Source organism: Zalophus californianus, chromosome 3 (genome assembly GCF_009762305.2).
Source record: "Zalophus californianus isolate mZalCal1 chromosome 3, mZalCal1.pri.v2, whole genome shotgun sequence".
Taxonomy (NCBI): Eukaryota; Metazoa; Chordata; class Mammalia; order Carnivora; family Otariidae; genus Zalophus; species Zalophus californianus.
The window spans coordinates 71,095,079-71,239,257 of record NC_045597.1 but is presented as its reverse complement, the minus strand read 5'-3'; the positions used below and the strand labels follow the sequence as shown (position 1 = coordinate 71,239,257).

General features: G+C 39.9%; 1 protein-coding gene, 2 long non-coding RNA genes, 2 other non-coding genes and 1 pseudogene across 10 annotated transcripts; 3 read left to right on the top strand and 3 right to left on the bottom strand.

The window, feature by feature from the left end:
* Nucleotides 1–26,145: 26,145 nt before the first annotated feature.
* On the bottom strand, nt 26,146–26,725 carry LOC118356822 (annotated as a pseudogene).
* A 15,626-nt stretch (nt 26,726–42,351) lies between these two features.
* Nucleotides 42,352–85,938, bottom strand: LOC113919915. The gene is made up of 3 exons (XR_003519161.2): nt 85,855–85,938; nt 45,219–45,344; nt 42,352–43,770 (listed from the first exon to the last, which is right to left on the bottom strand). It is a non-coding gene; the product is annotated as an uncharacterized LOC113919915 (long non-coding RNA).
* A 122-nt stretch (nt 85,939–86,060) lies between these two features.
* Nucleotides 86,061–120,234, top strand: USPL1 (ubiquitin specific peptidase like 1). 6 transcript variants are annotated; one of them, XM_027589877.2, is made up of 9 exons: nt 86,061–86,201; nt 89,145–89,310; nt 89,836–89,964; nt 96,469–97,111; nt 101,388–101,501; nt 106,431–106,560; nt 109,856–109,981; nt 115,814–115,971; nt 118,165–120,050. In XM_027589877.2, exons 2-9 carry the CDS (start codon nt 89,212–89,214, stop codon nt 120,048–120,050), a joined length of 3,285 nt encoding a protein of 1,094 aa, XP_027445678.2. In that variant the 5' UTR covers nt 86,061–86,201; nt 89,145–89,211. The 6 variants fall into 6 exon arrangements, with proteins under 6 accessions (XP_027445678.2, XP_027445682.2, XP_027445677.2 ...); XM_027589876.2 differs by having other exon boundaries at nt 86,076–86,303; nt 118,165–120,234; XM_027589879.2 differs by having other exon boundaries at nt 86,076–86,303; nt 89,145–89,292.
* Nucleotides 120,235–129,544: 9,310 nt separating this feature from the next.
* Nucleotides 129,545–129,618, bottom strand: TRNAN-GUU. Its single transcript has one exon. It is a non-coding gene; the product is annotated as a tRNA-Asn (tRNA).
* Nucleotides 129,619–129,789: 171 nt separating this feature from the next.
* Nucleotides 129,790–130,643, top strand: LOC113920896. Its single transcript, XR_003519420.1, has 3 exons — nt 129,790–129,969; nt 130,226–130,281; nt 130,467–130,643. It is a non-coding gene; the product is annotated as an uncharacterized LOC113920896 (long non-coding RNA).
* An 8,145-nt stretch (nt 130,644–138,788) lies between these two features.
* On the top strand, nt 138,789–138,861 carry TRNAN-GUU. The gene has a single exon. It is a non-coding gene; the product is annotated as a tRNA-Asn (tRNA).
* Nucleotides 138,862–144,179: the final 5,318 nt, after the last annotated feature.

The following is a 144,179-nucleotide window of genomic DNA, read 5'->3' as shown; positions in this document are numbered from 1 at the left end:
TTAACACATTATTTAACAGTACAGTGGATACATATTCACTGAGAAAACATTAATAGCTGAAATAACTTTATATTATCACCAGTAATGTCAAAATGTCAACTAGTCTTCTCCATTATTAAAATTTTTTTAAAATTTAGCAAAGATTTTAATTTGAGCAATATCTGTCATGCTCATTTTATATTTATTAAATTGCTTAAAACACATTATTCCAGAAGTGATGTTTTTATAAAACATAAAAAGGAATGACTTAAAGCAGAGATGCACCTAGATACATATTTCATATACCCAGGGGCTATAGTTTAGTTTAGGACACCAAGATCCAGCTAGCAAAATGTTTTACAAACTAAGGTAATCATCAAAGGAATTTACAGGTAAAATTTCTTTGCATAAATTACCATTACAAAGAAGGATTCCATGTAACAATTCTATTTCCATGTCAGTGCAGAAGATCCTTAGAAACAATGCTTTGTTGGTTTCCAAAAATTTTTATTTGAAAAAATCTGGCAAGTGCTGTGTACTACATACCCCTTTGGAGAGTCACACTGCATTTTGCCATACTAAGAATTCAAAGAAGTCATGAACTGAATCTACTTAACTCTTTTTAACACAGCATTTCCCAGATGTATTTACCACAGAATCTTTGCTTTGAGACAGGACTTGACATCTTGTAGGAACACCATTCGGGAAATGCTGACCTAAACAAGTTCCTCACTTCCCCAGACCAAATATCAAATAAAAATATTAGTAGGGAAAGAAATGTTTCAGAAACTGATTTGATTAAAGATATTCAGGAGTCGGGAAAGTGTCCTCCCTTCTTTCCCTATTGGCTAGAGAAACTTTTCACTATTTTTCTTCCTGGGGTCAACAAATTGGAAAAATGATTTTTAACAACTATATTAATAAAATACCTATATGGCTGAATGGATTTCCCAAGGAATTTTCTAGAATAGTTTTGGTGATATCATACCTATTTGCACATCTCTGAAATGGGTATGTTTCAAATATAAGTGGGACAAGGTGATTTCTGTCATCTACTACTTTATGAATGAATGCAGAAAACACATCAGGCTACACAACTTTTTAAGAAAAGGTACTTTTAGTCATTGTTAATTGTCAAGTTGAGTAAGGCCCCAAGGAGGAGAGTAGGAGAAAAAGATCAGAATTTTAGGCTTTTTGAATTCTTGTGCTTTTAAATACTCCAAATTCTAAAAGAGATTTCATGTATAAAATATGAAAACAAATTTTTTTTTAGTTGAATTTGAAATAGAGCTGTAATGTACTTCAAAAAGGAGGAATAACCTTAGGATCCTACCCACATTTCTGCTCTAGGTCAGTGGTTCTCAAACTTTAGGAGGCTTCAGGAACTACTGGAAGACCTTGTAAAGCACCAGCCATTGGGCCACAGCCCCAGAGTCTCTGATCCACAGTTCTGGGGTGGGGCCCAAGAATCTGCATTTCTAACAAGTTCCCAGGTGATGCTGAAGTTGCTGGTCCAGGAACCCTATTTTGAGAACCACTGAGAATCTAATTATCCCAATTCCCTTGAGATTCTCACCCAACAGGTCTGGGAAAAGCTGCATAGGTGGTTTTGATGTGTGCCAATCTCTGGGATCCCATTTAGGTCTAAAGCTCTGTGTTTGGAGATTTTGTTATAAGATATCCTTGCTCTGGCTCTGCATCTCAAATCCTTTGCAGTTCTCTCCACGGGTGTTCAGCACACAAAAGCAAAACCAGAATGTTCAGAGAATGAAGGTGGAAGACAGAAACTTAATTAGTTCTAACAGCTGATCAGCAGAACTTACAGAAAGAGAAAGTTGGAGCCTTCAACTACAGATTCTCAGTTCTCTTGCTCCAACTTCCATCTAGAACATGGGAAATGCAGTGTTGGCCTCTCTGACCATTAGCGTAATTGGAGAATACCCAGAAGTCTGCAACTACCATATAACTTCTGTGTCCATTTGTTTACTTGTCTGTGATTTTAAGATTCAATTTAGAATCAGCCACAAATGTGTTCTGGCAGAGCAGTCAAGAGCATGATCTTGTCGGGTCAGGTGGATTCAAGTCCTAGCTCTGTCATCTGTTGCCGAACGACAACTAATAATAAAGAATAATAATGATGATAATAATATTGCCAAACCTCTGTTTCCTTTACTATAAAATATCACTGTTGTTAGGCATCAATGAGAAAATGCATGAAAAGCATACAGCATAGTGTCTGGTAGAGTAAGGGGTCATAAACAGCAAACAACCCTTACTACTACTAAAAATTCTGTGAAAGTCCTAGAACAGGTGTCCATTTTAATGCTTGAGAAGCTAGAATTACACTAAATATTTATTTGGTTTCTCTTTTTTCAAAGATTTTATTTATTTGAGAGAGAGAGAGAGAGCATGAGTGGGGGGAGGGCTAAGAGAGGGAGAATCAGACTCCCCGCTGAGCAGGGAGCCCGACGGGCTGGATCTCAGGACCCTGAGATCATGACCTGAGCCAAAGGCAGATGCTTAACCACCCAGGTGCCCCTTGTTTTCTCTTCTTTTTTTTTTTTAAAGATTTTATTTATTTATTTATTTGACAGAGAGACAACGAGAGAGGGAACACAAGCAGGGGGAGTGGGAGAGGGAGAAGCAGGCTTCCCGCTGAGCGGGGAGCCCGATGTGGGACTCGATCCCAGGACTCTGGGATCATGACCTGAGCCGAAAGCAGCCGCTCAATGACTGAGCCACCAAGGCGCCCTTGTTTTCTCTTCTTGATGGATGCCCAGGTGGGTAGGGCTGGCCCTGGCACCCCTATAATATTTTTCGATGCAACAGCTAGAGACTTCAGTTTAAAGGTTCCCACCACCCTCATAAACTACCTTTAATAAGTACCAAATATTACCAAATATAATTCTAAGATGCAACGTTATATTATGTAGCGCTTTAAAAAATGTTGCCAATTAAACTATCAGATGATGCTTTATCACTTACGATTTTCATTGTATACGTTATGAAGTTGCTCTTTCAAACTTTGATTTTTAAAAAGGAAAACATAAAAAGGAAAGCACAGGTAAAATAAGTTGCTTTAAAATATTCCTATGGGTGGGTGGGTGGGTGGGGGGATGGGGTAACTGGGTGATGGGCATTAAGTAGGGCACGGGATGTGATGAGCACTGGGTGTTATATACAACTAATGAATCACTGAACACTACATCAAAAACTAATGATAAACTATATGTTGGCTAATTCAATTTAAATAAAATAAATAAAATAAAATAGAAAAAAAATATTCCTACATTGTCTTCACATTCAGAGCCCCCGTCTTCCAGATCATTTGTTTGTTTGACTCGGAGTCTGTGTCCCTGTTTATTCACTCAGTGTCACCCTTGGTACCATTGGGGGCATTAGCGAGACAGCATTTCTTAAAAGAATCCTAAAGTATGAAAAGCTCTTGGGGCTGGGCTCTTTGCTTGCCTATTTTTTGATTCCTGCTTCAAGAATACTGCCAAGCATGTGATGATTTATCATTTTCCCCACTCCCTCTCTCATAAACATTTGGTTCTTGGGATTTAAAGACTACTCCACTCGGGGCGCCTGGGTGGCTCAGTCGTTAAGCGCCTGCCTTCGGCTCAGGTCGTGATCCCAGGGTCCTGGGATCGAGCCCCACATCGGGCTCCCTGCTCCACGGGAAGCCTGCTTCTGCCTCTCCCACTCCCCCTGCTTGTGTTCCCTCTCTCACTGTGTCTCTCTCTGTCAAATAAATAAATAAAGTCTTAAAAAAAAAAAAAAGAGTACTCCACTCTTCCTTCGGGGAGTTTACTGCAAGCAACGGACACCCATTTCCCAAGTTTGGACACTGGTGCGTTTGAAGTTCACGGATATGTAGGCAATGACAACTGTGGTCTGGCCAGCACACTGGGAGGCATCTTTGATTATAAGATGCATCTTGATCTCACAGATGTTGGTAATAAGTCAGTGAGGCCCTGAAAAGATCCTTGCTGAGCTTCAGCTCTGTTTGGTAATTGCAGAGAACACAGTATTAGTATTAATGATCTTTGCATTGCACTTTTTTTTTCCCATAACAGCTTTATTGAGATAACATTCACATACTGTACAATTTACTCATTTAAAGTACTCTATGCTTTTTAGTATATTTGCGGTATATACCAACAAATCAATTTTAGAACAACTTCATCACCTCAGAAAGACATCCTGGACCCATTAGTAGCCGCTACCCATTCTTCCCCCAACTCCCAGCCCTCCAACAATTCATCTCTTTTTCAGCTCCACGGATTTGCCTATTCTGGATATTTTACATAAATGGAATCACAATATGTGGCCTTTTGTGACTGGTTTCTTTCACTTTGCACAATGTTGTCAAGATTCATGCATGCTGTAGCGCATGTCAGTTCTCCATACCCTGCCCTTGTTGAACAATATGCAATTGTATGGATATACCACATTCGATTCATCCGCTCATGAGCTGATGACACTTGGGTTGTTTCCAGTTTTTGGCTAGGATGGATAATGCTGCTATGAACATTCATGTGCAAGTTTTTGTGTGGAGCTGCTGGGTCTTATGGTGATTCTAGGTTTAACTATTTGAGGAACTGCCAGACTGTTTTCCAAAGCAGCTGTACCATTTTACAATCCAGCTGGCAAAATATGAGGGTTCCAATTTCCCCACATCCTTGTCAACATTTGTTATTATCTCGCCTTGTTGCTTATTGCTGTCCTAGTGGGTGTGAATGAGTATCTCATTGTGGCCACTGCATTTATTTTTAAAACCATTTTCACTTGCATTTTCTCATTTGATCCGCAGAACATCTGTCACCATTCCTTACCCACAGTCAAGGAAGTAAACACTAAGACTGATTCACTGACTTGCTCAAGATAGCTCAGTTCGGGACAGCACGTGAACTAACATGCTTCTAGATTCTGGGACCACTGCTCCTCCTCCACACCCGGCTGTTGGAACCGCAGGATAACTACCTGCTACAGAGCAAGGGCAAGAGTGATGACAGATGACAGGTAAGCTGGGAAGGGGGGGCGGTGGGTGCAGGACCCAGTACTGCGCCACCTCGTGAGATGCTGTGATGTTGCTGCTGGCTTTCACAAGACAGCAACAGTTAGTAAACCATATTGGCCAGCAACAGCTCATGAACAGGAGTCTGATTTGGGGAAATGGCCCAGTTGTAGCTTGGGAGGTATAGAGGCCAACGAGTCTACCAACTTTCAACAAAGTCTCTGACGTGGCCTTCACAGCTTGTAGTAAAAGGCTGTACAGTCCAGGTTTGTCTCTTTGGGGCACATCTGTTCTTGGACTTATGACATTGAGGAAGAATCCTATTCTAGCTCTGCTCACCCCCCAGTAGGAATAGTAGATGTCAGCCTCCGCTGGTAAGCCGATTCATTACTTTTCATGTTCATGAACTGAGCAAACGGAAGAATTTTTGCTTATGCTTACATTTTCTATTCATGAACGATCTCCTTTATGTGCAAAAAAAATCAATATTTTATGAAATAATCTCCTTGGAGGTTAAGCGCCACAGCACCACTCTTCTCTAGTCAAAGAAAATCCGCATGTTACTAAACCCCGGCTGAGCAAGGGGAAAAGCCTTTAAACAGAGAGCTTCCTTACCTCCCTAGTAAAGTCAACTTCTTATCATTGGACCATGATATTTTACTGGGTTTACAAAGTACAATAGGTTGATTAGTATGTGGTATACATCTACTGAAACCCCAAAAAAAGTTTTTTTCAGGATTTGTCCCAAAGATGCGTTCCATTCTTAGTGTAAGAACAACAAAGCAATGTGATTGATAGGGTGCACTCTCCACATATGCTGATGTGGTGAAAAGACTGGAATCCTTTTCACATCTGACACCTGCGAAGGTGACCCCGATCACGCTGACAACAGTGGCTACTTGTTTTTGTTTAGCTTTTTTTTTTAATTGGAAGGCAGTATACAAGAACATTGAAGAACCTATGTCTAACAACTTTTCATTATTACGTTTTGTTTCCAAATCCTTGTCTACGCTTTAATTTATATGGTTGTAATTGATATACATTCTGCAAGTTTGCATTTTGCTTTATTGATCTGACATAATATTGTAAACACTTTCCATTTTATATTTTTCTCATAAATATTTTAGTGGCTCCGTGTAACAGTCTGTCATAATCCATTAAACCTTTTTCTATTTTGGACACGAAGGTGGCTTCCACAAGACCCATATCTATATGCTGCCTACGAGAGACTCACTTCGGATTAAGGACACACGCAGAGTGAAAGTGAAGGGACGGAAAAAGATAGTCCATGCAAATGGAAACCAAAAGAGAGCTGGGGTAGCTATCCTTACGTCAGACAAAACAAACTTGAAGACAAAGACTGTAATAAAAGACAAAGAAGGGCACTACATAATGACAAAGGGGTCAGTCCAACAAGAGGATATAACATCTGTAAATATTAATGCATCCAACACAGGAGCACCTAAATATGTAAAGCAAATATTAACAGTCCTAAAGAGAGACGGTGGCTTCCAGGTTACGTCCTTGTACAGAAGGAAGATCTTCTGCTCCTTTTTATTATTTCATTAGGATCCATCCCCATAGAAGAAAGTTTACATTTACTGAACACCTCTTGTATGCCACCGACTCGATGGAAACTATTCATTATTTCTCCAACTCTACGAGACAGTGTTTTTGTATCTCCATTTTGCAGATAAGGACGTACCTAACACTGCTTGGCACAGACTAAGCCCTCAATACCTGTGAACGGCAAGATCTACTAATGCGGTCTCACCTCCACGTGGACATCACTATTAAGGCGCTTGTCCCAGGACAGAGACCAGAAAGGGGCCTGGTCTATCTGATGCCACAGCGCCTGCTTTTCCCCACTGTAGCACTCTGCCTTCCTTGTGGCAGGGCTAGGTCAAAGGATTGACCGTCTTCATTCTCTTGCTATTTTCCACAATTGTCCTAGTGACTTAGAAATACTTGGCGCTGTTTGGTCTCAGCTTCTCAGATCACAATCAGCCTGAAGTCTTTGCTCCCACGAGCCACTCATTTCTTATCTCAGTGTTTCCAACACATCCTGCTGATGGTCTTTTTCTTTGCATCCCACCGCCATGCAGGCTTCTGGGCCAGGAAGGTCAAGAAGGGGGCAGGGAGCCTGCACTTCCAGCAAATAGCCTGGGTCCTGGGCAGCTCAGGCATCCTCCCCAGAGCAGTGTTTGCAGTGCGGTGGGTCAGGTGCTGAGCCTCCTCGCTCTCCGCAGTGGTAGGAGAGAAAGCTGGAAGGAGTCCTTATTTCAGAAAGGAAACAGGACCCTGCCTGGGGAGGCAGTTGGTGGGACCTGGACATAGGTCCCTCGGCTCCTGTTTGCCAGGACCGAAGCTTTGGTTCTAAGAGAGACTTCAGGGAGAGAAGGCACTGGCCACAGGCAGGACAATGGACAGAACCCTCAACCTACTCTCACCTGGCCCTTCCGCTAATCCCGGGAGACGCGGCTTTCCTCACCTATAGGGGATGACCAGGCCACACCTGAGCTGGCAGTGTGCCCAGGTGAGTCAACCCTGAATATGGTGAGAGGTCCCACAGCTGAGCCTCTTCTGACCTTCCTCAGAGGTCCTCCAGTCTGCAGTGGCTCAGGGGACTTGATTCTATGGGCAACACGGGACTACCTGTCTGCTACCCCCTCCTCCCCTCATGGACCATCACTTCCTCAGCCAGCACCAGCCCGTAGCATCCAGGGTCCCTTAAATACACACAAAATAGAAGGCTCTAATACCATGTGACATACAAAGAGGTAGGGAGGGAGACACGCAAGCTATCCCTCACTGAGCCCAGACCCATGCCGGGCACCAGGCTGTGCCGTTTCTTACTTGTTATTTATTATTCACAATGAGACGGTGAGGAAGTAGTATTCCCACTCACGGAGAAGCAAACCAAGGCTTCAAAATAACTCTCCCAAGGTCACATAGCCAAATACTTGGTGAAGCCAGGGTTCAAAGTCAGATATGTCTAATCATGAAAAACTTGTGTTCTTTTCTTACAGTGCCTTCCATAACCCCCAAATCCACACCCTTCCCACACCCTACCTCACACATCAAACTTCTAAAAAAGCGAACCAGGCGTTAATTATTTTTAAATTGTATTGAAAGTTGAGAATGACTGTTTAAAGAAAACTGTCAGTGGATTTATGGACTCTGGTAAAACTGAACTGGAAAAGGCAGACACTTTTACAGCATCTCATCCTCACGTAGTCTTAACAACCTGATCCTGGACAGGGAACTCGGTGCTGTGCCAGCTACTGGGCCACTCACTTCCTAGGCTGTTTTCTATGTAAAACTTTCCACTCGGGTCTTCTGTTACCAGCAAACTGTAAAATGTGCCTTGTCTTTTTTCGGGTGCAGGGGTGAAGTGGGTGATCTTGAACCCCGTACCCTCTCATGGGGCCAACCACAAATGACTTAGGAAATTCAGAGGGGTGGGATAAAGGAAATTTGTACCATTTAGAAGGGATAACTTAAGGCGTTCTTAGTTCAGAATCTTTCCCTTTTTAGGAAAACAGAGAAGGTAACTACTGTGGTGGGGGGAAGGTAAGATCATGTTTACCCACAAAAGTACTAACATAGCACCTTCCCTTGCCTTTGACTAAATTCGTGAGGTAACACTGGTCACCACAGGTTGACCAGACATCCTATGTGCAGCTGTATACACCTCTGCTTGACTTAAAAAAAAAAAAAATGAACTAGTTGTGAATGCAGTGTGTTTGGAAGACATGAAATCTCAAGATATGAAGTCCACAGGGGAAAAGCTGATAGGTAGAAACACAGATGAGAACCACTGGGTTTACCTCATGGAAGCTACAAAAAAAAAAAAAAAATCCAAAATAGGGGAAAATTTCTTACCTGAGATTTGTATGAAATTGAAATGCCTTTTTTTTTTTTTTTTTTTTTTTAAGAGAGAGAGAAGAAGAGCTCAGTGGGGCAGTGTAGGGGCAGAGGGAGACGGAGAGAGAGAAACCCAAGCAGGCTCCATGCTCAGCGCAGAGCCTGATGCTGGGCTTGATCCCATGACCCTGAGATCATGACCTGAGCCAAAATCAAGAGTCGGACACAAGCGACTGAGCCACTCAGGTGCCCCGAGGTTGAAATGCTTTTGGAGGTCTTGAGTAGTCAGAAAGAATCATGTCATTTTATAAGTAGGTGTCTCTGGATCCTAAGATGGCAAAACCAATAAACATGTCTTAACTGATGAACAAGATTGTGGTGGCTGTGAGTTCCTTGTCTGGTCCCGGCACAGTGTGCCTGGAGGCCAGTCTCTCTATCTGCCCCCTCCCCTCAGTGATGTCCCTGCTCAGACAGGCTTTCGCTTGAACCAAGCCTACTAGTTCTTTTTTTTTTTTTTAAGATTTTATTTATTTATTTGACAGAGAGACACAGCGAGAGAGGGAACACAAGCAGGGGGAGTGGGAGAGGGAGAAGCAGGCTTCACGCGGAGCAGGGAGCCCGAGGTGGGGCTCGATCGCGGGACCCTGGGATCATGACCTGAGGCCAAGGCAGACGCTTAACGACTGAGCCACCCAGGCGCCCCAAGCCTGCTAGTTCTGACAGGCGGAAATAATGCGTATGGGAACAAACTTAATAGTTCACCTGTGCTGGGCAATGCATGCCGTACCTACCATTGACAACTAAAGAGATAAGAAGTGACGGAGCTATCACCAAAAAACTGGTTGTAAAGATATCTGAACATTCTTTCTGCATCGAAGTCTCTGCCTACATTTTGCCACATTGACAAGTTTCTTTACAGAGGTTTAAAACATGACCATTTCAGGGGCGCCTGGGTGGCTCAGTCGGTTAAGCGGCTGCCTTCGGCTCGGGTCATGATCCCAGGGTCCCGGGATCGAGCCCCGCATCGGGCTCCCTGCTCAGCGGGAAGCCTGCTTCTCCCTCTCCCTCTGCCTGCCTCTCTGCCTACTTGTTCTCTCTCCGTATCTCTCTGCCAAATAAATAAATAAAATCTTTAAAAAAATGCATTTAAAACATGACCATTTCAGAGCAGTAATTCTAATGAAGTCTCATGAAATCCCTGAGGCTTATGAGGCACTGCTAGCTGATGCATGCACGCTTGATAAACTGGTATTGGCTCTTCCAGATGCTGAAATCAATAGCATGCCAGATTCTGTGGGAAAAAGTACATAGAGAATAGTGGACAAGATTTCCACAGTTTCAAAAAAAGTTGAACTGTAATAAATGACCCATTTTAGTTAGGTGAGGAACTCAGGGTTGCTGAATCAGCAGCCATACAATTATTGATTTCTATGCATAGAAATATGCCATCATCCAACCTGTCCCCCATCCCTGCCACGGATGTCCAAATACAAAACTATGACTATACTAGATCATACTATCTGCTCTATTCTTCCTAATGCTCTATCCTGGACCACATTTCCAAGCCTTTTTTTTCTTTCCTTTTTTTTTGATGGCGAAACAAGAAAGGAGTTTATTTCAGTGGGGCCAACACCAGGAAGACTGCAGACTAGCATCTCAAAGACTGTCTCTCCCCGTTTCTAAGCATATTAATTATGCTCAGAAAGGGTTATCCCCACCACCATTTAACCAGGAGTGCAGACTTCAGGCCAACCTTCCTGCTGGATCTACAGACACGCGTAACATTTCCAAATAGATGTGGCAACAGAGAGATGTTCATCTTTAATCAAAGAAAATTCAAAATAAACAGTTGGATCCATTTTTCATATATCAGACTTTAAAATGACAATAATTACAATCTAGGTGAAGGGGTGTGTATGGGGGGAAAGGAAATGATACAGTCACTGCCGAGAGAAGTATAAATTAGTGCAACATGGTAATAATTATTACTCGTGTAGGTGTTTTTTGAACAACACTAATTGTACTTGTAAGAATTTATCCTACAGATCTGCTCACTGAATTGGGCAATCATACGTGTAAAAATATTTTGGGGGCACTGCTAGCAACAGCAAGAATTATAACAATAGGAACACCTGGGTGGCTCAGTCAGTTAAGTGTCTGCCTTCGGCTCAAGTCATGACCCCGGGGTCCTGAGACTGAGTTCCACGTCAGGCTCCCTGCTCGGCGCAGAGCCTGCTTCTCCCTCTGCCTGTAGCTCCCCCTGCTTTGCTCTCTCTCTCTCTCTGATTCTCTAATAAATAAATAAACTCTTTTAAATAAAAATAAAAGAATTATAACAAAAGAGGGAACGGTGAAATAAATTACGATATTCCTACAAAGTGGACTATTATGTGGTTCTTATGAAGGATGCACTATATCTAAATCTATAATATGGGAAGATGTTTATTGGTATATATGACATGATCTTATTTGTGTAACAGAAATATACACATACACATTTGCATATGCATGGACGTTTTGAAGACCATACACTGAACAATTTCCATTCTTGGGTAGTGGGACTAAAGGAGAGGGGTGAGAATGGGGACTTTCAGTTTTTGCCTGATAAACTTCAGTGTTGTTTGAATATTTAAGATGAGCTTTAATTGCTATTATAATTTTTAAAATTAAAATGAGTGGTGGCATATCCTGTGAAGGGTGCCCTGAGCCCACTGATTAAAGGGGAAAAGAGAACAGGCCTCAGCTACAATAATCAGTCTATCTGGAAAGAAAAACAGGTATATTTTCACACAGAAACCCCAGGCACAATGGTCCCACTGCTACAGAAATATTCGATTTAAAGATGCAGACCACCCATGCTGAAAGTGAATACTTGTAAATAACCACTCACCACCAAGATGGTCTGTCTGCCCAGAATTACTGTGCTAGGTAACACAAGCATGTGCATGCATATATGTATTTCCAGCTAATTTTATCCACCGTAAAAACAGAAAAATTGACAAAACAGAAATTTAAAGTCCCTCATAATTCTGACTTCCAGAGATCACTAACTATACCCGTCTTTAGGCTACTGTAGCATTTCTTTATGCATATCCAAAAAGTCTATGTATTTTTAAAAATAGAGGGGCGCGTGGGGTGGCTCAGTTAGGGGTCTGCCTTCGGCTCAGGTCATGATCTCAGGGTTCTGGGATTTAGCCCCACATCATCAGGCTCCCTGCTCAGTGGGGAGTCGGCTTCTCCCTCTCCCTCTGGCCCTCCCCCCACTGGTGTGCCCGCACACTTGCTTCTCTCACAAATAAAATCTTTAAACAATAAATAAATACATAAATGAATGAATGAATAAATAAATAAATATGGGATCATGATTTTACAACTTGTTTCTTTCCACTTAACGGTGTTGCAAATAGGAGGCGCCTGGGTGGCTCAGTTGTTAAGTGTCTGCCTTCAGCTCAGGTCATGATCCCAGGGTCCTGGGATCGAGCCCTGCATCTGGGCTCCCTGCTCAGTGGGGAGCCTGCTTCTGCCCCACCCCTGCTGCTCATGGGTATGTATGCACGCTCTCTCTCTGTGTATCTTAAATAAATAAAAAATCGTGTTGCAAATATCTTTCCATATCAGTAGATCTAGGTACACCTCATTCTTTTTAATTGTTACATAGTATTCCAATCTACTGATATATCGTAATTAAAAAAAAATCAATCCCTTGGGGCGCCTGGGTGGCTCAGTCAGTTAAGCGTCTGCCTTTGGCTCAGGTCATGGTCCCAGGGTCCTGGGATGGAGCCCCTGCTGGGTGGGGAGCCTGCTTCTCCCTCTCCCTCTGCCTGTCGCTCCCCGCTGCTCATGCTTGCTCGCTCGCTCTCTCTCTCTGTCAAATAAATAAAATAAAAATAAAAAAATCAATCCCCTATTAGGGATTTATGTGCTTCTAAAGTTTTGGTTCTATAAGTAAGACTGCAACCAACCATCCATGTATGTGAATCTTGGCACATGAGTACTTACGTAGATTTACTCCTAGAAGTGGAATATATACAGCTTGTTTGAAGGGGACGTTAAATCGTCACTATGATTCCATCTATCTAATTATTTCTCCCCATTTTTTCAGAAGATGCAGTTGGGGCTCAGAATGGCTTCACACCTTTGTTAGTGAGTGATTGAACTAGCTTCAAGCCCAGATCCACTAAGTCTAAAACAGGTACCCGTTCCACTGCATGCTACGTGGATTCACATTCAGGAGGGTAAAGTGAAGGATTCATCAGAAGTGAGGAGTGGGGCTGAGCAAAGGGTCTTGAAGCCAGTACCCCTTGCAACGTCCCCTGATGGCTGGAGCTGGGATTGGACAGATGGGGGGACATCTGTGTCGCCACAGCCCAGAGACTTCACAGTACCGTGGTGTGATCCCACGGGGCTCAATGTGAAGGGCTCCCATTTTAAACTGTACCAGAACCACAGAACTTCTTCTACACCAGTGTCTTTCCAACTTTTTGACTGCATTTCACCCTGTGACCCAGCATGTACACATATCCAACTGCAACAATACCCCTACTTGCTATCCGCAAAGCATTGCGAAATTTTCTCTTTCATAAAAACAAACAAACAAACAAACAAAACACAATGCTGGTCAAAACCCCTAGTTTGAAAACTCTCCACTATATCCTGGAAGAGACCATCTTGATCTCCCCAGGTAGGTGGGCATTTGAAAAAGATTAAGATCCATCCAAATTCCTCATTCTGGTATTCTTTCATGAGCTCGTCCCTTCCACCTTCCCATTCTCAGCCACTTCACACATCTTCACTCAAGTTGCATCCTCAGGCCCAGGCCAGGGTCAGTCCAGCATGTCATTTTATTTAATTTTATTTTTATTTTTTAAAGATTTTACCTATTTATTTGGGAAAGTGAGAGGGAGCAAGAGAGCACAAGTGGGGTGAGGGGCAGAGGGAGAAGCAGGCTCCCTGCTGAGCAGGAAGTCCAATGTGGGGCTCGATCCCAGGACCCTGGGATCATGATCTGAGCCGAAGGCAGACGCTTAACCAACTGAGCCACCCAGGCGCCCCTGCCTGTCATTTTAGCCTTACAAGGCTCCCCCTTTTGAGGGAAAGCTCTGTTTTATCTACACTCTGTGGCTATCAACCCAAACAGTACCATTCCTTAGACGTCCAGTCCGAGTACAACCTGCCCTGGACATTCTGTCCCACGTTGTTCTCTTCTTTTTCTATCTTCCAGAGCTTAATACGCAATCCTGTATGTGGTGACACAGATTCTGTCTTGCATTGCTGCATGTGTGAGGCGGGGCCTCTGCAATGAGACAGTGAGCATTCCAGTGGCAGTATGTGAGTGATGGGCTGCCTCATTCTACCCACAGGGGATATAGGGTCCTGCACCAAAAGAGCGCAGACCAGAGTATACTAATAAAAAAGAAATAGGAATCAAGAATCTGGACCAGGAAAAACTTAAATAAGAGAAAAAGTTCAAGGTCATGGCAAGAAAAAAAGAGAACATCAACTTTCACATCATGAAGGGCCACATCAATGTTATCGTTGAGCTCTGAATTTAGCTGGGAAGCTTCCTGGCCATCAAAGGTAAAAGGGGATTAAAGATAGACATATAGACCAATGGAATAGAATAGAGAGCCCAGAAATAAACCCTCGAATATGTGGTCAAATGATTTTCAACAAGGGAGCCAAGATCATTCAGTGGGGGAAAGGACAGTCTTTTCAACAAATGATGCTGGGAAAACTGGATATCCACATGCAAAAGAATGAAATTGGAAGTTACCTTACACCATATACAAAAATTAACTCCAAATGAATTAAATACCTAAAACTATAAAAATCCTAGGAAAAACATAGGGGGGAAATTTTGCAACATTTGATTTGACAATTATTTCTTAGATATGCCACCTAAAAAAAAAGCACAGGCAAAAAAAAATCAAAATAGACAAATGGGACATCAAATGTATCAAATTCTGTGCATCAAAGGACACAATCAACAGGGTGAAAAAGCCATCCACATAAGGGTGAAAATATTTGCAAATCATATCTGATAAGGGGTTAATATTCAGAATATATAAAGAACTCCTACAACTCAAGAACAACAAAAATCAAATAACCTGACTTAAAAATGGGCAAGAAACTTCAACAGATATTTCTCCAAAGATGATATACAAATGGCCAAAAGCATATGAAAAGATGCTCAACATCACTCATCATCAAAGAAATGCAAACCCAAACCACAGTGAGATACCACCTCACCCCCATTAGGATGGCTACTACAAAAAAACACAGAAAATAACAAGTGTTGGCAAGGATGTGGAGAAATTGCACCCTTGTACATTGTTGATAGCCACCATGGAAAACAGTATAGTGGTTCCTCAAAAAATTAAAAATAAAATTACAAAAGAATGCAGCAATCCCACTCTGAATATATATCCAAAAGAATTGAAAGCAGTAGCTCAAAGAGGTATTTTTATACCCATGTTCATTTTTTTTAAGATTTTATTTATTTATTTGACAGAGAGAGACACAGCGAGAGCAGGAACACAAGCAGGGGGGAGTGGGAGAGGGAGAAGCAGGCTTCCTGCGGAGCGGGGAGCAGGGAGCCTGATGAGGGGCTCGATCCCCAGGGATCATGACCTGAGCTGAAGGCAGACGCTTAACGACTGAGCCACCCAGGTGCCCCTATACCCATGTTCATAAAAGAATTCTTCACCATAGTCAAAAGATGGAAGCAACCCAAATATCCATAAACAAAAAGTGGCATATTCACACAACAGAATATTATTTAGCCTTAAAAGGAAGGAAATTCTGTCACTTGCTACAACACGGATGAACCTTGGGGACATTATGATTGGTGAAATACGCCAGTCCCTAAAAGACACCTACTGTGAGATTCCACTTATATGAGGCATCTAAAGTAGGCAAACTCATAGAAAAAGAAAGTAGAGTGGTGGTTGCCAGGAGCGGGGGGCAGGGGGAAATGGCTACTGTTGTTTACACAGAGTTTAAGGAGTTTCAGTTTTGCAAAATGAGAAAGTTCTCAAGATCCACATCTCAAGATGCAATGTGAATATACTTAACATTAAAGTATACTTGTACTTTATTAGTACTAAACTGTACATTTAACAATGGTTAAGATGATACATTTTAGGTGTATTTTACTAGAATTTAAGACAAAAGGTAAAAGGGGAGACAATTACATAATTTTATGGTTAGAGAAGAATCATACATTTCCCCCGGGGATCTAGGGTTTTGCCTATGTTCTCAGAGAATCTTAAGCAGTGAGCTATATTCCCTTCCCATCTAGTCTAGGGCCATGGCCACCCATAGTAAAAAACAACTGCAGTTATCCTCTTTGGCTGAGGAAATTGCTCTAGTTTCTGCCTCCAACCCTCCACGAAACTTTTTTACTCTTCTTTGGGCCTCCTCATCTGTCCCCCTGGCTTTGTAGTGCATTCACCCTTCTCTCTTGGCCCTAGAGCCTGTGACATTCACCCCTGCATTCAACCCAGGCTTTCCAGTTAGTGGACCTCAGGGCAAGGTGCCTATATCTGGGGCCCTACCGAAACGGGGCGGGGGTGTGTGTGGGGGGGGGAGGGGTTGGGGGTATGGAGTAGATTTCACAAAAATGATGGAGAAATCAATGCTCTAAACTGCCTTCTTACACCAATGCAGTTAGAATTTCATTATATATATAAATTTTATTTCTTACAACGCCCTTTAATAAAAGCATTTCATTAAAGGGCAGAACATTGAAATGCTAATCAGTGAAGACAAAATAATTTCCAAAGATTTGTATTTTGAAGTCCCTCTTTTTTTTTTAAAAAAAAGATTTTATTTATTTATTTGAGAAAGAGAGCACACACGAGCTGGGGGGAGAGGCAGAAGGAGAGAGCGAAGCAGACTGTCCACTGACCCCGGAGCCCGAAGCGGGACTCCATTCCAGGACCCCGAGATCACTACCCAAACTGAAGGCAGATGCTTAACCGACTGAGCCACCCAGGCGCCCCAAAATAATACATTTTAAAAGTACTCCAGGAGATCCTTCTATCCAAAGAAATTGACATAAATGAATTCATTAGGGGGCACCTGGGTGGCTCAGTTGGTTAAGCATCCGACTTTGGCTCAGGTCATGATCCCTGGGTCCTGGGATTGAGCTATGCATTGGGCTCCCTGCTCAGCGGGAGTCCGCTTCCCCCTCTGCCTCTGCCCTTCCCCCTCCCCTGCCCCTCCCCTCCCCTCTCCCCTGCTCCTCCTGCAGGCTGACCCCCACCCCGCCCCTGTGCACTCTCTCTCTCTCAAATAAATAAAAACTTTTTAAAAAATGAATTCACTTAAATCACTGCTAAATTTTGTAAATAAATCTTTTTTTGGGGAAAGAAGGCTTAATTGATGAAACTTAATACTATGAAAATGTTGACTTCTTTTTATGTTGATCAAAATTTATATATTATTGCAATATCATGCTAGTTCTCAGAATGAACAAAGTGAGTAAATTACTGACTTCAGGGGCTATATTTTATCTGACAACAATATGTGCTGGCACAATGTAATACCCTTCACTTCAGGTTTGCATTATACAGCTTGATTACTAAAATGGTCATTTTTTTTCTCACAAATATTAAAGGAAGAGCTCATCAATTTTCCAAGGGCCACTCTCAAATTTTTAAAAATTCACATCATTCTTTTTGAGGCATCTCTCATGGTATTATCCTTAGTGATTCTTTTTCTAGTTTCTGTGAAACTATCTCTTTCCTGTGACTTAGGCGGTTTTTGAACATCACTTTTAAGGACTCCATGGAATCTTCCATCTTTTTGGAGATCTGCATTTTCACCCTGCTATCAGTTTGGTTTGCACTGTCTCCCGTTTACAACACTGAAGAGACTGGTCAAAGGCTGACATAGGTTAAGAGAGGGAATGTGAATGAGTGCTGATTTCCCGAGTCTGTGTCGTGTTATTTGTATTTTCTGTGAGGCCCCTGATCATGACAACTTGGATAAGACTCCTCTCTAGAGCTTTCCCCATTTGGGCTTTCTCCATCTGCCCTCTCACAAAGTGATCACAAACTTCAAACCCTGTGTTGACAAGCCTCCAGCACAAACAGAGGGAGGTCATCGGAAGCTCTATTTTGTCAGCCCTCAGAGAAGATAAGGGGAGAACTTCCATACTTGCTCAGTTCATTCTGAAGTTTCATAATTGTCAAGATTTGGAAAATATAAATTGCTTCTCATGAAAATGATAAGAGAACTTCTTGTGAAATTCACCACTCTGGAGGAATCAAAGACTTCATTAAAAGGTGTGCGCATAAACAGGGTGAGTGCGTGTGCATGTGTGTGTGTTGCTACTTTCTCGAAGCCAAAAGGATGAGTAATGCTAGAAAGAAGAGAGGAAGGAGCATCTTTTCCACCAGGCCCATTTTAACCACCTGGGCCTTTGGAATAAAAATTTCTAGGATTAACTGCTTTAGCAGGAAAACTACAAAGAGGTCAGGTGCCATGCTTACTAAATTTGATTATTCCACTTATTTGAACTAATGCACACCTTTTTTTTTTTCCTATTTCCCCCACACAGTTGTGACAGGAATACACTATAAGCAAAAGCTAAGCAACACATTCAAGTAATATAAGTCCACTTTTGTAATTATTACAAAGAACATTAACTCAGAAAACAGAAGCATGTTTTAAATTTGATTTTCTAACATTGTGCTTTAAATTTGATTTTCTAACATTAACAGAACTGGACAAAAACACTAAAGTGCACTTTATGATCAAGAAATGGAAAACGTTATTTTCTCTCCATTTAAATAGAAGTTACTGTAAGAAACAATTCTCTTGTGTTGCAGATGGACCAATTATTATTTTACTGATGATTACTGTTTTGAAAATTAATTATCAAAGTATTATACACACACAGTATTGATAGTACTGACCTCCTTTCATAGCCTATTAGGACTCGGACCTTGTTCCTAACTTCTTTCTCAGGATACAATGCACTTTCCGCCCCCCCCCCTTAATTTCCTAATATGAAGGTTTAAAAAAATTAAGTCATTTTTCAACACTTACATTATAAAATGTAAATATTGTTCACTGTAATGTACCATCATGACATTTCCTTTCCTGTCCGTCTTTGTTTTCCTACAGTCGGGAATTATCTTTTCTGTTTTCATTTGCTTACATTTCTATGTGCTCACCACCACTCACCACCCTACTCTCCAAGAGAGCTGTTCACCTCCTCCCACACCTCAGCCTACATCTCGGCTCTACCCCTTCTAGAACCCTTGTCCTCCTGACATAAGCCGCACAGATGCACTGCTCGCCTGTTGCAGGGTGGCAGTTTTGAGATTTCTTTTTACCGCCATCTTGGAGATTCTCTTTCCGTCTTTTCTGCTTCCTGGACACTGTCTTCCCTGTTCTCTTACTTTTGTGAAGTAGTATCTTCTAGAAACTGCCTGTAAAAGGATGCATGGGTGCACATTTTTTGAGACTGTGTTTCACGAAACATTTTTATAACATCACCTCCTCACCTGACTGTTAAGATTGGAAATAATAATCCCTTGGAATGTTACAGGCACTCCTCCATTGTCTTGTAGTTTCCAACATCACTTTTAAGAAGTCTTAAATTATTTTCTGTCTTTATCCTTTTATCTCCCCACCCCCACTCAGTCACACTCAAGGGTTTTATCTCTGGTTCTAAATTTCACTATGGTGTGTTTGGGTATGGAACTTTCTGAAATGTCAGCTTTTTACTGAAGAATAATATACTTACAGAAGACAGCACGAATCATAAATATCAACTTGATGAATTTTTACAAAATTCACACGTACTGTGGAACTAGTACCTAGATTAACAAACAAGACTACTACCAAGAGCCTGCTTCCAGCCCCTGCCTGCCCCTAGTGGTAACCACTATCCTAATTTCTAACACCATAGATCCAGAGTTTGCCTGTTTTTGAATTTTTATAGAAATTAAGTCATACAATATGTATTCTTTTACTCCTGGTCTCTTTCACTCACCATGAAGTTTGTGAGATTCAGCTGTGTCACCTGCATGTAATGGTCATTCATTCATTCTTGTTCATTGTCTGAACATACTGCGATTAATTTTACCCAATGCTAATGTTGATGGGCTTTTCATTGTTTTCAGTTTCTGGCTATGAAAGATGGTGGTCCCATAAATATTTCTGTACACGGCCTTGGCTAAAGAGATGTATGCACTTCTGTTGGCTGTCGTGAGGCTTTTCCCCATTTTTTTGGCTGGGGACTCAGCCTTTTCAATCTGAATATTTACTTTTTTCATTTTAGAGAAATTTTGGGGAACTGCTTCTTTGGTAAATTCTTCCTTTTCTTCCGTTTTCCTTTTCTAGTTCTTTCTTTCTGGAACTCTTTTTTTTTTTTTTTTAAGATTTATTTATTTATTTATTTGACAGAGAGAGACACAGCGAGAGAGGGAACACAAGCAGGGAGAAGGGGAGAGGGAGAAGCAGACCTCCCACAGAGCAGGGAGCCCGATGTGGGGCTCGATCCCAGGACCCTGGGATCATGACCCATGCAGAAGGCAGATGCTTAAAGACTGAGCCACCCAGGCGCCCCTCCTTCTGGAACTCTAATGCTCATAACCTTCCTTTCAATTTTCTTTTTGGTTTATTTTCTGAGAGGATATCTCAACTTTATCTTCCAATATTTCTACTGCGTTTTTGTCTTATTATTTTTTTCATCTCCGAGACATTTAAAATTCTTTTTCTGATTTTTTAAAATAGCATCCTGATCTTGTTTCATTGTTGCAATGTCTTCTCTTTTCTAAGAAATTAAAAAAATTTTTTTTCTTACACTCACTGTAATATCTTGCTTTCAGCTCCCTTTTTCTGTTTGTCTCTCTTTGGGCCAGCTTTCCTCAAATGTGTGGTGATCCTTGGCTGCCTCATCATATTTAAGAGTGAGGCATTTAAAAAAAGGCATTTAAAAAAAGGACTTGGAGCTCCGGGTGTGGGGGGGGGGTGCCTGCCGTACACAGGATGAGGAGGCGGAGTGCCAGCCACACCGTGGGGGTTATAGATCTTTCCTCTCTGGCAGGTCGATTTCCTCAGGAAGGAATCCTCCAATCTGGGCTCCAAACAGTAGAAAAGGTTGACAGATCTTACAATTCACTGTGTAGAATTTTACTTAATTTCCATTACTCAGTAAGATAGTCCATCCCTGTTCTTGGCAGTGCCTGGTGTCCCTGGGTCTAGAGCTGCACTGCCCTGCATGGTCGCTGCTAGCCACATGTGGCCACTTGAATGTAAGTTAATTAAGATTAAATTAAAAATTTAGTTCTTCAGTCACACCAGCCACACTGACCGTTGAGCCACGTGATGGTGGGCAATGCTGATATAAAACATTTCCTTCATCACAGAACGTTCTGTTAGTGCTTGAGACTGAACCTCACATTTTATGCTTTGCGAGGAGTGGTTTCTTTAACTGTATTGTTGGATACGGGGATCTGAAAGTTTGATGCTTTTTTTAAAAGATTTTATTTATTTATTTGAGAGAGAGAGCACGAGCGTGGGGAGGGGCAGAGTGAGAGGGAGAAGCAGACCCCCCGCTGAGCAGGGAGCTCAATGAGCGGGGCTCGATCCCCAGACTCCAGGATCATGACCTGAGCAGAAGGCAGACGCTTAACCAACTGAGCCACCCAGGCGCCCCTTGATGAATTTTTATATAATTTTTTAAATTAATTCTTTAGCTTTCAACCTTGCCCCAAACCCAACTTCACAGGTACTGAAAGGCCTCCATTTTTGAAATTTGACTTAACCTCTCCGCACGTGAACACACACTCTTGAAGGCAGGTTTCAGCTTTCTGCTGTTCATTACCACTTGTCTTTCTGTATTCCACCTTTCAAAATGTATTTATACCTATTTTATTCATTTACTATCGTTTCAATGGGTTTTAGGCAGGGAGCAGAGATAAACATGCTCAATTGGCCACGTTAGACCTGAAATCCTCCTGAGAATGTTTTGAACATAATGAACAATAAAGTGAATGGGGGAAGTGGTCTGCTGCTTAGCTTTGTCAAACAGAATTTCCCCAACATTTGCTTTTAAATGTTATAGTTGTCAGAAAATTTTTATCATTTCTGAGTTTTTAAAAACTCCATTGCTTTATCTTTTTCCAAATATTATTTAAGAACTTGCTGCAGGCAAGGCACTGTTCTAGTTATAAATTTTCTTATTTTATCCTTTCATTTCATAAAATACTGTTGCTACAGTGAAAGTTTAATAATTATGTATGGTGACAAAACCTAATGAACATCATATAGGGCAAGGTTATTTTCATTTGACTAAATATTAGTGTCCTTTACCCACAGCCGGAAGCAGAGCAACCCAACTGAGCCCATCCTATATGAGCTACCCTTGATCAGCTTGAGACCCATGAGTATGAGAATAAATACATGTTATTGTAAACGACTGCGTTTGGGGTAAATTGTTATACAGCATTATTATTGCAATAGCTATCTAACAACATGGGATAAGGGTCTTTACCAACAGGACTCTAGCATTAAAAAAATAAAATAAAAGTCTGAGTTAGTCACCTACGTTTAGGAGAAAATAAAAATTCTCACTTTATAATGGAAAGCCCTTTCTCATCACTTTTTTTGCGTTTTCTCTAATGGTATTTTCTTACGAGAACTTGCAATAATAACACCACTGTATTTCAGGTTTTTAAACAGGGACATAAGCATCTGTTATGGGAAACTCTGAAATCACTAAAATATTTTCCCTTCAACTAAGAAGTGTATTTCATTAATAGGCAGTGACTAGTACACAAATTACATCAAGATCTGTGTGCTTCTTTCCCAAAAGATAAATTATATGCACTGTAACAAAATTAGAGAATATGTACTGTTTGCAAAAATTTTATGAGAGAAGTTCTTCTTTGCCCAGAATTATGCTTGCTTGCTTCTCAGTGTTTCCACTGAGTTATGATAAGATGTCACTCAGGACCTACAGTTGTTGCCCTAGGGGACATAAAAAGAGTCAGAGCATGTCTCCCATGGAAGCAGTTGCCCACAAAGCTGTGCTGTGAGTTGGGGACTAACTCCTCAGGGTCTGTCCCTAAGATCAATCGGATGTGCTGGTCTTGGATAGCGCTGTGCAGAGAGCTGGAAGCAGTCACTACGAACAGTGTTCCTGATAGTAAATAAAGGGATAGTGTGAGCTCCTTTTGGCTGCTTTCTTTCTTGGTGTCCTGAAATTTTATTTTTTTTGGAATCAAAACAATCAGAAAAAGGTCTGGCCCGTATCTGAAAGATCTGGGGTAGCAGTCCTATATTTGGTAGATCCTAAAACAACACTAATTTTTAAAGCACATGAGCTTATTATTTTACAAGTTAATATTCATATTTACTAGGATTCTGAATGGAATGTGTGTGTGTGTGTGTGTGTGTGTACTACGAAAAAATCTCATGTTTTCTTTAAAATACTAAATTGAAACTCATTACAAAGAAAAGGGTTAAGCCGGTTTTGACTATTGGGAACTGTGATCCTTTTAGAAGGTCATGTATGTGCATTTGTCTATATGTTCATTCATACTTGTAAAACCTATGGGGGCACTGACCTTGTGCTAGGCACCATATGAAATGCTAGAGACACAAAGGTGGGTGGCTTTCATAGCACTTAGGTAAAGTCAAAGGAGGAAAGCAGGCAATTATCAGCTACTGTAACAGGTGTGATAAGTCCGTGGCTGGGCAGGGTGGGAGCACATGGTCTCCCTAACACGGTGGGGAGGGATGTCAAGGACAAAAAAAAAATCTAAATCGAGGCCTGACATCTTCAGTGTTTCCTTGACTTCGGGAACCTCTCGAAGATCTAACGATCTACCATTTACTTGCCTTCTTTGTTCAGCTCATGACCCACCAAAGGAATTGCTCCCATCCCTAGGGATCATCTGATGACACACCCAGGCCACCTCTTTTGCCAGGGTATCTGCAATGTCTAGGTGAGCTTGGCTTCTGCACCGTATCTGTTCTGTCACTGCTACTCAAGCACAGGAATCACAACCAGGAGGAAATTTTTACATTTGAAAATTGACATTATAGGAAATAGAAATGTTTCCTACTTTGCAAATTCTGTAAATGCACACTTCATATATCAAGTTCACTAAGACTCAGAAATATCTGTACTTTCTAAACTGAGACAATAAACTAACCGATCGAAGACAAAATTAATTCTAGACACATCTGGTAGTTTTAAAAAGTGCAGGTACTTTAAATGGCCCTACCCTGGCATGTGTTCACTGTAGACTGCACGTAAACCAGTCCAACAGGTGTTTGGAGACAGATGTTCACCAAATGCTTAACCCTCAGGGAGAAAACATTAACAAAATATAAAGCATATTTCCCCTGAGTATCAGCAACTGAAGGAAGCACGTTACTATCCACTATCATGATTTCTAAAACAAATTTTTCAAAAAAACTTATTGAATACCTACAATATGCCAAGCAATACCAGATATGGAGATGAAAGAGAAGTAAATCTTTGATGTATAAACGAATCTCCTTAATTTATCAGTCATGGCTAGAGAAGCTCGACAGTTTTATCCCTCCACAAGCCTTCTTTACCTTTGGGTTTAAAAGAGTCATCAACTGAACTGAACTACATCAGCCTTCTTCTGCACCAAGTGAACTTGATGGCTAAGTCCTGTTGATTCTTCTGCCCTATCTAGTTGCAAAGGTGTCTTCTCCATTTGATCTTTGGCACCATTTTCCTCTAGGCCTACAGGATTTGTCCCTGGAACTACAGTAATGTCCCATGAACTAATCCTTCTGCCATGATTTCGACTCTTTCTAATTCGGTCTTCTTAAACTCCCGCTGATGTGACCAACCTAAAACACAAAAGATGCGTGGAATCCTTCAGTGTCACCCCAAGGCCTTCGGGATGCGGCCCTGACACGCTTGCACAGTTCACCACCTTCTCTTGCCTCACTTTTGCCATGCTGCCACCATCAGCTGTCTCTGGTCCGGTCATACCCAACCACTCGCCATTTCTGAAAAGCCTCAAGCTTTTCGTGCTTTGGTGCCTGTCACCATCTCATCCTAGACCACTCTTCCTCACCTTCTCTCAACCCCTGCTCATGGCCCCCAATTAATTTTTTCCTCCAGTTTTTTTATCTTGGAAAATTTCAAAAAGCTGTAAGATCAGTCCATAAACACTCATTAGCCCGTCACCTATATTTATCAGTTGTTAACATTTTGCCACATTTGTGTTCATTTGCTCTACCCTGATGGCCACATATGTATTTGCTTTTGCTGAATCATTTGAGTAAGTTGCAGACATTATGACACTTTACTCTTAAATTCTTCAGCATGTATCTCCTAAAAATAGGATATTCTCTTATATAACTACAACACAATGATCTCACTTGGGAAATGTAATATTAAAATGTTAAAATTTAATTGGAACATAGAGTCGATAGTTAAATTTCTCCCCAATTGGCTACTACTATTTGCGTTTTAAGACCAAGCTTTAGGAAAATGATATGACATTCTAACACACACACGCACTGTGTTAGGTGTCTTTCTTCTGTATTTTTTTATTCTTTCGTATTCTTCTCCTGAACCACTTACCACGCTCTACCATATTGTCTATTTCCTTTTTGGTTAGTATCTGAAACTCAGCTAGACTCACTTCAATTTCTCTTACACTTCACATACTACTTGGCAAGGTTGATGACTGAACGGACGAAGGAATGGTGACACTTGAGATTCCCATTCTACATTCTCATTCTAACTGGTCAATATGTCTCAGAGCTTTCTGGGCACCACTCATGTCTTCTCAATTTCACCACTTATTTCAAAAGCTGTCATGGGTGCCCAGTCCTGCATAGGCTTCTATCAGCCTTGTGTAGATGCAGCCTGACAGCACCTTGCTTTGAGCCTGTGCTGGGAACTCTTGTTTCTGGGCCCAGGGCCAAGGATTCCTATGGAACCACCAGGCCCTCAGACACGCACAATCTGGAAACCAGGCAGTTAGGGTCTATAGGGCCACCCGTGACCACTGAGGGACAGAAGCTCATGAAAAATACTTCCCCACTCTTGGATCCTCAGGGAAGCCAATTCTGAGATGCGTTTTGCAGGGTTCTGCAGAAGCTGCCACATGATCAAGTAGCAGATATTCAAAAGGGTTGCCAATTTAAAAAGGATCCTTGAATTGGCTTTTTGTCCTTCCTGGGGTCATCCCTCTATTTCTTTCTTTTTTTTTTTTTTTTGGTTGTCAAATGATCCTTTATTGAAACATTTTCCTTTGTAGTTAACTAGCCGGGCATTCCAGCGCACCACTGTTGATGTCATCTATGATGTCATGAGGGTGGCGGCCATCTACATTGCAGCCCACAGACGGGGCAGTCCCCAGGATCTCTTTAATGGTTCCAGAGAGTTCTCTCGCTAAAGATCAGTGTCGCATCTGTCAGGCAATATTGACAATCTCATCAAAAGTGATATTTCCACTGTGCTTAATGTTTTTCTGCTTCTTTCTGTCTCTTGGTGGTTCCTTGAGGGCTTTGATAATCAGGGCAGAGGCAGAAGGTACCACTTCAATCTGGGCCTGTCTGTTCTGAATGGTCAGTTTCACCGTAATCCTTAGACCCTTCCAATCACCGGTTGCCTTGGCGATGTCATCACCAACCTTTTTTGGAGACAGACCCAGCGGGCCTCTCTTCGGGGCCAGGGCAGACGTGGCACCGACTTCGCCACCGGTGCACCTCAGGTACACGACTTTGATCTCGTTGGGGTCGAACTTAGGCGGCATGGCGGAGGTGGCTGGTGTCGGATGAACCCGGATTCGGGACGATCGAAGAAAGTTGCACCTTTGCCTCCCCGAGCCGAAAGCCAAAAGCCATCCCTCTATTTCTCATAGACTATTCTCTGGGGTCACACTCTCAAACAAGCTACCTGCAGGAGAGCCTAGACTAACAGAATGTAGTAGAGTGAACAGAACACAGGCTTGGGCATCAGGCAGACTTGAATTTGGATCTAAGTGCAGTCATTCACCACCTGTGATCTTGGGCTGCTAATTTAACCTCTCAGCCTCACTCTCCTCAGTTTATAAAGAAGATAATGATACTTTGCAGGACTGTGATAATTAGAAATTAGAAATTTCCTATATACAGACACACACACAGACACACATTCTTAGAATAATACTTGAGTATAATAAAACACACTGGATGTCTGCCCAGCTAGGAGCCATCTTCCCCTTTCTTATTTCTCTTAAAACTTATTACTCCTCCCGTCAGTTCCCTGGAAGTGGGTTCATGTGTCCACGTTTTTACTAGGAGACTTTGTCATCCTCCCCCTCAAGCCATAGCTAATTAAACTACGGGCAGATTCTTTATCTGGGGAAATTGAATTTGAGATCAAGAAAGAGGCAGTTAACCTCTCATATGGCTTTAGCTATAAAATGAAATCCAGAATCTGTGGAGTGGCCAGTCGTACTCTGCCATGTGGATGAAGAAGCACAAACGCCTGATTTATAGAAAGAAGCAAGTAGGAAGCATAGTATTTCATTATGATACTTCATGAAGAAGCAGAGACAAGAGACAGAGAGGACGTGAGAAAGAACTTCTTGGAGTGTTGGCAGCTTCTAGTTCTGGGGGTCATTCTCTTCTTGAGAGCCAGCTGCATTCTTCTACCTCTATCCCTTTTTTACCCTGGCTAATTTTAATTAGTCACTTTTATTAGCAACCAAAGTTCTAATTAATGCACCAGATACAGTAATACCCTAAAAAAAATGTCCAGAATTATTTTTTTAAATAATCATCCTAGGGACACCTGGGTGGATCAGTTGGTAAGCATCTGACTTTTGATTTTGGCTCAGGTCATGATCTCAGGGCCATGAGATTGAATCCCGCATTGGGCTCGGCACTGAGTGTGGAGCCCGCTTGGGATTCTCTCTCTCTCTCTCTCTCTCCCTCTTCCTCTGCCCCTCTTCACACGACCCTCCCCACCACTGGCTTGCATGCAGTCTGTCTAAAAAAAAAAAATCCTAAATTTAGGAAAAGACAAACCACATTTCACAATATAATGTGATATAGTAAATCTAAACTTCAGGAAGAAAGTCTCAATCTGTAGGTGAGAAACTTAAGAAAACTGGTATGACATCAATATCTCATAGGAACATGGTGTCTTATTTCCATCGAAGATTTCTGAAGTTTTGGAACCTCAAAAACAGTCTTCATTCAAAACCTTCTACCCATTACCAGAATCTCCATAGTCAAACTAGGATGTATAAGGACTATTGTGCTTGAAACATTAATCTGTATGGATCTCACAAAATACTCTAGGTTGCTTCTACACTTAGTAGGAAATGGGAATTATTCAAAACAAAGAGTCGCTTTCTCAGTGGAAGAAGTGTCAGAAAGCCACAAAGACCGCAGAAGAAAGCAGGCTTTGGAAGCTGCTGACATGGCTGTCAATAAGCAGGACACACGAACGAGTATTTAGAAAGAATTCATTAAAACAATTTATTGAATTCTTAAGACACCAAAATTAATTTACTTACACAACAAATTAAAAACATCATTTCTTATTCTAATGTTTTTTTTTAACATCATAGCTTTTTATGATTTTAGGTAAATATCTCAAATATGTATGGGTGGAAGAATAATGTATTTTTTTTAGGCTAACAAAATTTGCACTGAATTCCACGTTTTTTTTAGAGTTACCTTTCTCCCTCTTTTCACCTTTACGTTTATACAAGCGGTGTTCTAGTGGAAATAAATCCCGCAATTCTAGTAAAAAAAAATTCCTTGGTTGCTGCACATCAGCCGAAATAATGTAGTCTCTAAGAATTCAAGTCCAAACATACTCCTAGTGATCCTTAACACCAGTTCCAGGGCGAAAAAATAATGCCTTGTCTAGATTAGTTTGCACGGTTATTTGTTTTATTTTATTTTTTTAAGATTTTACTTATTTGTCAGAGAGAGCACAAGCGGGGGGAGCAGCAGGCAGAGGGAGGAGCAGGCTCCCTGCTGAGCAGGGAGCCCGACATGGGGCTCGATCCCAGGACCCTCGGATCATGACCCAAGCTGAAGTCTTAACCGACTGAGCCGCCCAGGTGCCCCATCATATTTTTATGTGTGGATATGTGTGTATGCCTCTTGAAGGCAAAGACCATGCTTTATGTCTCTCGTGTATGCCCCACACCTGCACAGTGCCCTGTCCATAGCTGTGCTCCAGTGAATGCTGACCAAAGAATCCTAGAGTTATTCACCTTGGAGTTAAAAGGCCTTTGGTGGTCATATAACCCAATACTCTAACTACCACCCTACTAGTCATGAACCGCCAGTCTGCAAAAACACATCCAGGCAAAAGAATGTCTCTGTCCAATTTCACTAACCACAACGGAGCTAATTGTTACCTAATCATCAAAATGGAGTCAGATCTTGCCTCTTTTTAGTCTTTTGTCCATTGGTTCTAGGTCTCACCTTGGGGATTATGTAGAATACAGTTATGGATAGAGCAGGGAACCCCAGGGCGAGAGGCAGGAAGGAGGGTTATCCCTCCATATTCAGAGATGGACTTGAACCGCAGTTCCATGAATTTGGTAGGTGTTGAAGTGGCTTCTGAGTTTGGAATATTGTTACACCAGTGCCCCAGAGGTTCCTGTGCTTGGCTCCCTCCCCTTTTCACATGTCTGGCATATCTTGTGTATGCGGAGAAGGATCCATGCTAAAACTTACTGTAATGACATATATACCGAAATTAGCATCATACAACTTCCAAAAATCGAGTCTATGCAAAAGCTATTAAAAAAAGGATAATGAAGGGAACAAGAATTTGAGTTGCTGCTTCTTGCCTTTTCCTTGGAACATATATGGAACGGAAAGCTTTTCCTGTCAATTCTGACTTGTGGCAATCTGGAAACTTAACCCTTGCTAAGCTTGGGATTTGCTACCTTAATTGCCTGACTCTATTCTTCAATGAAAAGGTAAAAATGCTAAACTAAAGTATCCTAGATACCATGTTCTCTGTAATTTGATGCAATTCAGTTTATGTTCACTTGGCAAAACTGAACAGTGCTGAATTTTAAGAACTAGTGTCTATATCTTGCATCGCATTGTTAGCCAAAATTGTGGAGTTTAAAACCATTTGCTCACCAAGACCTCAGGAGGAATATATAAAAAGATAATTGAAATGAACGCATAACTCACATAAAAAAGAGATGAACATTTTAAGATGAAAAAATGTTCCAACCTTGCTGGCTTTGGACAACTATAAATTAAAACAGCTGGGCTTTTAGCAATAATACTAGTTCTCAGTGAAACACCAAGTCTATCTTTAGCAGCCATGGGCTATGAAATCTTCCTTCCTCCAAAAGGCATTCTGACAGATACAATCAAATCTTTCAAGTGGCCACAATTACTGCAAATGTTAATTCTCGAAATCTGTTTTAGCTCAGCTGCCATAACGAATTGCCACAGACTTGGTGGCTTAGACAACAAATATTTATTTCTCACCGTCCTGGAGGCTGGATGCCAGCCTGATAAACTTCTGGCAAAAGCCCTCTTCCTGGTTTCCAGGTGGCCATCTTATGTGTATCCTCACCAGGCAAAGAGCAGAGACAGAGGAAAGCAGCTCTCCCCAGTCTCTTCTTCTAAGGCATTAACTCCACCCTCATGACCATAATGACCATAATCACCTCCCAAAGGCCTTCCCCTAATACTGTCACATTGGGGGTTAAGATTTCAAACTATGAATTTGAGGGCAGGGGGAGGACACAAACACGCGGTTCATAACAAAACCACAGGTGTTTGCACAACTTAGTGCAATGGTTCTCAAAGTGTTATTCTGGACCAGCTTCACTGGCACTCCTTGGGAACTTGTTAGAAAAATGTAAATTCTTGGGTCCCACCCCAGACTGACTTACTGAATCAGAAACTCCGGTGGTGGGGCCCAGCAATGGATATTAACAAGCCTCTAGGAGATCCTGATGCACTTTGAAGTTTGAAGACTACCACTGCAGACTGGATTATGCCCTTGAGGGCAGGGACCGAAGCCTGTTGAGAGTTGAAACCCTGGCACGTGGCTCAGGGTGAATGACTGGCCTCCACATTTCCCCCAGAAAACTGTGAATCTATGTTTTTTAAAATTAAAAATACCTTTTGAGTACTTCACTAGAAATAAGTGAAATCTGGTTCTTGCATCTACTTTTGGTGCAGAGTCACTAAATTATTACATTTCCATTACTCCTTAAATTAGGGTTTTTCAACCTTGGTATTTTTTTTTCTCCACCTTGGTATTTGGGACCAGATCAATTCTTTGTTGTGGGAGTGTGTCTCCTGCATTGTATGTTTAGCAACATTCTTGGCCTCTACCTCTACACCAAGATGCTAATAGCACCCACCCAGTCAGGAGAACCAAAAATGTCCCCACACATTGCCACATGTACCCAGGGATGGGGAGCAAAATCCTCCCTGTTGAGAACCATTGCTTTAGATCACTCCTTACCAGTGTAGATTAGGCACCTAACTCTCTCCAAGGCTAGCTGCTTTCTGTGCTTTCTCAGTATGGACAGGGAAGCCCACCGGGAAAAACTGCCTTCTAGCCACGACAATGACCATTTACAAAACAATGGACGATTTTACACGTCAAACCCCCAATCTCAGTCAGATTGCCAGAGTGTTAATGCTGATTTTCAGTGCTTCCTTGAGCAGCAAATTCAGGTAATTTGTCAAAATTATGAACAATGGAGGTCAGACTCAAACAAACCGTGTACTCCATCCACACCTCTTCAACAATATGGCATACTAAAAAGGAGTGTTCTAGATGTGCTTGTAGTAGGCTGCCTACTCACACGCGTGAGAACTAAATTTAGAAAGCTACATGTGGAAAATCCACTTTTTGAGACAGAGGATGGAGTTTAGTTTCAAATAGATGGGCACCCGGAATGCTGTGGAGTTGTTGCTGCTCAAGTACGGCATAAGTGAACTGAGGAAAATTTACAAAAATGTATTTAAGCCCAAGTCTCTACATAACTTCTAGTAGGCTTAAGAGACTGTACATAAAAAGGCTAAAAATATCTCCATTTGGAAACAGCAGATTGTGAGAGGGTATGTGACTGACAGTTATTAAATAATTAAGGGTATGACTAAGATGAATATGCATTCATTCACCAAAATCTCATATTGAAAAAGTAAGAAAAGTAGTACAGTATGAGGGATGATGCCTATAATGCTTCAACTCTCAGGTGCACTAAGACTAGATCAGGCCCCTACCACATGCTCTCACAGCACTTACCGGAATTCATAATGATTTCTAGTTATTTGTGTGATTATTCAATTGTCTCTCATTCCTCGGATCCTATAAACTCCATGAGGGCAGGGATTATATCCTACTCATCACTGCAGATCCAAGGGCTAGCTCAATAAATATCTGCTAAATCAATAAATGAATAAAGAGCCTGCAAAGGAAAAAGCTAGAAAGATGGGAGAAGTACCAGAGAAAAGTAGGATCATGTAAATCAAAGGAGAAACAAGTTCCAAGGAGAGGTGGTCAGCAGTGTCTAATATTACAAAGGCACGATGTAAGGTAAAGATAAACTGCCCATTAGTTCTGGCAAACATGAAGTTTATTGGCAAATTAACAAGAACCATTTCATCAGCATTTTAGGAACAGAAGCTAATGGCAGTGGATTGGGGAATCAAACAGGCAGAAGGAAGTGGGGATAGGCAAATTATAGGCCACTCTTACAAGAAACTTGATTCTGAAGGGAAGAGCTAGGTAAGTAGCTAGACGGAAATGTGGAGTCAAGGGACTTTTCTTTTCCAAGGAGTATTAGAATATAACATCGGACCAAACTACTTGAGACAAAAGCCAGTATCAACAGAGAAGTTAGAACACATTCCTGAAAAGTCGGCAAGGGACTGGATTAGGTTTCAAGAAATAGAAGCACATTTTTTCCCCTGGGACCAAAAATAAGGAAGAATGGGTAGATTCCCATGGAGGTAAATTTCTAAGTATTAAGGAGGAGGAGGAAGCCGAGGAAATTCTGGTACGATGGCTGGAGAAGTAAGGAAGAGTCTGATAATCACTGAATTTATCGTTCATACTGAATTCAAATCAATGAAATGTTCTAAGTAGGAAAGTGACAGATTTAAGAAGACTGAGGGATATTTGACCAAAAAAAAAAAAAAAAAAAAAAAGGAAGTAAACCGAGGCATTCTGGAATCAGGGACACCCACGGGAAGAGAGTATTTCACAAAGGCGGGGATGTCAGTGGACTTCCTTGTCTGGAGCTCCAAACGAGGAGGCAACTTTAACTGATGGTATTAAAGTCATAGCTGAGATTGCCCAGCCTGGGTGTGCTGAAGGGGAAGAGAAAAAGACCGGGACAAGCTCCCGAGGAACACACACATTAAGTGCAGCAGTCATGGGAATTCAGGAGAGGCTTGCAAAGGACGCTGAGCAACTGTCAGCAGGGAGGTGGGACAGTGGACTCAAGGGAAGCCGAGGGAAGGTGTTTCCAAAAGGAAGGATGAATGAATGAATAACAGTGAGACTGCTATCAATATCAACCCACTGGTCACGAGGAAATCTCCAAAGACCCTGCTGAAAGCAAAGTCAGTGAAGTGGTAGGAGAGCAGGCAGATGACGTTGGGTTGAGGAGTGAGAAGTGTGTTGAGTGGAAACAAGAGCGTAGACCACTCTTCTAAGGCATTTAAAAAGTACAGTTATGCAAGAAAGGGGAGTAGCTAGAAAGGAACGTGTGGCCAAGAAAGATTATTTATTATTCTATATTTTTTTTAGTAAGATAGAAGAGACTTAAGCATGTTTAAATGTTGGTGGGATAGAATTAATAGATCCTGAAGATAGACCTCATTCTTGGAGACACAGGGGTCAGGACTGGCCAATGCATTGAAAGATGGAGGAAGTGCCCCCAGGTTGGCTGGCGGAGGTACTACTATCCAATGGCAGGGGCTTGGCCTCCACAGCAGGGAACAAATCAAGAGGAGTTTTTGGTTTTAGACTAGAGGATTCCAAAAGGGTAATGGTTAAGATGGTTTATAGAAGGCATAAGATCAGTAAACCACAAGATTTGCTCCAGAAGAGAAAAGGGAGTGCATTAAGCATTCATGACTATACCATGTTCAAGGTGGAACTGGGATGTATGTTCTACACAGCTTGGGCTATAAATAAGGTGTCAGCTTCCAGGGCACAGTACTTAAGATCCCACAAAGCAGTCATAGCATGAAGCGTGCTAGCCCTGCATTCTAAGGGCAATTCTCAAGCAAATTTTACTAGGAAAGATTTGCTTCAAGGTCAAAATAGATTCCTGCATTTATAGAAGCATTCAGAAGTTTTCTTCTTAAAGAAAGGGGAAAATCCCCACAAATGTAATTTCTGACATGGTGTCCTTCTACACTGCCTGGCCAATATTAATGATATTGCCTGGGTATTAATAATAAAATGTTTCCTTTCATTTAGTACATTATAGCCATGTGCTTCATAGGCTAGTAGAGTTATTTTTCTGCAAATCTACATTTAGATTCTAGCCAAAAGGAATGTAGGGCCTTCATGTTAGAGGTGTCTCTGACACAAATGTTGCATGGGAGAAATGTATTAATAAACTGAGGATAAAGATACCTCACTGCTAACTGAGATATGGTTTGAGGATTTTAGGTATCCAGTTCATTTATAAACAACTTCTTTAAGCTTTATTAGCTATATAGCTGGTTTTCTACTCTATAACTGCATTCTTCAATTTACAAGGCAATAAAGATTAAAATAGTTAACTGGAAAACATATCCTGCTTTTCAATAAAGAGTTTATTTTAATAACTTCAGGGGCACTGTGCCCAAAAGATTTTAGCTGTGGAAATAAATTTGATTCACATTTTTAAAGGATCGATTTTATTGAGGTGATAGATTCTCGAAGGAAAGGGAGACAAATGATCAGGACAGCACATGCCTACCATACTAACCCCTGTCCTATGCTTGCGAAGATCTGTTCTTCTTCAGTTCTAAAGATCATTGGAAATAAATTTTTGTAGGTTTATGATAACAAAGAGTAATCATCTCTGTCCTACGGAAAGAGTCTGCTGAGATTTTTCTATTATAGTCAGTATTGGCAATATTCCAGAAGTTATATTTAAAGAATACACTTAGTACACTCAGCAGTTTTCAAACAGGTACTTTTATCCGTCTAATATTCATGATTGCAATTTATCAAATTGACCTGATGGTATAAACAACTTTACTCTCTGTGCCTCATGGTGACAGAAACTGAAGGCAAAAGCAGAAACTGAATGTCTAAGTATCAATGATCCTAAAACTCAGCATGAGTTACTCGGCATTAGGAGTTGTAACAATCCCACTGTAAAATGAGTTAGCAAGCGCTAACGCCTTGGTTAACTAAAGCATGAAGTGCCATGGTCTCCTAATGCTGCAAATTAAAACATATAATGATGGCCATAATTACTGGAGTACATAGTTCTTGCTGGACATGGTGGTATCTCCTTCACAGAGATTAGCTCTCATGTTTTTAACCCCATTTTAGAGATGAGAAAATTTTGGCTCAGGAAGGTTATATACATTATCTAAAAAGCACAAAATAGGCGACAGTGCTGGGACTTGAATCCAACTATGACCGGGGTCATATTAAACTTGTATTACTGAGTTTTTATTAGGCCAATCACTCACCTTGGGCCCTGTGACCTACACAGGCAAGGGATCACTTACAAACAAGCCCCTGCTCCCCGTCATTGCCCACTTTCACTGTTCGGACTCCTGGTGCACTGCCGTGGGAAATGCTATAATTCCGGAGCTTTTAAATCTGAAGGTTTAAGAAAGGAAAATACCAAAAAAGCAGGCTTAGCCTAGATGAGCAGGTTCCCAGATAGAACTGGCATGTTTATGTCACCTCCCAGGGCCAAAAATACATGCCCCCAAGTTGTCCATTTGCTTTCACTTCATAATATTGCTTGAAATCCTGCCAAATTAGGACTTTATTTGGAGCTCATCTCAATTTTTAAAATGCACATACAAATCACCTGGAGATCTTGTTAAAATGTGAATCTGATTCAGTAGGTCGGGGATGGGCCTGTAAGACGGCCTTTAGACGACGGTCCCAGGTGAGGCCCGGGAACACCTGGTCTTCGCTTAGAGTAGCAAAGGTGTAGAAGGCATCTGGTTTATATTCTCTAGCTGCCTAACGTGGCTTCCCATTTGGGGGAAATCTTCTCTTTGTGCATCATCCTGGGATGGACGGGTTGAAAATTAGCAAATTAGAATGAGTACCTCCCTCCCCTACCCTGACAACGAGGTCTGGGCATGTGGTCTAGGTCCAGCCAACCAGAAACCTCCTTTCCAGGGCCACGCTCCTTAAGGCCACATCGCAGAGGTGCAAGGACAATTTAGAAATCATTCCCAGCATGGGTGGCATTCAGAGTTCAATGTCAATGGTGCCGGAGACAGTGTCCTGTTCAGACGACCGTTCCTTGGCTCACCTGCCTAGCAATATTTGACCAGTTTCTGTGGAGTGTCTGCCCAGCTTACAAGCGCCTGTATGCTCTTCCTCAGCCCACAGGAGGGAAGCTTGGCAGCCCTGTGATACAATGCATCCTTACTTCCTGAAGTCAAACTACGAAGTGAGGAACAAACTCAAGTTCTTAATATTCTGAAGTTCAAAAATCAGCATTTTGATAGACACAGCACTACAGCAGGTGTTGAGAGAATGCCAGATTCCTTCTGTAAAAGGTCAGAGAGTCAGTGTTTTGGGCTTTCTGGGCCACATATGGTCTCTCTTGCAACTACTCAACTTCACCACTGAGGGCAAAGGTAGCCACAGACAATACAGAAACGAATGAGCTATGTTCCAACATAACTTTATCTGTGGACCCTGGAATTTCTGAATTTCATAGACTTTTTATGTGTCATGAAATCTTCTTCTGATTTTTGTCCAACTGTTTAAAAAGGTAACAGCCATTTTTAGCCTGCAGGCCACACAAAATTAGGCAGTGAGCTGGGTTTGGCCCACAGGCTATACTTTGCCGACACTTGTTCGGAAGCAGTAATACCTTGATCTGATTTATACCAACACATTTTCTCCTTGAAACCATGCATTTTTTTCTTACCAAGTCAACAGGAAGTTATTCTGAAAAATGAAGAGTCTATACCCACTCAATCCAGCATTTAGATCATGTCATTTACTTTCTCAATATTTTGATCTTTATGGAAATCAATCATAGCAACTTAAAAGGTGAGCAGAGATGGAATATACTAAATTATTGGCTGGTTAAACATCTCCTAAACAGGCACTGCAGTAGGAACCACGGATGCAAAAAGGAACAAGGTAGTTAATTAACCTTGAGGATTTCTTGGTCAAGAGATCTGACAAACAAATGAGTTTTGATTTTAAAAAATTTGTGCAAGGCTCACTATTTTTATGGGCAGCGTGCTATGCATATTGGTAGGAAATTTTATCCTAAGAGAGTTACAAGTCTCTACAGTCTCGGTTTTCTTGAACTACTACTCCAAACCATTTTCGGGTACGAGGATTCTAAGTATTCAAATTCTAAGTCGCAGGCAAAGGGTGCTCATATTGGCACTGTCCTTTCTCCAGCCACAAGCCACACTACTGTGGTGAAAAAAATTCGGTGATTTCCTATCTTTCCTTATCTAGCACTGGTAGCCAATTCCAGTGCTCCATTCAGAGCAAAACCCAAAATGTCAAAAATACTCATTTCCTCCACTTAATTTCTTGTTAACCAGATTTCCAATTATGCATGCCTGAAGCAAGGTAAATTCCTGCTGAAAAGGAGAGATGGTGGTCAAGTGACTGAAGGGGCTAACAAGTACAGATAGCTATTGATATCTTCTTCAGCTGGTGCTTCTTAGAACATTCCATCATGGCTCTCAAGCCCAAACCGCATGTATGTGCTTCTAGCTCCACTGCTTGTTCTTTTCCCAAATATAGTTAATAGGCTCCAGAAACTGTAGTATTGACATACTTGAAAAAGGAAACTGGACAAATCCCTTCATCTTCAACAATCCCACAACTGAAGATGAAGACCTGCCCAGTGGGCAGACATTTAATTGTACCGAGAAAATTAATCTTTAGGGGTTCCACGACGACGTGACAATAAAGCTCTAGTATGCCCACTGGGTGGAATCTTCAGGAAGTATAGTTTTCCTGTACCAGCTCATTCTCTTGTTCACCTCAGATTCTGGTTCTTTTCCTTACACAGTGGTCTCTTATACAGTGGTTGAATGGCGGTCCTCCAAAAAGTTATGTCCATGTCCTAACACTGGAACTTGTGATTTTATTTGGAACAACGGTCTTTGCAGATATAATTAAATTGGGGATTTTGAATGAGATCATCCTGGATTTAGAGGGGGCCCTAAATCCAATGGCAGGTGTCTTTATAAGAGACAGAGGGAGGCCTGAGAAGGACCCCAAGGGGAAGGCCACGTGAAAAGAGAAGCAGAGATTGGAAGGATGCTGCTACCAGCCAAGGAATGGCAGCAAAAAGCAGGAGCTAGGAGAGATGCATGGGACAGTCTCTCCCTCAGAGCCTCCGGAAGGAACCAACTCCGCTGACATCTCGATGGTGGACTTCTGGGGTCTAGAACTCTGAAGAATAAATTTATGCTGTTTTAAGCCACGAAGTTGGTGGGTAATTTGTTATGGCAGCATTAGGAAACTAATTTACAGTATAAAAAAATAAAAATGGTTCATCCTAGGACCTAGCCAAGTTTTAAGTAGCAAAAAAAGGTTAATCAAGGGCTGCAGTTTTTTATTCAGCAGAACAGGCATGTGCCTACGACTATAGGGTTGCTGGGATAAGCTCTTTTAAAACAAAGCCTTTTCCACCAATTGTGTGGGATTCCTAATTTCATATTTGGAGATTATGTCATTATACCCTGTTCAAAAGATGAATTTTTTGGAGGCAAGTTAAACATATGAGTCTTACTGTAAACAAGTCTAGTTCCTTTTTCATGTTTAGTAATTTAGCATGCGTTTCTGTAACTCGGCAGTATACTGAGCACTTTAAACGCACTACCTTGTTTAACCTCTACAAGATTCTGTGAGGTAGGCATTCTACCTATTTTACAGATGAGAAAACAATGTCATTAAATGCCTCACTTGTTTGAGAGGATATACTTACTATACGGCAGAGCCAGGCCATAAGCTACTCTGAGTCTGATTCCCAAAGCCTCCATTCCTTTTTTTTTTTTAAAGATTTATTTATTTGAGAGACAGAGGATGTGAGAGAGAGAGAGAGAGAGAGAGAGAGAGAGCACAAGCAGGGGGAGGCGTAGACAGAGAAGCAGACTCCCCGCTGAGCAGGGAGCCCGACGCAGGACTCAATCCCAGGACCCCGAGATCGTGACCTGAGCCGAAGCCAGATGCTTAACCGACTGAGCCACCCAGATACCCTGCAAAGCCTCCATTCTTAATGAAGATAATGCCTTTTCTATCTATACTGCCTTCAGACAGTGTGCTTTGATGGATGAAGAACATAAGCATGGGTCACAAGATGGGGGCTGGGGGAGGAAAAGAAGATAAAAAAATGAAAAAGTAAGGCTTTAAAAGACATTAAAACCAAATGTATATACAACTCGAATCAGTTCTTGTGCTAATGAGACCAAGGACCATGCATTTCATCTCTGTATGTTGTTCATCCTTGCTTAAGTCTGGAGAAAACTAAGATAGGTCTAGGCAGAGCCCAGCCATCCACAGTTCTCTAACCTGCCAAGAAGTTTATAAATGCATGGGCTTAATTACAAGGAAGATGGGGTAAGCAGAACATATGATTGCAAATTCAGTGCATTCCCTGATCCTGATGATGGGTGTTTGTGTGTCCCCCCATCCCCCGCCCCAACCCAATTTATAGGTTGAAGCCCAATTCTCCAATGTGATGATTTTTGGAGGTGGGACCTTTGGGAGGTAATTAGATCACGAGGGTGGAGCCCTCATGAATGGGATTAGTGCCCTTCTAAGAAAAGGCACTGAGACAGATGACACAGATACAGAGATCTGAGGGTACAGAGCAAAAAGACAACAGCCTGTAAGCCAGGAAGAGGGCCTTCACCAGAACCTGATCATGCTGGCACTCATCTCAGACTTCCAGTCTTCAGAACTGTGAGAAAGAAATTTGTGTTATTTATTTATTTAAAGATTTTATTTATTTGACAGAGAGAGAGAGAGACCCACAGGGAGAGAGGGAACACAAGCAGGGGGAATGGGAGAGGGAGAAGCAGGCCTCCCGCTGATCAGGGAGCCCGATGCGGGGCTTGATCCCGGGACCCCGGGATGATGACCTGAGCCGAAGGCAGCCACTTAACCAACTGAGCCACCCAGGCGCCCCTAAATTTGTGTTATTTAAGCCACCTGGTCTATGGTAATTTGTTACAGCAGCCTGGGCTAAGACAATGGGTCAACAGCATTTTCTTTGTATGCGAAGGACAGCACATTGGTCTTCATGACTCACAAGCAGAGAGTGGGAGTGAAAAAGAAGTCTGAGGCATTGGACAGAAGCAACTCTTCTGCTTAAACAAGTACACTAATAAAGAAAGCAACAAATGATTCAAATTCTCATTCTTTAAAAAAATCACTTGCGCATTTCTAGATGTCAGTGAAAACTTTTACATGTTGTAAAATTACTTTAGTGCCTTTTTGGGTTCTCATTTTACTCTTTAAGGTTAAGGTAACTTTTTCTCTTTGAACTTCTGCATTTTATTTTATGATCACTCAGCTTTCAGAAAGTAATTTCAGTAAGTGCCTAACTTAGTTTGTGTGCACACACTGATGCATAGGGCTCTACTTACATACCCTTCATGTGATTGGGCCCCCCATAAATCTGGATCTTTCCACATGGTATACTTCTGAATTTGTGTGTAGCTTTCTTGTTCAAGCACTGTATTAAATGCTCTGCTTCCTACACTTTTAGGGACAATAGGAATAAAAGCAGTTTTGGTTACTTCTTTTTATCAAAAGAAGTTCATCTCCTGATTACTAAAAGCTTTTATTAAATGTCCATCTTTTCCTGCTACTGTGCTAGGTACTCTACCAAGCTGCATCAAATAGATAACGCCCATGCTCTGTGGAGATGATTATATATTCCATATTTTCCGGGGGAGTTCTGATCTCATGTATTTCTCTCTTCCTAAATAAAGGCAATTTTCATCTTCATATCCTCATATGATTTTTCATATAAATTCTCAAAGTTTAGTATCATAGACCCTTTACAAATAGTTGTCTTCAAAAGTCGGTCTCACGAAGAAAAGTGTATTCATTATAAATTATATTCTCATAAATTCAAGCTTAAAAGAGTTAAGTATAGTAGAAAGGTGGTAGAAAAATCATATTCTGACTAGAAATGCACAACCATAAGGCGAGTTTTGACATAGACAGACATTTTATTCTGTATTATTTTTGATTGGCAGGCAAAAATGATGTAGAAGTCTGACAACTTATAGAAGTAATAGAAGTGTAGGAAAGCACTCTTCTAGGATTAGCAAAAAATGACTAAGTTTTGTTTTGGACAATTAAGCTCAAGAATAAAACTCCACTTATAATAGATGGCATAGTATTTTGTGGTTTTGAAGCCACAGACAGGGTAATGAAAAGCATTTAAATCTATTCAAGTCTAGAGAAAAGTAGGATTTTCTAAATAGAATGAAAACAGTTTAAGATTAGTGAGAAAAATTAATACATTCAAGTATATTTTGCAAGTATTATTTTATATTGTTTTAAATGATAGTGATAGTAGCTAATATTTATACTCGAACACTTCTTGTGAGTTATATGTAAATTTTAAAATAATTTAATGGAAAACTGCTTATATTTGCTCTCAGTAAATTTAGTCTCAGTCTAGCAGTGGGGACCATGAGACTACACCTGAGATTGTCTGTATTAATATAAACTGAATAGCAGGTGTCACTTGGGAGGAAATAAAATAGCTTCAGGCAAAATTTCACAAGCTTATGATGTAAGAGTAAGCATGACTTCAAAGAGCTGACTTGAGTTAAAACTTAAAAGGATGAATGTGATGTCACCAGGTATGGAACAATTCCAGGACTATTCATGAGGACTGGGGGTCAGTGGTGCAGATAAATACTCCAATTAGAAAGTAACTTTCTTTTCTCTCTTTTTTTGTTTCCCTTGTTTCATTTTTCTTTTTTTTTAATTTTTTTTATTAACATATAATGTATTATTTGTTTCAGGGGTACAGGTCTGTGATTCATCAGTCTTACACAATTCATAGTGCTCACCATAGTACTTACTTCTCTCTTCTAAAAAGATTTTATTTATTTTACAGAGAGAGAGGAGAGAGAGAGAGAGTACACGCACAAGCAGGGGGAGCGGTTGAGGGAGAAGCGCTGAGCAGGGAGCCCCACATGGGGCTCTATCCCAGGACCTAAGCGAAAGGCAGACGCTTAACTGACTGAGCCACCCAGACACCCAGTAACTTTCTTTTCTCATACGCATCAGCAACAGACTGCAAGGACACATCAGAGATAAAGTGTTCATCTTGGCTTTTAGACACCGTTCAGTTACATTTTGTAAAGGCATAAAAATTTATTTAATTTTGAGGGCCACTCTAAATGCAAACTCTCATCTTATTGATAGAAATTGCGCTGTGTATTTATTTATACAAATTTTTTTAATTAAGTAAAACATATTAGCATTTACACTTGCAAAAGCAAAATTAGAATTCAAGACTTCACAATCATGGTGAGATGATTTTAATCGATCTCTGTTCATTAACTGAAATTTCCTTTAACTCTCACATCTGCCTTTGACTTCTTCAAAACATTTTTCTAGTATTTCATCAGAACAAGGTATCAGCTGGGTAAAATCTCATATTGGTGAACTTTGCTAATTCTTCATAACTCTGATATAAGGTTTAAGGAGAAAGTGAATGAAATTCTCATATACTTCTGCTTTCTCTAACTTCTAAGACTAGAGAATATTTATAGTTATTATTTAAAAATTTGGATTAAAAGGGACCATGATTATCCTTCATGGGTTTTAACAGAACTTAAATGGTTTCATTAGAAAAACACGGAGACCTCCCACACTGTTGGTTTTAATCTCACAATTACCTAGATATCTATCAACAGAACTCTTAAGTAGTTTGTTAACTCTGGATGCCAAGGGCTGACAGTTTCACTTTCACCTTCAGAATATCTATTTTTTTAGTGGTGTAAGAATGTCATCAGAGCTTCTACAAAATAATTTGTTGTAATTGTAACTTGTATTAGATTTAGTACAAGAGAAATGTGGAAGACACAATTCATTAATTATGGGAATTTGACTAACAATTCTTCTGGGGGGAGGGTGTCTGAATTTCAAATGGAGGCATCTTTGCAAGTCAGACTCAACGCCTCATTACTCTGTGATGCAGGCTCCTCCAAATGGCAGCAGAAATGTACTACTCTTTAGAAATTCTACAGTAGTGCTAAAATTTTATGGTTTCGGAGATAGGCACAAATTTAAAAAAATATATTCTTAGAAGAATAGCATTATTTAAAATAAAAACACTTCTGTGACTGTAAACCAGGATAGCTTTTCTATAATAGTAAGCTCTTTACAATTTTCTGTACATTTTTTAAATAAAACTGTATTTTTTTCAATGTGGAAAAAAGAGTGAATTGTTTGAAAATATGACATTTTTGTGTATAATTTAACAAAATTTAAAATATGTAATTATACATGATATCCTCACATATTTTTGATAAGCTTCTGATTATACACAAAGCATGTCTATTATAAAAAACCGTCAATTATTCAAAACTTCATGTAACCATAGTGACCAAATTAATATTGGAGGGGAAAAAGACAGAGTCCAATGATTCTAGCACTTCCCCAAAGGAAGAATCCAGGCCGGGGTGTATCAGTAACCATGTTCAAGACGATCAGACATGTAGATCTAGGACAGATGGGTGGAAAGGAAAAACAATGAAGATACCAATGGATACGGTGGATTTGAGATGTCCAAGATCAAAAGTCACTTCCCCTGTGAAATCTTGTCAAATACTCCTACTTCCAACTGGAATTGATTTCTCTTCTGAGCTCACACAGCACTTTCTTTGCATTTTGATAATCACATAACTGTATTTTGTTCATAGGTATTTCTTATTGTTGCATTGTTATTTTATAGTTGTTTTCATATTTCTCTTGTAGCACCAGTCATCTTCATCATATCTGGCCTACAAGTGTATTTTTTTCCTCTTTCATCTACTCTTCCCCAAACTCACTACTTGAAGGCCTGTCTACTTATTTTTGTATTCCTAGTGCCAACAGAGCATCCACGCATAGATGATGTCCAATAAACAGTTGCTTAATAAATCCTCTTATCATAATAGCACTATGTTAATATAATCCCCAGTCAAGATTTCTTAATGTTTTACTTAATAAACAGAAGACATTCATTTAATAAACATTTACTAAAAACCTACTAATTTCCACACACTGCTCTAGGATGGGAATATTAAGGTAATTATGGTAAGCACTTCTTTCTACTGAAAGTCTCGACGGTGCAGAACTATGGGTCAAACTCTTCATGAAATGCCTTCAGATTTCATATTTGGAATAGCACATATTACCAGTTACACCAAGATTCTGCTACGCTCTGAAGCTACACTTTACCTATTTCATAATTTTGTTGACAGCCCTCCCTGATGTGGAAACTTACACTATACTACACATGAAAATTCTTTTTATGATGCTAAGTACATGCTATCTAGTTCTTCCATATAATGCTTATGCATACCAAGTTTGCTTTATTTTCCATATAATGTGCTCTTTGTAATATGCATGCACCACATAAAAATTCTGTTAATGGCCTAGTACCAAAGTTGTGTCTGTTGGCGAATCGGTTATTACTCTATATGATATATTAAAATCTACCAAAAATCTAAGTACAGAGCAAGAGTATCTTTATGATATACATGTACTTATTATTTTAAATGTTTGCCTACACATATGAAACTACAGAGTTATAAAATGAAAAAAATAGTGTTATTAAGTCAAACTCATGCTCGCTTACTTGGCAAGAAACAAGAAAGCAATTACAAGGCAAGTTGGTGGCTAAACCTGCTTTTGTTTTTGTTTTTTAAAATTTGGAAGTGGTAAATATAAACCAAAGTGAGCTCACATATTTCCCATCATCAGTACCAGAGTGCATCCTAGCACTCTTGGCTACACTGACACCATTAAAGTATTTGTGAGTCTAAAGGTTCATGTGACATTGTTCCTACCTGCAACAGGTTCTACTGGTCTTATAGAGGGATGCTATTCAATTCATTAATACAACCTGAAGTGCTTAACACAGTGCTTTATTTACAGTAGATACTCAAAAATACTTCACTGACTTACAAAATGAACAATTACGGACAGAAGTCTTCACTTGGTGGGCGTCTATAAGGCTGAAGGCAACTCTGAAATCCTGTAGAAGAGAGAACCACTCTTCTCCACAAGTAATGAAGTCTGTCAGTTTCAAGGCTGTAAGAAGATACTGACTTAAAATTAATTTTCTAATAACACAGTATCGCTATATATCCAATATGGGGTTAGTAATAGGAAAAAACATAAGAAAGAGTCACATTTGAAAACATGTGCCCCCCCAGGGCGCCTGGGTGGCTCAGTCGTTAAGCGTCTGCTTTCGGCTCAGGACATGATCCCAGGGTCCTGGGATCGAGCCCTGCATCAGGCTCCCGGCTCCGTGGGAAGCCTGCTTCTCCCTCTGCCACTCCCCCTGCTTGTGTTCCCTCTCTCGCTGTGCCTGTCAAATAAATAAATAAAATCTTAAAAAAAAAAAACATGTGCCCCCCCCAAAACCAAACACAACAAAAGAACCTGTGTGGCCAGAGCATAAGAGATGCCCGTTGGCAATGTGCCATTTTCACTCTCAATATAGCAGGGACATCTGGTCTCCAAGCCCTCTTCCACAAGTCAATTTTCTTATCACTATCCAAGGCCAACACTATTAATCTCTCCTCTTAAACAAAGTATTCTACATTTTCTATACTACTTCTTCCTCTCCCCAGATGCATATAATAGTAACACTGTAATGTTTCTTTCTCCAATTTAGTGGAATTTTTTTTTTACAACTTAGACCTAATTTTCAAACCCCACAGTGATGAATTCCATTTCATATATTGTGAAAAGCACTGGATTGACGTCAAGAGGCTTGGGAACAAAATTCTAGTTCTGCTCGTGCCATGAAAGAGACAAATCACTAGGCTTTGCCAGGATTCAGCTTCCTTGTTTGTAGAGTGAGAGAACTGTAAAATCATCTCTCTGGTCCTATTAGGAAATGAAATGCTGTGATTCTGCAGCTGTTTCCTTTTCTCACCTAAGAATACAGATACACACTGACACACAAGAGGCTACAGAACCTGAGTGTTAAGAGTCTCTACTGTTTGAAATTCTCTCTTGCTTTGGATTCAGCCACAAAGGTCTCTTATTTCTTAAGTCTCTCTTTGCTGTTCTCTTGTGTACCTGGCTCATATTTTTCCATCCTTGGCGATACTGCCTCCTTTTCACCCTACATGTTTTCTCTACATGATGTGACCCCACCCGTGGCTTCCCCTGCCATCCATGTGCTGGTGCCTCTCCTCATATTAGCACTGCCAGCTAGCTCCGGGATGCTTCCAGGCACTCCCAATTCACTATAACCGCAACCGAGCTGTCCTTCCCCCGCTTCCCCGATTTGCTCCTTTTTTGGTGTCTTTTTTTTTTTTTTTTTAAGATTTATTTATTTGAGAGAGGCACAGAGACAGAGACAGACAAACTGACATGCGGGGCTCGATCTCACAACCCTGAGATCATGACCTGAGCTGAAATTAAGAGCCAGCTGCTTAACAGACCAAGCCACCCAGGTGTCCCCTTCTGTGTCCTTTGTGAGAAATCTGAGTCATCCTAAACTGTTCCTTCTCCCTCACTTTCCACATCAAATCAGTCACCAACTTGTGTTGATTTTATCTTCTGAATGGTTTCTGGAAAGTGGCTGTTATGGACTGGATGTGTGTCCCCCGCCCCCCCCGTTCCCGTTGAGGCCCTAACTCCCCACGTGACTGTATTTGGAGATGCAAAGCCTCGAAGGAAGCAACTAGGGTGAAATGAGGTCCTAAGGGTGGGGCCCTGATTTGACAGGATTAGTGTCCTTATGAGAGACCCTGGAGAGCCTGCTGCTCTCTCTTGCCACATGCATATAGAGAGGAAAGGCTATGTGAGGACAGAGCAACAAGGCAACCTGTCTACAAGCCAGAAAGAGAACCCCTCTAGAACCCAACCCTGACAGCACCTTCATCTTGGACTTCGAGCCTCCAGAGCTGTGAGGAAATAAATCTCTGTTGTGAGGCCACCCAGTCGATGGTAATTTGTGACAGCAGCCCAGGGCAACTTCTCTCCGTCTGCTACCGACCCTTCAGGGCAGCAACTCATCATCTCTCCCCTGCAGTCTGGCCATTCTCTTCTCGCCTACCTAACCGCAGCATAGCTCTGTGGGTAGTCGGGTCACTGGGGACTGAGTCCGTGCTCCACCATGGACTCTGTACTCTTGGGCCAGCGACTCAATCTGGGTGCTAGGGACCTCCCTGTAAAATGAGGCTGTGGACAGGAGGGCTGTTTCAACATGGTGATGCAGGTACAATGCTGACGATGATGCTTGGCACATTATCAGCATCTGGTGAATGCTGGCCGTCTACGTTAGCAGGACAAGCCATCTGAACCACAGAGCTGCCCATGCCATTCTCAAGTATTAAAATTCTTCCCTAGGCTCCCCGCCACCAACAGCATGAAGGCCAGGCTCCTTAGCATGACTTACGAGCTTCATAGGAACTGGCAAGTTCCACAGCAGGAACTCACGTGCACCTTCCACTCGTCCTCTGGCCTCATTCGTATCACTCTTCACCCACACCACACTGCAGCAATATCGAACTCCACGTAGGACCCCGCTGCTCCATAATGCTAGCAGCTGCTTCCCTGTGTCCTCTGCCTGGTCCGCCCTTTGTCCTTTGCTTCACCTGGCCAGTTCCTATTCATCCTTCTAGATTCCACTTGGATGTTTCCTTCCAAGGAAGCCTCCATGACCCTCTCCCAGTCTCAGTTATGAACCCCTCATCTTTGCTCTTTTCATACTTCATGCAAGCCTTGATCATAACACTTAACCGTTATAATACTGAAGTGACCTATTTGTGTGTCTTCATTTCTCACTAGATAGAAAACGCCTCTAGATCAGAGACCATTTCTTATTCTTTTTTTGTATCATAGCATTTCACAGCCTGACATACAGTCAGGATTCAGTAAGTATTTGACAAACTGGAATTGAGCTCTGGCATCTGGACAGTTCTTTCCATGCCCACCGCTGCTGTCTCAGTTCAAGTCTTTACTTCTCATGGGAGGCCATGCAAAGGCCATTTCACCCTAGTTGCTTCCTTCGAGGCTTTGCATCTCCAAATACAGTCACATTGGGAATTAGGGACTCAAGAGGAATGGGGGGCGGGGGACACAAACATTCAGTCCATAACAGCCACATTCCAGAAACCATTCAGAAGATAAAATCAACACAAGTTGGTGACTGATTTGATGTGGAAAGTGAGGGAGAAGGAACAGTTTAGGATGACTCAGATTTCTCACAAAGGACACAGAAAGGGACACCTGGGTGGCTCTTTGCATGGCCTCTCTCTCCTCTCTCTTCTCCATACTATCCTTTAAGCAGCTGTCAGAACTGTTTTTTCTAAAGGCACAAATAGCTTACCTTACATAGCCTGGATTGAAAACCTCTGGGTTTCTCCCTGCTTAAGAAGAATCTAACTCTTTAATAAGGCACACAGATCCTTCAACACATCCTTCCATCTCACTCCTCTTCGTGCTTCTTCTTGCTACACTAAATTTCTTACTCTTGCTGGAATGTGTCCAGCCTTTCAAACCTCCCTGCCTGTGCATACACAGATCCTTTTGTCACGAACGCCCTGCTCTCTTACACCCGGAAAATCCTCATTCATTCTATATGACCTATTTTCATTGAGTCACCTCCCTCATCAAGCCTTTTTTGGATTTCGGCTGGGAGAGTTAGTTGCTTGCTCCTCTGTTCCCATAGCACATAGTTCATACTATTATAATACAGGTGAACTTTGAACAACACAGGTTGAAACTGTGTGGGTCCACTTGTACACGGATTTTTTTCGATGAATACTGTATAGTGCTCTAAATGTATTTTCTCTTATGATTTTGTTAATATTTTCTCTTCTCTAGCTTACTTGATTGTAAGAATACAGTATATAATACACATACAAAATAGGTGTTAACACCTGTTTATGTTATTGGTAAGGCATCAACAGTCGACTACTAGTACTTAAGTTTTATGTCAGAAGTTATATGGAGATTTTTTCTTTTTCTTTTTTTTAAAGATTTTATTTGTTTACTTGAGAGAGACAGAGAGAGCGAGAGAGAGAACCAGCAGGGAGGAGAGCGAGAAGCAGGCTCCCCATTGAACAGGGAGCCTGAAGCAGGGCTTGATCCCAGAATCCCGGGATCATGACGGGAGCCTAAGGCAGACTCTTAACCAAATGAGCCACCCAGGTGCCCCAATACGAAGATTTTCAATTGCACAGGGGGTTAGCACCACTAGCCTCTGCCCTGTTCAAGGGCCATCTGGACTTACTGAATGTTATTGTAATTGTTGTCTGTCTTATCCATTTCAGTTCAAAGGCAAGGACTGAATCATCCTCACCTTTGTAGATCCTGGGACCTAGAACTGCATCTGACATGTAGTAAGTGTTCAATATGTAAGTGTTCAGTATGTATAAACACATTTTGAGATAAATTTATGAACAGAATAGCTAAAAAAGGAAGAGGGGCGCCTGGGTGGCTCAGTCCTTAAGCATCTGCCTTCAGCTCAGGTCATGATCCCAGGGTCCTGGGATCTAGCCCCGCATTGGGCTCCCTGCTCGGCAGGAAGCCTGCTTCTCCCTCTCCCACTCACCCTGCTTGTGTTTCCTCTCTCCCTATGTCTCTCCCTGTCAAATAAATTAATAAAATCTTTAAAAAAAAAGAGAGAAGAACCTCAGGCTTATTATCCTACTGTCGTACTAAGAATACGTCTTCAGTAGACACACATTAGACCACTACTTTTCAAACTGTAGGTCCTGATCCATTATAAAGAATAATTTGAATAACAGGAAACCTCAGAGGGCAACACATACAGCAAGGTTGGGCACTATTTTGCACAATTTTTGTTTCAGTTCCATATGTGTGTGTGTATATATACACTGGGTTGAAATGTAAAATTCCTTTCCCACAATGGGGTGTGATTTTTTAAAAAAAAAAAGCTTGGGAAACACAGCATATGGTCACTTCTTAGTTTAGTTTATTAGTTTTTGTAATGACCCCAACTATAATATAATGTCCACCATGTAGAGTTTTGGGAACATTCAATGAGATGTGAAAACTGGTGGGAAAGACTGGGTCCGTTGCATAGCTCACTGGGACACCTTCCAAAACTTCCTTTCTTCTTTCACCTTACCCACGGGTTTCAGTTTCCTCATCAAAATCACCCAGAGGGCAGTAATGGAGATAATGGAGTGGAGATAATGGGGTGGAGATAATGGGATACTGTATGTAAACGTATGTAAAGCCCCCAAGTACCAAGCACCATGCTTTTTATTCAGTAAATCTTAGTAGTGGTGATGATGATGTTGATGATGATGATGGCATAGTGGCACATAAAACATTTAAAAAAAATGTTAGTTCCTTCCTTTGATCAAATAAACTTAGATTGCCGGTACTAAATTAGGCAGGAGGTCATTGCTGGCATCTTGGAAAGGTAGATTAAAATAAAAAATGACTACTGTAGGGGTGCCTGAGTGGTTCAGTGGGGTTAAGTGTCTGACTCTTGATTTTGCCTCAGGTCATGATCTCAGGGTCATGAGACTGAGCCCTGTATTGGGCTCTGAGCTGGGCATGGAGCTTGCTTGAGATTCTCTCTCTCTCTCTCTCTCACCCCTACTTCTCCCTCCCCCTCACTCTCTCTCTCTCAAAAAAAAAAAAAATGACTACTGTATAAAAATAGTGAATACTTATTAACAAAGCCAGGTTCACTTGGTACAACAGTGGAGTGACTCATTTGGAAGGAAAAGGAGAACAATGCAAGTGAATTTGTAACCTTACATATGACAAAAGAAATAAAACATCGGAGTAGCAGTCTCCTAGACCAAGCCTTTACCTCCAACACAAAGAGATAGCAAGAAAAGAGGGCTTCCCTCAAATAAATGACTTTGTCTCTTTTGGATTCATTTTTTCATTAGTAAAAACAGTTTCACAGAATTTTTCATTAAAAAAAAAGTCCTAGTATACCACCAGAAAGCAGAACTTAGTAGGTGTTCAAAAAGAACTATTAGCTCTGCTTTATTAGCCAGCAGATACCCACCTGGTTCTAACCCCCAAATTAGCTCTTACTTCTTTTCCTAAACAAGTCTATTGTATTTATTTAATTCAATCACTTCCCTTTACATATTTCAGTGCAACATAAGAGATATTTCAGTAATCTTGTTAAAATAGATATCACAGGCTATTTGGAATCACCCTGGGTTCATGGTTGGACTTTAGCTTTGGCTTGTTTTACTTATCAATTCATCCACTGATTCATGTTAATTAAATCCATTACAGAGTAATTTACAAATAATACCAATTTGTTGGTTTATGATAGGAGATATTAATTCAGCCACAAATATTTATTGAGCATCTCCTACATACCAGGGAATGAGCTCTATATGCTGGAAAGCAGATACCAATAGGCATTTCTTCCTAGTAAAAAAATATTCTTGGGAGACATTACTGAACACCATGCCTTGCACAGCATAACAGACATTTAACAACTATTAGCCGAATAAAATTAGAGACTAGAATGACACCCAAGAGTAAAGAAAAAGTCAACCTGGCTTTTTGAGAATTTCTATCATGTTTTGCTCTTGACATTGTCTTCCTAAAGACAACCATAGGTTGCCTTTATTCTCCTTAGTTTTCCATGTAGTTCCATGTAATAACCACTGGTTATTATAATTAAGACACCTTGTCCCTGAGAACTACTGGCTCAATAAGGACATTCCTCCTCTTCAGCATTTCTATCATAGATGATGCAGACTTACAGCTGTATGTCTACCTGCCTAACACACACATACACACTTTTTTTAATGGACAAAAGAAGGAATCAAATTCAAGAATTGAATCTTAGACTTTGGATGACTTACAGGAGTGGACATATAGCTCCTCCTAATCGTATTCCATAAATAGCACAGCCCAGGTTTTGATGATAGCTGAAGAGTGTACCAGTTTGTCTAACAAAGGCCTAGAGAGAAGGGTTCAGCAAACAATGGTTTGTGGACCTCAAATGCTGCCTGCTGCTGGTTTTTGTAGATAAAGTTTTATTAGAACCCAGCTATGCCCACTCATTTTTTTTATCATCAACGGCTGCTTCCAAGCTTTAACAGAACTGGGTAGTTGTACCAGAGGCCATATTTATCACCTGACCCTGTATTAGACAGTTTGGGCTGCTGTAACAAAATACCATAAATTGGGTGGCTTATAAACAACAGAAATTTATTTCTCATAGTTCTGGACGCTGTAAGTCTAAGACTGAGGTGCCAGCATGGTAGGGTTCTGGTGAGAGTCCTCCTCCAGGTAGCAGACTGCCAACTCCTTGCTGTTTCCTCACGTGGAGAGTAGAGAGAGGAAGCAAGCTTTTGACTAAGTAATTAGGTGAGGTGATAAAGACACTAGTCCCATTCATGAGGCCTCGACCTTCATAACCTCATCTAATTCTAATTATTTTCCACAGGCTCTGCCTCCTAATACCATCAGATTGCAAGGCAGGGCTTCAACATATGGATCTGGGGGCACACAAACATTCAGTTCATAACAGACCCTTTAAGAGAAAGTCCGCTGATCCTTGGGGAGGACAAGTATTCTACGTTGCTGATTAAGAGCTGAACTACATGTATCAGAGGCCAGATGAGCAGGTGATAAGGCTAATACTCTAAAACGGAAATGGAGGTTCCTAATCAGGCCTCTTGCTTTGATAGAAGGTTACCTTAATAAGGAGGGAGACATATACAGGCAAGGTCAGAATTTTCTGCAAGAAGTTGTTTTGAGTCCATTTTAACATGTGAACAAGGGCTCAGCTATATTTAATCTGTTAACTATGCTTCTACGAACGGTTCTCTTTAGCAGAGATTGCTTTCTTCACTAAGCTCCAAGACCTTCTGGGAAGTGGGGAAGATGGGATAAAAAGTGTCTCAGGACTTACTGAAGGGAGTGTTTTATGATTTTCAACAGAATCACCATCTCAGGCATCAAATAAATGGGCATCAAAGCTGCAGCCAACAGCAAGGAGGGAGAGCAAAACATGACAGGAGGAGTAAGAAAGGAGGGTGGTCTAGAATGATCTGGGGGAGCTTTTATGTGGTGGTATGTTTCAGTGTGCTAGGAACTGGACACTTGAACAAGACGACATACATAGGAATGTTGATAAAACAATGGCCTCTATTGGAATCGGCACAATTTCTCTGTTTCTTTGTTTTTGCAATCAAAACCTTTAAAAATTGTTTGAAAAAACACATTATTTTTTAAGTAGCAAGAAAATTAATATTATGCAATCATTAGGTGGTTTAAAAAAAAACAAACCAAGACACCAAAATGGGAAGAAACATGAGGAATTACTATCCAAGAAGGAAGGGATATAGCTGCTTAAATCAATTTGTATATTTGTTATCTAACATGACACCACATCAGAACAGGTACTTAAGTCTCTGCTGAACATGACGATTCTCTTTCCCTTATAGTACCCATCAAATCCACCTGTGCACCCTGAATTTAACCAGCCTCTGCCATCGCCAGGGTTACAGCTCAGGAGGAACTATCATGATCTCACCGGACTACCGTAGATGCCTCATAGTGAGTCTGTGCCACATGGCATTCAGACTGATCTTGCCAAGTGCAAATCTAATCCTGTCCCTTCCCTGATTAAAACCTTTCTGGGGCACCTGGGTGGCTCCGTCGTCGGTTAAACGTCCCACTCTTGATGTCAGCTCAGGTCCTGATCTTAGCCCTGTGCTGAGGGTGGAGCCTGCTTAAGATTTTCTCTCTCCCTCTCCTTCTGCTCCTCCCCCCACCCCCTACATGAGCAAGTGCTCTCTTTTTCTCTAAAAAAACAAACAAAAAAACACCTTTCAATGGATTCCTATTAAGGAGAAAACTCAAATCCAAGTTCCTTATCCTAAACAATAAAACTCAAATAATCCCAATGAACTCTCTGAACATCTACCATTCTTTTCCTAGATTATTCCATATCCCAGGCACATTAGCCTTCTTACCTTCCTGTCACCAGCCAAATACAATCCTGCTTCAAGACATTTACACTTGAACCTCCTTCACCCATTATTCAGTCTTAACTCAAAGGTTACCTCCAAGAGGCTTTTCTTGACCACTTAGCAAAAGTCATCATCCCAGTCACTCACTACTACATTATTCCATTTTATTTTATTCATATTACTTGCTAATACTAAGTACTGAGTAGTGTTATATTAAGTACCAAGTATTTTGTACTATACTAAGTAGTATATGCTTTTTATCTTCCCCTCACATCCTAAGGTGTAAGAGCATTTCTGGAAAGCACAGACCTTTTCACTCCTGTATTAACAGCAGCTAAAACAGTACCTGGAATATAGCAGTGTTTGATATAAATTTATTGACTAGCTACAAAACATTCTACTTAATTTCATTTTCTCAGCAAAACACATACGCATTGAAATGTAATTAATTGGGTATTGGTATTTTTGCAGGTATGTTCCAATCTTTAAATAAAATATTTACTATTTTGGTCAACTAGAAACATTATATTGTAAAGTGTTTTAGCAGCTGGATAGCTTCTAAAAATGTTTACATTAACACAAGTTTTTCTAGAAATGTGTATTCATGACTGGACAGAATACATTGAATTTTTTTTTAAGTTTAGACAGAACACAGTGAACTCTTTTTCATTTATAAAAAGCAATGCAATGTGGAAACTTTAAGTCCAGTATATATATAAGATATATACACAGTTGATTCTGCAGGGATTTTTTAAAATTTTTATTTATTTTTAAGTATTCTCTACACCCAATGTGGGGCTCGCACTCACAACCCCAAGATCAAGAGTTGCACGCTCCACTAAGCCAGCCAGGGAACCCATTCTGCAGGGACTTTTAAAGTGTAAATACCTCTTTTAACACTAACCACAAAGCTCCAATATCTATAGGTTTAAAACTGACTGCTAGCTCATTCCCATCAAAATATTATCCTGTGACTTCTCACCTCTATCTACTCATTTTTTATCACAGCAAAATTCTCAAGATAATTGTTTGTTTCCTCCTGATCCACCCACTTACCTTTAGCCCACTTCAATATGGCGTCAGTTCCTAGGACTCCTCCACTAAAACTGCTTTTATGATGGCCACCATCAATGATGTCTATGTTGCCAAATCCAGTGGACATTTCCTGTCCTCATCTTACCCAATCTCACAGAAGCATTTGACATAGCTGATAATTCCCTCCTTAAAACACTCTCTTCTTGACTTTTAAAAATACTCAACTCTTCTTTTTTCCCCCACCACTTCCTACTCTTCTATTGGCTTCTCTTTGTCTGACCTGTAAATAATAAGAACTCAAGGACTGGACCAATTCCCTTTTCCATCTGTGTGTTTCTCCTGGGTGATCTCATTCAGTTCCATGCCTTAAATACTATCTGTAGGATGAAAAAACACTTATATCCCGATTTTTTTTCCTAGGCTCTCTTAAATCACTGATCTACTTGACATATCCATCTGGACTTTTTTTTTTTTTTAAGATTTATTAATTTCAGAGGTTGGGGGGAGAGGCAGAGGGAGAGAGAACCTAAAGCAGACTCCGCACTGAGCCCAGAGCCCGATGCAGGGCTCTATCTCATGATCCTGAGTTCACGACCCAAGCCAAAACAAAGAGTTGGACACTTCAATCAACTGCACCCCCCAAAGGCCCCCCTCTTGGATGTTTTAACAGGCAACTGAAATTTAATGTGTTCAACAAACAAACTTGACTTTCTCTCCTAAACCTGTCCCTACCTCCTTCAATAAGTAACATTACCATTCTGTATTCATATACTGAGAATAAGTTCTGTTAAGTATATGTTGTTGTAAAATTTATTAAAATTCTTTTCTCCTGGGGTGTCTGGGTGACTCAGTTGGTTAAGCATCTGCCTTCGGCTCAGGTCATGATCCCAGGGTCCTGGGATCGAGCCCTGCATCAGGCTCCCTGCTCAGCAGGAAGGCTGCTTCTCCCTCTCCCACTCCCCCTGCTTGTGCTTGCTCGCTATCAAATAAACAAATAAATAAAATCTTTAAAAACTATTAAAAAAATTCTTTTCTCCCTAGTTATTGTGAGTAAAATGTTAAATTTATTTTCTCTAAAAACTTCACGTGTAGGATATGGCTCCACACCTACTGTGGAGCCCAATTCAGGGCTTGAACTCACAACCCTGAGATCAAGACCTGAGCTGAGATCATGAGTCACACACTTAACTGACTGAGCCATGCAGGCACCCCAGGATTATTTATTATTTTATTGTATTTTTTATTTTTTTAAGACTGTATTTATTTATTTGACAGAGAGAGACACAGGGAGAGAAGGAACACAAGCAGGGGGAGTAGGAGAGGGAGAAGCAGGCTTCTCACGGAGCAGGGAGCCCAACGTGGGGCTCAATCCCAGGACCCCGGGATCATGACCTGAGCTAAAGGCAGACGCTCAGTGACTGAGCCACCCAGGTGCCCCAGGATTATTTTTTTAAACAGAAATCAACATTAAGTAATGTAACTTCTCTATTTTGTTAAAACTAGGTCTTCTCCTTGTGTTCCACTTAGTATTTTTTTTTTAAAGATTTTATTTATTTATTTGAGAGAGAGAGAATGACAGAGAGCACGAGAGGGAAGAGGGTCAGAGGGAGAAGCAGACTCCCTGCCGAGCAGGGAGTCCGATGTGGGACTCGATCCCGGGACTCCAGGATCATGACCTGAGCCAAAGGCAGTCGCTTAACCAACTGAGCCACCCAGGTGCCCCCCACTTAGTATTTCTTTGTAAAAACAATGACCCAGATCAATATTGGTATCAAAAAACTCATAATCTTATACCTTTAATAAGCATAGTGTGTAGCAAGGGATTTTGCCATCTTATATTACAATAAAATTTTTAGCTTGAATATTGGCAAAGGATGGACTGCTGAGAATAAGACTGCATTTCCCAGCTTCCCTTGCAGCTAAGAGTATTGCTGTATGAACAAGCTCTAGCAAATTACATGTAAATGGAAATGTCATGTGGTATCTTCAGGATGTGTACCCAAAAGAGAGAGAGAGAGCACATGCATGGTTTTTCCTTTATTTTCATACCTTTATCTTGATACCTAGAACGCAAACGCCACCATGAGTTTGAGGCCAAAGACAGCATGGCAACAAGCCAGAAGTTTAGTTCCTTGATACCGTAGGATGTTATACTCATCTTAGATCTCCATGCTGTCTTACGTGGCCAAATAAACCAACTTCCAACTTGTTAAGCCACTGTCATTTAGGGTTTTCTGCCATCCAGAACTGAATCTATTTCTAAATAATTAGCCACAACATCTACATTCATGTTCCACTATGATAAGTGTTTTCTACAGGTTCACTGTGTAAGCCTAACAACCACCTTAGAGTAGTTATCCTTTTCCCCATTTTACAAATAAAGGAAACTAATGCTCAGACTGAGGAACTTGCCTGAGGTCACCCAGCTCTCATGAGAGAAGAGTTATTAGAATTTAGTCGAAAACCAAAGCCCATGACCTTTATCCACAAGGCACCAGACACAACTCTTGTTACTTCCTACTTCAAAATGATCATATAGGTAATACTAAGTGAATACAGTTAATGCCAAACTTTCATATTTCTATTACATATACCATATTGTTTGATACAACACACAACAGAAGTAAAAACTAGGAGGTAGGACTGAACATGGCATATTAATGGGACGGTAGAAAAGATCTGCCTCTGCAGTGAAAAAAGAGTAATAGGAAGTTAGATGGTTAAAAGATTTGACAGTTAAGGTAGAGTGAGGATACTAAAGGTCTTGATGTTGAGGCAAAAAGGTACAATGATAACACAAGAAATAGAAGGTTAAAAAAATAAGACAAGGTGGGGCGCTGGGGTGGCTCAGTCAGTTAAGTGGCCAATTCTTAGTTTTAGCTCAGGTCACGGTCTCAGGGTCCTGAGATTGAGCCCCACATCAGGCTCTGTGCTCAGAGTCTGCTTGTCCTCTCCCTCTGCTCCTCCCCCTCCTCTCTCTCAAAACCTTTTTTAAAAAGAGAGAGACAAGGGAGTAACAAAGATTTGTAAATGTGGCATAAAGGATGGATTAAAACAGGGAGGACCTGGAGTTGGGGAAGTAAGCTAGAAGGTTACATAGTTAGGAGGGCTTGGATTAAGAGGGTGGCAGTAGACATTCAAGAGGAAATGTTGGATACATGGTCGGTCATATCAGCTGTGAAGTACATGTTTGGTAAAAGTACATTCTGAAATCTTCACAATGCAAACAGGCACTTATCTAGACCCAAAAGTTCTTCACTAGAGTGTCTCTCTTTCCATAAAACTCAAAGAACTGAGGAGGTCGGATGTGTAATTGTTTAGAAACAATTAATAAAGATTCATTATTTAAAAATAAATCAGGAAGCAGAAAAAATAGGTCATACTACTTTAAAATTATGTGCTTCCCCCTCCTATGCTGCATTTTTCTTTTAAAAAAACAGCATTTACTGTTCTTTTCTAATTATATATATTTATGACCTCTTAGTTCATGCTGCTGACAGAATACCTGTTGTTATAAACAACAGAAATTTATTTCTCAGAGCTCTGGAGGCTGCAAGTTCAGGATCAGGGCGCATGGTTGGGTTCTGGTAAGAGCTCTCTTTCAGTTGCAGACTGCTGTTTTCTTGTATCCTCCCATGGTGGAAAGAGAGCTCTCTGAGGTCTGTTTTATTAGGAAGCTAATCCCATTCCTGAGGCCTACACCCTCCTGACCTAATTACTTCCCAAAGGCCCCACCTCCTAATAAGACCACATTGGGTGTTAGGATTTCAACATAGGAATTTTGGAGGGACACAAACACTCAGTCCATAAGAACCTTCATTCATAAAGTTGAAGTTTACCATTTCTTTTTATACATGAGAAAACCAAGGCTGGACAAGATTAAAGCTAAGGTCACGAAGGTAGTTAAGTGGAGGGCCCAGGATTTAAAATGAGATCTGTTTGATTCCTAAGACTATGCTGTTTCCACTATATTTAGTGTGAAGTATGATGGATTCAAGAAATGTTTAAAAGGTGGAATTTGAAACGTGTCCAGTCTAGAAGGGAAGACATACATGATACAAACCTAAATTTTCAAAAGTAAAGTGTCTTAATAATGAAGGCAAAATGCTAAAATTAAGGAGAAATCTAACCCAGACATTGGGAATGAACAGGACTGGCTAGAAATGTTTCTTGCATTAAATGATACACGATATAAATCTTGAAGGAAAAGTAGGTTTTAAATAGATAAGGAAGCAGAGAAAGTTGTAGTGGGCAGAGTGTGGAACAAAAGGCTCTAACGACACCGGCCAGTAGGACTTTCTGTGATGATGGAAACATCTGCTATCTGCACTTTCCAGTAAGGTAGTGACTAGTCACATGTGGCTTTTGAGTTTATCATACATGGCTCGTGGAACAGGAACTGGGTTTTAATTTTGATGTATTTAAACTTAAATTTAAATAGGTGCATGCAGGTAGTGGCTATCTTAAACTGTGGAAGTTAGATGTGAGCAAGGAAATGACAAGCTGTTTCATGTTGCTAGGAGATGAAGTTCAAGGTGGGCTGAGGCGGGAGAGGAGGCTAGAGAGGGAGGCAGAAGCCATGTTACAAAGAAACCCACTTTAAGGTTGAATCACATAAAATTTCCATTATTCAACCAGTTTTCATTTTTTAAAATCACCTGGCAATTTTATAGCACACTATTTATGCTAAGGAATTTAAAACACTTTGCATTCTGCTCTCTAAGCTCTGTGCAAAGCAGTAGGGATTTTTAAATTTAAGACAACCTAGTCAGTTCTTAATCAATATTAACAATATAAATAAGAAATAACTTCTATGTAATCTACATTCCATATAATCAGATTCAGAGCTTACCTTATGCTTCACAATACGGTCCTACTGTGGGAAGCCCAACAACTAAGGTAGTTTGAAAGATCAATTACATACTATATAGTTAACTACATTTAAACTACATAGGTTAAAAGTACCTGTGATCCTTTCCTTTCAATGTTAATAAAAGGAAGATTGTCAAAATTAGCTTGAGAGTCTTACCAGAGAATTATTTTGACTAAAATAAATATTTATCAATAAAATATTACTCTGTCAGTATTTACCAACATAGAAGGAAGGACATATATACAGCCACTTAAAAAAAATCTTTTCCAATCTTATATTAGATTTATGGATTCTTGAATTCCTTTCTGTTCTCTAGGTGCCTTTTAATAAGATTTTTTTTTTAAGATTTTATTTATTTATTCATGAGAGACAGCGAGAGAGAGAGGCAGAGGGAGAAGCAGGCTCCCAAGGAGCAGGGAGCCCGATGTGGGACTCGATCCCAGGACTCTGGGATCATGACCTGAGCCGAAGGCAGACGCTTAACCATCTGAGCCACCCAGGCGCCCCTCTAGGTGCCTTTTAAAGTCATATTTCTGACAATATAAAACCACAGATCCTTTGCTTGAGCCTGGTATTTAGTCACTGTATTAACAAAATATAACATAGAATCTTAAATAGATAATATTTTCTTAATTCTTATATTAAGAATTCCATGAAAACATCCATCTTTCCACGTAATTGCCTAAGACACTGCCACACAAAGAGTCAAAAACAAAGCCGTAACTATGAACACAGCATCAAAAGATACAAAGCTGTTTTATCTTCAGACTTAAAAAAAAAACATTTTTCACACCTGTGATACTGTTGGAAATGATGCATAAATAAATTGAAATGAAATTAAAAATTTAGTGCTATTATTTTTTTAAAAAGTGAATTCCTGGACATTCCATATATACAAAACAATTGACACTTCAAGAATTCATGCATTAAAAGAAATAATCTATTTTATCCTGCAGTCTTTTAAAGGGATTGCCTGCACTAAACTATTCAATGTGATTTAGTCATTTTCAATGCACCAGAATAGGTTAAAAATGCCAAGCAGCAGCAAGGTTAAGTTTTTCTTGCAATGGATGATGTCTCTTATAGGAGGAACAGGGATTCCTCTTGGGCAGAAAGGAGTATCCAGCACAGTTACAGACTATCCCCAAGTGCAGGGTCTTGTCCTCTCTGGCCTACTAGCCTCTCTGGTGGTCTTTAACATACAGTGTGGCACAGGAAGTCTGTGTCACATTCTTCTTTGTATCCCCACGATCCACTCCAATGTCTGACAGATGGTAAGAACTTCGCAATGTCCATTGAAAATACATCAATAGTTGGAAGAAAATCCTTTGTTTCCACAAAAAGATATCACTGGCTTTTGGGGTAGCTAAGTTCATCATGAAGCTAAACAAAACTACTTAAGGTCATACCAATGCCAAGACATTTCTTGACTTCTAAAAATCCAGTTGTTGGGCCAATCAATACTACTTACAGTTAACATGAAAGATTGAAAATGCTCTTATTCTAAACATTTTCTAAGAAGTTGATTCTACAATAGGTTTTGGGTTTCCATTTCAATTGCCAATAATTCTTTCAAACTAAACATGACCTAAATTTTTCTTTAAATTGATCCTTGGAATGGAATACTGTTTTCTCACTTTAGAATATTTAAGCGGATACTGAATCCTTCCAGATAAGCCCCAAATGAGGAACATTCTACCAAAAAAGTGTGTGTGGTGGGAACATGTGTTCTTCCAAAATGCTAATGTCATAAAAGACGAAGTCTATGGAAAGTTTACAGTTTAAAGGAGACCAAAGATACACTAGATGCCTAACCCCATACTGGGTCCTATACTGGGAAGGGGGAAAAATGGCAAAAAGAACATTTAATTGGATTACAAATAGTAAAGTATCAATGTTCAATTTAATCAAAGTTTGTTAATGTATTTCTTAGGAACTAAACACAAGAATTTAGGGGTATAGGGCTGTGATATATGTGAGCTACTCTGAAATGATTTAGAAAAAAATATTGTGTACGCAGACATATATACATACATATACATACACACGTACATATACATGTACATACACATATACATCTACAAACACATCACTGAGAGCAAGAGGACATAGGAACATAAATAATAAAGCAAATGAGGCAAGAACTTAATAGGTGAATCTAGGTAGAAAGTATACAGGTGTTCTTCATGTTGTTTTTTTTCAATTTATCCATATTTGAACTTATTTTCAAATAAAGAAAAACAAACAAGGAAAAAAGGACATTCTTTTTCTCAGGAAATCTTTTAAACATGACCAACTTTAACAGCTCTTCCTGGTTCTGAGTCTTTCCCCTCTATTTGTTTAGATACTTGTTAAAATATTAAGTCCCATATAAATAACTGTATTTTTGTTTCATTTGCATCTTTTAAACACTCTAACATTCTTTTTAAGGAAACCTATTTAAAATACCACATTTATTTCCAAATAAAGTAGTAAAGATAATTTACATCCTTCTAGCAAAAGCCATAGGTGCAACCCAGGTGTTCTAGCCTTTATATAAGTCAATCACATTGAATTAAATATTTTTAAAGCCCTGTAATAACCTCAGCTAAGGCATACAAAAGTGAGTTAAGACATGAACTCTGCCCTTCAGTGGACAATCTAATTGGGAGATAAAGATATAAACAATGATCTGAAAATAGGAGCAAAATCAACAAAGTTGGTATTGTTACCTATTTTTGCATAACACATTTGCCCCAAACTTAGTAGCTTAAAACAACAAACATTTATTATTAATGTTTCTGCAGCCAAGAATCCAGGAGGGCTTAGCTCTAGATATGGCTCAGTGGCAGACAAGACTTTGGCTGGGGCTGCAGTCCTCTGAGGGCTTGACAAGGGCTGCATGATCCACTTCCCAGGTGGCTCCCTCATATGCCAGGCAAATTAGCACTGCCTCTTAGGAGGAGGCCTTAGTTCTCATCACTGGGACCTCTCCACAGGGCTCTTGTATCCTTATGACACGGCAGCTGAATTCCCATAGAGTGAGTGATTTGAGAGAGCAAACTGGAAGCTAAGATGTCTTTTATGACCTAGCCTCAGAAGTCACACACTGTCATTTCCACAATATCCTACTGGTTGGTATGGGAGGGGACCTCACAAGGACAGGAATAACCAGGGGTCATCTTGGAGGCTGACTCCCACAAAAGTATGCGGGGTAACAAATTCCAAGAGTGCAAAGGAGGTGCAATTAAACTTCACTCCTTGGGATGCCAATGTTAAGACATACTAGGTTATCTCTGGGGTATAGCCTTTTATTTTTTAAAAATATTTATTTTAGAAAGTGTGTGTGTGAGAGGGTGTGCGCGTGTGTGCGCATGTGTGTGCAGGCATGTGCACACACACACAGACACACACAAAGGCGGGGGAAGGGAGAGAATCTTCAGACTCCCTGCTGAGCACAGAGCACCATGCAGGGCTTGATCTCACAACCCACGAGATCACGACCTGAGCAGAAACTAAGAGTCAGACACTTAACCTACTGAGGTACTCAGGCGCCCTTGAGGTATAGCCTTTTAAAATTAGTTCTTCACTCAGAAATCTGGTCCATAATTGTAACAGAAAACACAGTCCAGCAATATTCCTCCCACTTGTAATCTAGCATACACTAGTATCCAAAGAGAACTTTACGAACAGATTTTATAATCAAATACTGGGGCCCCACAATTAACGCCCATACATACTACTCCAGATTGGCTAGGTAAGTCTTAATCTGTATAGAGGTTTACCATATACTCTTTAGTATGAATTAAATGTACTGTCCCTAACCAACTGATACTCCAAATGCAAGAGGGTCTCATCACATTCACACAATTAGAAGCTTGGAATCCTAGATGTACAAGGTACTTTTGAAGACCTTGTCCCTTCTTTTAAAGAAAGGGGAATTAAAGCTTAAAGAGATTTGTCACAGGTAAAAAATGAGTGTTGAATCTTAGAACCTGTAGCAGAGTTGTGACTAGAACCTCTGGATGAGCCACCTGCTATTGAAACAGGCGAAGCGCAGTTCTAGACCAATGCACGCTCTCTACAAATTTTCAACAACTACTGCCTAGCTTATACTGTACATGTATGCTTATTCCCTAGTAATAACAGACCTTTGGTAAGTTCTTTCTCAACTAAATATACAAAGATTTTTTAAAAATTTTAATTCTAGTCAACATACTGTGTTATATCAGTTTCAAGTGTACAATATATGGCTTCAACAATTCCATACATTACTCAGTGCTCATCATAGTAAGTGTATTCTTACCTGCCTCCTTAGCGCAGTAGGCAGTGCATCAGTCTCATAGTAAGTGTATTCTTAATCCCCTTCACTTATTTTACCCATCCCCTACCTACCTCCCCTCTGGTAACCATCTGTTTGTTCGCTATAGTTAAGAGTCTGTTTTGTCTCTTTTTTCCCTTGTTCATTTGTTTCTTAAATTCCATATGAATGAAATCATATGGCATTTGTCTTTCTTTGACTGACTTATTTCACTAAGCATTATACAAAGATGGTTTTAACCTAAAATTACTACATGATGTGCTCATTTCTGTGATGGAAATGATGGATTAATTCTAATCCATCTATAATTATTATATCTATAATAATAAATTATATATATATTATATAAATATATAAAATAAATTATATATATAATAAATTATATATATATTATATAATTATAAATTATAATTATAATTATATATATAATTATATATATAATATATAAATATTATATAAATTATAATCCCATGATTATTGGAAGGCACATTAAAAGATGACTGGAATAATGCAACTAGTACAAGCAAGTACTACACTTGATTTGAACCTCATTATTCTATTATCAATTGTGTATTATGGTTTCAAGCATGTAGGTGAGTAAGCAGTGGACCAGTCAGAAGATCTACATTTTAATACTAGTTCTGCACTTAGTTGTAGGACTTGAATGACTTCTTTGTGCTTTCTGGTTTTGGTATTCTTATCTGCACAATAAAGGCTTACAAAATGTTGTGGGTTTGTGTTCTCCAAAAAGATGCTGAAGTCCTAAGCCCCAGTACCTGTGAATGTGACCCTATATGGAAATAGGGTGTTAGCAGATCATAAAGTTAAGATGAGATCACTAAGGCGGACCCTACACCAATACTATTACATCCATGCAAAAGGGAAATCTGGACACAGACACAGAAATACAAGGAGAATACCATGTGAACATGAAGACAGAGATCAGGGTGATACATCTACAAGCCAAGGAACACCAAAGTCTGCTAGCAAACCACCAGAAGCTGGGAAGAGACATAGAACAGATTCTTCCTCATAGCCCTCACGATGAACCATCCATACCGACACAGTGATTTTGAACATGAGCCTCCAGAATTGTGGGACAATATATTTCTGTTATTTAAGCTACCCAGTTTGTGGCACTTTGTTACAGCAGTCTTGCAAACTAATACATGAGAGATGATTTCTCAACTTTCTATAGGGTCTAAAATTGAGTAATTCTATGAAATACTACAAGTGTTCAGAAAAAATTCTCATATTCAACTCTTTACAATATACCACCGGTCTTTCAACAGAAAACACAAAACAGATCCTCTATAATGATATGCAAGAGATGACAAACTTTCTGCAGAGACAGATAGTAAATATTTTGTGCTTTGTGGGCTATACAAGGTCTTCATCATATTCCTATTTTTTAACAATTCTTTAAAAATGTAAAATTCATTCTTAGGCCAAGGGACATATAAAAACAGGCCTCAGTCCAAACTGAACCCACAGGCCATAGTTTGCTGAACCCTGATGTGTAGGGGTAATAAGCTATTTTTCCCTTAGGCTCCTTTTCTTCAGAATCCCAAACCCAAGGAAACCATTTCAAATTTTTTCACAACTAGATGGAAGATATTTTACACAAGACCAGGCATGCTTCCAGTGTCCTTAGAGTTAGCTGCCCCTTCTTGACTATTGTAACTATTATAACTATCATACCAGTTCAAGGGATAGCAACTTTTTCCATTTTTCCTCCTGTTACTCTCTGTTAAGAAAGGGGCATGCACATGCAAATTACTTATGACTGTCAGCGACACACTCTCAGAAGCACTAGTACCTCCATGCTATTCCAGGGCCATTCCCCAAAGGTACCCCAAGGATATGCAGCTTTCATATCTCACAAAAGGATTTACATCTAGAGATTTCAATAGTTAAGATACCTTTTGGAAATATCAGGTATTGTGGATCTGATAATGGCAGGGCTAAGTATATAGAAACTAGGGTAATGGCCAGAGACTCAAAGTTCCAAAGTGATGTCACAAGTCTATTACTGTTGCTTTTCCTTTTCCTTTTCTAAATTGGGTCACTGCTGGTTTTCTCACCAAAGTGGATGGTTTATGTAAAGTGAATAACATAGTACCTAGCACAAAACAGGTACTCCATAATGTTAAGTCTCTCTCCTCCTTCAACTGGGTTACTCAAGTATTTATTTTATAGACTGAAAGCAGAACAACATGGATAATTTTCTTGTTGCTTAGGAAAATAAAAAGCTTGTTAAGAGAATATAACGAAATATAAGGACTGAAGGCAAAAGGGCCAGCTACCTGGTATGCATGGGTGCTGGATAGGGTGGTGTAGGGTAGGGTGAAAGGGTAAAGAAACAGAAGGAAAAAGAGTTATAGCTATGGTGGTAGGGTAAAGGACAAGACCCTTCTAATCTGTTCTATTTCAAATGCTAGATCGTAACTTGGCTATTTTGTAAGAAGAGGTTCCTATAATCCATTCCTGATTTCTGTTCCTGTAACAAAAATTTTTGGTTTTGAAAAAATACCAATTATAAAATACCGTGTGAAAGGGTGGAAAATGGCCTGCCCCTGTATTAGTTTGCATGGGCTGCCATTACAAAATACCACAGACTGAGTGGCTTATACAAGAGAAATTTATTATTTTTTTAAAGATTTTAAGTAATCTCTACACCCAACGTGGGGCTCAAACTCATGACCCCAAGACCAAGAGTTGCATGCCCCACTGACTAAGCCAGCCAGGTGACCCCAGAAATTTATTTCTTAACGGTAGAAGTCCAAGATCAAGGTGTCAGAAGGTTTGGTTTCTCCTGAGGCTTTTCTCCTTGATTTGTAGATAGTCACTTTCTCACTGTATCCTCATGTGGTCTTCCCTCTGCATATGTGCAAGTCTGTGTCCGAATCTCGTTTCCTTATAAAAACACCAGTCATAATGGATTAGGGCTCAACTTAAAGATTTCATTTTCACTTAAATCACCCTTTTAAAGATCTTATCTCTAAATATAGTCACATTCTGAGGTATGGGGAATTAAAGCTTCAATATATGAAATTTGGGAGGGGACACAATTCAGCCCATTAACAGGCCCAAACCTTAATTTGTCAGCACTGTAGTTGGCATTTATAGTACTGACTGCATCTGTGTTTACCTAAATGTCACATATGCAAATGAAATATCGTATGACAATCTGAATTCATTAAAAGAAATCTCTCCCTTTTCTCTATACAAACCCAAATCTATGAATTGTATATGTGACTGATTTGATCAATTGCCAGGGCTGGCCCATGGAAATCGGCAGACCACAAGGAGGACCACTGAGAGATCCCTTTCCTACTCCTCGCCTCCTCACTGGCTTGCCAGAAAACCTAAAATTCTTTTATTCTATTCATTCATTGGCATTATATTACCTCTGAAAATGTAAATAATTTCTGGAAGAGTGATATATTAAGTGATCATCAGCCACTAACACTTAGGGTAGAACAACCAAGACTGCAGTCTTATAATAACTAATTCCATCAGATGGGATTTATTATTGCTTTACTATTATAATGTTAATGATATTTATATATCACTTATCACCTTTAATAATAATTCTAGTCTGGGTCATTGAAATCTTTTTAAAAGATAACAAGACAAATAAGATGTATAAAAATATTTCCTAATAAAGAAACCTGAGAAGAGTATGAGAAAGGTGGTGAAATTAACATTTTTGAGTACCAGCTCTGTAACATGCACTCTGCTAAGTGCTTAATTTTCATTATTTTTTAAATTGAGGTATAAATGGCAATATAACACTTACTAGTTTCAGGTGTACAACATAATGATTTGGTATCTGCATACACTGGGAAATGATCACCACAAGAAGTTTAGTTACCATCTGTCACCATACAACATAAAATTTGTTTGTGAAACTTTTATTTCCTTTTTTAGCAACTTTCAAATATGCAATACAATATTATTGACAATAGTCACCATGCTGTACATTACATCCCATGACCTACTTATAACTGGAAGTTTGCACCTCTTATAACTGGAAGTGACCCCCTTCACACCCATTTTGTCCACTCCCCAAAACCCATCCTCTCTGGCAACCTACAATCTGTTCTCTGTATCTGTTGTTTTTTAGATTCCATTTTAAGTGAAATCATACAGTATTTGTCTTTCTCTGATGTATTTTGCTTAACTTCCTCAAGATTGATTTATTTCACTCAGCATAATCCATGTTGTCACAAATGGCAAGATTTCCTTCTATTTATGACCAAATAGTATTCCATTGTGGGTGTGTGTATATGACACCTGTTTCCATATCTTGGCTACTGTAAATAATGCTACAGCGATGCATCTATCTTTTCAAATTACTGTTTTCATTTTCATCAAATACCCAGAAGTGGAATTACTGGATCATATGGTAGTTCTATTTTTAATTTTTTGAGGAACCTCTATACTGTTTTTTATAGTGGCTGCACTAATTTACCTGCCCACCAACAGTGCACAGGGGTTCCTGTTTCTCCACATACTCACCACCACTTGTTATTTCGTTTTTTTTGATAACATTCTAAAAGGTGTGACATGGTATCACATTGTGGTTTTGATTTGCATTTCTGTAATGATTAGTGATGTTGAGCATCTTTCAAGTGCCTGTTGGTCACCTCTATTTCTTTGGAAAAATATCTCTTCAGATTCTCTGCCCACTTTTCAATTGGATTGCTTGTTTTTCTGTTATTGAGTTGCAGGAGTTCTTTATATACTTTGGATATTAACCCCTTACTGGATATATGATTTGCAAGTATTTTTTTTCCCATTCAGTAGGCTGCCTTTTCATTCTGTTGATTGTTTCCTTTCCTGTGCAGAAGCTTTTTAGTTTCATGTCCCATTATTTATTTTTGCTTTTGTTGCCTTCGCCTTTGGGAATCAAATCCAAAAAAATCATTGTCAAGACTGGTGTCAAGTTTACCACCTAATGTCTTCTTCTAGGAGTTTTAGTCTTAACACTTAAGTCTTACGTTTCAGGTCTTACATTTAAGTCTGTCATCCATTTTGAGTTAATTATTATTTATGGTGTGAGACAGTACACTAGTTTCATTCTTTTGCATGTGACTGTCCAGTTTTCCCAGCATCATTTATTGAAGTGACTGTCCCTTCCCCACTGTATATTCTTGGCTCCTTTGTCATAAACTAATTGACCATATGGCCTTTATTATGTTGAGGTATGTCTCTTCTACACCCAATTTGTTGGGAGTTTTTATCATAAATGGATGTTAAATTTTGTCAAGGGTTTTCTGCATCTATTGAGGTGATCAGATGATTTTTACTCTTCATTTTGTTAATGTGTTGTAGCATGTTGATTGATTTGCAGATGTTCAACCTTCCTTGCATCACTGGAATAAATCCCACTCGATTCTGATATATGATCCTTTTAACGCATGTTGAATTCGGTTTGCCAATACCTGGTTGCGGATTTTTGCATTTATATTTATCAGGGTTATTGGCCTGTAATTTTCTTTTTTTGTGGTGTCTTTTCTGGTTTTGGTCAGTTTTATCTTTTGAAAAGCTATCAAAAGATAGCTTTTCTTTGATAGAAATATAACTACCCCAGCTTTCTTCTGGTTCCCATTTGCATGAAACATTTTTCCATCCCTTTCCTTTTCAGTCTGTGTGTAACCTTACACCTGAAGTCTCTGGTAGGCAGCATGTAGGTAGGTCTTCGTTTTTCTTTTTTTCTTTTTTAATTTTTTATTGTTATGTTAATCACCATATATTACATCATTTGTTTTGGTGTAGTGTTCTATGATTCATTGTTTGTTCATAACACCCAGTGCTCCATGCAGAACATGCCCTCTTTAATACCCATCACCAGGCTAACCCATCCCCCTGCCCTCCTCCCCTCTAGAACCCTCAGTTTGTTTTTCAGAGTCCATCATCTCTCCTGGTTCGTCTCCCCCTCTGACTTACGCCCCTTCATTCTTTCTCTCCTGCTATCTTCTTTTTCTTTTTTCTTAAAATATGTTGTGTTATTTGTTTCAGAAGTACAGATCTGTGATTCAACAGTCTTGCACAATTCACAGCGCTCACCGTAGCACATACCCTCCCCAATGTCTATCACCCAGCCACCCCATCCCTCCCACCCCCACCACTCCAGCAACCCTCAGTTTGTTCCTGAGATTAAGAATTCCTCATATCAGTGAGGTCCTATGATACATGTCTTTCTCTGATTGATTTATTTCACTCAGCATAACACCCTCCAGTTCCATCCACGTCGTTGCAAATGGCAAGATCTCATTCCTTTTGATGGCTGCATAATATGCCATTGTGTATATATACCACACCTTCTTTATCCATTCATCTGTCGATGGACATCTTGGCTCTTTCCACAGTTTGGCTATTGTGGACATTGCTGCTATAAACGTTGGGGTGCACGTACCCCTTCGGGTCCCTACATTTGTATCTTTGGGGTAAATCCAGTGCAATTGCTGGATCGAATGGTAGCTCTAATTTCAACTGTTTGAGGAACCTCCATACTGTTTTCCAGAGGGGTTGCACCAGCTTGCATTCCCACCAACAGTGTAGGAGGGTTCCCCTTTCTCCACATCCCCGCCAACATCTGTCGTTCCATGACTTGTTAATTTTAGCCATTCTGACTGGTGTGAGGTGGTATCTCATTGAGGTTTTGATTTGGATTTCCCTGATGCCGAGCGATGTTGAGCACTTTTTCATGTGCCTGTTGGCCATTTGGATGTCTTCTTTGGAAAAATGTCTGTTCATGTTTTCTGCCCATTTCTTGATTGGATTATTTGTTCTTTGGGTGTTGAGTTTGATAAGTTCTTTATAGATTTTGGATACTAGCCCTTTATTTGATATGTCATTTGCAAATATTTTCTCCCATTCTGTTGGTTGTCTTTTGGTTTTGTGGACTGTTTCTTTGGCTGTGCAAAAGCTTTTTATCTTGATGAAATCCCAATAGTTCATTTTTGCCCTGGCTTCCCGTGCCTTTGGTGATGTTTCTAGGAAGAAGTTGCTGCAGCTGAGGTCGAAGAGGTTGCTACCTGTGTTCTCCTTTAGGATTTTGATGGACTCCTGTCTCATGTTTAGGTCTTTCAACCATTTGGAGTCTATTTTTGTGTGTGGTGTAAGGAAATGGTCCAGTTTCGTTCTTCTGCATGTGGCTGTCCAATTTTCCCAACACCATTTGTTGAAGAGACTGTCTTTTTTCCATTGGACATTCTTTCCTGCTTTGTCAAAGATAAGTTGACCATAGAGTTGAGGGTCCATTTCTGGGCTCTCGATTCTGTTCCATTGATCTATGTGTCTGTTTTTGTGCCAGTACCATACTGTCTTGATGATGACAGCTTTGTAATAGAGCTGGAAGTCCAGAATTGTGATGCCGCCAGCTTTGCTTTTCTTTTTCAAAATATTCCTCTGGCTATTCGGGGTCTCTTCTGGTTCCATACAAATTTTAGGATTATTTGTTCCATTTCTTTGAAAAAAGTGGATGGTATTTTGATGGGGATTGCATTGAATGTGTAGATTGCTCTAGGTAGCATTGACATCTTCACAATGTTGGTTCTCCCAATCCATGAGCATGGAATGTTTTTCCATTTCTTTGTTTTTCTTATCCATTCAGTTATTGTGTCTTTTGACTGGAGAATTTAGTCCATTTACATATAATTATTGATAGGTATATATTTATTGCTGTTTTGTTAATTGTTTTCTGGCTGTTTTATAGCGCCTCTCTGTTGCTTTATTCTTCTCTTGCTCTCTTCCCTTGTGGTTTGGTGACTTTGGAGTGTTATGCTTAAATTCCTTTCTCATTACCTTTTGTTCTGTTGACATGTTTCTGTTCTGTGGGTACTATGAGGTTTACCTTTAACATATACATATTATATCTAACAGTCTGAGTTGATAGCAAGTTAAGTCTGAACACACCCTACAACTCTACATTTTTATTCCCCTGCCCAAGTTTTATTTGAGATATTTTATATCTTTTAATTTTGTGTATTCCTTAACTATTACAGTTTGTTACTTTTACTACTTTTGTCTTTTAACCTTGACACTAGCTTTCTAAGTGATCAATCCACTACTTTTACCATATATATTTACCTTTACCAGGGAGATTTTTGCTTTTATAGGTTTTCTTAGTGTCCTTTCTTTTCAGCTTAAAGAAATTCCTTTAACATTTCTTGTAAGGCCAGTTTAGTGGTGATGAATTCCCTGTTTTTCCTTGTCTGGAAGACAACTGATCTCCCCCTTAATTCTGAGTGATAACCTTGCTGGGTAGAGTATTCTCGGTTGGAAGTTTTCTTCCTTTCAGCACTTTGAATATATCATGCCAGTCCTTTCTGGTCTGCAGAGTTTTGGCTAAAAAAATCTGCTGATAGTCGCATAGAGGTTCCCTTGTATGTAACATGTCATTTCTCTCTTGCTGCTTTTGAGATTCTCTAACTTTTGACATTTTAATTATAATTTGTTTTGGAGTGGATCTCTTTGGGGTCATCTGATTTGGAATTCTCTGGGCTTCCTGGACCTGAATGTCTGTTCCACAGCCAGGCACTCAAGGGATGTCCCCGATGTGGACTATGCACCTGCCAGCTTTAGCAAGGCAGCAGGAGAGCACAGGGCGAGGACATGCCTGCCAGCTTATGCAATGGAGTGGGGGAGTACATGGGCTGGGTGTGCTTGCCAGCTTTGGTGGGACAGCAGGAGAGCACAAAAATGGCACCTGCCAATGTCTCTGTCCCCAGAGAAAGGCACAAGCTCCTACCCCTCTGGCATATGTTTTAAGATTAGCAAATGAATCTCCTCCATATACGGTCTAGGTGCTTTACAAACTGCTGCTTTTGTGCTGGGCCCTAGAATGAGGGAGTCTGCATGCAAGCCCTTTAAGAGTGGAATCCCTTACAGTCTCTTGGTTCTCCTGGATGTGTAAGCCTCATTGGCTTTCAAAGCCAGGTGTTTTGGGGGTTTGTCTTTTTGATGCAGGTCACAAGAGTTGGAGTGACCAGTGTGAGGCAGGAACCCTTTGCTCCTCAGCGAGAAGTGTTGTATTTGTGAGCTCTCTCCCAATTGTGAGTTGCTATGTTGGAGATGGGGTTTTTAGGGAGACCACATATCTGCCTCTCCCACCAGTCTCTATGTGGCCCTTTTAGAGGAACTGTTGTAGAGGAACCGTTCAGTTAGTTTTCAGGTCTTTTCCAAAGGGAACTGTTCCATATGTAACTGTAGATTTGGTGTGTCTGTGGGAGGAGAAGAGTTTAGGATCTTCCCATGCTACCATCTTGAACTGCTTCTGCTAGGTACTTCAGAAAGCAAATCATTCAATCCTGAAAATAATTGTGTAGTAGTATTACTCCCATTTTACAAATGAGGAGTCAGGCTCAGATAAATCAACATCACAAAGTTTGCTGATTGATAAGGAGAAACTGAAACCCATGTTTGGTTCTGTGGCTTACCTGTTTGGTGCCTGTGGTCAAACTACTAAGTGCTGAGCTTTAGTTTCCTCACTTTAAAATGAGGATAATAATGGTACCTACTTTTTGTAGCACTGTTGTGAGGTTTAAATGAGAATCTGCATACATATTAGTGTGGCAGAAGGCAAAAGAACTGATCTTACGCAACTTCTGAGACTAGGCATTAAGAAACCTTGCAGGCTTCTGCTTTTGCCCTCTTGGAATACTTCTGGTGCCATATTACAAAGCCCAAGGGAAATTATGAATGAGAAGACCCTGCCTGCAGAGAGAGATGCCCAGCTGACGGGCAGCACCTCGGCCTCAGACATGTCAGTGCAGCCATCCCTAGACCCTTCAGTCCCAGGCCAAGCTGCCAACTGACTGCAGCTGCATGAGTGGACCCAGGTGAGACCAGCAGAACAACTTTACAGTGACCTACAGAATTATGAGAAACAATCATTTTTTAAAGCCAGAAGATTTTGGAGTAGTTTGCTGTATAACAGATGACTATTAGTTAGACTAAGACATGCTAGTTTACTATCCCAAGTTAAAGGATAAGAATGAGATAAAAAGAACACTTCATAATCCACACTTTAAAGTTTTTCCATGCCCAAATTTCCAAGTTTGAAAAACTGATTTTTCTAAGGCATAAAAGTTAAGAGTCTTGGTACCTATGACTAGTCATAACCAGCAGGCTCTATTTGTCTGATGTAATCAACACTTCGATAAGCCCTGAGGAAGAACAATTATTCAGTTTAAACCAGACTGAAGTAAGGGAAAGAGTTCTAAAGTATGATGACCAACTGACCCTATCTCATTCGTTTCCCTTGTCTTAGAGAAGCAATCAGCAGTCTCTTATCTCCCCCCCACCCTACATTTTCCCCTGTGGCTGTGATTAGGGAATATTCTTGGTTACCAGACTACATTTCAAGCCATCCTTCCAATTATGACATGTAAACATTCTCTCATTTCTGCCTACTTAATGATTATTCCCAAATCTGTATCTACAGCCCAGATGTCTCTCTTGAGATCAAGACTCCTATCTCTTAACTACCTGATGGAATAATCTCATGGAGGGACCCTGGAGTTAGTTCAAAACTGAATAATTTGCTCCCCTCTTTCTCTTCTCCCTCTACTATTAAATACCTTTCTCTCCTTCTATACTACCAGACTAAGTCCTACTTAGGCATCATTTCTCCTGAGAAATCTTTTAAGAATCTCTGGGCTAGGTTAGGTGCTAAGCCTTGCTTGAAATGTCAGCACTTACCTTGGCACATCTTTACAACTCTACATATTAAAACTCTAGACTTTGTACACATTATATTTCAAATTTTACTATTCATTCAATAAATATAAGATGTAAACTGGTAAATGATGCAGTAAAGAAAAATAAAGTAGGGTAAGGGGCTGCATCTCCTAGTGAAAGGGGTGTCCTTTCCAATTTGCATAAAGAGTAAAAGCTTTGAACAATGGGAATAACCTGCTTTTCAACAGGTGTATGTGTGTGTGTATAGGGAAGGAATCTGTAGGCACTTCTTACAGATTTGTGCCTAATGAGATGGGAAGCCACTGGAATGTTTTGAGCAAAGCAATGACGTGATCTTACTGATGCATTTACGTGATACACTGGTTGCTAGATGGAGAATAAACTGCGGGGAGGCAAGGAAGTAGAGAGAACAGGAGGCTATTGCTATCACCAGTGGTCCTCAACTGGAGGCAATTTTGCACCCCCCAGGGGACATTTTAGCAGTGTCTGGTGACATTTTTGGTTATCACTACTATGGGAGAGACAGCTGCTACTTGCATCTAGCAGGTAATGGCTAGGGATACTGCTAAGCATCCTACAATGCACAGAGCAGCCCATCCCCTCAAAGAACTCTTGGCCCCAAATGTCAATAGTGTGAAGTTGAGAAACTCTGCTATAATGTGTCAAAGAATGGTGGCTTGGATTAAGACGGTAATGGTGAGAGTTGAAGAAGTGTTTAGTTCTAGATATATTTTAAAAGTAGAGCTGATTGTATGTGCTACAGGATTAAATTGATAGTGTGAGGGGAAAAAAAGGAGTCAGAGATGATACCAAGCTTTCTCACCTGACCAATTAGATGAATGAAGTGCCTAGTACTGAGATGAGGAAGAATATGGGAGTGGCAGGTAGGAAACAGGTGCTCTGTTTTGTTTGGGGGTGAGCAGAAGTGACTGATGAGACTCAGGCATTCAGTTTTAGACATATTTAATTTGAATTTGTCTATCTACTTGGCATCAAGAGAATATATTTGGTAGGCAGATTGATATATGAGCCTGAAGTCCTGGGGAGAAGTTGGGGCTGGAGATACAAACTTGGAAGTCTTGGCATCTATATAGTACTAAAAGCTACAGGACAAGATAAGATTAGTTAGGGAGTGAGTGAAAATTGAGAAGAGATCTGAGCTCTGAGCCATTCCAATCCTTAAAGAGGAGGGGAACCAGCAGGAAATACTAAAAAGGCAAAGGAGAAGACCTGAAGTAAGAGTAGCAAGAGTAAGACAGAATCAACAACTGTGTAAAATGCTGCTGAGAGGGCAAAGGAAAGTGAGGACTGAGAAATGACTACAAGATCTGGCAACATGGGTGTCAATGCTGATGTGGAAATCGACAGTGCTGGTAGGGAGGCAGGAATGAAAGCCTGACTGGCCTGGATGCCAGAGTAAACAGAGGAAGGTAGAGACAACAGCTCTCCAAGATGATACACTCTCTTGAGGCCTTTGTAAAGCTGAGTAAGAAACCAGAATAATATCTGGAGGAAGATTTTTTTCTCCCAACTTCTTATAGTACGTGTTCAAACATACAGAAAACTACACTATGACAACACCCCGTATATCTACCAGAGATTCAACGTTTAACACTACACACATTAACAAACACACATCGTTTTTCCTATTTGTATATATGTATACATATACACACACAGCCTTCTGAATATTGAAGATAATTTCACTTCTAAATACTCTTCAGATACAGCTCCTTAAAAAAAGGGGGGGGTAATACTCCTACATAACCGTAATAACCATTAACACATGTAGGTAAATAAAAAATACATTCACAAACATATTCTATAGCTAGGCATATTAAAATTCTCCCCAAACATGTTTTGCAGCAGTTTTTCTCAAACCAGGATTTAATCAAAGTCCATGCATTGCATTTGGTTATGTTTCTTTGGTGTCTCATTTTAATGAGTTTTTGAAAAGACCTGTCTTACAGAATGGATCTGATTCTTGGTGAAGCCACTTAACTTGTTCTTCTGTCTTGGAAGGGAGTTTCTGAATGTAGTAAATATATTCATTATTCCTGGCACAATATCTTAACACTTCCCAACTTTCTTGTAGCTCTTTGCACTTTCATTTTCAGAAAATTGTCAATTTATTCCAGGTGGGTGTTTTTTGTTTTTTTTTTTCCATTTAACTGCCATTTATAAGCTCTAAAGATTCAACTGAGCAACATTCAGGGTTTATATATTCCATAGTCAGAAAAAATATACACCAGCTATCATTTACTGTAAGAATCATGGGAGATCTCATCCTACAGCTAAGCAGTACCCAAACCAAACATTTTATTAAGCACTACAAACTACATCTGGAAAATAAAAGGAATTCTCTGAAACTTCTTTCCTGACTAGCAAAATAATAACTGAGGTTGAAAGCTGCTGTCAGATACGCCTCTACATGACTAGAAAATACAAGAGCCAAATGAGTGCACTGGGTCTAGTGCTAGTATGCGCTATACACGCTTCTATGTAGTAAACAGCTTAAATACAGATGAAAGATTTGATTATCCTTGTACTTGGGATTCTATAACTGGTCATTCATGTATAAATTCTTCAAACAATGTAATGGATGGTCTTTAAGGAACTTAAAATGCAAACTGACCCAACAATGTTTATGACTAGAATTCTAAAAAACATTTAGGCATTGTCAATTTATCTTAAAACATCTTCTGCCACAATCTTCAAATTATCTTTTCCATAATGTTGGGAAACCTTAAAAACAGAATGTTTTTATAGAAATGATTTTGTACAAATGAATTTTGTTTAATTCAATATATATTTCACATTCCTCAACTTACATTGCTATCTTACAAAACCTGCATTTAGCATATTATATGAACCATAAATTATGATAAAATGAGTTCGCTTATGAGTTCATAATGAAATAAAACAGTTCACCTCACATGGTGAAATAAATGACTAAAGTAAAATGGTTATTGATTTTTTCCCCAAAGATTTTACTTTTAAGTAATCTCAACACTCAATGTGGGGTTTGAACTCATAACCCCAAGATTAAGAATCGCATGCTCTACCGACTGAGCCGGCCAGGAGACCCAAGATGGTGAATGATTTTAAACCATTTCACTAACTTGGACTTCTTTAGTGCTTTGGCATTAGAATTTTAATCAAACCACTGATGCTTACTTAAAGTGGCGTGTTTTTTTTTTTTAACTCCTTAGGGCCTATCACACTACCTTCTTGCTAACTCCTCCCTAGTGTAAGCGGGAATAACTGGTCTGATAAGTTTGAAAGAAAAAATTCTGAGGCTCAGCCATTTCCTTCTCTTTCCATTTGGGATTTGTCTAACTGAAGACAGCCATTTGTTCTGGGCTGTTCTCTATCACACAGTAAATATAGTGGGACAAGCTCCATTCTTATAGACAGAGAAACTTGAGGTTTAAATCAGCCGAATCATGGAGTGCAATACTAGGAAGTTCATTGTTGCTGCAAACCTCAGCCACATTTCCCAAACAACTTTTTCAGTAATTAAACTTGTATATGAATCTTCATCTATGTGATTTCTGCCTCTGATTTCTTAACTGGATCTATACTTCAGCAAGGGAAAAAAGGTGGGGCATTACTATCACCCTCTAGACTAAGTACATAGCACTATTATGGGTATTTCCTGCCCATGTGAGCTGTACAGTATATTTGGTGTGTAAACTAAGACAACCTAAAGGTTAAATAGTAATATAATAATTACCTAGCACATATAAACTATAAGAAGCATATAATTAATAAGTGAGAAATTATGATCACTAGTAAGCATCAGAAAATCTGAAGGAGAAAGGCAAAAAACAGATCCCCAGACCCCATGCCAAACCCAAAGAATCAGGAATAGGACCCAAGTAATTGCATTTTTAATAAGTTCCCAATATAATGCTGATCCATACCAATTTAAGAACCAAGGTATACACAGTGAGTGCAATGACTCTGGAAAAAAAAAGAGACTGCTATGAACTATGAAAGGAAAGATTATAGCAAACAAAACTTCAAGCAAATTTTTAAAAGACATGCAGGATTTGGATGAGATGGAAGATAATGGAAGGAAACCAACATTGTTGAAGGCTTATTAACTGCCGGGCACGGTTCTACGTATGACCTCATTTAAGATAACTTCATTTCATACATGGGAAAACTGAGGCTCAGACAGATTAATTTTCCTCAGGTCACAAAACTAGTTAAATGACACAGTGGGATTAGTGGATATTTTCATCATATGGATGAAATTGAGCCTGAGGGAAGTAAAGTATTTTGTTGGAAGAAACAATTGGAAAGTAGCAGAACTGTAAATAAGTAGACAAACTGAAATCAGGTCTGTGAATCTAGAGACTGTTGCTTTCTTTCTTTTTTTTTTCTTAGGGAAAAGGGGAGAGAGTCTATTGCTTAGGAAAACTCAAAAGAATAGGAAAGCAACAGGAAACTTAAAAAAGAAATCAAATTACACCATCAAAAATAGTCTACATTTTAACTCGTGGTGTGGTCAAAGAACCATACATTGAAGACCACAATGGCTTAAAAATCACTTAAAAAAAAAAAGAAAAAAAAAATCAACATTTTTTTTTTTTTTAAGATTTTATTTATTTGACAGAGCTACACAGCGAGAGAGGGAACACAAGCAGGTGGAGGGGAAGAGGGAGAAGCAGGCTTCCCGCCGAGCAGGGAGCTCAATGCGGGGCTCGATCCCATGACCTGAACCGAAGGCAGATGCTTAAGGACTGAGCCACCCAGGTGCCCCTTAATTGATTAGTTTAATAACTGCTAACTGCAATCAGCAATCATAATCTAATTATTAGATTGAACCGATGACTTAGCAACTAGTTGGAAAACACCAACCTAGTCAAAATAGTCAAATTAATTTTAAAGTTAGTCTCAATTTAAAAGTATAATGTTTAAGGCCAGAGTAATTTTATTACTGAAATTTTTAAAGATTGCCTTATGACAACGTTTTATAAGAGTTCTTTATGATAAATATTACTATTTTAAAGACTTTCTAAAAAGTGAAGCTAAACATTTACTTATCCCTGTTCACTTCAACTATTTTTCTATCTTTAAGACCAAAGTCAAAATTCAACTCTGTGAGGCTCTTCCTGTAATTAAAATTAACCATTTTTCTTCATTGTTGCTATTTCTTGCATATCTCTATTTAGTATTTATTTCACTTTTCCTTTGTATAAAAACTATTTGTTTGCAAATGTTTCTACTTTTCTTTTCTTTAGAAATAAGGATTATGCATTATTCACCTTTGTATTCACCCAGCATTTAGCATAGTGCTTTGCATATTCAATAAAAGCTTGTTGACAATATTTTTCTCAGTAAGATGAGCGTATAAATTACATATACATCTCCCAAAAAAACCGCTGAATATAAAAACATGGGGAAATACACCGTTGAAAACATCCCATTTTAAAAGTAGGTTTTGTCAGCCATATGAATTGGGAACCATGAAGATCGTTCATTGATCAACAAATATGTATTAAGGGAATGTCTACATAACAGGGAACAAAACAGATGTAGTCCTTGCCCTCACAGAGCTCACAACTTAGTAGAGACAGACAATACACACACACACACACACACACACACACACAATGAAGAAAACAAACAGGAGGTGATAATAAAGAATTAAGAGTAATGGTGGCAGGTAGAGGGCCGCTTAGATAGGGTGGACAGCTTGACAAGAGAAACTGAGGTTGACACTTGAAGGGTAAGAGTCAAATATGCAAGGAAAAGGGGAACAGCCCCAGAATTAAGGCCCTAAAACAGGGGTGGTGGTCATATAACACAATGCCAGCTTCAGGAGAATACAGTTACTATAGCACATTCTCCATTCTTCTATTTATCAATTCTTTTGCAGTTGTTTCTATCACTTCTCCTTTTCTGATGGCTCAGATTTTCCTGGCTAAATTTAAAAATGGCATGAACTCTGGGAAATGTCAGATTGTTTCCAAATAATCCTAATTTCCCTCCAGTCCTTATGACTGTTAAATTCATCTCCAAATGACAACTGTGTCCCAATTAGGAAAGAAGAGTGTTTCTCTAGATCAGCTTTAATTTTTTGATGTGGAGTCCCTCCTGATTGCTAATCAACATGTTGTGTAATTACTTCAATAATTACTTATAGAATGTTCTTTTGTCTTCAGAAAAACGCCCTGCTGCTTTCTGAACTCTAGGTTGCTCTAGAGCCTAGGCAGAGAAGGGGGACCAAAAGCAGTCCCTTACCACTGGGCATTCTCAGATCTACTGCTACAGCTACATGTGAAATTATGTGAGCACGTGCTACACTGGAAAAAGCCCTGCATTAGAAATTAAGAGGATATAGGTTCTAGTTCCAGGTCTGCCACTTTGTTATGCAAATTCGGGTCAATTGTTTACTTTTATGTTTAGTCTTCTTATTGGTAAAGTGGGAATACATAAAAGTTGTATCTTATATAAAGTCAACTGTATGTGCTTGGCAAAGAAGTTTAACAGAAAAATATCAATTTAAATAGTACTCAATGCGTGTAAGTCCAGGAGTAAGCATGCGCTGAAAAACATAAATATGTTGTTACACCAATTAGTCTCTCCATTTTTATGAGCCTCATTGAAAATCTTGCTCTGCTGCAGGATTTTAGAGTTTAAAGATTTACATACTTATTTAGATATGCTTACATATATATATACATATATATACAAATATATATATATACACACACACACACACACACACACACACACTTATTTGTTCGTTTAGGACAAGGTCTCTACATATAATCCACTTGCTTCATCTAGGGCTCAAATAAAGAAACAGCCATTCAGATGATGTGGTTTATCTTGTAGGGTATTGACTCCACTATACCACTGTACTATTCTGGCACAGAGAGCACACAAGTCAAAGTTGATGGAACCCTGGGAATACACTGTTGAGACCGTGAGCCATCAATTTTTTCTTATTGGTAACTAAATAACACAAAAACATAAAGGACATAGTTTTATCAACTATGTCACCATCCCAATAGAGCTGTGCCATGGTTTAGGGAAAAGATATTCACATATATGGAAGATGAGGAATGTACAAAGTTATTCATTATATAATGCTTTTAATAAAGACCAGGAAAAAATCTAAATGTCCAGAAGGAGAGGATTAATGAAGTGACACATCATACAATGGAATATTATGCTGCCATCAAAATGAAAAAGGAGCCTTATATGACAAAGAACTTCTAAGATAAATGAAAAAAATAAGGTACATAAACTGTACATAGTATCAACTGTGTAAAAAAAGGCAAAAAATAAAATACGTGTAGTATTTGCTTATATACATGTAAAAGTTTTTTGGAAAAATATACAAGGAAACTGTTAGCATCAGTTGCTTCCTAGGCAAGGAACTGGGTGGCTAAGGGGCAGGAGTAGAATGAAAACTTTTCACTGCATATTCTTTTTTACCCTTTGAATTTTGAACCATGTGAATGTATTACCTAATCCAAAAGAAAACAGAATTTAGATTGGCAATAAAGTAGTTTGAGATGGGATATGATCAGGTTCTTAATGGAAAACATTGTTACAAAAAGTAGGCATAGTTCTGAGGATAAATATCTGCAGGTAGAATATCAGAACGGCGACTATTCCAAACTTCTCACTTTATAGATCTATAAACCAAGGTCTTGAAAATTATGTGACTCATGTAAGGTCACACAACAAAAGAGGATTAGAAATCGCATATTCCAATATCTACTCTATGACTCTTCTTTATCATATTGTTTTCTCATTTTGTGTGGGCAAAACACAAACAAGTTTAGGCTGTCGTGTTCCATCTAAAGCTTAGAGTCTAAAGTATGAAATAACCTCAAATCCTGAGGCTACTAATTTCTTGCGTGGCCTTGATGTGGCTATACTTACAAATATGTGACTGCACATATTGCAATATGATAAATGTACTTTTTTCTATCCTATCTCAATTGAATTCACTGAGGGCAAGAACTAAAGTGTCTTATATTAATTTTCTAAATATGCAAATGCCTAGCTCAAGTGTATTGCCAAAAATATTAATATAAGTTCACATTACTTAACCAAAACCCAGAGTCTGGATGTGGTTTAAAAATAATAATTTCTTGGGACGCGTGGGTGGCTCAGCCAGTTAAGCCTCTGCCTTCCACTCAGGTCATGATCCCAGGACCCTGGGATGGAGTCCCTGCATCAGGCTCCTTGCTCAGTGGGGAGCCTGCTTTTCCATCTGCCTGACACTTCCCCTGCTTGTGAGCTCTCGCTCTGTCTCTAACAAATAAATAAATCTTATAAAAAAAGAAATAATTATAATAATTTCTTGATATTTAAAAATGTTACAAGGTACAAAAAACATTATGTAACACCTCCCATACCAGTGGCCAAGGGCAGCACCCCATAATCAAACATAAATATTTCTTCAGCAAAACATATGGGATAAAAATTATATATAATATCTCATTTGCTCAGGTCATATTACCATATAAATTTTGTCTCCAAGTTTAACTTTTTGGTTTGCAAAGCCTGATTGTTGGAATTAAATAAGGTTATACAGACGGTACTCACAAAGGTGCTGTTAAAAAATATGGTTAGTCACTTTAGCTCTCATCTTTTTGATGAGATCAGAACAACCTATCACAGCAGGCAGCTTTTATATCCAGGTTTGGGCTAAAGACTTGGCTTATGATTAAGAAATCCAACCTAGCAGACAGGACAAAACCCCCGACACTATGAATAGAAAAAATTAAAAAATGATAGAAAGAAAATCCTAATTGTACCTTATATTCTTATCATAGCTGTTCATTAATTTAATAAAAGCTCCCTTTGATTAGATTGTGTTAGTTTTTAATTAGAAACAGGTAAATAAAACTTCTGACCCACACTGCTGACAGCAAGACTGCTTTAATTCTCCTGTAAGGTAACTGCACTTTCTGGGAGCAGTGTACATAGAAAAAGGCATTTCAAATATATTGGTAAAGAAAAGCATTTATGTATTCAATTTTTTTCAACCTGGGACCGCTACTTTAATATAAATGAAAAGAGACTTTCTAGTCAACCTCTTCTAATTGACTCTCCTATATTACCATCATTCTTTTTATCTTACAAAGTCTTCCAGAACTTTTTCTACGTTTTACAAGAGAGAAAAGCTCTGGAGTCAAAACACAGTATACACTAAAATCCTCTTTTCTTTCCACAACCCAAGCCCCACAATCCATTTTGTTTCTGTTACTATTACATATTTTTTCCTGGCAAAAAATCAAATTCGCACTAAAAGACTATAAAATCAACTTTATAATCAACGTTTCATTGATATAGTTCAGTTTGGCGATGTTGATTTTTCAATCTTAAAATTTTAACTACAATTTTAATTTATTTTGTTCAACTTACGAAGTTAACAATTCAGCAAGTATTTATTACCAAAAAAAAAAGGGTATTCCATCCTAAAAATTGAAATAGCAATGGTGAACAAGAAAAACTCTTGAGTTTAGCTATGATTTCAAGGTGGAAATACTAGGTTCTCCTATTTTCATAATTCACTTATAAAGAGAAAATTGGATCTTACAACAAATATACCAGTATATTAATAATCGAGTACAACAAAAAAGGTAAACAAAAACTAACCAGCCTGGTTTTCTGTCTGGAGAAAAACAAAACAAACTACTTATTGGATTTCTTGGCCATATGCATTCCTAAGTACAGAAAATTAAAATCCTTTTTACTGAGGAATTTCTTGGTATATGGGACTTGTTTCCTCTATACCGCCCTATCAAAATTACCAGCGTTATTCCAGAATATAGTTATTTAGTTTGAGACCACTAAAAATACCCCACAGTCCAAAATGCCAACGGTGGTTACTCTGTAAAAAGAAATGGCCAGAAACTACATATTACTCTAGGACATAGAACCAAGCGACCAAAAGGACTTCTAGAATATGCTGCCCCAAGATTCAGAATGCAATTCAGAAATAGCACACGCGGTCACGATGTCCCTTAAACCACATGACCTTCCTACGAAAGCAGAGCCTCAAACTTATCAACTACATGAGAACTCCCCCTTTCTCTTAAAACAAGGCGGGGCAGCTGAAATGAGCGCAGCAGGGAGAGATCGGCTGCTGACTAGTAAAAATGGGTCGTGGATAGCAAAGTCCCTGTGTTTTGGCTACTCCCCTTACCGTTAGAAGATCTGGGAGGAAGGAAAGGAGGAGAAACACCCCAGAATCCTGGCAGAAAAGCCCCTGGCCTCGCAGATGGGGTTTAGGGAGACAGGGAGGGGCAGCTCCGTGTGTGGTGACCCTTTGTGAACACACACTCTGTGGCTGCTCGGCTCTCACCGAGGCTTTAGGAGAGCGGACTACGGGGGCCTTGCGCGACCCACAATCGTCGTAGAGGCCGCAGCGCTGCAAGGACGCGCCTCCCGAGAGCTTCCATTGCACCCCCCGCCTCTGCAGGCTAGGGAGCCCTTCCCTCGCCCAACCACCCACCCACCCACCCAGGTCACTCTCCGCCGCGTCGACTTCCGACCCGGGCTCGCGCGGGCCAGGGCGCAACGAGGTGCGCACCAGTCTCTTTCCTTAGCGTAATCCCTCCGCTGCCGGACGCGCACTAGTTTTAATCACGCCCCACCCCCTAGCCGCCGGCGTCACCTCCGCCACTCGAGCGCTTTCCAGCAGCTTCCAGAAACGTCGCCTCCCCAAACCCAGCCACTCACAGATGCCGGGCTCGGCAGCCACCGGCCCCGCCCCTAGCCGTCGCCGCAGCTGAAACTGCGGCTGCGACAGCCGGGCGCGCAGCCACGCCTCTGCAGGGGCCGTCCGGAAGTGCTCCCGTTCTCGCCTTCCCCGCCACGCTGACGTCCCTTCAGGCCCCGCGCCGAACAGGAAGGGGAACTCTTTTGCCGCGGACTCAAACCGGAAGCTGCTTTTCTAGCGGAGAGGCTGTTGGGGGAGGAGCAGGCCGAGGGGAACGTGGGTTGAACGTTGCGTGGTGTAGTGTGGACCCAGCCTGGAACAGGAGTTCGGAGCGACCCGGTGCGAAGAAGGGGAGTGCAGGCGGCAGGTACGGGAGGAGAGGAAATAGTTTCCACCGGCTCCCGTAACCGGGAAGACGGACAGAGCTGGGGAAAAGAGACTGCCTGTGGGGTAGTCGGCGCGCAGAAAGGTGGGCTACGCTGGGAGAGGAAAGGGGCTGGGACTGGACTCGGGTGGGAGGGTTGGTGATTGAGGTATAGAAATAGAGTTACTGATTCGTTTTGGCTCAGAGAGGTAAATGCTGAAGAGAAACCAGAGTTGTTTTTCGCTCTTCCAAAGAGCGTGGAGATGGGGAGGGTTAACGGAACCCTGCTCCTCCTCGGGTTTCCAAGGTTGGTTTTAGAAACTGAGATGTCTTGGTCCTGTGCGTCTCTGATTCTGGAGGGCTGGGTTTGGTACCAGGAAGGGCCGGACGCCCAAAGCCGACCCCATTTCTCGGCTTTAAGTCCGCTGTGGCCTTATCTTTGACAATTTATGTGCTGAGCCCGCTTGGTCTTGGAGGGCAAACTCAAGTTTAAGGCTCCTCTCGGAGCAGCTCGTTCTCTGGGTTTCCCCCCTGTGCACACGGGACTGTGAAACAAGCTTAACTGCATATCTTTCGTCATTCCCAGGGCAACCTTTACACATTCATTGTGCTGTAACAGTTCATATGGGGTAGGATTCACATTCGGGGACCGGGAGTATCAGTGACTCACAGAAGTCCTGAAAAGAGGGCGTCAGAAGAAAGGTGCTGAGGGTGAAGTGGAGTAAAGGAGGGTAAGATTGGAAAACCGGGTTGGTCTCAAGTGCAATTAGCTTTAGGTCATAGTACTACTTTCAGGTAAGGAGTAAATAGATGATTTTAAGCTGATCCGTGACAGACTCAGACTTGTTTTATACAAGCGTCACTTTGGCAGTGTTACAGAGCGGGGATGGGTTGGAGAGGTGGGGATTTGAGGCTTCCAAAGAACTGTCCACAGAATTTGGTGACTTTTACTGCATGAAGAAGTGGGAAGTGAAAGTTTCAAGGATCACTCAAATTTTTAGTGTGTTTGGAAAGATGAAGATACCAAAATATAGGTGAGATACAAGAAAGAGGAGCAGGTTATGTTGGTAGGGAGAACAGTAAAGATGATCATTGATGGCACATTAACTTGTGAGAATCACCCCAGGGTTTTGTATAGAAGACAAAGTTAATTTTGGAAGACCTGGATAGCTCACCTCTGGTATTTTTTTTTAAATGAATTTTCTTTTGCGGGTTTTTGCATATTTAGAATTTCCACCACCAGCCTTATCTGCTTTCCCCATTGAAATGTTGGCTCCTGGGATTAGGATCAGGGCAGATTTGAAGGCTTCTTATATTTTACTTTTATAATAGAGAGAGAGAAAACAGGCCAAAAAAGTTTTCTAGATCCCTCAGGCAGATGGAAATTTTCATCAAAAACATCTTATTCAAGGTATATAGGGTACCAGTTTTTCTTTGAGAATACTGCTGAATATAATGCAAGATGTGCAGCATGTTTTCTATGTAGAGTGAAATATAAAATTAGTACCGAATGAATTGTAGTTAAAATTTACTGTCCGTTCAGGTGCTAAGCATTTTACATGTATTGTATTTAATTCTTAGTGCAAACCAGTGTTACAAATTTCTGAACCCAGATGTGCAGTTGTAAAGCTCATGCTTTTAGCCACTCTGGAACTATAAGCAATTTGACTCTTTCCTGTATAGTTCTCTTTTGTAAGTATATTATAAATAGAGCCAGCCAAAAATAATGAATTGGTGTTGTCTGTGAGGAGCTGAAGAAGTAAAAGTTAGCACCGAACTTATTTTTATCTTTTTGACAGTGGTTCTCAGTGGGGCAGATTTGCTTCCCAGGGGTCATTTGGCAATGTCTGGAGACTTTTTTGGTTCTCACAACTGAGGAGTGCCAATGCACTCACTATCTAGTAGGTAGAAGTCAGTGATGCTGCTAAACATCCTACAATGTGGAAGACAGCCCTCACAGCAAAGAATTGTCTGATCCAAAATGTCCATAATGCTGTAGTTCAGAGATCCTGCCTTAGCAATATTTCTTCAGGAATTTGAGATTACTTATACTTTTCTTAGAAGCATTTTTATTTTTGAAATTATTTCTTGGCTTAAAAGATGTGTAAAGTTTATACATCTGGAACAGAAGAGCGTAACTGGTTTTTAAAGTGAAGCTGTAAGCCAGTTTCCCAGGAAGTGGTTGTTATAGAAATTCTTAGATTTGGGCAAGATTTTTGCTTGAAATTATTTTACAACACCCCATAAGTGGTGATTTACTCTGCTTTAAGGTCTTTTGTATCTGGTTTCCCTATATTTTAAATCCATACCTAAACTACTCTTAGTAATTAATTTTTCCTTATACTGAGCTCCAGTCTTATAATTTTGACTTTACTGAATGTGATTCTGTTCCATGGGATTACACTCAAAACAAACTTGTTACATGTGTAATTTGTACTATTACAGTGTTTATATTTTTGTTTGGTACAGTTCATTTACTACAAAATAGCATTATTCTCTTGATGACCTTGGTGGTTAAAAGCAGTAGAAATGTATGGGGTTCTTTTGTTCCTGTTGAGCAATGGCACAATAGATCTGGGGTCTTTAAAATACATTCTTAGTATAATGTTGACATACTTGTTTCAGATTATGCATAGACCCTAAAAACTTGGGTTTTTAAACTCTGGTCAGTATAATTTGTTATTTAAATAATAGTTTATCTCTATCATAAGTTTTAAGTGAAACTTGGTCCTGTTGCCAATCTGCCCTCTTCCAGCAAATTTGCTAGGTTTACTAGTAAATAGAGGTAATTTGCTTTCGCTTCAAGATTACGATTTTAGAATGTTTATTTTGGGACATGTAGTTTCAAAATATACTTAATGTATATACATCTTATAAGATAGCATAGCTCTTTTTCAAAGTAAACAGGATTTTTATTTAATTGTCTATTGACTTTTTTTTTTCCAGGGTTCATTGAAAAATCCTTAGTGATATTGACATGTTTCAAGTGACATAAATTAGCCAATGACTCGGAATGATGGATTCCCCGAAGATTGGAAATGGTTTGCCAGTGATTGGACCAGGGACTGATATAGGGATATCTTCACTCCACATGGTGGGGTATTTGGGAAAAGTTAGTGAACTTATTTTTTGCCTCAGTGCAAAGTTGGTTTTTTTCCTCCTTTTTATGAGACTTAAATTCGGTTTTAATTTTACCAGTTAACTTCTAAAAATTTATATCTTCCACGGAAATCTTACAGCAATGGCGAAAGATTATTTTAATGTATTTACCTCTCTGTGTTTTATTGATATGTGAAAGTAGAAATAAAACATAGACCTTGTGGTTTATTATTCTCAGAAAATATGGAACATACGTTTTCCCTGGCAGTTGACATTACTTTTTTTCTTGCAAATAAAACTGATGTTATTTTTAACACTTAAAACTTAGTATTTAAAACTGTAATACATTCTTTTTGGAATAATAGCTATATTTAAAATGTATATTCATTTCTTTTATTTGCCATGTTTAAAATATCTAGCCAGGACACTTCCAGGTGAAAAGTGTATTTTTTTTCTGGGTTATTTTTCCATTTAACTTTTTGTAATTTGATACAGTCTAGGAATGTCTACATTTTAATTTACTTTATTTCTTTTTTAGAATTATGATTCAGCTAAAGTCCCGTCAGATGGGTATTGCCCTGCTTGTAGAGAGAAGGGAAAGTTAAAAGCCTTAAAGACTTACCGAATTAGTTTTCAAGAATCTATCTTTTTGTGTGAGGATCTGCAGGTAAAGTATTAATCTTAGATAGTATTAAGGTTTTAGCTTTTTTCTTTTTTCTTCAGTGTTTAAATTTGTACTCGTTTTGTATTTTTTAGACTGTACATTTTTAATACATATCAGAGTTTCTAGATCTGCCTAGTATACAGTTTTAAATATTTTCTGTTATTTTTCCCAAGTTACTGCATGAAGATACTTGTTTTTATTATCATTAGACTTGTGAGGGGAGAAAATACATTTCAAGATGGATTTTTTTTTAACCTTGTGGGGGTCTTTGTTAGTTGTTGGAATATAGTAGTTATCCTTTCATCTCTTTGATTTATAAACTTTGGAACTTATTAGAAAAGTTATTAATCTCTAAATATTATATACTTAAGGATCTAAATATCCAGTGTATCCAGTGGTAGAACTTTTTTTTTTTTTTAAGATTTTTAGTTACTTATCTGAGAGAGAGCAAGAGAGAACACGCACGCAAGAGAGTGGGGTGAGAGGGCGAACTAGACTTCCTGCTGATTAGGGAACCCTACTCAGGACTCAGATCTCAGGATCCCAAGATCATGACTTGACCTGAAGTCACTTAACCAACTGAGCCATCCAGGTGTCCCCAGTGGTTTTGTTGTACTTGACAATTTATGAAACTTACATACATGTTTAGTTCTCAAAACTTTGCAAGGTAGTTATTTCCATTATGAATAAGAAATCAGAGAGGGTTTAGGAACATAAGATCTTCTTAAAGTTGCAGAACTGTAATTGGAATATAGTCTTCTAATTTCAGATATGTTTTATTCCAAGTAAACTAGCAGTTCATCAGAATCGCCTGGAGTACTTTTAAAAAATTTCTGAGTATCACCCCCAGATGCCATTTCAGTAGAATTGACCCAGAATTATATAATTTTTTAACTCTTAAGGATGAGTCTGGTGATCAGCCAAGTTTGCAAAATACTAAACTAAATCACACTGTTGGTGATAGATACTTTCTTTGGCTGAGTGTAACTTGAAGAAAATCTCAGGCATTCCTACAAATAGAAATAAATTTCTTTTTGCATTTATTCAATAATTTTTTTTTTTTGAGTGTCACCACGTTGGCAATGTTCCAAAGGCTAGGATACAAGGAATAAAGCAAAAAATATCTAACCCTCAAGAAGGTGGTTATGGGGGTGCCCGGGTGGCTCAGTTGGTTAAGCATCCTGTCTTCGGCTTAGGTCATGATCCCAGGGTCCTGGGATGGAGCCCCAGCTCTGGCTCTCTGCTTAGCAGGGAGCCTGCTTCTCCCTTTCCCTCTGCCTGCCATTCCCCCTGCTTGTGCGTGCGCTTTCTCTCTCTGCCAAATAAACAAATACAGCCTTTTTTTTTTTTTTTTTTTAAAGGTGGGTATGTTCTAGATGGGGGAAAAAATATCAATAAGTTATATTTTGTGTGTGTGAGGTAGTGAAAGGTGCTGTGGGGAAAAATAAAGCCCAGGGACCCAGAGCGGTGAAGGGAATTCTTCATTGAGAAAGTGACATTTGAGCAAAAACCTGAAAGAGATGAAGAACAAGCCATGTGGCTCTCAGATGGACAAGCATTCCAGGCAGGGAGAGTAGCAGGTCCAAGGCCCTGAGAAAATAGAGGTTGCCTGTGCAAATTTGTTCTACTGCAAGGAAACTAGAAGAGCTGGATCTGAGTAAGTAAAGCAGAGTAATAGAAGATGGGTTAGAAAAATAATGGGGAGGGGACTGGACCAAGTAGGGTCTTAGAGGCCATTGTAAAGTCTTTGGCTTTTACTGTGACTGAAATGAAGAGCCATAGCAGGGAGTGACATAATTGATTTACATGTTAAAAGGATCACTGTGGCTCCTGTGTTGCAAGTATATGTAATGGGCAAGACCTGAAGCGGGGAGACTAGTTGAAAGACAGAGTATTCCATGGAGAGCAAATAGTGGCTCAGGTGATGAGACATGATTGGATTATCTATATATTTTGAAAGTAGAGCCAAAAAGGATTTGCTGAAAGATTGGGATACACAGTAGGAGAGAGAGGAATCAAGGATGATTCCCAGATTTTTGGCTTACATAATTGGAAGAGTGGAGTTGCCGGTTAACTAAGATGAGGAAGTCTTTGGGCAGAGGAAGATTTTGGGGGAAGATCAGGCCAGGACCAGTCAGGCTTGACACAGCTATCTAATAATTGGGGGTATTTGGAATAAGTGGTTGGATCTGTGTGTCTGGTATTAGGTGGAGAGAGGTTAGAGAGATACATTGGGAGTCAACAGCATGTAGATAATGGAACCATGAGAGTGGATGAGTTTACCTAGAAGTGTGGCAATCCAAGGACACTTATACTCCCGCGTTAAGAGATTGGGGAGATGAAGTGGAACCGGGAAAGGAGTGAGAGAAGAAGTGGACAGTGAGGTAGGAGTAAACCCAGAAAGGGGAGAGTGTTCTGTTCTGGAAGTCAAATGAAAAAATACTTAAGGAAGAAATTACTGAATTTCAACTCAAGGAGAATGAAGAGTCAACTCATCATTGGCTAGAGTGTTGTGAGCATCACTGAGAACCTGGATGAGAATATTTTGGGTAAAGTATTAGTGATAAAGGAAAGCTTGGTTGGAGTGAGTGATAGAAAATTGGAAAGGAAGAACTGAGAAATAACAGATGTGAGGTGGTACCTGGAGGAGGAAAATTTTAAGTTGGGAAAAATAACAGCATGTTTGTATGCTGGTTAAATCCAGTGGAGAGGGAAAAACAGGAGAAAGTGTCACAGAATTGCTTGAGAGCTATCCCTGAAGCAGACAGTGGGCTCTATTGAACAGTGAGAAGGCTTGATGTTAGGAGGTTTGGCAGTTTATCCTAACAGCAGGCTATATAGAGAGTTTACTCATTAACTAGCTCAGAACAAAGTTGTAGAGTGGTGAATATGGGAAAGAGAAATCTTTCTAGAAAAAAACTACTTTTTTCCCCTCTTCCAGACAATGTATTTCATTAGAGTTCTTTAACCATGGACTGCTATAATAAAGAAGTCCCTGTCCTCAGGACATTAGGTTTTAGCTATTAAAGTTAGAGGTATTATTTGCATTTTTAGTTTTGAAGCATTTTTTTTAAGTGATGAGGAAAAATACAACCAAGAATTTTAAGCATATACTTTGCAGATGTGAAAAAAGAACTTTAAAGTAATTATTGATCTAATTTTTAGGAAGTGTTCTATTCAGTAAGGGCCCAGTGTATTTTATGAAGTAGATTGGTTTAGCAAACTCTTTATATGACACCCACTGGCTAAGAACAATAGTTACATTTTTAAATGATTAGGCAAAAATGAAAAGAATACTATTTTGTAATACATGAAAATTACATGAATTTCAAATTTCAGTGTCCATAAGAAAAATTTTATTGGAATGTAGCCATACTCAATCATTTTTTCATTGTCTATGGCTGCTTTTGTATTATAATGGCGACTTTAGTTATAACAGAGACCTTGACTAGCTCACAAAGCCTAAAATATTTATCTGGCCTTTTTCAGGTAAAGTTTGCTGATCCCTGGTCTATAAGACCTTTGAATCAATTTGTTAATTTGTTAATTTTTTTTATTATAAAATTTGAAGTCCACTGAACATTCTGCTTTCACTTGCCGAATTGCAAAGAACCACATGGCAAACCCCTCTTAATCAGAAGTTTCTTGATTTCAAAAAAGAAGTAAGATTCAAACTCTGCTTCCAAATTAATAAATTGAAACTCAAGTTTTTTCAAAGTGTAGGGAGTTTTATCTTTTTTTTTTTTGAGTATTCCATTAGTCTTTTATTGGAACATTTATTTAGTTTTTTAAAAAAAACATGAAATTTATAAGGCTCTTAAGTCTTTAGTTGTCAGAGAAAACACTCATTTTCTTGGTTTTCTTCATTTGTAAAATGAATGTAAATTATTTTTTTGTAAATGTTTTTATAGTTTGTTTTTGGCATACCTTATACTTTTTCAAATATAAGGTAATGTGCAATGTTTTCCTTTTTCTGTTTTATAGGAAAACAGGAATGTATTTAAGCTGCTCAAAAAATCAGTGAAATAGGCAGCATTAGATTTTTTCAGCCTTAGATTTTAAATGCTCTTGCATGGTTGGGCTAGATGGGAAAATTAATACTCTATGTATTACTGTTTTACGGCTTTCCTTTTTTTGAAGACAGGTTAAAAAACTTCTAGTTACAAAAATGGCATATGTTCATTATAAATACAGAGTAGATATTAAAGTCGAGATTTAAAGAGATAAAAATCTGAAAACAGTTTATAAAAGGGAAAAAATGGGGCAAGGACAAATTGTATTTTAAATTGACCCTATGACTGGAGCACAAATTATAGATAGAAAAGTCAGATGAGACATTTGCAAATAATGTAGGGGGAAATCATCTAGGCCACTAAATTTTGCAGCTTCAGGGCCCTTTATTTGTTTATTGTTTTTAATTAAGTAGTGGTGCTGGTAGGAAGTGACCCCATGATCTTGACTCTGCTTGAGATCGATAAAGATTTTTTTATTTTTTTGTTTTTTAAAAATTTTTTAATTATTAAAAAAACGTGAAATTTACCATCTTAATCATTTTTAAGTGTACGGTTCAGGATTGTTAGGTATATTCACATTATTATGCAACAGATCTCTTGAACTTTCTCATCTTGAAAAACTCAAATTCTGTACCCACTGAATAACAGCTCCCCTTTCCCCCTCCACCCGTGCTTTGGAAACCACCATTCTACTTTTGGTCTCTATGAATTTGTCTCCTCTGGGTACCTCATATAAGCGGAATCATACCATATTTGTCCTTTTGTGACTAACTTATTTTACTTAGCATAATGTCCTCAATATTTATACGTGTTGTAGTCTGTGAACAGATTTCCTTACTTTTTAAGGCTGAATAATATTTCATTGTATGTATATACCACATTTTTTTTTATCTGTCCATTCATGGATATGTGGGTTGCTTTCACCTCTAGGCTCTTGTGAATAATGCTGTAATGAATACGGGTGTGCAGATACCTCTTTGAGGTCTTTCATTTTTTTGCTTTCATTTTTTTTGGATACATACCGGTCTATGACTATGAATCCACAATTGTTGTTTTAAAGTGTTCTCTATTTTCTGACATATGGTAGGATTTAGGAAATAATCTCAAGGTATAATGTTGAGGGTCAAGTTGTCAGTTGATGGTGAGTGCATTACTAGTTGGTAACAGTGAGAAGAATCCAGAACTTATCCTATTAAACTAAAGAATTTCATAAGTACGATATTATGAGTATAGTGTTCATTTGTATAGAAGAAACTGCGCTTAAAAGAGGATTTAGTGCATTTCAGTATCTGTTGCTCACAACCTAGTGACTAAAAAACTTAATGGCTTAACTTAGCATTACTCATGATTCTGTGGGTCGCCTGGGTGGTTCTTACACTTCACCTGCTGTTGGCTAGGAAACCTAAAATGTCCACATAGCTGGCAGTTGGTGCTCGCTGTCAACTGGGAACTCAGCTCAGGCACTCAGCCAGGATCTCAGTTCTTTTCCATGAGGGTCTCTCCATGAGGCTAATTGGGCTCCTCACAGTATAATGGATGGGACTTCTTTAAGAAGGAGTGTTCCAGAAGGTAGGCTCCAAAAGGACTAGCTCAGTGAGCCCATGCTTATCAGGCTTCCACATGCATCATGCTTGTGAACATCCCATCAAAGCTGGTCACATGGCTTAGCCCAGAGTGGTGCAGCAGAGGCCTGACTCTGCCAGGGCATGAATAGCGGGCGGGGTAGTTCTTTAGTTCAGTGGAGGCCACCAAGGTAGCAGTTACCATGCTTGTGTAGAAGAAGGCATTTTAAATGAGGACACATAGTCTATTAGATTTCTTGAATTTGTCTTTTAAAATATCTTCCTAGGTTTCAGACTTGGGGAAAATTGGTTATTTTAGTGATTTGTCTACACTTGATATTTGGCTGAAATTATGTTAATACATAATAAGATTTGATGAAGTTGTTAAAATTCGGCCAATTTGACTCTTAGATCCAATGAGGGTGTAAAATTGATAACGCTGATGTGCTCTCAGATTAATACTGTTTTAAAATTAAGAAACACGGAAATTACTAATGTAGTTTTTTTATTTGAAAATACTTCCCCCCCAAAAATGAAAATACTCTTCCAGTTTTTAATATTACACAATGTACCTGTCCCAAAAAGAATAACACTCATCATAGCATGTTTCTTTAAATTGTTGAAATTCGTTAATTCACTAAACATTAGGTTTTTTATTAAAACAAAAGTATGTATGTTTTCCTTGTTAGTTTCCTCTAGTGTGGATCAGATTAAAACCCTTGATTGTTCAAATTAACTAGGGAAAATTATGCTTTGGGGGGCCAAAGTTTTTATTTAATAGTTGTTTATTCCTAGTTCCTTTAAATTTAGATTGGTACAATTGTATTGATGCTAAAATTTTATACGTATTTTTCATGACATAGAAATTGTACTATAAAACTTGAGCTTATTTGAATTTTTTGTAGTTTTTATCATTTTCTTTTTCTTTCTAGTGCATCTATCCTTTGGGCTCTAAATCACTTAATAACTTGATTTCTCCTGATTTGGAAGATTGTCACACTACAAATAAGCCTCAGAAAAGAAAGTTCTTGGAAACCAACTATAAAGATTCACCTCTTTTAGCAAATGCTAAAAAGACTAGAAATCATATTGTTACTGATGGTGGACAGGCTTTGAACAGCAAACATAATGGAGAAGCGTATGATGAAACCTCATCGCACTTACCTGATTTACCACACAGTGGTCCACAGAATCCAGTTAGGACAGCTGATTCCTTGGAACAGAATGAGATTTTGGAGGCTGATACTGACATGGCTGCTGAAGAATATCCTACTACAGTTGATGTTTCTGGAACTGGAGGGATTTCTCCTCAAAATGAAGGATGCACATCTGAACTGGAAATGCCATTGGAGAGCAAATGTACATCACTTTGCCAGTCTTTATGTGTCCAATGGAAAAATGCTAATGCTCTCTGTTGGTTAGATTGTATCCTATCAGCATTGGTGCACTTGGAAGGGTTAAAAAACACTGTGAATGACCTGTGCTCTAATGAGGACTCTGTGTTCTGGCAGTTGTTTATGAAGTATAATCAAGCCAATAAGCTCCTGCACACCAACCAGTTGGATGGAATTAAAGGTTGGTAATAATAATTTATTTCTCTTTTACTTTTAAAGAAGTTAATGTTCAGGGATGCCTGGGTGGCTCAGTCAGTTAAGCATCTGCCATCAGCTCAGGTCATGATCCCAGGGTCCTGGGATCGAGCCCTGCATTGGGCTCCTTGCTCAGCAGGGAGCCTGCTTCTCCCTCTGCCTGCCACTCCCCCTGCTTGTGCCCTCTCTCTCTCTCTGACAAATAAATAAAATCTTAAAAAAAAAAGTTAATGTTCAGTTTTGTTTCATAACATGGAAAAGATACAGCTACAAATCACTCATTAGTCCACAATTTCCCAAAAATCTATTAACAATGAGGGATATGTATTATTTTTTTCTTATAAAATAGGATATCTATGAACCCACCTCCCAACCCAAAAGAATTAAAATATTTCCAATAACTTAATCTACTTGTGTTCCTCCCATCCCACGCTCCATCTCCCCCACAAAAGTAATTAACCTGAAATGTGTTTATCGTTTCTTTTTTGAAATAGTTTGTTTTGCATATGTATTGCTGAACAATATATTGCCTACTTTAGTTTCTTTTGAACATAATAAAAAGGATATTGTACAGTAGTCTTCTGGGACCTTTTTTCTTTCTTTTTTTTTTTAAATTTGTTTATTTGAGAGAGAGTATAAGCAGGAGCAGCAGCAAACGGAGAGGGAGAAGCAGGCTCCCTGTGGGACTTGATCCCAGGACCCTGAAGACAGCTGCTCAACTGACTGAGCCACCAGGTGCCCTGTTGTCTTTTCTTTTTATAAAGATGTATCTGTGAAGCTGCTTGTATTGGTGGTTCATTATTTTTCATTGCTATAGATGTCCATTGTGTAAATATATCAGTATATTTATTCATTTACCTGTCATTGAGTTGTTTTTTGCCATTACAAATAGTGCTGCTGTGACTATTCTTGGGCTCAAATAGAATTTCTCTTGGGTATACCATAGGAATGGGATCAAATCATAGACTCTGGGGCACCTGGGTGGCTCAGTTGGTTAATCTTTTCCAAGATCAGAAAGTCATTCACCTATATTTTCACTGAAAAGTCAACTTGATTTCAGCTCAGGTTATGGTCTCAGGGTCATGGGATCAAAGCTCTGTGTTGGGGTCCATGCTCTACGCAGAGTCCGCTTGAGATTTTCTCTCTCGCTCTTCCCCCTCTTATGTGCGCATGGCTCTCTCTCTCTCAAATAAATAAAATCTTAAATCATAGGCTCTAAGTTCAAATTTACAAGATAATGGCAAATTGTTTTCCAAACTGGTTGTACCAGTCAGTACTCCCATTAGCAATGTGTAAGAGAGCCCTGATCCATATATTCTCCCTTAGTTATTTTCACACTTGGAGAATTTTGCTATTTGAATGGTGTAAAATGGTTTATGGTCTTGATTTGCCTTTCCCAAATTTTATTTTATTTAAGTTTTTATTTTAATTCAGTTAAGACAGTTATATTAGTTTCAGGTGTATACAGTATAGTGATGCAGCAGTTCCATACATCACCTAGTACTCCTCGCAAGTGCACTCCCTTGTTCCCTCACCTATTTAACCCATCCTCCACCCACCTCTCTGCCTTTCTCAAATTTTAAAGAGGTTGGACAGCTCTTCAAATGTAAAATTGATCATATGTTTCCTCTTTTGTGAAATGTCTGTGTCTTACCGTTATTTGCTCTATTGCCATGTACTTGTTTGAATTTCTTTATGTCTTTGTTGCTATTTTTATGTCAGGTATGTGTTGCTAAATCTCCCAGTTTGTATCTTGTGTATTTACTTTTTTAAAGATATCTTTTGATGCACAGAATTTGTTAATCTTCCCTCTTGTAGCTAGTAATACTTCTGACATTTAAAAGGAATCTTTCCAAGATTAGAAAGTCATTCACCTATGTTTTCACTGAAAAGTCAAAGTTTTGTTGTTGATATTGAATTTTAATTCAGCTGAAGTTAATTTTTGTGTGTGATAGTCATCCCCTTTTTCCCCTGTTGCCTTACCAGTTTTTCCTAGCTCCTAGCTCCACATTTTTCTCAACTGATCTGCCAGGCCACCTTTGTTAAATAGCCTTCCATATATGTGGGCAGCTGTTCCTTAACTCTCAGTTTTTGTTTTCTTGGTTACTTTATCTGTCCCAGTGTCAGTACCACACTATTTTAATTACCAGGGTTATTTAGGTCTTGCTCTCTGGGAGTATAAGAATCTTCACCTTTATTCAACTTGTCTTTGGTCATGCAATCTTTTATATAAATCTTATATATTTTTCCCCATTGTTGACCTTCAGGCTGCTTATTATTATTTGCAATTATGAATAAACACCATGATATATAATCCATATATCCTTTGAATCGATCCATTGCCGATTATATCCTAGCAGGGATACTAAAATTTGAATATAAAGAGTCTTTCTGAATGGCTTTCCAAAAGGGTTACATAAAACATGTAATTCCATTTTCATATGTAAAAGAAAGCATCCCAGAGCACTCAGATCACCTTTGAATGTAAACATTTTAAAAGTTAAAGTTTTGTTAGATAAGAAATATTGTTTCAACTTCAGTTTCTTCGAGATGGAATTTTTTGCAAGTTTTAAAATTTAGTTTTGTGTTTTTGTTTTTTTAAAGATTTTATTTATTTCATAGGGAGACACATAGCAAGAGAGGGAACACAAGCAGGGGGAGTGGGAGAGGGAGAAGCAGGCTTCCTGCTGAGCAGGGAGCCTGATGCGGGGCTCGATCCCACAACCCTGGGGCCATGACCTGAGCTGAAGGCAGACACTTAACGACTGAGCACCCAGGCACCCCTAAAATTCAGTTTTTTTTTTTTAAATATTTTATTTATTTATTTGACAGAGAAAGAGATAGAGCAGGAGCACAAGCAGGGGGAGTGGGAGAGGGAGAAGCGGGCTTCCCGCTGAACAACGCGGGGCTCAATCCCAGGACCCTGGGATCATGACCTGAGCCGAAGGCAGACGCTTAACGACTGAGCCACCCAGGCACCCCTAAAATTCAGTTTTTTATAAGTATTTTTGTTTTTGCCTTTCCTTCTCTGTGTTCCTGTTCTCTATAATTATAGGAACCCAATACTGAGTTAGGTGACAGTTCAATTGATTATTACAATTGATTAATACAGAAGTATTATGAACAAGACATATACTCTTCTGTAATAATCAAATAGTCAATAGTCAAAATTTTGACTTGAATGTTGAATTAATTTTAATCATATTAATTTTTTTATAAAGCGTAGCCACTTTATTTTTTGTGTTTTTTTTCCATTATTAACATACAGTATTATTAGTTTTGGGTGTACAATGAAATGATTCAGCAGTTCTGTACATTACTCGGTAAGCATACTCTTAATTCTCTCTATTTCACCCATATTATATATTCAATCGTATTAATTTTTTACAGAATAATTATAGTTTTTATAATACGGTTATAATTGCATTTAAGTTGACTTTGAATTGTAAGTTTTCTCTTTTTTTTTGGCATGGTCAAATAAGAATTCTGGTTAATGCTTCATATTATAGGAGAATCCAGATATTTTCCTAGTAAAACATATCAACAGTATGATCAGGTTATATGAATATAAGAGATTTGGGTGAAATCTTTTTTTTTTTTGTGAAATCTTTTGTAGCTTAATAACTAGAGTGAGATGCATATGGGGGCTGGTTTTCTGACACAATAATTCTATTTTGAGTACTTTAACCCTAAAGAAATGAACAAAAACATGGATAGGTATGTGCCCAAAAGATGTTTTATCACGATAGTATTTATAATAGTGAAAAAAGAAACAACTTAATTGTCCAGCACTAGGAGAATGGTTAATAAAACTGTGATTCAATTGGTGTGTAATAACCTACAAAGTTTTTAATGAAGCAAATTCGTGTGAAGTAATAAAAGTTATACAAAGAAATAAATGAGTAGATGTCTCTAGCATGAGTAATAATCACATGTAAAGACATAGCTTCAGCTGTTTCAGAGATAGGCAGAATATCTGAAAGCATAGAGCTCTTGCTAGGCCTGTGATTATTTGGATGAGAATTATTTGAGATTTACTCAAACATGTTGACTCATGCAGTCGGAACTAATGATACTGGGCTGAGGGAATATTAGGGCGATATATGGCACACAGAGAGGAATAAGAATTAAGGAAATTTTGTCTTTCCATTTTGTCTCTGCTAAATTTATTGACTGATGAACTTTCATTCTTGGTAATGTCTTAATTTTCTGTGGAAAGATAGAGATTGATAAGAAATTGATAATCTGTGTTTCATTTTTAGATGGAGATTGTAAAAAACTTACTTCAGAAATATTTGCAAAGATAGAGACCTGTCTGAATGAAGTCAGAGATGAAATTTTCATTAGGCTTCAGCCTCAGCTTAGATGCACATTAGGTAAGTAATTTATATAATTTAACTGTATTACTTATCTACCATAAAGAGATACTTACATCATAAGAATATATAATACTATTTTATTATTTGGGTGATTAGATTCTTGGGAGAGAGAATCTGTGTAGTTTCATTTAGGAGCCTACCGTTGGTTAAATCATTGGTGGGCAGAGTTGTTGTTCCATATAAATATACAGGCTTGTGTTCCACCCTTGAAAGTGGATGCATTTTTCAGAACCAGGTGGATACTCAGGAGTTGACACCATTGGTTGCTTTTCCAGTACTTTCCCCCAGTAGACTAATTCAGTGTCTTCAACCTTGACTGTGCATTAAAAGCACCTAGGGAATTGAAAAGTGCTTGGGGTCTATTAAATAAGAATCTCAGGGATAGAGCTCAGGTATCAGCAATTTTTAGAAGCCCCTGTGTGATTTTTAAAGATGAACAGGGTTGAGAATCTCTAATCTAAACCAACCATAGTATCCCTTGCCAGTGATTGGTTTAGGAATAGACATATGGTACAATTTTCATCAATAAAATACGAGGAGAAATATACTTTTGGGAAAGTTTTGCTTTTAAAAAGGGCAGAAGAATGAGATCTGCTTTGTTCTCTATGATTTGGCTTTTGGCCTTGGAGCAGAGTAGAACTAGGGCGCTAGAATTCTGGGGCTTTCGAAAAATTGTTTAGTGTTGCAAGAGAGAGTCATTGGTGATTTTTTTTTTTTAAGGGTAGTGTCTTTATTTCTCTTCATTGTTGTAGTGACTCTTCTGTTAATATTGTGTTGTAGTAAAGAATATATGATACCCCTATTAAATATCCACATTGAATTATGTAAAATATCAATGCCTTCAAATTTTTCTCTCAGAAAATTTATTTCTCAGACTCAGATACAGTATCTGGAAGCAGTGTCTTTTTTGCGTGGTAGTATCTTTGTCCCACTGTGCTGTTCCCTAGTTTTATTATTTTGTTTTCCATGAACTCCTGCATACATGTTTACTCTGTTCTTAAAATAATAAACTGAATTTCCATATGCCAAATCTTTGGCATTGTCTCCTTTAGGTCTAAAGGACTATTCTAATTTATCATCAGGTAGGATCTCAGATGGGATAAATACTCTTTTTTTTCCTTTTTAACAAAGTATAATTTCTGTAATAGTGAAACCCTTTTTAAGTGTATACAGTGTATAACCATTACCATAATCAAGATAGAGAATAGTTCTGTCACCCTAAAAGTTTTCTTCAGACTCCTTCAGCCCCTGTTCTTACCCCAAACCACTGATCTCTGTTGGATGGATACTCATTTCAAAGGAGGCTTTACCGTAAGATTACCAGAGTGTAGACTGAGGGGCTCCCGTAGTGCATTTTGCAGGTGTCCTTTCCCTCCTGGAGTGACCTGAGATGTTTTATTCAGGGTCCCTGCTCCAGTTCCCATTTGAATTAAAGAGTGGTTTCTCCCCCAGTCCGAATCAGCACTCCTCTTAGCTCTGATAATTATATCTGGAACAAGGTTGCATCTTGTTCCACTGCTGCCTTGGGCCTGGTTTTCTATGTAACATAGAAGGAATTTTTAAATTATTATTTTGTGCAATCATAGCAATTGGGCAAGCATACAGCTCTTCTAATACAATAGAATTCCTCTCTTGTTTGTGTTCATACTACTCATTCAGCAGTAATAGGTGCTGTGTTGGAGCTTAAGATCTTACTAGTGAAATCTAATCTTTGCTTTGGAGAGCATTTTAAAAATCCTACAATGTGTGTGTTTTTATTTTGAATGTTAATGTGTACTTTCAAGTACTAAAGAAAGAGAAATAGAATCTCTACTGACCCTGAGTGTTGGTTAAATTTTTAAGATCAGTCATTGTATCATTTTGATTATTGTTTTTAAAAAATACATTATAAACCATCCTTTCTGTTCCCCCTCCCTGCAGTTTAAGAAATAAAATATTACAAATACACGTGAAGCCCCCTTTGTACTCTAATTCACTTCTTCCTTACCTCCCCACAAAGGTAACTGCTCTCTTCAGTTTAGTTTTTTTTCTCTCTAATGTCTAATTTTTTAAAGGAAAAAGCTAATATTGTTGTTTGTACTTATTTATGTAATTTTAAGAATAATTTAGTCTTTGAGATATGTGTACCAGTGTAAGGATGCACAGACCAGTAGAACAGAATAGAGAGTCCAGATGAAAACCCTCCCCTTTTGCTTAAGTCATACTGTCTGACAGAGATGGTGATGCAGGTAAGTGGGGGGAAAAAAAGACTGTCTAGCAAATGGTGCTGGGACAGCTGGTTCCTGAGACGGGGGAAATTGGATCCCTACCCTAAACTGTAATCAGAAGTAACTTCAGCCTATTTATTTATTTATTTTTTATTTATTTAAAGATTTTATTTATTCATTTGAGACACAGAGATACAGAGAGAGAGCATGAGCAGGGAGAGAGGCAGAGGGAGAGGGAGAAGCAGGCTACCCACTGAGCCAGGAGCCCGACGTGGGGCTCGATCCCAGGACCCTGGGATCACGACCTGAGCCGAAGGCAGACGTTTAGCCATCTGAGCCACCCAGGCACCCCAACTTCAGCCTATTTAAAGACCTAAACATGGAAAGGCAGAATTATAGAACTTAGGGAAAAAATATGGGTGAATATTTAAAACAGAAGAATTTTTTAAATAAGGTATATAAAATAGTGGTAGATATGATCACATTGAAGTTTGAAACCTCTGGGCAAAGATAGAGAACAAAGCAGTAATATCCTGGCTATCTTGTGAAGAATTCTGTACATCAGTTTAAAAAAAGGACAGCCTGATAGAAAAGTGGCCAGAAAACATTAACAAGCAATTAACAGAAGAGAAAACTTGACTGGACAGCAAAGAGTCACTGAAAGATTTGTATCATAGCAAATGATGGTATTTTAGGGAAATATGCAAACTAGGTAGTTGGATAGGCATTGGGGTGAAGATACTAGAGGCAAAGAAACCATTTAAGTGATTTCAGCAGAAGGTTATATAAATTGGAATTAATTGGTATTATATGTTCTCTAGTGGATGCTTTATGCTTAATACCCATAAAATTTGTAAACAAAGGAAAATAATTAATATCAATTAGGAACTATATAAATTCCCTAAAATGATCCATACACCTATAACTTATTTAACAGTGTGTTTTGAGCTCTTTGATATTTTTTTTCTTTCATGATACTTTGATTCATTGAGAACTTTATGTATTTTTAGACCTGAAGATTCTATGTTGTCATTGTGAAGTATAAATTATTTACTTTTCAGTTAATATTTAGTTACAGTAGAGTGAGATTTAAATGCTAGTAACTGTTACAAACTCCTGCTGTACTGTGCACTGTTTAGATGCGGGGTGATGCTATGTGTGTTCCTGTTTAGGATACTGATTTGTATTTATTTCTATTTATAGAAAATATTTTGATTTTTATTTTTGTACAAAAGTAGTGGTGGGACTATACCACAAAGGTGACTGTTAAAATAGCCTTTGTAACTACTGGCATTTATAGAGCGTGTTTAGGCAGTAACACCTCCTGCTCTGCCTTTGGGTTGTGCCAAGGTGACTCCTCCTGGCCTTGTTCAAGGCTACTGTCGCTCCAGGCTAGGGGGAGAACTGGACCATGGAAGTGAGACTGTCCCGGGGAGGCAGGGGAGGGAAGGACTCCAATTCTTTGGCAGCATCTAAGCTCCCCTGAGGACAGGAAGGTAAGAAACGTCCAATTGGTGAACAAGTATAAGAGGAGAATGTAAATTCTCCTGTTTAACTTGCCTGTTGATCCCAAAAACTGGAAGACTGGATTCACTATTCAGTTTTTGTTTTAATGACACCAGGAATCATATCTTCTCTAGTCTTAAAGTCATTGAAGTTTAATTTTAATTGGTTTTTTTAGAAATTTATTTATTTGAGAGAGAGAGCAATGTGGGGGGCAGAGGGAGAGTGAGAGGATCTCAAGCAGACTCCCTGCTGAGCTCGGAGCCCAATAAGGGGCTCGGTCTCACACCCCAAGATCATGACCTGAACCAAAATCAAGAGCCAACGCTCAACCAACTGAGCCACCCAGGCACCCCTAATTTTAATTGTTAAAAGATGAGACTAAAAGATTTTAAGAAGAGTGGTGGATGAGGAGTGGGGAGATTTGAGGCTGGCCCTTTAACCCTGTGTGTCATGTTCTCTCCACACATAGAACAAGAGAATTGGACTAGAAATGGCTTTTTAATGGTTTTGTCCACCTCTGACATTGTTCTACAGTGTTAAAATGGATATATCGCCACAAATAGTATTTGTGGTGAACTATTTGTATATTTTTATTTTGTTTTTATAATACTTTATTAAAATTTTTATAATGCTATATTATAATTTTGTTTTATACCCTAGGGGTGTTATAGCTCTGAGGATTTTTTTTTTCCCCAGAGAAAAGTTAAAAAAGATATGAGGGAGATAGTATGGGTCTTTTGTCCTTAAAACATTTCCATAAGTGTCCACCAAGAAAAATGAAAGACAGAGACTGAAGTGGTAATTAAATCTTTCCTATGATAGACATTTTTAGAAAAATGCTTTAAAAACTTCCCCTGGCCTGGGTGGCTCAGTTGATTAAGCATATGACTCTTGATTTCAGCTCAGGTCATGATCTCGGGGTTGTGATAAAGCCCTGCTAGGCTCTGTGCTAAGCGGGGAGTCTGCTTGAGATTCCCTCTCTCCCTCTCCCTCTGCCCCTCCCCTCCATGTGCATGCACTCTCTCTCTAAGAGAAAAAAAGAGATTCTTAAACACTTCCCCTTGCCCAACTGTGAATAACTTAACTCTGTCCTATATTCATGTATTTTCACATATATTCGTACTGTGAATATACTGGCAAAATGTAAGTTAATAATTTTTGTTCACTTTTTTCAGTTAATTATGAGCAATAATTTTCCCTTTTCTTTTTGAAGGTGATATGGAAAGCCCCGTGTTTGCACTTCCTCTGCTTTTAAAAATGGAACCGCTCATTGAAAAGCTCTTCATTTATTCTTTCTCTTGGAACTTTGAATGTTCACAGTGTGGACACAAGTATCAAAATAGGTTAGTTTTTCTCTTTTTTAAAAATGGACGTATTTTATTGAAAATGGTTCCAAATAAAATTTGAATAAAACTTGCTTCCGTTTGTACTGCTCTCTCCCTCGTTCCTTCTGTGCTCAGTAAAATTTCCCACCATATCTTGAAGTCTCCCCACCGTTAAGATTAAAAGGAAAACTGAGCTCCACAAACTACAATTTGCTTGCTTTTTTAAACTGGAAGAATAAAAAACCATGGTTTGCTGGATTGTTAATTAGTAGGAGTTTTCTTAAGTTCTTCAGTGGAAGGGGAGACAAATGGGAAGAGTAGTATATTCCACTCACAGCTCCCCCTCTGGATTCCCTGCTGAGTAAGAATACTTCTTAGAATTCCTTGAAATGATACGTGTTTTGTTTATTCCTCTGTTAGCAACTAGGGTTTTTGCTTGGTTTTGTTTTTATGATTTGAGGCTCCCAGAGGCTGGCAGTGGTTCTGAGAAGTAACTTAGGCTCTCCCGTTCCTCCATGAAAGACCAGCCACGCCAGACTCCTCTTGCATGTGAGCTGTCTCAGCCTACTTTCTACTTCCCTGATGCCCTTAGGTGAGGATTAGAGGGGTCATGATTGACACACTATCATTTTATGCCCTGAGATTGGGACTTGGGAAGAACCATGGAGAAGAAAGCAGCAGCGGATTTCTTTTGCTTCCTTACAGTGACCCCATTATAGAGAGAGTAGATTTTGGAAGAGGAGTCAGAAAGTTTTCATCACACAGAAAGTTGCTGGCTGGCAATTAAAAAGATTACCAAACTGGTTCTGTTGGTCATTTATTCAAATCACTATAATAGAGATCCATCCTTTCCTCTTTTCTTACCTACTAGCAAATTAGGAAATTTGGAGTCTCTTAAAATCATTAAATAAAAATGTGAGAGAAAACTATTGCTTAGATATTCATTATCTAAATTGAGATGATTTTTGGTATGTAGGGGTCAATCAAGGAGAGTCACGTCTGAGACAATGTTCTAGGGAATACAAGCAACAGAACCAGAAAACTTATTTTCACCAGTTAACTCAAAAGGATTAGAACAGAGTAAGAATAAGCATTTCACTCTCATCTAGGACTTAAATAATTTTCTATGAGTATAAGAACGAGTATTTCCTGGTCTTCTATCACTGATTTATGTAAATTAATCTGATTTTCTCCTCATTTGACAAATGTGGAAAGTGAACCTTGAAAGGGGTTAAATAGGCAGGCAGGGCCCCAGGTGACACACTACTAAGTGACAAAATTCAAGCTTAGGTTCCCTAGCCTCGGACTTTCTTGCTCACTGTGGTATACTCCTTAAATCACCACCTGGATTTTAAATAATATAAACAGGTTTGTTGGTTAAAATCAGCTTAATTACAGCTTTTCCAAAATCCACATCTGAGTTGTTTGACAGCTTTTCATTGAGTATATTTTATGTGCCAGGAACTTAACAGAAAAATAATCTTTATTCTGGCCAAATTCAGACTAGTTAGGGAGATAACATATAAACACATAATTGAGGGCCAGTGACTTAGTAATTATTTTTGATCTGTTGGATGCATTAAGTTACTTTGAATGCAAAATGTTGTGCATTTTGGAGGTGTATATAAAAAACTCTGAGGGTACAAGGGAAAGAAGCCACTGGCATTTGGGTTTGCTGTTTTTTTTTTTTTTTAATTCCTTTGTTCTAAAAATAAGTAGTTATAGAGGAAAAGCTAAAATGAAGTGGCATTTCATTAAATACATCTTAGTATTGATCATAGTTTAAAACATTTCCACTAAATCTGATGGGAGAATATCCAGCAAACTCATGGTTTGTGCTGCTGTTTTTAGGGCCAGTTTAAGATCTTTTACTTGTTTTACGAAGTATATTTTGGAGACAGTTTAAAAACATGGTTTTTGGAGTCAGACTCCCTGTATTCAAATCTCAGGTCTATCCTTTATCATCTGATACGGGCTCTGTGTTTCACTTTCCTCATCTGTAAGATGGGGAGCAGAATGGTACCTGCCATTTAGGGTTGTTTGGGAGACGAGTGCTTAGCACAGCACCCTGCTTTTGCACATAGTAAGTGCTCAAAAATGTTTGCTGTCATGTGGAGCATTAACATTTATTTTCTGAGACAGACTCCTTTTTATAGCCTAAAATACAGAAGCCTTTACTCAGCAGTCGTCTGTGAGAAGCAAGAATTTAGTAGAAATAAGTCATTCAATTTTAGTGATAACTTTATGCCGCTTTGCTTTTAAAATGTTAGCTTCCCTGAGAACTGGTATATTTGTAACAGCCTCTGCTTATCTCACCTATGATTGAACAGTATTTGTTATTGTTTACAAAAAAAAAAAAACTAGTGTCTTTTAGGTAATTAATTGCTCTTTGAAAGGTATTTTTATTAAGGTGAATCCAGTTGAGATATAGTGTACATCTTTATTTACTTAAAGATTTTATTTATTTGACAGAGAGCTATATTGAGAGAGGGAACACAAGCAGGGGGAGTGGGAGAGGGAGAAGCAGGCTTCCTGCCGAGCAGGGAGCCCGATGTGGGGCTCGATCCCAGGACCCTGGGATCATGACCTGAGCTGAAGGCAGACGCTTAACGTCTGAGCCACCCAGGCGCCCCTAGTGTATATTTTTAAATACCATCTTTTTAGGTGTCTGTTGCTGTCAAGTATGTAGGCTAAAGTGCAAATTTAGAACTTCTGTAACCTGTGAAAACAAAGTTATTTCACAACTGGTATTCTAATTTTTTAAAGATGAAGAAAATTGAGTTGTGTGTATTCCTGATTATAATTTGGAAGTGCCTTTTTTCGTTTTTGGTTGTCAATATGGATAGCCAGATTGTGAATTTTGTAAGTAAGGGGTGAGCTCTTAATACATTTGGAAACAGTGGTTCCCAACTAGGGGCTGTTTTGCACCTCAGGGGACATTTAGCAGTGTTTGGAGCTAACGGTTGCTACATTTGGAGCCGTTAGTGGCATCTAGTAGGTAGAGGCCAGGGATGATGCTAAACATTCTCGGTGCACAGGACGAATGCCTCATGGCAAAGAATTACCCAGTGCAAAATGTCAGTGGTATTGCTCTTGAGAAATCCTGGTTTGAACATTTTCTTCATCTCACAACTTAAAAAACATACATAATTATGGTGAAGAGGCTTCACCGAGAGCTTTTCTATGGTTTGGAAGGAACAGTGGCGTATTTATTACATGGGGGGATTAGGAAAGTATGAATAAACAAACCAAGGTTTAGGCATTGGTTTAAATTGATGTAAATGAACTTAAGTTATGTCTTCTTTTTTTGCAGACATATGAAGAATCTGGTCACTTTTACAAATGTCATCCCTGAGTGGCACCCACTTAATGCTGCCCATTTTGGTCCATGTAACAATTGCAGCAATAAGTCACAGATAAGAAAAATGGAATTGGAAAAGTGAGTTAAAATTGCCTTACTCTTTTTAGAACAAAATGAAGGTGGATTTAATGTGTAGAATTGCAAGTGATGACTACAACCTACTTTTCAGAAGTTTGCATTAAACAACGTAGTTACAAATTACCAAAATGCCCTTCTGTCAAGAACTCTGGCCAGTAAGCAAACTGTCCCAGACAAAATACCGCTGAAGACCTGTCTTAGGGGGATTGTCTGACCCCACGCTACTGGTGCCTTTCCTTCTTTTGCCTTTTTTCTCCATTTAAGGATATTAATCTTCAGTTTTTCTCTCCTGCCAACTGCTTGGAGTCCCAAGAATTCTGAAGTTTCCTTAATCTAATATCAAGAACTAAGATGACTCAAAGATGAACCACAGGCTCATCTGTCTGAATTCCCATCTTCTCCCTGAACTCGAGCTGCTAATTCTTATCCTCTTGTAAGCTTTCTCTGCCCTTGAGCAGGATGTGTTTTTATTATATTTCGCCAGCTTTTCTATTTGTCCTCAGTGGGACCACTGGTCAGAATTACTTTATTCTAAAATTGCTACCAGAAGCTCCATATTTTAAACTGAGGGGTCAGTTCCAATATGGGCAGTTTGTCTCTCTTTTGTTAGTTAATGCACTCACACATTTACACATCCTCTGTAACCTGAAGGTTTAGTTGCCCTCACCTCTGACTCTACAGTAAAGAAATGTTTGGGGCACCTGGGTGGCTCAGTTGGTTAAGCGACTGCCTTCGGCTCAGGTCATGATCCTGGAGTCCCAGGATCGAGTCCCGCATCGGGCTCCCTGCTCAGCAGGGAGTCTGCTTCTCCCTCTGACCCTCTTCCCTCTCGTGCTCTCTATCTCTCATTCTCTCTCTCTTGAATAAGTAAATAAAATCTTAAAAAAAAAAAGAAATGTTTGGAAGTATAATTTGGTGTCATAAAGAACAATTAACCTTTTCTTACCTTTTCTCATGCCCTTGGAGGATGTACCAGGAAATCCCTCAATCTTTACTAAAGGTTTGTTTTCATCCAAGCAATAAATTCTCAGTTAATCTAATAGTGCCCAGACTTAGAAGGAGAAAGAGCAGTGCCCCTCCTACCTCCTCTCCTTTAAGCATCTACTTTACACCTTGAAGGTGGTATTCACTATGACAATTCAGAACAGTGTGCTTATTCTACCTTTATATAGCCTTCTCCTTTTACACTAGTTGAGGACTAGGGCTCTGACACCAACACCTGGGCCCCATTTCTGTGTAACCTCTCCCTGTCCTCCTTCCTATATGATTACATTTTTTGTTAAATCAGTACTCATTGTTTATTATTATGAATATACATATATTCCCTCCAGCCAAGCAGTATACAAGGTTATGTTTCATTTCTTTTATAACTTTTCATTTTTCCTGGAATTACTAATTTCCTTGTGTTTTCATTTGCTTTACGTATGCATTGTGCATTTTTTCCAAATTCTTCAAACACCCATCAGTAAATTTTCCAAACACTTAAATGTTTCACAGTTTTTGAATCTTCCTCCCTCCCCCTTTTTTTCTAGAAACCTTTCTTCTACCACCTCCCATCCTTCTGCTCCAGTGTTCCAGTTTATAGGGTTCCTCTCTGGGCCTGGTCCATGGGAGTGTTCTTTATACACTCTGTCACTATCCCAGTTTTTAGCTCAGGGCCTTACCCCCACATTCTTCAGCATCTGTCACCTATCAGTATTGAGTCTTCTAGAGGTTCTGTGGAGTGTATAAGTTCTCATCAGTGTGCCCACTCCATAGCACTCATGTCATCACTTCATCCATTCTGCTAAGTTACCACTTTCCCGTTTGCTTTTTGCCTTCAAAATATTTGTTGTTTTCTTATTTGCTTATGTCTCCTTTCCCTTGTTGGTCCTTTTGGTTTATTACCCTTTTTTTTTTTTTTTTTTTGTCATTCACTATCATTTGGAACATTTGAGTCGAAAAGAAGAGAAGGTACCTTTAAGCTGAAGTCCATAGTCTTTCTTGGCTTTCTGGGGTTTCAAACTTTCAGATTGGAGTGTTGTAGGAGCCCTTTTTTGTTTGTTTGTTTAATCCCTGTCCTTGGTGAGAAAGAGGTAGAAGGGTAGCAAGTTGTGGGTATCTGCCATCCTGTACTGGACAGTTGGGTTACTTGAGGCTTCATGGTGTATGTAATTTCATCTAACAGTTATACTTGCTTTTTCTCAAGCCCACATTGAAGATAAACTTACACTACTATTTTGTTTGATCTGTTAATTGGTCACATTGCAACATACAATTTTTAATTACACAGGTATGTTGCTTTACTTACATTAAAGATTCATGCTCTGATTTGGCAGTGTATGCGCTAAGTGTTTCAGTGTGAAATGTGTTTAGAGTTCTAACAGGTCAATTTATAAGCAGAATTTATAGTTTGGACATTTACTATACTCAAAAGTAAATTGAACTAGTATGTGAAATTTCATTTAAATTTTAAATGACAAGGTATTTATAAAGTCCTCTAGTTTTTTACTTTGAAATTCATGTTCTTGATTTGTTGATGTCTAATGGAATTTAGAAACAAATTTAATACAGTTTTTAAGGATAACTTAAAAGTAGTTAGGCCCATTATGATATCATGCATAATTCCACCTTACAGCATTCTAAAAACTAATAGTGTTGTAAGGTCCCTGAATACCTTGTCTCAGGCAATCCACATCTCTAATATGTTCCCATTAGAAAGAGTCCATTGTAAATCAGATGAATGAGATCTGTCAAGTTCAGATCTGCTACTTTAAGTAAATTATTTAGGAATTATATTCAGAGCATGGTGACGTGGAGCACCAACTTAGAATCTGATTTAATTTTACTTCACAAACTCTTAAAATGAACCTCATTACTGCCATGATCACCTCTAGGAGTCCGGTCACACGCTATCCTGGATTGTCATTTGAAAAGTTTATTAATTTAAACTTAGTTTTTAAAGAATATATAAAAAATTTAAAAACCTTCATTTTTAACAGTGATTTTTTTTTTTTTAAACTAAAGGTTAGGGGAGGGTAAGAAGAGAAATTAGATGTTTCTGGTCTGTGCTTATAGGACCTATTAAAGTGTCATCAAAGTATCATTAAATATAATGATTTTGAGACTTTCTTCCAAGCAGATAAACTAAACCATCCCCTACAAAAGTTTGGATGGAGTACTGATATATAAAATAGTTAAAATTATGTTTCTTAATTTAAATCTTCATTGTGTGGCAGAAAATGCTTTATTATTTTATGAGATCCTTGAACTTACCTCCGAAGAATACAGTTGTAAACCTTTGTTTAACAGTTGAATTTTTCTGAAGAAGTATTTTGTTATAATTAATATGAACCAATTCTAATTATTTTAATTACATCTGATTTTACTCATATATTTCATTTTTTGTCATAGAATCTGAAATAGGAAATCGTTCAGTGATGTAATTAGATCTAAAATATAATGAGACTTAAAAATTATATTTGCAGACTTTTTTTGCCTAAAGCCTACATTATTACAGTTCAGAAATACATATATGCACATTGTTAAAGTTGCATTTTCTAAAATACGTTACATTAGTTGGGATTAGAAGTAAAACACTTGTCCTCCAGGCCATTTGCACGAGACTGGCTGCTCTTTGTGGGACAGGGATTTGGTGTTTCCCTGCTGTCTGTGGGTAGCAGGGCAGTTGGCACAGTTCTCCATGTGCTGCTTTCTCTGTTTTCTGTTTTCTCTCTTTTCCTGAGGGTAGATCCTTATAATAGGAGTTTAACCTAAAGTTAGGTGAATGCAAATGGATCTTGGCTTGAAATCTCTTGTGACTCTCGTTCCAGTTCTGTTAAGCCATCCCATCCAATTTTTTTATGGTTGAGTCCGTACATAACTTGATCCTCTCAGCTCTGAGCATCATCTTTGACGTGCTAGGCGTTGCAGGTAGGAAGAAGCCTGAGAACAAAATCTGTTGCCAAGCTAGGAGTAAAGTTCTACCCTCAGCTAAGAGGCTGCGTATGAGATAAGTTGGAATTACGGGTAGGAGGAACCTGTAACATTTAGGGGACACTAGAGTCTAGGGGACCAGAGAAGAAAATGAACCAGAAAAGGATGAACGGGGGCATATGCTTTTTAATTGAATCCAAGATGCCATCGTTTATAAGTTGCACCAGTTTTTAAATATGCCATTAAGAAAGAAATGCTGCCTATTTAATACTTGCTGTGTTTAACTCACATAAAGAAGGCAGGAAGTTCATGAGTTTTCGTAGTCTAGGGATCAACAAGACTTTTAGTAACTAGTCTTAGAAGATACCTTGAAAAGGTATCTATCATATGAGACCAGGAGAATTAAATATGAATTTAATTATGAATTAAATATTAGTACTTACAGAGTCATGCAGGTGCCCAAGCCTGCATATACAGCTGTGAGAACAGATCTCTAGTGTCTCTGTGGATCTTTGATTCAAAGGCACACTCTTCACATGTTAACATTTGAAATGGTAGAACATCTAAGAATTGATGGCGTGGTAGAGTTTAGTTGGCAGTTTTCTTTCCTAGTGGTATATGTTATAACTAGTGGTATCTTAGATCAATTAAGTAGATAAGATAAAAAAAACAAAGGGGGTTAGCATTATAGACAGTTTTACAGCACTTTTTAAATTTTTTTTTTAAAGATTATTTATTTATTTGAGAGAGAATGAGAGATAGAGAGCATGAGAGGGAAGAGGGTCAGAGGGAGAAGCAGACTCCCTGCCGAGCAGGGAGCCCGATGCGGGACTCGATCCAGGGACTCCAGGATCATGACCTGAGCCGAAGGCAGTCGCTTAACCAACTGAGCCACCCAGGCGCCCTACAGCACTTTGTATTTATAGGTACTTTAATTTTGAAGACTTGATTATTCCTCTAACATGATTGACAAGAGATAACTTACTAATTAATTATTCCTTGTCAGTCTGAATAATCTGCATTTTGGACATTGATTCAAGTTCATTTCAGCTGAATAAATTTTGATAAGCTAAGTAAGTTTGACAGCTGTTTAAATATTGGGAAAAGAGATATTCATCATTTTTCTTAAATCCTGAGAGCTTTGTTAAATTTGGTTATCTGAGGCCCATCATTAGGTTCTGTGTTCTGGTTTGGTATGTTACTGTAATGATAAAACGTATTTTTGAAATTATGGATGTCTTAAAGTTTATAGTAAATCAGCCAGTATGTTGTATTTTCTTCTCTGTTTTAGGTACAAATTGAACTTCCTAAGTAAAAGTTTTACTTTGTTGGACCTCTTCGCTTCTGGAAATAACAATGAAATAGGCCAAATTATTAGCATGTTGAGGTTTTTTTTAAACCTCATTTAAATAAATGAGGCTTAAATTCAATAAATTCAATAAATTCAAACATTTAAAAAAAATGTTTATTTCAGTGTCTTAGGTTTATTACTTCGTTTCACATATTACCTATAAAACAAAAGTAATTCATTTGGGCACTAGATGCCCAAGAAAATTCTAAAAGGTCTGGATTTTTCGCTGTGATTTTACAGAGTAGTTATGTTACCAAGAGATCTTTAAGCCAAAACGGCATTGTGGCTTACAGAGCAATTTTTGCTTAATGGTCTGTGTTAGAGCCTTATTGCATGATGGCTTCCAACTGTCACTGATACAATCCTGAGAAGGGTTTACTGTTACATACTTCATAGAGTGAGTTCTCCATTTCTAATTAAGGCACACATCTGGAGGTTCTCAAGAAAAATTAGTTCAGTTAGCCTTGAACGTGTAATGTGTGACTTCCTTGCTTCAGACCATCTATTGTATAACCAGGCACAGGGCGTTACATTTGTTTGACTTCACTTGCCTTTCTCTCCCACAGAGTGTCTCCCGTACTCATGTTGCACTTTGTGGAAGGCTTGCCACATAACGACTTGCAGCACTATTCATTTCATTTTGAAGGCTGTCTTTATCAAATAACTTCTGTAATTCAGTACCAAGCAAATAATCATTTTATAACATGGATTTTAGATGCGGATGGTAAGTATTTAAACCTTTTTCTTTTATGATAATAGGCATGGAGGCCAAACTCTAGATTTTTTTTTTTTAAAGGCAAACTTTGCTTTGACTCTTTTTTTCTCTCATGTCTTGCCCTTGCCTTTAATTCGTCTGCCCCCTTCTCTCCTCTGTCACTCTGTTTTAGAGTCACTCCTATCTTTGCTTTGTATAAGTATGGGTATACACGTGCATATGCATATTTCTTTTCTAGACAGAAAAGGAGATCATATAATACTGTTGGTTTACAGTTTGCTTTTTCCCACTTAGTATGTTTGCTTTCACTCCATGAGAAATACATGGTCAGTATAGAAAAATGAATGGTAGCGATTTTGATTTTTTTTAGATATGTAACCGTGTACTGCTTTTAAAAAGAAAGTGCATCGTACTGAAGGTTTTTAATTGAGAAAGGACAAAAACAAATTTTGCTTAGTTTGCAGATGTTAGTAATATAAATAAAAATAAACATCTCTTGGGTGCCTTGCTGGCTCACTCAGTAGAGCATGTGACTCTTGATCTCAGGGTTGTGAGTTCAAGTCCCACATTGGGCATGGAGCCTACTTAAAAAGAAAAAAAAATTGAAAAAAAGAAAAAACATCTTTCTAGAACTGTGAAACAGACTATCTGAAATTCATTATTTATCTAAGATAAAGCCTTTATTTAAATAATTAAACTTTTCAATAGAAGGTTAAATAGTATAGCTCATAATTTTTGCTAAGTCTCTCCAAATTTCACGTATCTAATATGGTTTAATACTGAGTTTTTCTCACAATGTTCACTTTGTCTTAAACAAGATCACTCAGTCCCATAAAGTGTTGTATTAGGCTGTTGGTAAAGGGTCTCTTTGATATTTTATTTATTTTTCTCTTTTCTATTGTTTGGACACTTTTTATATTTGATATTTTCCTCTTGGGGATAGTTTGGGTGGATGACACAATAATGTGTTGTAAAAGCACTTTGCAAACTGAAACTCACATTATAAATACTGTCACCTTAAAGTTTTACCCTACTTCAGAATTGGGGGGAAGTGGTTCTCAATAACATAAGCAAAAACTAAACAAGGAACTTACTTATTTTAATTTTTTACTACATTCCGGGGAATCTGAAATCCTTTTCAGGTAGGTTAGATAGTTATATGGTTTCCATCCCTGACAACATATAAAAATCATGGTTACTTTTTAAAAAATGTCTTGGCTGGGTGCCTGGGTGGCTCAGTCGGTTAAGCGTCTGCCTTCAGCTCAGGTCATGATCCTGCAGTCCCGGGATTGAGTCCCGCATCGGGCTCCCTGCTCAGCGGGGGGTCTGCTTCTCCCTCTGACCCTCTTCCCTCTCGTGCTGTCTCTCAAATAAATAAAATCTTTAAAAAAATAAAATAAAATAAAAAATAAAAAATGTTTTGGCTTTCCCCTGTCATTGAATTGATCTCTGGGGATTAGACCCAAATGTGACTTAAGTAATTCTATGTGCATTTGTGGTGGTGAACCACTGACGTAAGCAAACAAAAGAGTCTCAAAGTTTTAATGGGTATACAAGAAGAAATAGTAGGTTCGTGTGGTTTATAAGGGTGTATCCATGTTAATTTAGTGAATGGTTTTCTTGTGTGTAGAGGAGGTTAGCCTCTTCCCTTGTAATCTATCACTTCGTTTTCACTTGACAAATGAGAAAATAGAAGCTCAGAAATAAAATAAGCAAACACCTAAAAACCTCTAAGGTTTTTTTTAACCAAAAAAAAGAAAAGAATAGTTGAATTGAAATAAGAATTGAAACAAATGTGGGTACTTGAGGGTAACAGGCTTCATTTATCTTGAAAATTCATGTATATGGAAAATTTTAATCCATTTTCTGATGCTGTTGGATAAATTGGGTGATATACTGTAGTCTAAGTCACAAAAATTAAATAGACTTCTCTCTTGATTTTTGTGGGTATTGTAGGAAAGGGTAAAAACTATCTCAGTTTTTCAGATTTCTGGATGTTAGCCTACAACTTTTATTAGCCAAATAAGGACTTTAACCTTGGCAGAGAAAAAATGGTGACATAAGGATAAGGCCATGTTCTTGAGTGTTCTCTTTTGGTGGATATTCAGGGATATAGCAGTTTAAATGGCCAGAAGAAAGTGAACCTCGGCTGGTGGGTTTTGAATGTCTAACCTCATTTACTGAACTTTCCTCATCCCCCAGGAAGTTGGCTGGAATGTGATGACCTAAAAGGCCTACGTTCTGAAAGGCGTGAGAAATTTGAAGTTCTTGCTTCAGAGATACATATTGTTATTTGGGAAAGAAAAACATCCCATATGACAGATAAAGCACCTTCCTGCCTTCCACTTAAAAAGGCTAATGATGGGCCTGCTTTCGGTGATGAGAAACCAGCCTCTCCAACATGGTGTTCTATGGGTGATGCTGCCTCTGCTGAGCCACCCTCAAGAACTCTGCCCACCGGTATGGCAGTTGCACCTAGCACTCTCTCACAGGGTGCATCTATAACTCATGGACATCATTTACTTTCAGGTCCAGAAGGTTTGGTTGACAGTAATATTTTATCTTTGACACTTGAAGAAATACAGGTTAACTCTGAATGTTTTCTCTTAGAAAATGAACCTGTGGCAGAAAATGCAGGAGTTGGCAAAACAAATACTTTGCAATCAGAAGAGTCACTAATGGCTTCTTTAGTATCAGCTCCGTGTGTTGAAAAGCTTACTCAAGACCAATTCGTGAATGTAAGCTTGCCATCTCAAATTATAGGTGCAAACATGCAGTTGGCACAGCCAAGTACAGAAGACACTGTAATTACTAAACCTGTGAATACTACGCATGCTACTGACCCTATACATGGAGTAAAGCCAGTAGAAGTTGAGGGTACAGTTGCCCTAAAGGACACTCCATTCAAACAATATCTTTCACCCAAAACTGAGAAATTAAAACCAGAACAAGCTGTTAAAGCTCAGGTATCTAATTTGAAAAAAAATGAAACTGTGGCATTTTCTCAGACCATAACAGCGAAGTCAGTACAGAATCCATCTCTGAAAGAAACTCAGAAGAAACCATTTGTAGGAAGTTGGGTTAAAGGCTTATTAAGCAAGGGTGCTTCTTTTATGCCACCTTGTGTTTCAGCTCATAGTAGAAACACTGTCACTGATTTGCAGCCTTCAGTTAAGGGGGCAAGTAATTTTGGTGGCTTTAAAACGAAAGGCATAAACCAAAAGGCTAACCGGGCATCCAAGAAAGCCAATAGGTGTGCAGGTAAGCCTCCTACAGTTAGTAACCCTCCATCAAGCCATCCATCGTGTGGTAGCACGACTTCTCGTGTATGTGCTAATGTTATTGCTGATTCAGACGCTTTGAAGAAATGTGAAAACACCTCCTATGGAGCTCACCACAGTCACGATTCTTGTGTAAAAGAAAATGGTTTTTCTTCAGCAAACCATGGAGACTCAGTTGAGGGTCAGATTCATAAACTTCGTCTAAAACTTCTTAAAAAACTTAAGGCAAAAAAGAAAAAATTAGCTGCTCTTATGTCTTCCCCCCAAAAAGGAACACCTCCAACTGAAAATTTAGAACATGAGTCCCACTGTGGGTCTCCAAATGATTGTGAATCAATAGAAGACTTGTTAAAAGAACTACAGTATCAGATTGATACTGCTGATAATAAATCTGGGTGCACCATGGTTCCGTACAGTAGTCAAAGTCATGAAGAAATTTTAGCAGAATTACTGTCTCCTACAACTGTTGCCTCAACAGAGCACTCAGAAAATGGGGAGGCTGACTTTAGGTATTTAGAAATGGGAGATGACCACATCCCAGCACCAGTGTCTACTGAATTAAATGATATTCCCCAAAACACACATCTGAGACAGGAACATAATTACTGTAGCCCCACCAAGAAAAATCAGTGTGAAGTTCAGCCAGACTCACTGACAAATAATGTCTGCATTAGGACATTGAACTTGGAAAGTTCCATGAAGACTGATATTTTTGATGAGTTTTTTTCCACTTCAACATTAAATTCTTTAGCAAATGACACATTAGACTTACCTCATTTTGATGAATATCTGTTTGAGAGTTGTTGAGTGCATGTTACCTCTTTTTAGTTTAATATTTATTACTGCTCTTGGAAAAACTTAGTATGTTATTAGGTAGTGTTTACACACTGGCCTTGTCATGAACAAAAATGTAAGCTACTGAAGGCTTTCCTATGGTTCTGCTCACAAAGCATGTAATCTGTTTTACAAATTAAAATAATCAAAAACTGTTTTTCCTTGTTTGCTTCATTTTGTATTATAGGAGAAGGAGGATTTCAGAATGAAAACTAGAAAACTAGTGTCTAGTTTCTGGCATTTTTTACAGTTGGGTACATTAAATTTCTACATTTTAATTTTGGTTACACTGTTTCAGGAAAAACACTAGTTTGTACAAACTAAAGTCATTGTATACGGAATATAGAATGTGTGACTGTTTGGTAATGGTTCTGTGATCATATAAGACCCTAAGCCTGTTTCTTACGTAACAGTTGAGTGCTGTGGAATGTAAACCTACCCCCATACAACTTCTCTACTTACAAAAGATGGCAGGAAACCTTGTTACTAGAACTCTAAGTAATGTTACACGTTTAATATATGATCTCTAACAGGAAAATAATCTATGTGTTAATAAGAGTTCACATTATCATAAATGCCCTCTTTCTCCTAGCACATGTATTTCTGCAAGGAAAGTGGGATACCATCCAACAGTACTGTTTTGGGAGAAAATAATAACCAGGTGCTTATTAGGCTTGTTATATGGGTTCTGTTTTGTATGAAATACTAATTCATTAAAACCCCGTTTCTGTGAGCGAGATACTTTTATCACATTTAACAGATAAAGAAACAGCACAGAGCTTAGTAAATTGTGCGGCTGGGATTGAGGAGCATGGTTACTACAGTGTTTAGAAGTATGTGTTCCACCTATCAGTTTTCATTTAAAGTTTGGATGCTTGAACAGCACCACTGCTGTAGTGATTGGAGTTAGTAGGAACCGTTACTAAGGTTTTAAGGGTGGCGGTCTTGGGATATTTACTTTGCCAGGGACTCGGCACTTCATGATTGATTTGTCCAATTTACTCCCAATCCCCTCCCATGATTGATTTGTCCAATTTACTCCCAATCCCCAGTTTTCTGATTACAAAAGGTACTGCATGTTTGTCAGGAGAAATTGGGCAAACACAGAAAAATATGAAGATTTTGGATCATCCATTTTAACTACTGGTAATAGTGGTAATTACTACAAACATTTTCATATTTCTATACATGCAGACTTTTAAAAATTCTATTGTACCTATTTGATCTTAATGTTTAATGAGCATTTTTCCATCTTACAGTTTTGACAGCTTTTGGATAGCAATGTTATATTAACACTGTATGGATTATCATTGTTTCACCAGTCTTTAGATTTTGAGGTGATTTGTACCGTTTTGTTATTAATTGTGCCACAGCAATTAAGTTTTTGCACAGACCCAGGTCTTATTTTCTGGGAGTGGAATTGCTGCGTCACAGGATACGCATTTAATGATTGCATGATTGGCTTTCTTGAACCCTCACCACCAAGTAATAGCATTGAGGGTGGAAAAAAAAAAACCTTGGCTGTTTTTATTTACATTTTCATGATTACTAGTGAGGTTAAATATAACTTTATATAATAAAGTTACATGTTTATATAACTTTTTCTATGACTTTATTGGCCAATTGAGTTTCTCTGAAGAATTGCTTGTTCATCCTTGTTACTAATCATTTAAGTATTTCTAGATTTCTGCTAAGTACCAAGCAGTGCTGTAAACCTCAGAGATCAAGCAGTAAAAAAAAAAAAAAAAAAAAAATTGCTCTTTAGAGGAATTTGCCTTCTAAACAAGAAAATAAATACATAATGTTAAGTAGTCATAGAAGATACAGTTGGTTCTTATTTGTGGTGGTTCTGTAAAGTTTCCAAGAGCATTCTGTGAACATGAAATACTGAACCATTGCTCCTAGGGGAAATAAAAGGTTAGGTTCCTGTGAGCCTCTGGTCACAACATTATTGTCAGCTGATCAACACATAACCGTGTTTTTTGTGTGTTTCTGTTAAAAGACACCTTATGTAATATATATTGTTGGTTCATTCCCATTCCATACAAGGCCAACAGCACTATAAGTCATGCCCAAATGAAGCTTATCTACATGAGTTTCTTCTGTAAGGCACGTGACAACTTTCTTGTGCTTAGGAACACCAGACAGAAGTTAACACTGCACTTGGGGGCCATTTTAAACAGTGAAGTCAACAAAAAGCGCACACACAAAAAAATGTGGCACTAAATATGCTGTAAAAAGAACATGTGTTTACAGTATAAGAGCTGAATCAAAAAGGCAGAGTGAGTTGTTAGACCTCAACTGGGATCGTACGTGTTGGACGATTCTGTGGGTGTCCATAATGACCACAAAAGAATTGTGTTAATTTTTTTTTTTTAAGATTATTTGAGAGAGAGAGCAGGGGTAGAGAGGGGCAGAGAGAGTCTCAAGCAGACTCCACGCTGAGGGTGGAGCCCTACGCAGGGCCCGATCTCAACCCAGAGATTAGGGCCTAAGCTGAGATCCGAGTCTGAGATCCAACCAACTGTGCCAAACCAGGTGCCCCTGTAAGTGTTGATTTTTAAGGTTATAAATAAATCTTAGCAAGTAGGCAAAATCACAAATACAGAATCTGAACAATGAGGATTGACTAGATAACAGCACTAAACATCAGCGGATGGGAGAACTCTTACACTGCATACACTTGGGAAGTTTCTTGGAGGTGGGTGTCATTTCAGCAGGGACTTTGGTGAGTTAGGGAGTTGGACATGTGACTGGAGGAAGGGCATTCTGGGAAGAACGAAAATCCTGAGGAGTGAGGGTCCTTAGCAAGACTGAGGACAGGGAAAAGGCCGGTATGGCTGAGCAAAGAGAAAGGGAAAGAGCACATGAGATTAAGGAGGTTGACAGAAGCCAGCGTTTGTGTGGTTTTGTGGGCCACAGCGAAGACCTTGTCTATGCTTGAGAATAATGGAAGCCACTGAAAGGTTTTGGGTAAGGGCATAACATGATCTAGTCTCAGTTTTAAAAGGATCACTGAAGTGTGGAGAATGACTACAACCAGTGTGAAGAGAAGCAGTAGTCTGTTACAGCCTCCCCAGAGTTTAGGGTGACAGCTGTGGAGGTGTTAAAAAGTAGCTGGATTACTGTTGCATTTCAAAAGCAGAGCCAGCAGGATACGTTGATGGGTTGGATATGGGGCAGAAAGAGGAATCTCAGGTTTTGTTGCCTGAGTAGATGGGTCATGCCATTTACTGAGATGGGACAGACTTGGGAAGGAAAAAATTTAAAGGAAAGCATTCATTCATTCAGTTTTGGATATGTTAGGTTCCTATCCTATTAGACTTCGCAATGGAGACACTTTAATAGGAAGATGGAGCTACAATTCTGGGGCTCAGGAGAGGCGGACACTAGAGATTCTCATTTAGGAATTATGAATGCATGAATCATATTTAATGTCACAATAAAGGATGGGGTCATTTGGGGAGTTAAAATAGCTCTGGGGAACAAGAGGGGCCATGGGAGGAAGACCAGAGGAGGGTGGTGTCCTGAAAATCAAGGGAAGAAAGCTTTTCTTCAGGAAGGAAGGATGCTGATCTGTCAGATGCTGCTGAGAAGTTAGAGTAACATGAGGACTGAGAATTGACCATTGGCTTTGGTAATTGGGAAGTCCTTGGTAACTTGGTGAGGACAGTTCAGTGGAGCCGAGACAAGTGAAGGGATGATGAGAAGGTGCAGACAGAGACCTACCCTTTTGAAACATTTACCTGGTTCCTGGTGAGGGAATGTGGGATCAAAGTTTTTGTTAATGTGTTTAAGATGGGCGATGTCATAGTATGTGTATGTGTGGACCTGAAGCTCCTATAGTAGATGTTGTAGATGAGAGGAAGGACAGTTGCAGGAGTAAATTTCTCCAGGGCTGAGCTCCAGTGTATAAAAGGAGGTGTGACCTTAGGAGCTAGAAGAGTTAATTGATTTTAATACTAGGGAAGACAAAGTATATGGATACAGATATTAGGAGATGTGATGATTAGAGAGTGAGAAAGATCACATTTTAATTTTCTCAGGGACATAGTAAAATTGCCAGCGGAGAGTATGAGGGTAGGAGGAGTTGAAAATTGAGGAGAGGTTAGAATTTTTAGTCTTGAGAGCTAATTGAACAGGGACATAGCATAGCTTCCTAGGCAGTGCTGAGAATCCACTAGAAGTTTGTGGCCATAAATTTAACTGAGATGAGCCAAGATGGTTGTTTATTTTTTCTCCAATCACATTAGCTGCTCAGGACAGAAAGAGTAGGTGGGAAGTTGGATTCATCCAAGGTTAGAGGTATTGCCAGGCAAATGGGACAGAGGAGAAAAGGAATTAAGGTTTTATGAAAGGAAAATGATGATAGTGATGGATAAGGAAGGATGTAGGGACATAAGACAGGTGATGAGCATTTAAAAAGTGGTGGCAGATCTCAGTGGATTGGAAGTGGATTCAAAGAATGCCAGAGTGCGATTAGTGGAGCAAGTAAGCTGGTTAGAAAGTAGTGTGCTTGAAATTGAGCTTTTGGGAATATTGATAACAAGGTCTGAAGTATAACAAGGGAAGTGCATGGCCAAGGTTGGGTGAGAAGTCCATGCAAAGTGAGTAGATAAATCAAGAGGCCAGGATGATGTATGGATAGTCTCTGTGGAAGGCAAAGTCATTTAAATGGCAGAGGAGTCCTGGTGGAAAGAAATATACAGTAAACCAGGAGCTAAAATCCTCAAGAAAAGGCAGAAGACCATGAAAATGGGTGATGGCAGGGAAAGGAGCAAAGTGGGTAGTTCAAATGGTTTGTGCTTCTAAGGCACTGGAGGATTATAATGAAGATGGGGGAACAGTGGTTGAAAAAGCAACAAGGAGCCAGGAATACTTGACAGGGCTGTCAAGGGAGTAGTTTTTTCAACAGATGTTCAGAGTTCATTAGCATAGGGCAGGGAAGAGAGTGTTCAGGAAGTTGAGGACATGGGAAGGCCTGTCAGTGACAGACCATGCATCCCAGAGGATGCTGGTGGGGTGGGGGTGGGGGCTGGGTTAAATGCTGGATAGGAGTGGAAGGCTGGGAGAGATAAGATCTAGAGTTTAATGTCCCAGGAGGCTTGGAGTCACAGAGTGATGGAGATAAACTGCAGGTTATGATGAGTTTTCTCTGGGAGAGGAGACTGGGAGGATCATGAGTTCTAACTGCAGCATCCCTCTTGAGAGGGGGATCTTTTGAAGACGGAGACTGGGAGAAAGGTATGTGAAGAAGGAGCATGAGGAGCATTGTGGGCCTCCCTTGCATCCTGTGGCGGTTGAATCGGAGTCTTAATCATTTATATCTGCTCTTTAAGTATAAAAGGATTAAACTTTTCTCTGCCATGTGGCAATTTTGGTTTCTGGCTGACCATCATTTTTAATGGTTTAGCAGAAATTTTACATTATTTTATAGTCCTTTCCTTTTGGTATTATGATTTAGCAAGGTCATTTCCACCCCCCAAAATACCACTACAACATACCACGTATTTGATGCTCCCTCAGCCCTAAGGCAATGTAAACCAGGCCAATTTAGCAGGATGGTAAAACGTTTGCAGTTGTAAACTGATGTCACCACTGGCTATGTGAAGAATCTCCGTGCTTGGTAATTAGTGGAGAAATTCTATATTTCAAACTTCAGTTCTATGTTGAGTCCTATCCATTGTAGATTTTCACCTCTGTAGTATTTATTCGAGTGAATTCCAATGATCAGACTGGCCTATACTCTAGTGTAAGTGAATATACTGTTCAATTAAGTATAAATAAACTGCCACTATGCTCACACATCCGTATGATAATCTATAATAATCTACTTCTCAGTTTATTGCTAAGGTAGTTGAGGATCTCCTTAAAGTGTATATTTGATTTACTCTGTCACTTTATCTTTGGGAATAACTAGTTTGAGTCCTCTTTGACAGACAATAATTTCCGTTGTTTTGTTTTTACTAAAAAAAAAAAGCAATGAAAAATGGCTCAATTCCTAGAAGGGGGTAGTAAAATATGACAGTTTGCTGGGTGTCATTAAAGTAAGTCGCAAGGAAAGAAACACAAATCAGCTGCTGCTGCTATAAATCCCTATAATAGGAAGCGACCCTGAACGGATCCATATAGTAAAGCCCTTCACACCCAGTCATTCCAGATTATAACAATAAGGTATTAAGTGTTAAAACTCCAAAGCAGCTTTGTTGTCTCAAGCCATTTATTATTAATTTTACATATCTACTTAACTGATCAGTAAAAAGAAAATCGGTTTCTTTGTGGCTTGTCAATAGTATTAGACTATCCCAGTTCTTTATATTACCTTAAAATCTTCAGTTTAGTAATTTGCCATACCTAAACACCCTGGATTTGACATACTTTATAACCTTTACCAGTAATTAGAATACAAATAGAATAAATACAGTACAAAGCCTTCGAAATCGGTGCGGGGGGGCAGAAATCTGTTCCAGATTCTGTGACTCCCTTGGACACTGTAAATACATTTTTTTCTGTGAATGTGTACATTGTGGGGAGAGGATCCTTAGCTTCCCATTCAGGTTTTTACAGGGCTCCGTGGACCCCTAAAGTAGTCTCTTGGGAAGTTTACCTTAAATAAATGAAGTTTAACTTAAAATGAAAGTAAACTTAAAAAAATGATGATTGATTCTGGGACTAGGTTTTAGATGAACGCCATGGTGGAGAACCAGCCACAAGTAAGTAAGTTAAAAGTATGGGCAATTTAAAAAGAAAAAGAAGAAGATAGCAGGAGGGGAAGAATGAAGGGGAGTAAGTCGGAGGGGGAGACGAACCATGAGAGACAATGGACTCTGAAAACCAAACTGAGGGTTCTAGAGGGGAGGAGGGTGGGGGGATGGGTTAGCCTGGTGATGGGTATTAAAGAGGGCACGTTCTGCGTGGAGCACTGGGCGTTACGCACAAACAATGAATCATGGAACACTACATCAAGAACAAATGATGCAATGTATGGTGATTAACATAACAATAAAAAAATTTTTTAAAAAGTATGGGCAATTTATAATTTCTCGAATTTCAAGATTACTTTAAGACCCCTCCAAATTCCCAGTATCAAGCAAAACCACTCTCACCATTTCCTGGGGCACCGAGGCTCTAAATGTAGGCATCCCCTCCCCACTTCCCTCCTGTTTCAGTCCCTAAGTCTTATCCAATCTTCCCTGGAATTACATCCTTCTTTTCTAGACCCACCTTATTGCCTCTCCTTTGAAATATAATTGCCTCTTAACTGTTCTCTAATCTCTTATTTCCCCTATTCTGTTGCCAGACCAACCATCTAAAATAAATTTCATTGTGTCCTGAAAACAGAAACCTTTAACAGTCACTCCTTTGCTTCATAGGGTAAAGTCTAGCTTCCAGCCTTGTTCTTCAGGGCCCTTCCACAGGCTAAGAATATTGTCAGTGCACTCTATTTAAGTACATTTTTTCTATATTCTGGTTACCCCCATCTTGCCTCCAAATTTTGCCAGCTTTAAATAGCCCTCCCCTGCCTTCTGGCCTGTCCAGATCTTTCAGGGTTGTTTCGGATCCTCCGTGAAGATGCAATCCAGCCTATCTATGTTGGCTTCCTCATTGTCTACCTGGGAACATTCTTCTGTGGCCCTCATGCTGACACTTCATCATATGCATTTTTATCTGACTATCCGTCCCTGTTAATCACATACTCCGACAAGGCAGGGAGTGCTTCAGTCCTGAGCATATGCTATGTGACAGACCTATGCTAGATGAGCAAACAACGTAAATAAAGACCTAGTCACTACACTCAAGGAGTTCATATACTAGGGTAGGTGACAAGTTAACTCCCTGGTTTCAGGGTAGTGTGATGAATGACTAGAGGACGGGCGCCTAAATCAGACAGAGGCAGCATCAGGGGAGGCTTCCCTGAGAAGGTAATTCCTCAGCAGATGTTACCCAGGTACGTACAGAGGAAGTGGGGACTGGCACATCAGGGCAAAGGGAAAGACACGGGGGGCGGGCGGAGTACAAGGCAGAATGGGCCATTGAAGCTGCTGGTAAATGCATATAACCACTAGAGGGTTTCATGCAGGAACATGGTAGGGGAAAGCCCCTGTGTGCTACACTCAAGAATTTGAACTGTATCTTGAAGGAAATACTTTGGAACCTAAAATGATCATTAATAACAGAAAATGGTCTCTTCCCTCAAGGAGCTTACAACCTAGTATAAAAACACTCAGCTTAAAGTGGAAGCTTATGCTTTCTAAGTCCCCATAACTTAAGTACTAGCAAATATTATGCCTTCCTCATCTTGAAATGTTAGACTAGATTTGAATGGTATAGAAATGATCTTATGACCTAATTTCCTTGTTTCCACGGTAGGCTATCCTTAAGTATGAGTGGAAAGTTTGGACTTTTGAGCATCAGAGAAGCCCCTAGCTAAGAACATTTTGGGGGGCTACTCCTTACTCTGTCTGAAATTGTACAACACTGTGTCTCCTTTTTTAAGGGCTCCTAACTAGACAACAGAGGATATTTTATTATCAACAATTATTTGAGAAGTAATTATCAGCCAGCATTTGCCAAGACATTCCCCGAAGGACAGCAGAGTGAGGCAGTTTAACTATTTTTTCTTCCAGGTCTCTAAATTCTATCCATGAAAAGTACATCCCAGAGACAAAGCACCCACCCCATAACCTCAATCTTGGCAGAAATGAATTATATCATCACCTTATCATGTTATCGTGTGGTTCTCTATCTTTACAGAAAAGTCTCATGTGAACCATCTGCTTGAAAAACATCTGTGTCTTCTGTGAGACCAGAGTTGAAAATACATCCTGCAAAACCTTTTAACAGGAACCCATACCATTTCTGCCCGAGTTTAATTTCAGGGAAAATTCTGTCAGCGATCTAAGAGCAAACATTAACACCTTCGTCTAGGTTCAAGTCCATTGTCCAAAGGCTGTAACAGAGCTTCATTAGCAGACAGTTACATAGGGTGATTATGCCTCCACATACTTTTAGGTGACTCCCCTTGCATATTTTCATCGAACAGCTCCTCGGATCCTTTTGGCAGTAGATAAGGCAATATTGAATAAGGACATCTACTTTCTGGTGGTACCAGATTTTCCGAGAAGAAACCAGTGGCATTTATTCACTCACTTGTCGAGGGCTTTTTTTTTTTTTCCTCTCCATTATAACTAGTGCTGTTGAAGCACAATCTTTGGGCCGGTCTCCCGAACAATGTGTGCCAATTTCCCGTGGACATGCAGTGGAATTGGATTACCAAGCCCCGGGCTCCCAGTCCAGAAGCATAGTCACTCTTAGATCCACCCCCGCTGGGCGACAAATACTGAGAGAACACGGTCTTCCTCCGTCCCAGACGTACGGTAGCATCGTACTCATTTCGATTAAAAATCTCACGGTTGCCGTTTTAAAATGAATCCGTCCCGAGCTTGTCTGAGGAAAAGGAGCACTGTCGTCCCTGGGTGGGCTCGAACCACCAACCTTTCGGTTAACAGCCGAACGCGCTAACCGATTGCGCCACAGAGACCCAGCTACCAGAACCGCCGTGCGATGTGTACAGATTTCCGCGGCCGGGGAGGCTCTCGCCGCCCAGGGCGTCGCCGCGCCAGCCCCGCGGAGCAGCGCGCGGAGGCGGCGGCGGGAGGGGCCGAGGCTGCGGGCAGCCCCAGCGCGGGCGCGGAAGGAGAGAGGCCGAGCCCGCGGCCGCGTGGGGACGACCGGAGGGCGAGCGGCCGGAGCGGCGGGGCCCCCTATAGGGGTGAAGCGCGCCCCCGCGGCCGGCGCGGGCCCCGACCCGAGCTCGGGAGCCCGCCCCGGCTGGGGTGCGACCGCGTTACCGCGTCGGCCCGTGGGACGCGGAGGGGCGCCCAGTGCGCGGGTGCGCGGGCCGCGTGGGGGCACCGCCGGGGGAGCGCGACCCCGAGCAGGCAGCCCTGGGTCCGCCGGGGAGAGCTGGGGAGAAGGGGTCACAGTCAAGCCTGGGAGGGAAGAGCCAAGTGCTGTGTGGGCTTGAAACATGGGGGCTCGGAGCGTATGTTAGGCCCTAAACTTTCGGGCTGTGTTTCTCAACCTTTGTGTATGTCCCCCCTCGCCCCCCCAGCACCACTGGCCACTGTTAAATTTTAATTCCACAGATAACACCGTGTATCTGAATTTGCCGAACGTTTATCTGTGCTTGCTCCTTAAAAAGGTAAGATTCCCCCCCCCCCCCAAGAACCAACTTCTGCCCGCTTTGAGGGAATATGGCCTCCGATGACAACGCAGGGTTTAGGAGACATCAGAAGGGGCTTCGTGGAGGGTGTGGCGACTAAGATAAGCCTTTAAGTTCGAAGTGGTCACTGAAGGAGTCCCTCTTTCCCCGACTTCTGAATTGAGCCCGCTGAAATCGAGGATGCCGCAGGAGCCCAGAAGGAGGGCGGCCGGAGCCAGACCCCGACCAAGGCGAGGAAAGCGCTTCCCGGCTGCCGTTTTTCCTTCGGGACAGCCCAGTCGCTAGAGCTCAGTGGGACCGCCTCCTCCCTCCTCGCCCTACAAAATGGGGGAACTCGCTCCAGCGCTCCACGTGGTAAATCCAGTCCTTGTGTGTTCCGTGTTTCCATCCGATTGGACCCCAGACCCACCCCTCCTCCTCGGTCTTTTTCTTACCCCCTTTTTTAAAAGTGCACAGTTCGGTGACATTAAGGACATCTATATTGCTATGCAACTGTCACCACTCTCCTTCTGCAGAACCTTGTCATCTTCCTCAAGGAGGCTCTGTACCCATTAAACACTACGCCCTCATTCCCCTCTTCCCCCAGACCCTGTCAACTCCCCTTCTACTTTCTGGCTCTGCCAATTCGACTATTCTAGGTATCTCATGTGAGTGGAATCAGACAGCATTTGTCCTTTTGTGCCGGCTTATTTCACTTAGCATAATGTCTTCAGAGTTCATACATGTTCTAGTACCTGTCAGAATTTCATTCCTTTCTAAGGCTGAATCATATTCCATTGTATGACTACACCGCATTTTCTTTACTCATTCATGTGTCAGTGGACACTTGGGTGGCTTCCACCTTTTGGTTACTGTGAATAATGCTGCAGTGATCATGGATGTGTAAATATCTCTTTGAGACCTTGCCCTCAATTCTTTTGGGTGTATCCCTAGAAGTATAATTGAGGAATCATAGGGTAATTCAATTTTTTAATTTTTTGAGGAGCCATCCTACCATTTTCCACAACAGCTGCACCATTTTACATTCCCACCAACAAAGGTTTCTGTTTCTCCACATCCTCACCAACCTTCCTTCCTTTTTTTTTTTTTTTTTGTAATCATCCTAATGGGTGTGAAGTGTTATCTCATGTGGTTTTGATTTGCAGTTCCCTAACGATTAGTGATGTTGACCATCTTTTCTGAACCCTTCTTTTGAATCTGGATTCTATGACCAATCTTCTACTTGGTTCCTCCTAGCAAGAGCCCGCTCTGCTTCACTGAGGAGGACGCTGAGAGTGACCAAGGGCAGCTTCTGATAAAGGGCAGAGAGAAGGGGCAAAGTGGAGCCCGCAGTTGAGCCTGAGCTGTGCAGGGAGAGGAGATGAGAGGGGATCTTCTGAGTAGGACCATCCGGAGATTCTGGTTATCAGGAGGTTCTTGCTCATCTGGGCTGGGCAACTTTTGTGGTCAGTTACGTTTATCCTGGCTCTGTAGGGTTATTTATGTATGTGTTGCCTGTGAGTGGCCAAAGGTGAAGAAGGAATTGATGGCCTCCACCTTGTACATATTGGAACGGATGTTTTTGGAACTGAGTTTATAAAAGTTAACTTAAAATGATGCTAATTTAACAGAATTTTCCATTTGCATTTTCAGGTTCTTCTTTTTTTAATCATTATTATGTTATGTTAATCACCATACATTACATCGTTAGTTTTTGATGTAGTGTTCCATGATTCATTGTTTGTGCATAACACCCAGTGCTCCACGCAGAACGTGCCCTCTTTAATACCCATCACCAGGCTAACCCATCCCCCCACCCCCCTCCCCTCTAGAACCCTCAGTTTGTTTTTCAGAGTCCATCGTCTCTCATGGTTGGTCTCCCCCTCCGATTTCCCCCCCTTCATTCTTCCCCTCCTGCTATCTTCTTCTTCTTCTTTTTTTAACATATAAGGTATTATTTGTTTCAGAAGTACAGATCTGTGATTCAACAGTCTTGCACAATTCACAGCGCTCACCGTAGCACATACCCTCCCCAATGTCTATCACCCAGCCACCCCATCCCTCCCACCCCTCACCACTCCAGCAACCCTCAGTTTGTTTCCTGAGATTAAGAATTCCTCATATCAGTGAGGTCATATGATACATGTCTTTCTCTGATGGACTTTATTTCGCTCAGTGCATTTTCAGTTTCTTTTTAAGAACTATGGGAATTCTTATTTAAGTGTTTAAATAATTATCTCTTTTCTGTATGTGTCATTGCTCTTAAAAACACGAGATCTTTCAGAACTTTCTATAATTCCATTCAATTTTTATTTTGATTCCTATTCTGCTGGTGCCAAAACCACAATCTCAGTTAATTCAGGATTCTCTCTGCTTCCCTGGAGTTGTTTCCGAGGGCTGACACTTTGGAGAATGGTCATTTTTCTGGTCCCTGAGTCACATGCTCACACAGATTGCTGAGGTGGCAATTTTGCTCCTATTGTAGGCCCCACAGCTCTCCTGTGCATCCATGGAGGGATGGGAATCTCTTATAAAATTGACGCTGGTGCATCAGCCATTCCTTAAAGTCATTCCTGGCACAGTGCCTATGTCCCCCACAAATTCACATGTTAAAATCTAATGTCCAATGTGATGGTTTTTGGAAGCTTTGGGAGGTATTTGGGTGAACCCTTATGAATAGGATTAGTGACTGGTGCCCTTTTAAGAAGAGGCCAGAGAGCTAGCTCAATCTTTTCCCACCATCTGAGGATACAACAAGAGGTCAGCAGTCTGCAACCCAGAAGAAGGCTCTCACCCAGACCTGACCATGCTAGCACCCCGATCTGAGACTTCCAGCCTCCAGCACTGTGAGAAGTACGTTGTTGTGGTATATAAGCTACCCAGTCTGTGGTACTTTGTTATGACAGCCTGAGCCAACTCAGATAGGACCCCACACTTCTCTGTTCTCATCATCCCCCCTCATACTTCTCTGTTTCTCCTGCCCCCAACTATGAGATGTACAAGTGAGGTACCTGTGTGAAAGGAGAAGAAAGAACCCCTAGCTATGCTCCTGATGCCCCAAGTCCCACTTGAAAGTCTATGGCTGCCCTTTCAGTCATACCTGTTTGAAAATACTGTCTGATTTTCTCTATCAGGCTAAGTCCTGGGGTCTCTTTTCTCTGTATTCATGTGACTACAGTGGTTTTCTGAAAGGAAGATGACATTAATAGGCCAATTATGTCTAAGAAATAGGTACTTATGAAACTCTAAAACAGGCATTCGAGGAATTAGATGGTTCTGTTGATTGCAGTTACACTTTCAACTAGAAGCCCCCACTAATGGGTGAGCTCTCCAAGGACAGAGATTTTAGGTGACTTTGCTCCCTGCTGAATCCCCAGCACCTACAACAGTGCCTGGCACGTGGCAGGCACTCAAGAACTATGTACTGATTCAATGAGGAAATGAAAGCCATAAGCCATAAAGTAAACTGGAAAAAATAAAATGGGACAGAAAAATTAAATTCCCAATATATAAAGAGCACTTATCAATTAATATGAAAAAACCTCTTTGCAACTCAACCAAAAAACCCCAAACAAATGCCAAAACACTGGGACATGAATGGAATATTCCCTAAAGAAGAAATACACAGGACCAATATAATCATAAAAGTTTGGCCGCACTGGTAATCAAAATCAAAATTAAATGAAATAAAAATTTTCTTTTTCCCAAATAGCAAAAAAGAAAGAAAAAGAGATAACACTAGAACACTGTCACCAGCATAGAGGTTACTCTCACACAGGACTGATGGGAGCAAACTTGGAATTTTTTTCTGGATAGCAGTTTGGTGATATAAACATTAAACAATGTTTATACCCTATTGTTCTAGAAATTCTATGTTAGAAACCTATCCTAAGAAAGCAAACAGAGATTGTGTGACTCAAGTTTTAAGTATATTGTCACAGTATTATATATCATAGTGATAAATAGGAAACAACCTGAATGTCCCAAAACAGGAGAAAGTGATAAATTATGGTATATTTAGAAGATAGAGTATTAGTTATACAGCCATCAGAAATAATTTTTTAAAAGAATATTAAAAACATAGAGGCATGGTAAAGCATTAAGTAAAAAGTAGGATAGAGAAACATATAATCATAAAAACAATATTTTTCAAGGAAGATTTGACAACAGGGTCCTGATAAAATGTGAAGTTCAAAGCTAAGATGGGGAACCGTGTAACTCGGAGCTGCATCGTTCTTTCTACGCGTCTCGCTGGTGGAAACACCGCATACATATCACCTCCCCTAAGCCCATGGCAACCCTATGAGGCAGGTACTAGGATTCTCATTTTACAGGTGAGGGAATGTGTGCAGGGAGCAATGTGTTCAGGTAACAGAGCCAGTGAGTGGTAGGGCCAGGTTTCAGACCCTGAGTCAGGCTCCCGCGGCCACGCTTGTAACCTTGACTCACACAGCCTCTCACTGCCTAGGGGGCATGAGCCTGCAGTGTGGTGTGCGTGTGTCCGTGTGTGCGCAGTATCCGGTAAATTCTCCGCAACAGTATTAGTGGTTATCCCTGGGTGGTGGTGATTTTTCTTTTCTTCTTTACCCCTTTTCACTATTTTCTCAAGCATTCTCAGCAAGCAGTACTTTTAAGGAGCCAGCGAGGAGAGGCGGCAGTTGCCCTAAATTACAGATAGAGGGTGGTAGGTGGTTATTCTCCGCCCGACCTTCTCAGGCTGGGGCTAGAAGAGTGCCCGTGTGAGGTGGGGGCTGGGACAGTCCAGTCTGCGTACTGAGGGGTCTCTGCCAAGCACAGTGTAACCGTCACACTGGCCTCTCTCCTCCAAATCTTTAACCTCCCGAGAAAAGGGTGTCTGAGGACATTGTAAAGCATTTTCTGTGGGGAGTTTTACAATGTGTGACTCTTCAGTAATGAATAAGCTCTCATTTAAAAAGAACTCGAGTGCCTGAGATTTTAGGTGACTTTTATATTTCTTCTTAATGTTTAAAAACACCTTTTTGCGCTAATTTTATTTTCTCTTTTACAACGAGCTGTTTTCCTTTGTGAAGTATAACCCAACCTACAGGAGAATATTAAGAGTTTTGTAACATTGGTAAATATACTATGAGATATTTAATACATATTGGGCTAAATGGCAGTCAGCAGATACTTATTGAATCCTCCCTTCTGCCCAAGACTCCCTGACACATCATTCCTGCCCACAGATCACTTTAATCTACTTTGGGAACCAGGAGATATATAAAAACATTTCAGGCAGTAAGTGCTAACTTGCATGGCACAGATGGTAAGTGTTTTAGGAATCTCAGGTGGGAATAATCACTGAGCAGTCAGTAAAGAACCTATGGAGGAAGTGGGTCTTGGGCTGTCCTTGGCAGGATCCTTTGGTTGGGGAGGAGAAGGAACAGAAGCAGAGAAGAGAAGATCTGCCCTTAGGAAGCAGAGGATTTACACAGGATGTGATGGGACATAAAGAGAGCTAATGGGTGACAGAGTATGGAGGGTCTTAAATATCCGGCTAGAAAATTCACATTACAAACGATATTGTTCATAATTGTGGAAAAATTTTAATGACCTAAGTACTCATCAAAGAGACAATGTCTCCATGTCTATGGCATATTTAAACAATGTGCAATGAGGCTGCACTGAAAATTTTGAGAAGAGAGACTTGATAGTGGCCAGGTTTTGAGGAAGCTTCATCTAGCACGTGAGGATGGCAGAGCTGCTGGAAGTCGGATGGCTAGTTAGGTGACTCTTTCACTAAACCAGATTTGAAGAGAGGAAGCCTCATTAGGACGGGGCCACGGGGAATGGAGAGACAAAGGCTTAAGGAGAGAAGCAATAGGACGTCGCTGATGAACACGCGTGTTGGAGCTATTGACTTGCTGCTACCCACCCATGGCAATAACTCTGGCTTTGAGAATTTTATTGTGCCGTGACACCTAATGATGGCTTACGTTGTTGTTTCTTTTGTTTTTTTAAAGAAAGAAGTTCCACAAATCTCCTTACAGGTCTGCCATATAATCGAGGCTTAATACGGTTTTTCACTACATGGGCTGTTTCAGGTGCCTTGTTCCATTGCTGTAGCCCTTACTAACAAGATGGCCTTTCTGATTTCTAATCTAAATATTGCTACAAGTTAAAACCCCATTTCTCAAGTGTATCTTTTGTGAAGAAGAATAATTAGCTACTCCTGCCATTTGTACACTTCCATATGTATAAAGGAAGGTGTTCTTCAGCTTGGTTTCATTATGATAAATGGCAGCAACCCCTGTAATATTTGTAGTTAAGTCCAATTTTACAATATAAATTTGCCTGTACGAGCAAGGTGCTTGCACAAGATAAAAAATTGGATTTGTGTAATGTCCTGGAGACCAACAACCTGGAAAGAATTTATTTATTCATATATTTATTTATATGTTAACTGAGGCTTTACTTTGTGCCCTGAGGAAGACAGAACTGTGACTTCAGGATGAGAGGGGGTTTCATAAACACAACATAATAAGTATAAACGTAAAAGAAGGGGTTGATGTATTTGATTAAATTTAACATGTAGTAAAACTTACATTAAATGAATAAGCAAAAAGTAAACAAATTTTAAAAGCCATAGACTGAGAAAAGAATTTTCAATGCATGTACCCAACAAAACCCTAGTATCCATCCAGAATTCATAAAGAATGTCTACCAATTAGTGGGAGATAAACAACAAAACAGAAAAATGGGCAAAACATCAATGAAGAGAAAATCCATATTGCCAATAAACTCGTGAGAAGACACTCAACTCTTCTAACAATCTGGGAACCAGAATCATAATGAGATGTTATTTCACACCCATTAGGCTGGCAGAATTTAAGAAACTTGACAAACTCAGCTGGTGAGGATGTGGAGCACTGGTACTTCCATCTATTATGGGTGAGGACGGGTGCACCTGCTCTGGAGAATGATTTGTCAGTTTCCCGGTGACCTGAAAGAGACTTATTCCCTCCAGTGCAGAGTTTCCTTCCTCGAGACATGTGTACAAGGATATATACAAGACTATTTGATCCAATATTGTTCCTAATGTTGAAACATTTTAAATGACTCAGATGCTCATCTAAAAGACAGTGGATAAATAAACATGGTGTATTTAGATACTGCAATACTATATAGCAGTTTCAATAATGGATTGGACCTTTATTTACCAATGTGTATAAATCTAAAAATACAATGTTGCAGAAAGCACAGGTATAGTAGTCCACATGCCCATGCAGATCAAATAATACAGAGCAGGTTATAGTGGAAAGTCATGGTCTTCCATGCTTCCTCCCCTCCTTGAACCCACAAGTCAGAGAAAATGTTTTGTCTTTTGTTTCCTTCCTTCCTTCCTTCCAGTTTCTTTACTAAGTTCTTCTTGTGGCTACCTTCATAACTCTAGATTTTATGTTGTTATCTCTATTAGTTAGCCTCTACTTATTTAGAAGACTTTGACATTACCTTTTCACTCTCCAATATGAAGATTTTACTTTGCACTTTCCCAGTCTACCACCCTCTTCCCAGTATTAATATTTGTGGTAGGCAGAATTTTTAAATGTATAAGCACTCCTTTGTGGTTCTCTGAATGTTCCATTTTCATAGCAACCTATTCTTGTTGTATGGGTACAACAGGGCTGGGGGCGGCTGTGGTTCAGCCTGCGGGACTTTCACTTGATGCTCGGCTCTGGGTGTGGCATCATCTGCAATGGCACCCGATCCTACAGCGGAGCCCCTCATTTGTCTGGTAAGCCCAAAGCTTTGCTCACGTATAAGGTGGGAAGACTGTGTAGCCGATGTGGGCTTCCACAGCTGTTGTCTGTTTTCAGGCAAGATTTCTCTACCAAGTAGCCTTTGGATTCAGAGCTCTGGGTAAGATGGGCAAGAAATGGGCTGTCAGGCTGCAGGGGCCTCCAAATAAAGGCCTCAAGAGGGCTGAAATATTCTGTTCAGTATCTTTGGGTTTGGTTTGGTTTTGCATGGAGGTAAATGCTGACGGCTGGCTCTCTGGGCAGGGATGGGGAAGATGGTGTCAAGGGTAGTTGTCCTATAAGACGTTCCCATGTTCTCTCTCCTTTTAGCCCACTTCTTGCTTCTGAGCTCTAAACAGCTTCTGACTCTGAGCCAGAAACATGTCAAGGTTCTGTCAGGTAGATCAGCTTCCAGCATCTCTGCAACAGCCACAGAAAATTCTAGATGATGGTTTCTCTTTGAGTTTCATCAGTCAACTTTTCTTCATTCTGTCTTGCAGCTTCCAAAGACTTACAGATGTTTCTCTTTTGTTGGAGTGGCAGAAACTGCTAGCTGAGCACCCAAAATTCATATTACCTTCTTTACTAACAAAACCTCTCTATTATTGGAAGTGGCAGCTGAATAACATACTCCAGCTTTCCTTGTAGAGAGAAGTGGCCAATGAAATATAAGTGGAAGTCATTAAAAGAAACTGCCAAAAAAAAAAAAAAGAACAACCCAACTCTCAAAAGAGATAGACTTGGGGTGCCTGGCTGGCTCAGTCAGTAGAGCATGAGACTGTTGATCTTAGGGTTGTGAGTTCGAGTCCCACATTGGGTATAGAGATCACTTAAAAATAAAAATCTTAAAAAAAAAGACTGAGACAGACAGACTCAGCCAGCAGTTCTTCCTGTTTATCTGCCCCCCGTCCGCTTCATTTCCTTCCTGTGTGGAATAGGGCTATGTTTCCTATAGCTACAGCTGCCATCTTGGCAGAAAAGGCCAAGAACTCTCCCAGACCTCGGGCCTGGCATATTTTCAAATATTTGCTCCTCCAAAGGAGGATTAGATATTCTTGCCTGGTGCCTTGGGACTGTGGCAGAAATATATTTCCCTGCCTTATTGTCAGGTTTGCTTTGGCTAATAAAATGTGAGTGGGAGAAACCTGCAGAGCTTTGCACGTTTCCACCAGCATTTTTGCTGTCTTCCCTCTGTCTTTAGAAAGGCACACCCAGGATAGAGGCTGTTCCTTTAGCCTAGATTCTGTTATGAGAAGACATCTAGAGGAGACTGGTAACATATATAGTGAGTTAGAAATACACCCTTGTTGGGCACCTGGCCGACTCAATCCATACAGCATGCGACTCTTCATCTTGGGGTTGTGAGTTTGAGCCCCATGCTAGGTGTAGAGATTACTTAAAGTCTTAAAAAATAAATTAACCTCTGTTGTTGTAAGCCACAGAGATTTTAGGTTTTGTTACTACAATGTTATCTAGTGGAAAGTTCGCTTACACAATCGGTAATAGGATATTAGGTGCTAGGGTTTCAGAACTGAGGGAAAAGGGTGAAAAGTGCTCACACATTCTGAAGAGAGATGCTAGCTCAACCTGCAGCCATTTATCATGATTTAGGGAAACCAGTTCTGAAATTCTGAAATGGTGACAGTTTGGATCCTCTTGGGAGCAGACCCTGAGGTGAAATTATGAGTGCAAGAGGTTTATTGGGGAGCAATGGCTATAACAGATGATGGAGGAAACAGGGTTGGACAGAGAGACCCCAGACTTTGATGGGAATCTGAGAAAGTATTGGCCAACCCCGTGGAGACCTCTGGACCAGCAGCTGTCCACGAGAGGTGTGCCACATTGAACAGAAATAGCCAGGCCCTAGTGTTCCTGTTTGAGGTTCCACACTGACCCCTCTGCTGGGGAGTCTGTGCATGTCTAGCCCTTCAAGTGGGTAATCCTTCTCAAGGTGACCTTCCACAACTCGGCTTGGTCCCTGTCCCCAGAAGCAGGACAGGTCTAGCCTCTTTCTCCTTAGGTTTCTTGATGGTGGGCAGTTCTCTGGGTAGGGATCCCTTTGGGCTCAAAACTGCTACCTTCCACGGTGCCCATTTGGGTCGTGGAAAACCCTATGCATCCCTCTTCTTTTTGTTAAATTGTCTCAAAGCCATATTATAAACTTTGCCATCTTAATCATCTTTAAATGTCCAGAGCAGTAGGGTTAACTGTATTCACACTGTTGTGCAACAGGAGACCCGTGCATCTTTCGTCAACAAATTCCAGAAGCACAGGCTGTTCCCACTCTTGCCCTCATCCCATGCCCCTGGCACCAGGCTCTACGCCTCCCAAACTCAAGGGACACAATTCAAGCTCTTGCAAGAACCATCCCGCCTCCTTCTGCCAATCCTGCAGCAGCTCTAAGCACATGTCCTTCTGTGTGTGAGAGGGGCTCCCGCTTCTTCCAGCGCCTTCCTTAAACTTCCTTTCACTTCTCTCTTGATCTGGGGAGGAAAGCACTCAGCTTCTGTCTCAGGGAGGGAGAAGAGGGGGAAATGTCTTAGAACTCTTAGGCTAACATTGCTCCTCAAAGAAATCTCCATTCCTGGATCCCTCAAAGTAGGTTGCAGCCCTGCAGGTGCCCTGGATTCTCTCTACAAGAACTTGCTGCCAGAGGGGAGGGGTGGGGGAGATGAGCAAAGTAGGGGAAGGGGATTAAGAGGTACACCCCTCCACTTGCAAAATCAATAAGCCACAGGGATGAAAAGAATTAGCCAATAATATTGTAATAACATTGTATGGTGACATACGGTAACTACACTTGTGGTGGTGAGCATTATGTCATGTATAGAATTGTCCATTCACTACATTGAACTCCTGAAACTAATGTAACATTGTATGTCAACTAAATTCCAATAAAGAGAAAAAAGAATAAAAGGAAAGAACTTGCTGTCCCACCGTGAAGAGAGTGGTGGGCCTCCTGTCTCCAGCCGTGGCACCTCTAGCATCTGCTACAGAATTTGCGCCAAGGCCATGTGCTTCTGGGAGGTTCCCCATGGAGGGATCACAGTGGACCCTCCAAAACTGATTCAGATGAGAAGCAGGCAGCATTTGGATGATGTGTGCTGCCATGACGGCGGGCAGGCACCGGACAGTGGAGAGGACTTATCAACAGTACCAGCCAAGTAAGAAAACCACCACAAGCACTTCCTTCCCCCCTCCATTACCCGCCCCCCCCCCCGCCCATTTCTCTTTTCCTCTCAGCTTGGGAGCAAGTTAGGGGAGGAAGGCATGTGGGGGTTGGAGTCCACAACCCCGCTGCTGGCCTTGGCCCATGGGGGTCCCGCATGAAGAGCCTCTGAGCCTCTGCTCTTGGGTTTTGCCCCCCACACTCACTCCCAGTGAGGAGAGAATGGCCGTCTGGCCTGCACGTGGAGTGCTGATGTTTGGTGCTGTCTCACAGGGAATGACTGGTTTCACCCTGGAGGGCTTGGGGAAGTCTCTCATAGGAGGAACATAAGCAAAGCGGGACTTATCTGACACCGGAGAAGACACTTGGAGGGACAGATGGCTGAAGTCTGGCTCAGGGAGAAATCTACTTTGGAGCAGAATGAGGACGGGCTCTTGGTAATGCGGTTGAGGACAAACACAGTGGCAGAAGGAAATCTGCAGCCGGGGGCGATGGCCAGAGAGATGAGAGAGAGACAGAGACAGGGAGACAGAGACACACAGAGAGAAAGGCAGCAAGGAGAGGAGAATTTAGAATGGAGAAGCGTCAGGATGCCCAGATCCCAGGTCTAACACTTGTATCTTCAATTAAAAGGCAAAGGGATCTTTGTACTTCCTGTAAGATGTTGTCAGGTAGCATTCAAGAATCTTGCGCCAAATGACAGTCCCCCTCCAATGCTATGTAAGCACATTCTTTTGCATAATCACTCCTGCATAGCATTTTTTCATTTTTATTGATTTGTTTTAATTTAATACACATACAAGAATATCTTCCATTTTTAAAAATTTGCATTTCTTTAATTGCTTTGGAGGCTGTGCACTCTATTCTGTGGTGATTTACTCTGCCAATAAATATGTAATCCTACTGTGAGCATGTTTTATTTGTGTAATAAACCAAGATAAAAAACACACAAGATCCACTAACTATGAATTAGATACGTTGATCGGGACCAGGGTGACAGAGGTGAACAAGGTGCAGTCCATGTTTGGAACAACCTGCACTTTGGTTTAGGAGACTGGGCATGTGCATCAAAAGGATTAAAGTAATAAAAGGCGGAGATTATTGGATGCTGGGCTCTCATGCTACAGAACACAAATGCTGAAGGAGTTTCGTGTAGGGAGAGATCAAGACTAGCCTAAGTGATAAGAATAGGTAAATTTATGACATTTGTTTAAAAACTCACCCCTTGCATAGCAGGATGAGCCTTTTGGAGTGGGGATGGAAGTTCTGCTGGCCTTGCTTCTCAGATCTGTTCCCAGGGAGACTGAAGGGGGTGGGGACACAAAGGTGGGGCCCTGGACGAATGGCCAAGTGGAGGAGGGTCCCGCCAGCCGCACGCCTGGGTCACCTTTGCAGCCTGCTCTCCTTTACAAGCCCTCCCAACGAGTGTGTTCTGTCAGGGTTCTTTCAGGAGCTACTTCAGGAGAATGAAGGCAGAAGGAAGTTTCCAGCAAAAAGATCCAAAGGGAAATGCATCTTACATGCACAGGACTGTTGTCCTGGCTTTCCATATGGAGTATACCTAGAAAAGCCCATTTCTCTGACAAGGTTCTAAGAGGAGGGACCATCCTCTGCGACAGGATCATTCATTCTCCCCTTTATCGGCAGCGCTGATTGAGTACCACTGTCAGACCCTGTTCTTGCTGCTACCTGGAGGGTCCTAGGCTTCTGTCTTGCAACAAACATGCTAACTAATTCTTCCTTGGAGTCTTAACCACGATTTTAAAAATAGGAGGCAGTTTCCTCAATCTGGCTCTGCCGGCCTTTCAGAGATTCGAAATTCCCTTTTGCAAGTCCGGCTGGGGTTAATGGCTCTTTCTTGCAGCCGCTGAGAAATCTGAGGGCTCTCTCAAATGTGCTGAGCAGACAGTTTGAAAGCCCCGCTTCTTGTCTCTGGGTGTGCGGGAGCGCCCACTGAAAGCTGAGAAGAGCCGCCCCAAAGTTCCAGCAAGTTCCAGCAGCGTGGACTGCTTCACCTTGCGAAGCCCCAGGCGGGGGAAGAGAAAAGCCACGGTTTTGAGAAAGAATGCATAAAGGAGAGGGGATCTGAAAAAGAGCCTGAGCAGGGTTGGGGCAGGGGGGCTCTTGTCCCAGCGGACAATGATGATAGGCGGACTGAGAAGAGCCCCACCTTATAGGAAAAGAAAGATACACTGAAGGACAGCAGGAAGGAAGCAGAACAGAGCTGTCACATCCGGGCTGATAAAGGCCAGCTTTCTCATTTTACAGATGAGGAAACTGAGGCCCAGAGAGGGGAAGTGGTTTGCTCCAGAACAGATTCTTGAAAGAATCATCTGCTTTCCCCCTCCCTCTCCACTTCCTCACCTCCCCTATGGTCCTGAGTCAGACCTGGAGGATGGGCAGGCTGGAAGCCCTTATGCGGAGGGGCCTGGGGGAGGGGGGCCTGGGGCGGGGCATGAGGCCCGCTGAGGTCCTGGGTGTGCCTTCGATTCTTCATTCCAGGGCGGGGAAGGGAAGATCTTTAAGATCGTCTCTGCTCCCTTCTGGTAATCTCCCCTGAGCTCTGCACCTCTAGACAGAATCCCAAGGAGTGCAGAGCTGGTGGTGTGAGCTGGTGTGGAGCCAAGAGCAGGGTGGTGTGCCGAGCTCAGCTCCGGCAGTTAAGTAAGTGGGTGCTGAAACTCTCCGTCAACACTTTCTCCCTACCCCCGTGAAGACATTCTCTACAGAACATTCTCACAGGAGGCTTCAGAGATAAGAAATGCAGGCCTCTGCCCTTCTGCTCAGTTTCTGCCTCCTTCAGCAAGCGCTCCTGAATCTGGGCTCCTCCTAGGGTCTGCTCACCCATAGTATTAACTCTACTTTTATGCCTTAGCCCACTCAGCTTAGAGTTCGGTTCTATGGGCCTCTGTCTGCTGCCTTCCCTAGACTGGAAGTTGTCTGAGGCCAGGAGGACCCAGTCTTGTTCA

Excerpts from the sequence above, each read along its gene's own strand:
- USPL1 (XM_027589876.2), top strand. The coding sequence starts at position 89,212 with ATGATGGATTCCCCGAAGATTGGAAATGGTTTGCCAGTGATTGGACCA. Across the intron at positions 97,112-101,387 it reads CCAGTTGGATGGAATTAAAG|ATGGAGATTGTAAAAAACTT; the intron begins GTTGGTAATAAT and ends TTTCATTTTTAG. Across the intron at positions 106,561-109,855 it reads GGACACAAGTATCAAAATAG|ACATATGAAGAATCTGGTCA; the intron begins GTTAGTTTTTCT and ends CTTTTTTTGCAG.